The sequence below is a fragment of the Urocitellus parryii genome, chromosome 8 (assembly GCF_045843805.1).
Source record: "Urocitellus parryii isolate mUroPar1 chromosome 8, mUroPar1.hap1, whole genome shotgun sequence".
NCBI lineage: Eukaryota > Metazoa > Chordata > Mammalia > Rodentia > Sciuridae > Urocitellus > Urocitellus parryii.
In genome coordinates this window covers 109,832,320-109,975,620 of record NC_135538.1, presented here as the reverse complement: position 1 = coordinate 109,975,620, position 143,301 = coordinate 109,832,320, and the positions used below count along the sequence as shown (strand labels likewise).

General features: G+C 42.9%; 4 protein-coding genes across 22 annotated transcripts; 2 read left to right on the top strand and 2 right to left on the bottom strand.

Moving 5' to 3' along the window:
* Positions 1-40,677: 40,677 nt before the first annotated feature.
* Unc5cl (unc-5 family C-terminal like) lies at positions 40,678-61,127 on the bottom strand. The gene is made up of 10 exons (XM_026383444.2): positions 61,046-61,127; positions 60,348-60,532; positions 46,464-46,908; positions 45,689-45,989; positions 44,761-45,023; positions 44,002-44,103; positions 43,695-43,762; positions 42,805-42,905; positions 42,561-42,674; positions 40,678-41,167 (listed from the first exon to the last, which is right to left on the bottom strand). Exons 2-10 carry the CDS (start codon positions 60,354-60,356, stop codon positions 40,945-40,947), a joined length of 1,626 nt encoding a protein of 541 aa, XP_026239229.2. The 5' UTR covers positions 60,357-60,532; positions 61,046-61,127; the 3' UTR covers positions 40,678-40,944.
* A 2,585-nt stretch (positions 61,128-63,712) lies between these two features.
* Apobec2 (apolipoprotein B mRNA editing enzyme catalytic subunit 2) lies at positions 63,713-74,496 on the top strand. Its single transcript, XM_026383456.2, has 3 exons — positions 63,713-64,003; positions 71,194-71,757; positions 74,069-74,496. Exons 1-2 carry the CDS (start codon positions 63,873-63,875, stop codon positions 71,735-71,737), a joined length of 675 nt encoding a protein of 224 aa, XP_026239241.2. The 5' UTR covers positions 63,713-63,872; the 3' UTR covers positions 71,738-71,757; positions 74,069-74,496.
* Positions 74,497-75,249: 753 nt separating this feature from the next.
* Oard1 (O-acyl-ADP-ribose deacylase 1) lies at positions 75,250-82,270 on the bottom strand. Of its 6 annotated transcripts, none has more exons than XM_026383461.2 (6): positions 82,181-82,270; positions 81,347-81,419; positions 80,853-80,997; positions 79,809-79,867; positions 78,667-78,779; positions 75,250-77,079 (listed from the first exon to the last, which is right to left on the bottom strand). In XM_026383461.2, the coding sequence occupies exons 2-6, from the start codon at positions 81,383-81,385 to the stop codon at positions 76,977-76,979; spliced, it is 459 nt and encodes a 152-aa protein (XP_026239246.1). In that variant the 5' UTR covers positions 81,386-81,419; positions 82,181-82,270; the 3' UTR covers positions 75,250-76,976. The 6 variants fall into 6 exon arrangements, 5 of the variants coding, with proteins under 5 accessions (XP_026239246.1, XP_026239245.1, XP_026239242.1 ...); XM_026383460.2 differs by having other exon boundaries at positions 81,347-81,422; positions 82,181-82,265; XM_026383457.2 differs by lacking the exon at positions 82,181-82,270 and adding an exon at positions 81,994-82,164 and having other exon boundaries at positions 81,347-81,422.
* A 383-nt stretch (positions 82,271-82,653) lies between these two features.
* On the top strand, positions 82,654-107,119 carry Nfya (nuclear transcription factor Y subunit alpha). Of its 14 annotated transcripts, none has more exons than XM_026383446.2 (11): positions 83,227-83,249; positions 86,378-86,461; positions 89,357-89,507; positions 90,965-91,051; positions 93,765-93,911; positions 97,175-97,306; positions 97,493-97,598; positions 98,928-99,094; positions 100,195-100,368; positions 101,325-101,426; positions 103,925-107,119. In XM_026383446.2, the coding sequence occupies exons 3-11, from the start codon at positions 89,433-89,435 to the stop codon at positions 103,976-103,978; spliced, it is 1,044 nt and encodes a 347-aa protein (XP_026239231.2). In that variant the 5' UTR covers positions 83,227-83,249; positions 86,378-86,461; positions 89,357-89,432; the 3' UTR covers positions 103,979-107,119. The 14 variants fall into 14 exon arrangements, with proteins under 14 accessions (XP_077657794.1, XP_077657791.1, XP_077657792.1 ...); XM_026383447.2 differs by lacking the exon at positions 83,227-83,249 and adding an exon at positions 83,922-84,014; XM_077801668.1 differs by lacking the exons at positions 83,227-83,249; positions 86,378-86,461 and adding an exon at positions 82,654-82,740 and having other exon boundaries at positions 90,968-91,048; positions 98,946-99,094.
* The last annotated feature ends 36,182 nt before the right edge of the window (positions 107,120-143,301 follow it).

Below are 143,301 nucleotides of genomic sequence, written 5' to 3'. Positions count from 1 at the left end.
CCCAGACACATGGTTGTTGCTCAATAAATAACTGTTGAATTAATATAAATATTATAAATCATGGTTCCTTTTATCTTAAAAAAAATCTTACTATCTTACAAAAAATCTGGTTATCATCGAGGAGAATTGGGCAGCTAGGGAGAGGGATGACAGAGGAATCCAGGGCACACCCTTTAGCATCTTCTGAATTTTATGCATGCCAACACAGCACCTCTACCAAAAAGAAATGGATTTTTCAAATTGTTTAAAAATATAACACTTCTTAGCAAAGATACAGTTCAGTTTGTGTCTTTGATGGAGAGAGAACCCTGTGATGGGACCAAGGTCTCAGGGGGACAGACTCGGGCAGCAACCCCTAACAGAAGCCCCCAGGGAGCAGGAAGCCCAAGCCACCCAGATCTTACACCCACATTCATTCTTCATCGTGACACCAGGGTCCCCCTGGTCACTGCCAGCCTCCCCCTGGTCACTGCCAGCCTCCTAGCCAGATGGTCGGGCCCAGCACCCACAGATTCACCAGAGCCCGGTGGCATTCACGTCCTCACCAACACGCCCGCCTGGTCACTCGGGAAGACAGCTGCCATGGCCAGAAGCCAGGGGGGGACCTCCTGTGAGCAGCACTATCCCCTGACCAGCACAGAAGGGGAGGCCCACCCCTCACCACGGCCCAGGAGGGATGCCCAGAAGCACAGGACAGAAGCCAAACTCGCCCCGTGTCCCTGCCTATTTTTCACATCAGTCTTGTCCCTGTGGGGGCCCCTTTTGTTCCTCGAGACTCCCGGACCCTCATGCCACACCCCCTTCATCCTGGGCAGTGACCCCTGTGACAGTGAGAGAACAGAAAGCCACAAGACCCCTGTCCCCAAAGGACCCCAGCCCTCGCAGCAAGCCAGCTCTGGTTGGGGTGAGCTTCAAGATGGCCTGTGGATGTCTTGGCCTCCCTCTGTTCCCAGCCAGCACTCTGCCTCCCCACACCATCCATCTCCAGCCCTCCGCGTGGTCCTGGCCCATGGTAGACACTTTGCATTTTGTTGTTCAGCTAACACGGAGCGAGGACTCACGGGTGCCACGCACCGTCCTGAGTCACTCAATCCCGACATCAACCTCATGAGGTCAGTGCCATTACTCCCCTTTCACAAGTGACTCACAGAGCTCAAAGCAACTTGCCCAGAGCCCACAGCTTCTAAGTGACAGATCCGGCCCCAGAATCCACCAGTTTAGCCAAAATGCTCTACCATGATTCCTACAGGGCCCACTGCAGCTATCTGTCAGTCTGTCTGTCTGGGTGAAGATGCAGAGGGTAGAAGGTATAAAAAGAAGAAAGAGAAAGACAAGAAGACGAGGGAAGGAGGTGCTAGGCCCCGGGCTCTCAGCTCTGAGAGGCAGCTGCTGTGTGTGGTCAGTGTCTAGAGTCAGACTGACCCGGGCTGAACCAGCTCTCAAGTGACTGATGAATAAGCCAGAAAACTGATCAGTTCATTAGTCCCAAAGAGAACTCTGGCTTCTGAGAAAACCAGAACCTCAAGTCCACTGGAGGGAGGCCAGTGTCCGTGGGAATGGGGATATTCTCATGCGAGGCGTGCCTGCTGAGCAAGGACTCGCGCCAAAGCTGCAGGATGACCTCAGTGGCTCCTGTCGGGGGGCTGGGGCTGTCAAGGGGCTTCCCCTCCTCTTGGGTCCACCTGTCAAACAGAGCAGATAGTTCTGTCTGCCATATGCCCCTTGCTCCAGACAGCGCTGGAAAAACTCTGACACATCACGGTTCCTTGGGGTCCCCTTCCTCTAGCTGGTGCATGAGCCACCTCCCTGTGGTTGGTTGATACATTTGTTTCCCAGACAAGGAACATCATAATCGATTAGACTTCACTGCTGATTAAGTTTCACGGCCACAGGTGCTTAGCTCCATGCATGAATCCTTCTTACTAGAACAACCACATTCTGGAGGAAATAAAGGGGGGTGGCATGCAATACCCTCCTCTGTCCTAGGGGCTGATGATACCTCTTCTCAGACCTGATCTTGACCCCCACATTGGCTTTTATCCCAGGAGAGGGTCCAAGTGCCCATCCTCACAGTGTGAGCCCATTGGGACTGGTTGGAAGTGCAATGGGTGGGATGGGATTGGCACCAGGGGTGGGCTGGCAAATCTAACATCAGTGCAAAGAAATGAGCTGTCATATAAGAAAGGAAGGAAGGAGGGAAAAAGGAAGGAAAGAAAAAAATATATGTAAAATGCTACTCCGGTCATTCTAACGTAAACCTGGCTACTGATGAAGGCTATGTATAGGCCACATGGTTTAGGGGACTTTCTTGATTCAGGACAAGACCACCTTACCAATAGCAAAATTTTCTGGTACCACTGCCAAGAATAATATTTCAATTTACTGAGCACCTTCTACGTTCCAGATGCTGTGCCAAATTCTTACATGCATACATGCATGTATTAGTCATCCACTGCTGCATAACAAATTATCCCCAAGACTCTAGAGCTTAAAATAACACACACCTGTCATGCCACAGTTTCTGTGGGTCCAGGCACAGTCTGGGTCCTGTGGCTCTCGTGAGGCTCTGGTCTCATCTCAAGCTGGCTCTGGCAAGGACCCACTTGCAAGCTCGCCCACACGGTAGCTGTTAAGATTTATTCCTCTTGGGCTGTGGGGCCAAGGTTTCATGTTCTCAAGGGGAACTCGTGAGCCTTGGGCGGGAGACCTCCCTGCTTCCCTCCTCTGTGCACCTCTCCACAGAGCATCATATCCCCTGGCAGCGTGGACAGTGTGCCAGCCATGGAGGACACGGGCTTGTGTGATCTCATTATGGAAGTGACGCCCCAGCACGTTGCCAGGTTCTGCTTGTTAGAATCCAGTCGCTAGGTCCCACACGCCCTCAGGGGAGATGAACCAGAGGGGGAGAGGGTTAGAGGTAGGAATGATTAGGAGCCATGTCGGGAGCACATGGTCTCCTCAAGACCTGGTCCCCGCGCATGACCTCCTGGGGCCAGTCTGTCAGAGAAGCAGCTGTGCTTCTTGGCATCCCCTGGATGGGGGAGCTAAAGCTCAGAGAGGCTGATTGGTTCGCCAAGTTCGCGTAGCCCACAGATGGTGGAACCAGCATCAAACACAAACCTGGTTTTATAACATTTCACTATATGTAGCCTGCTCAGGTGTCTTCCCCATGGGAGCCCCAACACCCTACCAACTCCCAGTCCGCCAGCGGCTAAGGATGTTGCCACTAATTTAGCATGACAGTAACCGGAAAGGAGACCAAATCATATCAAGACCAAGCTCTACGACTTTCTGAGCTTTAACCTTGGCTTGGTACAGAGATGCCCTGTGCTCCACCTCTTTCCTGGCTCTTTGGGCATAAGGCAGTCTCTACTTCTTGGTCACTGCCTGGTCTCCCTTGTTTGTTACTGTAGCTGGTGACTCTGTATCAAATATCTTCCTTGGCAACCTGCCCAATGACAGAACCTGGCTTCCAGCCACAACACCTTGTAGATATTTATTAAATGCTACTATGTTGCTCCGCATGGCCAGATGCAGCCCCTGTGCCTCTCCTGGATTCTCTGGAATCCAACACTGCACCCTGCAGTACGGTAGCTGCTGGTTACATCTGCTGGTTACATCTGACCACGGAGCACTTGAAATGCAGCGAGTCTGGAATTGAGAAGGGCTGTCACTGGGAAAGAACAGTGGATCCCAAAGACATGTTTTTAAAAAGTAAAAAATCTCATTAAAAATGTTTATATATCAAGGGTTAAAAATGACGATATTGGGATAAATTGAGTCCAGTGATATTCATCATTGAAATGAATGTCATTCCTTTTTTACTTTTCATGCATCTACTGAAGAATTTTAAATGACATGTGTGGCTCACGCTTGTGGCTCCTGGGATATTTCTACTGGACCGTGATGGGATAGAGGCAGAGGCAGAGGCGGAGGCTACCGGTGACTCCCACTTCCTGAGGCCTGGCGAGGGCCTGGTCCTGTCATCCACAGTCTCCGCACACTCTCCATGGAACACAAGTCATCTCATTTAGTCTCATAATCAGTCATACAGAGGCCCTTTACGGCTAAGGTGCAGGATCCGAGGGCGGAGCTTGGAGTCCCATCACCAGCCCCTGAGCAGGGCTGAGAGGGTCCAGTGCTCCAGAGGTCATCCGGGAGACGCCGATCCCTCTGTGCAGCAGTAGGTACCATCCTGGAGGAACAGTGCCAGGAAAGACACCCGGAGAAAGGGGCCAGGTCCACCTGGGCAGGCTGAAGACATGCTCCAGATGGAGGAGATGTTGAACTGAGCTCAGAAGAAAGACACCCAGGAAGCCAACCAGCAGGACAGGGCTTTCCCAAGAGAGGAAGCAGCAGTTGTGTGGCCACAGCACCATGAAACTGCCTGGCACGCCCAGGGAACAGCTCAGGCGTGATGGATTTTATGAAAGAGATTTAAGAAATGGAGTCGTAGGACTAGGGTTCTATCTTAGAAAGATATCTAAGGGTTATGTGGATATGGATAATTGGAAGTGATTGACACTGGGGGCTGGGAAACCAGGAAGGGATATACTGAAATAGACCAGGTCAGGGAGGCCATGGAGCTGAATGTGGGGTTTGGGGTGAGGCACCTCCAGAGAGAGACCATCATGGTTCTGACTGCCTCCAATTGTCACCTCTTGATCACGCGTCTGCATCCTCAGTCACACTTAACCACAGGCTGGGTCCCTCCACCCAGGGCCACCAGAGCTGCCCCAGCCCAGCAGGTTCTATTTGGAACCACTGTATTCCCACAGGGGCTGCACTTCTAGCTTTTTCTAAACCTCCACGTGGCTCCTGAAGCCATCCTGAAGCTCATATAAAAGGTATTTGGTGTCTGTGTGGTATTTTGGTCACCCCAAATTCACACGAGTGTCTTTAATTCAGCCACCCGAGCTGGATGGGGTCGGCAACCCTGGACTGTCATTGGTCCAGGAGAAGAGCTAGGACAGTGGCTCCCAATCACCGCCCCTCCACATCCTGCCTCATTCCCTTCTCTACGGGCAACCCCACCCATCCTGCTACAGGCCACCCCTCCCCATGTGGTTGTCTCCACCCTGTCTGGTCTTCTTTTCCCCTGTACACCCCTACTCCTGCCCTTCACTGGGCCTAGAAGGGCTCTCTTCCACTCCCACGAAATCCTCTCCCACCAAGGCCATCTGAAACAGTATGGCTTTGGTAAAGCCTGCAAGGTCCTCTCCAGGTGGACAGCCCTTGGCCTCTTCTCATCCCCCAGGGCAGGGACCTTCTCTTAGGTGCTCAACTTTCAGATCTTCTGTTATGGTCCTCGCACTTGTCTCATCCCTGCTACTAGAATAAAAGATCACAAAAGCATGATCCACGTGGCGCTCCCTTTCAGACCTGATCACGGTTCCCAGGTCTGTAACTGGTGTGATGTCTCCCGAAGGGCTCCGGCTGCACCTTCCTGACTACAGCAAACAAGGCATCCTTGCTGAGACCTGCAGCACAGCGCTCTAGTTCATTTCCCTGCTACCCTACCCTAGTTAAGGCTTGGATCTAAGAATTTCCCCTGAACGCTCATGTGTTAGGCAATGTAGCAACAATCAGAGCTGAAAAGATAGGATTATGAGAAATATGACCTCATTGGTGGATTAATCCATTTGATAGATTCATAATATGAATGAACTACTGAGTGGTAACAGTAGGCAGGTGGGGTATGGCTGGAGGAAGTGGGTCAATGGAGGGGCATGCCTTGGGGATTATATTTTGTCCCTGGCTTCTCCTCCTCCTCCTCCTCCTCCTCCTCCTCCTCCTACTCCTCCTCCTCCTCCTCCTCCTCCTCCTCCTCCTTCTTCTTCTTCTTCTTTCTCTCTCTCTCTCTCTCTCTCTCTCTCTCTCTCTCTCTCTCTCTCTCTCCCTCTCTCTCCCTCTCTCTCCCTCTCTCTCCTTCCTGGCTGCAATGAGCTGAGCAGCTTTCCTCTACCACACCCTTCCGTCATGATGTTCTGCCTCACCTTGGGTTCAGAGCAATGGAGTCGGCTGATCATGGACGGAACCTCTGAAACCATGAGCTGAAATAAATTTTTCCTGCTCTAAATTGTTCTTGTCAAGTATTTTGAGCACAGCAAGGAAAAGCTGACTAAGACACTTAGAGACCAGAAAAGCAAGGAGGTTTCATGCCACTGGAATGGGTGTTATTTGATGAGTCGGCCCAAGGACAAATAGGCAACATACAACTCAGTTGTGGAAGTAGGTTGTGACTCCGGTGTGCAAGGTCTTACAGACCCTCCAAACACAAGTGTGCTGAAAATGAATTTTGGGCCTGCCTAGAAATCTCAGGCTTTGGGCAGCTCAATGGAGCTGGATGGAGCTGACCCCAATGGATTACACAAATCTCCGTGGGAATTAAAAGGCTGGCTAGCCTCCTGTAGGGTAGAGTTCCTTGAACCCAAAGTCCTGGTGTCTTATTGCATCCTACAAAGGCCACCATGCTGCTGAGTGCCAAAATAAAGAGATCTGTAAATGAAAAGAGAAGAAATAAAAATGGACAGTCGAGAGAGAAATGGGCTGCGTCATAAACTGTGAAGTGAGGTGGTGAGGGGCTGGGACTGGAGAGAAAGCACTAGAGAGGATGAAAAGGCAGGCAGGTGGAGGAAACTGGGCAAGAGCAGAAGGCACCGGGTTAGAGAGGGCGTGAGCAGGAGGAGTGAGAGGGAGAAGGGAGGCAGGCTCCCCCCAACCCCAGCTGGCTTGCTCAATGTCTCCTGTCCCCATCCTCCCAGCATCCTAACTGATGGCCTAGCACAGGTGAACCATGGCCCAACCACATGAGAAAACCAGCCCTGCCCGGTTGACTCTGAGGCCGTCCTGTGATTGATGCAGTTCTGAAAAGCATCATGGTGAGGAGTCAAGGCTTGCGGGCCACGCTTGACTGTATGCTTGTTCTCCCTGCCCCACCCCCTTTCTAGGACCACAGGAGCCATGTGGCTCTCTCTGCCAGCTCTTTTTGTTCCCAGTACCACAGGCCTCCTCTGCCTTCTTGCCTCCCTCTCTCAGCAGCTCCGTGTCCTTCTCAATTTAAGCTGGAATGAGGCTCCTTCTCCTTTGCCTTTGCATCCCCGCCTCCCGTGGTCTCTCCTGTCATTTATTATTTATTATTATTTCAGTCACTACATTACACATGCAAAGCTCCATAACTGAATATGGCTGGTAGGCAATAAATTAGGACCAGGACCAGAAGCAAACTCCCCTCTTGTCAACCCACCTTGCAGGTCCCTTGCCGTTCTTCTCCCATCCTCAGCCAAGGTCCCCTGCAGAGCTGGCCAGCGTGCTCAGATCTGACCAGCAAACACCAAGCTCAAGTCATCACTTCTCTGGTTGGACATGATGGAAATTTCCCAGATGGCTTCCTGCCTCCATCTTTCAGGTTATATAAGAGATACCTTCCTGGAGGTGGGTGTTTGAACGAAATTTCATGCATAATTCCAAAACTAACCTGTGAGTAGAAAGCACATCCATTGGTTGGTTTAGGAACGCAGATCCTGTTCAGATCCTGTTAATGATGTTCAATGGCCATCATTAACTCCTGGACCTTAACAAAGACCTCTTTAGCCTCTTCAGACTTCAATTTTCTCATTTATAAAATCTCAGAACCAGACCATAGTTCCTCAAGTTCCTTTCAGTGTGAAAATTCTAAAAATCATGTTTACCCAATGGTCCACCTGATTCCATTGGAGATCCATTTCTACAGTTAAAATTCAGCTCACTCCTAATCAATAGGTAATTATGGAGCACTTACTATGCTGCTGCTCCTTATTAGATGGGATTTTAGATTAACCCAGTGAACCCCTCATTTTATAGGTGAAGAGGCTGAGGCCCAGAGAGGAAAAGCAGCTAACTAAACTAAGGTCACACAGCCAAGTGAGGGGCTGAGTCAAAGTAGAATTCATAACTCCCGACCTGCCATAAGACTCTTCTTTCTTTGTGAGGTACTTTTAAACATGACTGCAAATATCCTGCTCCTTCTCCCATGGAAAAGCGGGTCTATGTCCCTTACCATTCATCTGGATGAAGACTTGTTTTCTTCCACCAACAGAGTATTTGGGAATAATGCTATGTAACCGCTATGGCAAGGGCACAGACAGCCATGCAGCTTCTGACCTGCTCTCAAAGACTATTTTTTTGCTTTTAGAATCCTGAGCTTCCTTGTAAGTTCAACTGCCCTGAGTTCTCTATGCTGGAGAGGCCACATGTAAGTACCCCCAGCAGCTGCCTCAATGCAGCTGATCCAGCAGTCAGCCCAGCACAGCTGCCAGACAAGGGAGAAAACTCCATTGGAAGTGGTTCCTCTGGCCCCCAGCAATTGAAGTCACCACCAGTCATCAGAGTCCTCCCCCTGGGGCCCCAGACACCGTGGAGCAAAGAAGAGCTACCTCTGTGCCCTTTCCTAACTCCTGAACCACAGAATCCAGGAACACAATAAAATGATCATTGTTTTGTGCCACCAAAAAGTGGTTTTTAAGATTGACGTAGACAACCTAAACAATTAGCAGCTTCTCACAGTGGCTAACAATGGATCTTGGGTTCCCTGCCCCTGAGTGACCAAGTGACTTTTAGCCCACAAGGAGAGGTGCCCCCCCACCTCCTCACACCCTCTGCCCCCCCACCTCCTCACACCCTCGTGATCCCCACCCTGCTCCAGTTCAGGCAATGCACCAAGATTTTTTATTTATTAATTAATTAATTTTAATTAGGTGTATATGACAGCAGAATGCATTTTGATTCATTTTACACAACTTTTCGTTTCTCTGGCTTTGCACGATGTAGTGTTGCACCATATGTGCACATGTACCTAGGGTAATGATGTCCATCTCATTGCACCATCTTTCCTGCCCCTATACCCCCTCCCCATTCCTCCCTCCCCTTTGCCCCATCAAAATTCCTCCATTTTCCCCCAAGTGCATCCAGATTTGCACCCAGCTCCCCAGGCAGAGTTCTCTCTCCTCCCAAGGTTCTTTGTTTTTGCCATGAGCAGCAGGCTCATCACACTGGATAGTGACAGACTTATCTGTCGTCTCCAGCTAGACTGTGAGCTCTCTGGGGGCATGACTATGTTCATCTCCCTGTGCCAATGCTTTGCACACAGTTGGTGTGAAATAAATGCTTGTGGAATAAAACTGCCCAGACCATGTGGCCAGTTGCTGGCCTAGCCCCTCCTAAGAAACAGCAGACCCAGTGCCTCTTCCTGTTCTCCCCAGGGCAGGACATCATTTCCAACCTAGCTCCATCTGCTTTGAGTCAACTCAAGAACAGAGGACCTGAAATGTTCCATGCTGTGGAGACAGGGTTCAAAGCAAGCCAGAGAGAGCTCTGCCAGCCGGGACTGGGAGCGGAAGAGAATTGAACCATTCCAAGGTGCCAGACTTCTGTTTTGTGGTCCTTGCCTTTATGAATCCTTGTCCTGAAACTCTGGTTAATTTTCTTGTCCAAACATTAATTTAAAATCGCTGGCTCTGGGAGATACTGTCCTTCAGCAGGTTCTGTTAAAAACTTTGCAACTCCAAGGACTGATTCAGCCACCAGCTGGAAAACTTCCTGGTTGCTAAGAGACCAGAAAGCAAATTGCTAGCTCACAAAAGACCCTGCTAAGGCCAGTAAAACACAAAACAAAAACAAGGTAGAGATTGGACCTCCTCAAAATCCAAGCAAGGTAAATAAACTGGCTAGCAGAGGGTCTGATTGGAAACGACAATTAGAAATATTCTTCATGCTGAAATGCAACCGTGCGCTATAGGTAGCTAAACTCTTTATCACTTGAAGGAAACAGCAGGGGAGCCCCTGGCCAGGCCTGAAATTCTGGATCTAAGAATCAGAGGCATAAAACAAATTGTCCTAGTTGATAAGAAAGCAAAAAAATATTGTCAAATCGGAGTCATCTGCCTCTTTCATGAGCTCTGCCTGCCAGGACGGTGAATGGGCTGCCTGGGGCTGTGGCCCAAAAACATCGCTGCAAGCCAACAAAAGCTCCCTTCCAGAAAGGTTTCTGATCGCTGCCGGCCTGAGGTGCCCGAGTCACAGCAGAGATCACTGACCCCCACGGAGTCCACCAGACACTTCTGAGATCTGATGTGGGCCTAGAGCAAAGGTGAGAATTAGCCAGGACTTGTGATAGAAAGGAGCCCAAAGAAAAGTCCCGAATGGGTCTCAGGTGTTTATTTTTTTGAAGTGCCTTGAAAGCTATGATGTGTAGTAATTGCTTTTCTGGCCAGAGGACTTAGTAAACTATTATATTAAAATGCTTTTTATTTTTTTTTTATTGTTGGTTGTTCAAAACATCACATAGTTCTTGATATATCATATTTCACACTTTGATTCAAGTGAGTTATGAACTCCCATTTTTACCCCATATACAGATTGCAGAATCACATCAGTTACACTTCCATTGATTTACATATTGACATACTCTTGTCTGTTGTATTCTGCTGCCTTTCCTATCCTCTACTATCCCCCCTCCCCTCCCCTCCCCTCCCCTCTTCTCTCTCTACCCCCTCTACTGTAATTCATTCCTCCCCCTTGTATTATTATTCCCTTTCCCCTCACTTCCTCTTGTATATAATTTTGTATAACCAATTGCATGGAAATGGAAAATGCTTTTTAATGATAAAGAGAAAAAGGAGGCCAGTCTCTCTGCTAGGTGGCCACTCAGTCCCTCAGGCAGAACGTCTTCTTAGGAGACCACTGTTTAGCTGTACAAATAGTAGGAAATCCCACCCTCACCCTACCACCCTGCGAGTGGAAATTATCAGCCTTTTGAAGAAGGAGTCTGACAGTCTTAGGTGACCACAGAGGAGTCACAGTCATCTGAGGTGTGGAGATGAGGAAAGAAATGAAGAGTGGGGCATAAAGGAGTGGGGGTGGGGTGGGGAGCTGGGAGGAACCCAAGCCAGCCAATAGGTGTGTGTCCGGGAGTTATGGAGGGATGCTGCTAACGGCTATGTGACAGGAGTTTCCACTTATCAATGCTCGTTGGACAGCAAAAGATTTCAGAATATGACGGATCCAACAAGCATGAAATAATCTTTAGGGGGAAAAATACAATTCCCCACATGGCAGCTTCCTCCGGCTCTCTCCTGACAGTCTGGTTTGTCAGGCTCCCAAACAGCACGCCGCTGCTCTATTTTAGGCAGAGTGAGTAGCCTCCCGTGAAAAACTCTATTACTGTCCCAAATGTTCAGTGCCACTCCTTGCAGGGGGAATGGGCACTTGCTCTCCATTGTACACAGCTGCAGCCATTTGATTTGCTTTGACCCATGAAAGGTGAGCAGTGGTCACCTGGGTCACTGTGGAGTGGAATTTCTCAGAGTGACCCTGGGGTTCTCCAGATTTTCTTTCTCCTGTGTCACAATGGCTAAAAACGTTCTAGGGAGTGCCTTACCCGACAGCCCTGAACCTGGGAGAAGAAACAACAGAGCAGAGTGGAGCAGGGCTACAACTGGGTCTCCAGGAACATGAAGCACCAGTGAGAAATAAAGCTCCGCGGTAAACCAGAGACACGCAGGGTCATCTGTCATCACGGCAAAGCCTGGCCATCTGACCAAGACACGCTGCTCACTCGAGCTTCCTGTCAGAAATGCCAAGTTAGCCGGGCGTGGTGGCGATGTAACCCCAGGGACTTGGGAGGCTGAGGCAGGAGGCTCGCAAGTTCAAAGCCAGCCTCAGCAAAACCAAGGTGCTAAGCAACTCAGTGAGACCCTGTCTCTAAATAAAATAAAAATAGGGCTGGGGATGTGGCTCAGTGGTTGTGTGCCCCTGAGTTAAATCCCCGGTACAAAAAAAAAAAAAAAAAAAAAAAAAGTTGGAGCTGCCTCACCAGTGCTCATTTAAACCAAGAAGCAAAACACAAACAAAAACTAGACCTTCTTATTTCTACCTTAAGAATGTTAGAGAGGGCTGGGGTTGTAGCTCAGTGGTAGAGCGCTTACCTAGAACATGTGTGGCCCTGGGTTCAACATAGGCACCAAAAATAAATAAATAAATAAAGGTAAATACAATAAAGGTATAAAAAAAGAATATTAGAAAATGCCCATTTAATTTTTTTAAAAAAGCTTGACTCCCTAAATTGATATAGGACAGAAAATGCTGGACACCTGAGGAATTTTCAGGAAGCAGATTTATGGGCTGCAGGGTCCAGAGCGGCTATGGCCTAAAAGTCTCTGGACCATGAGTCTGGAGATTCTTTGAATTTTATACCCTGTGGGAGGAGGGATTTGAAGGTTTACATGACAAGTGCCTTTTGTTCTATATTTTTTAGACTAGACAAAGATTTTACAAGTTCTTTTTTTTTCCTCTGCAAACCTGGCATTTACAAAAAAAGAGGCAGCTACAAACCACAATGCCTTCTGCAGAAGTTGTTGCTGATATTCTGCGTAAAAATCTTTCCAACAAGAAGAGAAGCTCGATTATGATGGGGACGGGGGCCAGAGAAACTTATATGTTATAAATATAGTAGGGGGGCTCTTTGGTGGGGGCACCTGGTCTGCTTCAAAACCATGGGAAATAGCATGTATTTATTTAAAAAAAAAAAAAGTATTACCTCCTCCAAAGCCCTTTCACCACTCCGTAGCCCACAGCCTCCCACCCTTCAAAGCTTCTCTCCTTCCCAAAGACCTTTTATAAGATGTGCGATGCACCCCTCAAATTAGAGCAAGTGTCCCTCACTGCTTCAGCCACAGGGGAGCTGAGGCCACTTCTTGGAACATCCGCAGGACCGGACAATGTGCATGTCTGTGACTTCCCTCTTCAATGTGCTTTTAGTATTTTTCTGAACTTTCTCCCAACTCTCCTAACTCTGTTTTCACTCCTTTCCATTTCATGTGTGCAGATCCTTTGTGGAGGAAGAAGTGGGGTGTGAGTCTATGAAGAGGAGCACTAGCTCCCCCTCCAAGAGGATAGGCGTGTCACAAGTCTGTCCTGATGTCCTTGCTTTTGTTTGTTTGTTTTAACTCAATGCTGGACTGAAAATAGACTCTTTTAGGTTTTATTTCATCCTCATTTTCCAGGCTGTCAACATAATCTTGAAAACCGGTTCTGGGATCCAACATGATCGCCAGCCTTGTGTTCTCTCTAGCGTCAGGGAGCACGCATCCTGTGTCCTCATCCCAGTCGCTGTAAACAGGGTTGGATGAGACCGGCTAAGACAGATCCATGAAATGCCTCCAGATCTCCCTCCAGCCATATTGACACATTAACCACCTTTTGGTTTTTATATGCTCGAAGCTGTTAGTTCACCATATTTCTACCTTCCATCCACTGGGGTGGCCAAGAGACCTGGTCAAATGCCTCTGTGGACTCCAAGGAGCCACTCCCAGACCTCCTTTAGACCTGCTACTCTTCATCTCTCTCCCCAAACAGGGACTTTTACTGCTGTTGTACTGCTGTTACCTCTTCATTAGAAATTTGACATGGTCTCCCAAAAAACGAGAAGCCTGGGCTGCCAGCAGAACCCGTGGAATGGACATGCCACCCAGAGCTCTGGGCTTGATGTCCAATCAAAGTCTAATGCGGGCTGTCCTCGTCACCGGAGGTTGGGTCCCATGACCAGCTGAGAATGTCAGTTCTCTGCAATCTGCTTTTGGGCCGGCGGTTCCCATACATCAGGAACTCAAGCAAGAATTAGGACAGCACTCAACGGCAGGCAGACCACATGAAGAATGGCCCTGGAGCCCACACCATAGAACAGGGCTGCCCCCCTGAGCCCAGGCTCCACCCTGCAGATCTCAGGCCCTGCTCCAGGCTCCCAGGAAAGGAAGCCTGATGGGCCGACCCTGGATCAGATACTTTCCACTGACAGGCTCAGCGTGTTTGCCAGGGTTATGGAGTCAGGTGGCTGTTGGTGGCTCACTCACCAGTGTCCTTGCAAAGTCCTTGAATAGCTTCAAATGGGCTTCCACCTGAGTCCGTGCACACTGGGGTCTGGGGTCAGAGAGCTGTTCTCAGGCTGCCTCTCCTCTGGCAGCTGACCAAGGGGCTGCAAAGGTACCCCAGCCCCTCCCTGATCAAGACATGCTGGCGAAGACTACCTGTCCCCTGGGGGACTCTGCCCAAGTTACCTTCTGTGGGACTTTGCCACATACCCCTTCCTTCCCTCCCTGGAGACACGTCCTCACTCTCACACAGGTCCTCAGGGTCTTCCTCTGTGGAAACCAACCTAAGACAGACACACAGGCCACCAGAGGAACCTCAGCGGTCAGTCCAGTGTTCTAGAGAAGGCGTGATGGGAAGACCCTGCAAAAGAGCCCATCTTTCTCCTGAGTTTGACCCTTTCCAGACCACCTGGCTCTGAAAGCGGGGACATCACCTCCACATCTCCACTTTGTCCCACCCTGGTCCAGGAGCAGAGACGGGACTCAAGACCTACTTTGCCGAAGGCGCACTCACCTTCCCAGGATCCTGCTGGTGAGGACCTCCCAGCTAGTGCTCTGCCACCCCCAGAATTCACTCTCCCTCCAACCTCCCCTGTGAATGTCAAGAGATCCTATGTCCATTGTTGGTTTTGAGCACAAATCCCCTCCTAGGTCATTTATCAGAGATTAATGACAGCAGCTCCAAAATCACATGTCAGGTCCCTCCAAGGCTGCAGGTCATAATTCATCAGGCCCAGAGCCCAAGTTCATTACAGCTGCTGCTGCCGGCTTCACACTCTCCTCGCCTGTCCTTGCCTCCAGTCCCCTCTTTGCAATGTTTACTTTACCTTCTCGGATTGGAAGATCGCTTTCCTCACTGGAGAAAAAGGAGGTAAAATAGTAATTAGGCAGCTCTGCCCTCACTGTGTCTTTGGCAAACATTAAATCATGTTCTCCAAGCAATGCCTGTGCTTCATCTCTGCACCCCGGACAGAGATAAATGGGATTCCTCACGGAGTTCAGCACCCTTCGCGCGTGCGAGGCAGTACTTACACACCTCAGTGGCTTCAGATGGGCCACATGTGGGATTCAGCCCTCACTCTGTGTCATCGAGGGGACTCTGATGGCTGTTTTACAGTCTTAATCCCTAATACCTCTGGGAATCCTAAACCAACTGTTTTGGTCTCTTGACGACAGCTGTCATTTCTTCTTTATCCCCAGTCACCGTCCTCCACAAGAGTCTGATGAAAGAGCTCTTAGTTTTCACCTCTGAGCCTACTTTGAATCCCCTTTGCTTTTATCCCTGGGGACTGGGCTCATGCAATGCCCACCTCCATCACTTTGAGGAGAGAGTATGTTCTCAAGGGTACCTTCTTCCTCCAGGTTCGGCCCACAGGGGCGGGTGTCTGTGGATCCTCAGAAGCTTCAGACTCCTGGGCCTGGGATCCTCTGGCTCCCTGGTGTCTGCCCCCTGTGCTACCCTCCCAGTTCCCACCACGATTTTTCCTGACATTTGTGTACTTTTCTTTCTCAAGCTGACCATAAGAGAGATTCACCTAGTTTCTTTCACTAAATTTTCCTTTTCCTCTTCAGCTGGATCAATGCCCTTTTAAAGCAAAGCCAGGGAGAGGAAAGGAGGATCTATTGAAAACAGTTACCTGCAGACTGCGGGTGGGAGGGAGGGAGGGAGGGAGGGCTCGGTGAGGGAGACTTCGCCAAGTGTACCTTTTATATATTTTTGAATTTTCAGAGATTCAAATGTTTCTACTTGTTCAAAAGTAAACTTAAATCAGGAAGGATGAGGAAAGCCAAACGTATAGTTGAATTTTAACCAAAAAAAAAAAAGTGAACCTTACTTTATACCAAGGCACTTAGAAACAAAAAATAATCATTGAAACAATTTTGGGCACAGTCCCCTGACTCCCTTCTCTTAATGGGATATGTTCTAGGGGGAAAAAGGAACTACAAAGACGTCTCAAACCTGATTTTGGTTTGTGGCTTGAGGTGTTACTAGTGTAGCCATTCAAAGTTAGTGACCATGTCAACCTTGTTAAGAACCAAATTCTCACTGTGAGGAAAAGAAAATGTCAAAATGGAATATAGGAAGGGGAGAAAGAATCTGAAGTTCTGGATTTAAATTAAAAGTATCAAAATGAATTCAAGATGTTTATGAAGTATTTTCTATCTCCATCTACTGAAAAGGGTCTAGAAACAACAAAAACCCAGTGATACTGAGCACACCAAACACTCGTCTCTGGCGTTTTAAATACTATTCTCCATTCAAGGAACCAGGGTTCCTCAGAGAAATGACTGGCTCAATTCTGGAGCAAAGAAAATACAAAGTGAGCCCAGAACATAGGGGCACATTAAAAACCCAGGAAGAACTTGAATGCTAAGGGACACCTGTCAAAGGTACTCAGCAGCCAAGGGGCCACCAGGCCAAATATGAGCAATTGGAACCTTAATATTTGTAATGCATCATGACACATGGCATTTTTAAAAACAACCTTGGGTTCATGATGATATTCAAAGGGGTGAGGAAGTCTTTACAGAAGATTGCCTGCTAATGAAGTAGAAGAGATGATAGAATTAGAAAACTACCATTTTACAATGCAATAATTTATTCAGCTAAGGATGATCAGTGTGTTATGTCACCCCTGGGTAAAAGATTGGTAGGACATTCCTACGGTCAAAATAAATCCCCTCATTACTTATTAGGAGGGAAGATTCAATGGATAATTATGGTGAACCCCACTGAACCATACCATTAGACTTAACATCTATTAATGTCCCCAATTGACATGAACAGGCTCCCAAAGTGCTGAAATGGAAAGTGCATCCCACTCAGGAGCCATTCTTGCCAAACAAGTTGACACAAGTACAATCCAAGGAACCAGCCACAGAGCCAGATTGCAAGACCCTCCACAATGGAAGTACATGGATTCTCCAAAACTACCAATGTCACATAACACAAAAAAATTGTTGGGGTGCTATTATATATTCAAGGTTAATAAAGAGGCAATGCAATGCATGACCTTTGACTACAGCGGACATTTGGGGAACAATGGGGACATTTGCATATGGCTAGCACTGTCTATTAAACGGCATTGCAGTACGGCATTTCTTGAGGGGCACTGTGGGTTTGTGCAAGCACAAGTATTTCAGGGGAAGTGTTATGATGTCTACTACTTATTCTCAAATGATTCAGATTTATATTTAGAGAAGGGGGGAACAGAACTGCAGCTGAGAGGTGGCAAATGTAAGGGGAAGGTTTTGCTTAGCATTGGAATCCTGCCACTTTTAAGTCCTTCTGGCTTTCTTCCCCCAGCCAGAAGCCTCTCCCTTCTCAGAGCTGGGTCCCCAGAACCTCAGCCCTCCAAGCAGCCCCTCCCCCAATTCTGCGGCTTCCGGCTGCCCCTGGAGGCCAGAGGCTTGTCTTCCTCCTCCTGCACTTGCATGGTCTCCAGCCAGGGGGACCTCAACAAGCAAGTGCCAGGTGAGCCAAGATGGGCTCACTTACACTGCGTCCTTCCCTGCCACCCTCAGTGGGGAGAAGTGGGAAAAGCTCATCTTCAATCGGTACAAAGGATTTTACTTCATTCCACTCAAAAGAAAAAACAGAAACAGAAGGTCAAAGAAGAAAGCAGAGAAGTGTGGAAGGAAGAGAGTATTTTATAAAGGACATTCACGTTGGCCCCCTGTGGACGCTCCCTAGGTACAGATGCTGCCTGTTACCTTGTAAAATCCACCCAGTGGTGCTGTCTTGTGATGCAGGTGCCCTCATTCACAGCAAGTTCACCCAGCAGCCGTACACAGCTTGAACCCGGCAGCCTGGGACCAAAGCCCAGCTAGCCATGGGAGCTAGACCTTCTGCCTACAGAGGAGACTTTAGGGTGAAGAAAGAAGGAAGGTCTAGGGATTGAACCCAGCGACTCCTAAGCTACATCCTTGGTCCTTTTTCTGTTTTATTTTGAGACAGGGTTTCACTAAGTTGCTGAGGCTGGCCTCAAACTTACCATCCTCCTGTCTCAGCCTCCTGAGTAGCTGGGATTACAGGCTTGCTCACCACTCTGGGCCTTATTACTTCTTTTGATGAAGCTAAACAAAAGGACTCTGAGACAAAGATATTCATTTCTGACATGATGCTCAAGGCTACAAGGCATCACCGTTTGCATGGTCCTGGGTGAGCCACACCCTGGAGCTGTGAGAGGCCGCACCAAGAACACTGCCAGGGTTATGCTGCCTGGCAGTGAGAGTCCCCGGATAGGAACCAGAGTCTTTTGGACTTTGACCTCCCTGGAAAAGCCCTGCTGCCCTCCCCCATCTCAAGTCATCTCTCTGCAAGGATAAAGTTTTCTCTTACAAGAAGAGGGGAGCCTGTCACTATGCTCCCCAAGAAGGAGTGTCTAAGCATAGTGTCTAAGCTTTTCTAGACAAGCCTCAGCTACTAGACACGGGGATTTATCCTTCTGGGGGGATTTACCTTTCCAGGGGTGAGGAGGTGGTAGGGCTAGAAGGTAAGAAAGGAGAGGCAGAAACGTCTGAGGCACCCTTCCCCTACCTCTGCACACTGGGGTGGCATTGCCAGCTAGGGTCCCAGTTACCCCAGGACTTTCCTAACTCTGTCCCAGCAAATTGAGAGGGTCAATGTTCAGGGTTCAGGCTACCATAACAAAATACCACAGATGGGGGGGCTTGCAAAATAGACATTGATTCCTCAGAGTTCTGGAAGCTGGAAGTTCAAAGACAAGGTACATGCCATTCAGCTTCTGGTGGCTTATAGACAGTCATCCTCTCCAGGTTGCTCACCAGGACTTCCCTTGGTTCATGAAGAGAGAGAGTGAGAGAGAAAGAGAGAGAACAATCTGATATCTCTTATAAGGACCCTGATTTTGAGGCCCCACCCTTATGACCTCATTTAACCCTAATTACCACCAAAGACTCTGTCCTCAGATACAATCACATTGGAAGTTGGGGCTTCAATGTAGCAATTCCAGTCCATTGCTGTTGGACCTCCTACTGGAGCCAGGCCCCTCCTCTCACTCCTGACTCCCAAGATGCCCAGGGGAAAAGGTTGACTATTCTGCCAGAAATCCACCCAGCCACAGGAGCTGGAGAATCAATCCCTCCCACAGGAGTCTCTGGTCTTGCCAGCCTCCACAATCAAACAAAGAGCTCCGAGTGGCTGGTACCTGACATTCTTTCCCAGGGAAGTCTAGTAAAGGTGGGCTGAACTGAGAGGGTGGTCCTCAGAACTTCTAGCTACTATGGATAAGGAGACCTTGCATCTGCACACAAGGTCAAACTCAAGTGCTTCTCCTGTAGACCTTCCTAGAGGCCCCGATCTAGAAGGGAGAGAGAGAGACAAGCAGGCTGGGCACAGATGGGGCTAGAATCCTGGCTACTACTCAGCCTGTGTAACCACTCTGTGACTCCAATTCCTTCTCTGTGAAATAAGGATGATTATGCCTACTATGCAAAGGCGTGGTAAGAGTTAGAAAACAAGGAATTTTGTCAAACTTTTGACACTCAAAAGTTTCTCAGTACCTGGTAGCAATTTGTATTGCTTTTTCCTATCTTCCCCCACCCGCCTTTCTCTCTCTCAACTTCCTGTGTCCTTGGCCCTGGGGATGCAGCAGTGAATAGACCCAAGTTTGCTGAAGCTTGCATTATGGCCTGAGGAAATCAACAGACCAAGACACAATAGCAGCCAAAGTGACCGGTGGTGTCAAAGGTGGGAATGGGGACCAGAGGAGGCAGGAGCACCAGTGAGATCAGAAAGAGGCACCTGGGAGTCAGCAGCACTGCGATGGTCTCTCAAGCCGGGGCTAGAGGAGGTCATCCTGGGAGAGACAGTGGAGGTTCGCTGAGGCCTGGGGAGGCTGAGGTGGCAGGAGAGACCTACGAAAGAGACTGAATGGGACTGATGGCCACAGAGGAGGAGGTAGGGAGAGCATGTCTCCCAAGCTCACACTGGAGCAGATCCAAGAGGAAACAGGAAGAAAGGATTGAAGACAGAAAGCTGTCCCCCATCCAGGGTTGTTTCCCTGGGTGTCAGAATCCCCAACTCCATGGAGAAGGCACAAAGGTACAGTCAAGGTTCTGCAGCCTCCCGGTCACCTCAGGACCTATATGGTTCTGAAAGGGTAAAGTTTCTAAGCTGCAAAGCCTGAGTTAAAATGTAAAGGACCAGGCATTGTAAAGCTGCTTCTAAACTGCAAAGCCTGGGTTAAATTCCTGAGGCAGTTAAGACAATGCCCTACTGGCCATCTGGTTGTTTAATAACCTAGGACCCTGTGTAGCCTGGCACGTAGGCATTCAAGGCCCAAAGCCAATCAGTTTGAATGTGTACCCCGCTTAGAAGTGACCAATCACCCCTGCCCAGCCTGTTCCCGCCAATGAATGTACTAATCAAGTCTAAGAATTATTGTTTGATTTTCCCGAGGTGTAAGGTGATTTGTTAAAGGAGACTATGATGTGTATAAAGTCCCCGCCCTCCCCAAAAAGTGTACTTAAGCACTGCTCAACCCTTGCCCGGGGCTCTGGGTCTCTCTCTCTTCCTGAGTGAGCCTAGAGCCTCAGCGCGCTGAATCAGGATCCTCAATAAAAATCCCCTTATGCTTATTGCATGAAGCAGGTCTCTTGTGGTCTCTTCCTCCGACGTTTCTTTCGCCTGTCCCTTACAGTTCTCAATCAAACTCTGCTGACTTGGAACCAGCTAAGATGTCCAACTTGTGACGAGGCGAGGGCTAGGGCTTTCTCACTTCCCAGGCTCTTGTTCTAGGCCTCTGATACCCCAGGGGTCACTGGCAAGCCCACCTATCTTCTGAGAGGCCTTGGTCTCAGGAGGTGTCCGCACAGCATCCAACAAGTCCTCAGGTGGCTTCACACCAAAGGAAAGTCATGTGGGCATTCGTGGCTCTCTGGTTAACAAGAGAAATAAATGTCCAGGAGCAGGGGAAGAACTTGGCTGAGATGAAGGGAAAAAAATTTAAAATGTCAGCAACCACTACCTTTTATTGAGCTCTGTGCCAGGCACTGGGTCCAGTGCAGTACGTGTGCTGGCCTTGTCTTACCGCCTCCCAGTGGGCTCAGTCTATCCTTGGCCACCCCTCAAGGGAGGCATCATCAACCCCATCCTACAGAAAGTGACCTTCCTAAAGCTTGAGGTCACCATACATAAATTCTGAGCTGGTCTTTCTCAACCTCTGTGTGAAGAGTTGTCACTGAAGGGAGGAGAGGGTTGATGTAGCAACAGCGGAGAAGAAAGACAAAGCCACCCACACTACCATCTCCTTCCATGCCTCAAGCTCTATTGGCACCTGGTGGACCTGGTGTTCCCTCTGCTCCCCAGCCCGCCCCCTGCCACACCACCTTTGCTGGCTGGTGAGCTGGAGCCAGCAACCACACAGCTGTCCACCATCATCAGGGACGCAGAGGCTTCCTGAACAACTCTGACCTGGTCAGTGTCCTCCAGCCAACCTGGTCATGGTGGCAGCTGCTTCTGCAGTGACAGCTAAAAGGACATAAAAGAGACAAAACACAAACACGCACACACATGCATATACATGGACACACATACAAACATGTGCACACAAACACACACACACTCAAAAAAAAAAAACTGGCTCATCTCATTACCTGAAATATTGCCAAATTAAGGTCCACCAGAGACCTATGTGATTGTTATTGTTTATCAATATATTTGCTTTCTCTGCACCTCTGGGAAGCCAACATTAAGACTAGAAACAAAAAGAGATCAGCTGTGCTGGCAGAGGGACAAGGATCCAATGAAAAGGCAGCTCAGGACAGTGGGGGAGGCAGAGAGGCCGAGGGTCTCTTGAAGGATGGAAGTCGAGCACAGCGGAGGGCAGGAGTGTGAAAGGTCATCCTCTGCTCTCCTAAGAGCAGGGCTTTGGGGTCATGATTGAGAACGTGAAGTCAGCCAACCAGGGGTCAACTCCCAACAGTGCCACTTGCAAATGTTGTAGTGTCAGGAAACTTGGCCCTCATCTTTTCATTTCTGTATCTTTATAACAGGAGTAATGAGGGCATATCTAGCAGGCTTATCTGGAGACTTCAGTGAGGTTATCTATGTACAGTGCTTAGCACAGTTCCCAGCACTGAAGAAATGCACCGTAAATGTTTAATGCTATTATTAATATTTAACTCAAGCCTGCAGCCTGCCTCTGCCATGAGATCCTGCAGCCACAGACTTCCTTTGGTGTCTGCCAGGATCTTAGGGTTCAGTGATGCTCTGGGTGTGAATCACTGAAAACAGATTCATGTCTTTTGTTTGGAAAAAAATCTCTCTGCTCCTTCCAATGGTAAAACATCTGGAGACTTTTCTGGGAGAGGAAAGGGTGGCCCTCCCTCAGAGCAAGAGCAATGTGTCCAAGGGACACATCTCGTGCTCTGTGACCTTCGCGCTCGTTTGAAGTTGGCATGATGCAGAAGATCACTAGTAATATGTAAACTGGTACCAGCTGCAAAGACAGCAAAGTGCTAATAACTTTCAAAATCCCAAATGCACAACTCCTTTGGCCCAAGAATTTGGCTTCTAAAGTTTTTTTATACAAATGTGCTTACATGATATAAATACAATGTTATTCACTGAAGAATTATTTGTCATGGCAGAAATCAAGAAAAAAATCTAAACACCCATTCATTTGTTCCACAAACAATGTTCTCTCCTTACAATGGAATATCATACAACTGAAAAAATATGAAGAAATTTTATCCATATTATGGAAAGATCTCCAAGATCCATTGTTAGTAAGAAAAAGCTGTGTTGGAAAGAATGTGGGTAAGGTGATAAGAAATAACATGTATTGTTCCCATGTGTACTTAATATGCATAGAATAGCTGGAAGAAAACTCAAGAAATGGTACTATCATCCTTAGGAAAAGAACAAAGAGTCATAAAGAAAAGACTGTCAGTGACTTCTCTTTTATGCATTTTGAATTTTTAAATGTCAAAAATGAACAGATATTAGTTAGGATCCCTGAACTTGGAGTCAGACAGACCTGGGTTCAAAACCCAGATGCACTGATTGTGCTATGTGGGACACGTCAGTTTGATTTCCTTAAGCCTTGGTTTTCTCATACACAAAACAAGGATGAAAATAATTCTATATCACAGGGTAGCTGTGAGCATTCACTGAGATGGTGTTTTAAAAAACATATGTGCAGCCAGGCATGGTGGTGCACACCAATAATCGCAGTGACTCTGGAGGCTAAGGCAGGAGGATCTCGAGTTCAAAGCCAGCCTCAGCAACTTAGGGAGGCCCTAAGCAACTTAGAAAGACCCTGTCTCTAAATAAAAAATAAAAATGTCTTGGGATGTGGTTCAGTGATTAAGCACCCCTGGGTTCAATCCCTGATACAAACAAACAAACAAACAAATAACAACAACAAAAAATGTGCATCTTCTGTATTTATCCTAAATAATTAAAGTCATTTACTACCATGATACATGCATATCTGTTAATAGCAGCACAATTCACAACTGCCAAACTATGGAACCAGCCTAGGTGTCCATCAATGGATAAATGAATAAAAAAAAAATATGTTCTACATACACAAGAAGTTTTATTCATCCATAAAGAAAAATGAATCATGGCATTTGCAGGAAAATGTATGGAACTAGAGATGGTTATGTTAAGCAAAATAAGCCAAACTCAGAAGATCAAGGGTCATGTGCTTTCTCTCATATGTGGAAGCTAAAGAGGAAAAAGGAAAAGAAAGATGGAGGGGCTGGGATCTCATGAAAATCAAAGGGAAGTCAGCAGAGGAAAGTGGGTGGAGTTGAGGTCCAGGGGGTGGGAAGTGGGCAGGGAGGAGGGAAGTGCTGGGGAGAGATATTGGCCAAATTATATTGTGTGCATGTATGAGTATGTAACAACAAATCTCATCCTTATGTACAACTATAATGCGCCAATAAAAAATGTGGAAAGATTTTTTAAAAATTATGCTTTGCTTTACCATAACCATGAACTATATCATTATTGAAGATTTATAGAAATCCCCCCCACACACAAAAAAACAGCCATATAGAAGTGGTCAGAGCAAAGTCAGTTTTGAATAAATGTGAGGTGCATCTGAATTTCTTTCCTCCCACGTGCCTAGGAGAGCATTGTAGGGTGACATCAGGGACTCACAGTGGAAAGAACTAGAGAGAAATAAAAATAAGGAGCGTCTATGTCATAAGTAGTGGGGGCGCATGTTCCTTGGTTTGTGTGTGTGCTGAGGAATCCACGCAGCTCATTGCTTATGGCACCAAGGCAGGGGGTGGGCAGACTCTATCACCAGGTCACTGGGTCTTCTGTAAGGATCAGGTAGCATGAACAATGTTATGCCGTTATGAAGATGGAGACGCCATACTGGGGAACTGAGCAATGAGCCTAATGTTATTAGTCAAGCACACATGGATGGGGAGTTAGCCTGTCACCACGAAGAAGCACGGGTTCTGGGAAGAAAACTGTATTCTGGATGGCCATTCAATCACCCTGCAGCTCAGCTTCTGCATCCACAAAATGGAGATCACAGAGCTGCTTTGCGGGATGTTGTATGAATTTGGGCTTCAAGCCTGGTGAGGATTGCAATCGATGAAATCTGTGGTTATTTGCCTGGGATTTGTACCAGGTGCCAGGGAAGGAGTCTCTGTGCACAAGTGCCCAAAAAGTACCTTCACAATTCAAATAAAGAATCTTTGCCTTCAAGCTGCTCACAGTCTGATAAGAGAGAGAGAGAGCAAGTGCTGCCGATGTGGGTACAATATTCCCTGGCCAACCAAGTTCCCTTAAAGAAAAAATCTCCTTTGCACAAGTGTATTTCTGAATATTACTTTGTTTCAGTCTAGGTGTAGTGTAAACCGTTCTCATTGGATGTGATTTTAAAATCAGGAGGTAGTTATCCCAGAGGAAAAAGGGTAGTAAGGCAGGATGCAAGCAGAGAAGAGGTTTTGCAAAGATCCTGGGAATGGTAAAGGAAGGTGGGAAGCATCTGGAAGAGAGAGGCCGGTGAGACACACACCCAGGGCTGAAGGGGGAGTAGATCCCAGGCTGTATCTTATGGAGGGAAGAGAGCAGTGTAGCCAGGCACACCCAGGTGTGCCGGGCGTGTCCCATGCAGGCTGTCCTACTTTTGTGTTTCTTTCTTAGGAACCTGCATTATTGAAGAGACTGAGTCAACAACCCTGAGTCATCAAAGTCAAAGGCCTTGACAGTGGGGCACTGATAATAGCAGGACATCACGCACTCTCTGTCCAGATGGTCTCCTTACCCTTCCTAGCAATCCAGGGAGCAGGGGACTGATTTATCACCACCATTCTTCAGATATGGAAAGAGGCTCATAAAGATAAAGTCACCCTCATCCAAGGCCACACAGCCACCCAGTGGGAAGCCAGGTCTCTCTGTGACCATGCTCATGGGCTTCCTCGTGTCACTACAGATTTTTTACATTCTTTTCACTGCTGTGAAGCAAAATAGATTTGGAAGTGATGGTGGCATATACAAATCTACAGATGTGATAAATGTCACAGAATTATGCATAAAGACAGACCAAAAAAAATGAATACAGTTGCCCCTCAGTATCTTTAGAGAACTGGTTCCAAGATCGCTGCAGATACATAAATCCACGGATGCTCATTCTTTATATAAAATGATGCCACATTAACATATGACCTAGGTAAGTCCTCCCATATACTTTAAATCATCTCTAGATTACTAATAATACCTAATACTATGGAGATACTACATAATGCTATGTAAAAATGCTTCATAAATACTTGTTATATACATGGGTTAGGAAATAATGACAGAGAAATGTCTGTACACATTTAGTACAGATGAAGCCTTTTTTTTCTCCAAAAATTTTCAAATGTGTGGTTGGTTGACTCCTCAGATGCAAAATGTGTGGGTCCAGAGGGCCAATGGCAAAAACTGTGCTTGCAAAATCTGGGGAAGCTCTGGGGTCTGGCTAATTGTACTGTACTGGGTGTACTAAAAAAAAAACATCCATTTTTGTCTCCTTGCTTCTGGTGAGAAGAGGAGAAAGGCAATTGCTCTTCAGATAAAACTCAAGATAATTGCCCAGCATGAAGGCAGCAAGCCAGTGATGGACATCGCATGAGTTAGGACTTCCACAATTGACAATCTTGACCATCTTAAAAGAAGCAAATTGGGGATGTAGTGAAATTGTCAGTATTGGTTAAATCCACTGTCTCCATGAAAAAAAGGGATTTAGGTTGACTACTGACATGGAAAACTTACTTGTCACGTGAATAGAAGATCAGATAGAGAAGCACATGCCACTCAGGCTACTGACGTCCCAGGTTAAGGCAAGAAATCCTTTCCCTGCATTATAAGGGCATAGTGATGATCTTATATAGGTAGCCATAGATGTTTATAGCAAGTGATGGGTGGTTCCAATGCTTCAAAAGGGATCATAATTTTCATAATGTGAAGGTCATTGGTAAAGCAGCAAGTACTGATATTGAAGGTGCTAAAGTTTTTAAGGAAGAGTCACCTGGGAGATTGTGAATGAGAAATATTTGCCAAAACAAATATTTAACATCGATGAAATGAGCTGGTTCTGGAAGCATATGCCACACTATACATATATTCCTCAAGAATCTAAGACAAGGCTGGATTTGATGCTGCTTTGGGCTGGAAATGTTGCAGAGTTCAAATTAAAGCTTTTCCTAATCTCCCAGTCAGAGAACCCTAGAGCAATCAAGAATGTGAGCAAGCATATGCTTCCTGTTTATTATTGCTATTCCGAGAAAGCCAGCATGACATCAGCATTGTTTGAAGACTGGTTTTTGAACTATTTTATCCCACAAGCGAAAGAATACTGTAGGCAAAACAAGTATCCTATAATCCTATTCAAGAAGCCTGTTTTAGATGATGCTCCAGGGTAGCTACTGCATATCGGCAGCATATTTGTATATTTGCCTAGGAACCCACAGCGCTCATTCAACCAAGGGACAGAGGCTCAGTGGTTGTGTTGAAAACAAATGATGGACGCCAAATGTTTGCACAGGGGGTTGAAATTACAGAATCTGGTCAAAGGCTCTAAGAGTTTTGGAAAGGACTTCATACTCTAAATGCAACCCGCAACATTGCAGTGACCTGGGAAGAAGTCACAACAAGGCACGAATGGCATTTGGAAGAAAGTTTTGAAGACACGTGAACTCATTCAAAGGCTTTAACAAAGAGTCTTCTGTTGATGAAATATTATACAGCACAATAGTAACCGCCATCCCAAATGAAAGAACTGTGGAATGTCACAGTTGCCCCCTGACCTAGTAGACTCTTCCACAGCTTTAGCTTATTTTAGAGAAACGCAAGTTTTCCAGCCTCACCTGCAAATAGAAGGGCTCACATTCACAGAATCACCTGTGTCGTCATCCCTATTTGCTATGACAGAGCTTCTTCTACCCCACCCCAAATCTCACCCACCCAGTCATTACTTGGGGCCCCAGGATGGCTATAGTTAGGCTCCCTCACCAAGACTTGCAGCCAGCTGTGATTTTAGTATGTAATCAAGGTCATGAACACCCTCATTCAGCAGATGCACTCAAGACCATAAAATCTGCTTGTATATTGCACTCACTTATGTAACCGGTTGGCATTGTGCCCACTTTGGCCTACACATGTAAAAGGCCTATGAAAAGCTGGGGCGGGGGGAGGCCGTGCAGGAGGGCTGCTGCCACATCCAATAAAGCATGTCTACTACCCAATTGTGCCTTGCATCTTCTTTCACCTGCTGAGATCCTGAGGGTGAAGCCTTCAGAAAGACAGTGTCTCAAACTAGATTGCTGGCTATATGCTGGTGGGCAGGTGCCATCAGCACTCATATACCCCAGGGTGTTATCTCATGAGAGGCCCCAGGCTAGGCATGAAGGTGACTGGGATCTGATGCAAGAAGTGCCTCTGGATAGTAGCAGACCCCACCCCACCCCCCACTGGGCTCCTTTGGCCTAAAGCCACCCTGCATTCCATGCAGGAAAGTGAATTCAAGGCCATACTCAGTTGCTGGGGCACCAAAGCAGGAGAGCATACGCCCAACAGAGCCCTTGTGAAAACTGTTCCCGAATTCTGCTCTCTGTGTCAAGATTTAGAGATGAGTGCAAGCTTTGAAGCGCAAATAGTGATAAGAGCTAACATTTGCTGAGCATTTACCATGTGCCAGGCCCTGTGGGTAAACTTGTCAGACAGGAAGCGTGCTGTAATAATGACACCCAATAACCAGTGGTTGAAACAAGTTAGAAATGGATTTCTCTCTCACATAATCCAAGGGAGGCTTCCTGATCAGCAGGTGGCCTTGCTCTAGGCAGAGCATGGGACAGGTTCTTTCTATCTCATTTCTCTTCTTTCCCGGAGACATAGTCCTCAACCACACAGTGGGAGCCAGGTCATTGCCAAGCCCACTTGCAGCCAATGGAAGCAGAAGGATTGCCTGGGAGGCATGCTGATTGCCTCAGGCTCTGAGCGGAAGTCCCCTGGAACCTTCCACTCACACTTCATGATAAGAATGTCATTACATGGGCTCACCTAACTGCAGCAGGACCCGGGAGATGGTAAAATATGTGCCAATAGGATTCTTTTACAGCAAAAGAAGGGGAGATGTGTTGTGGTGGGCATCTATCCCTCACCATCCTCCCTTCCATGTAAAAAAGATGTTTTCTGCAGGTATGTACTTGCCCTGAGTAACAGATATCCGATCTGATAAACTGACCTCAGCAAATGAGATATAAAATATGTGTTTGGTGTGTCTTAACAGGGAGCTAACAGAGATCAAGACTTAATCCAGAAGCATAGTTCTAGCCAGAGTGGGAGCTGGGGTAGACTGTTCTCTGTGGCATCCGAGTCCAGGCTTGAGATGGGTAGGCCTGGATTTGAAGCCAGGTCCTTCACTTGGGAAAACCCCTGAACATCTTGGCCCTCAGCTTTCCATAGAGGAGCATCCAGGCAGATCATGGGTGCAGCATGGCCTGGTCAGCTGTGAGGGGCTATCACATGTTGGGGGTTATTTTGGGCCTGGCGGTACCACACATCCCACCACCAAACCCGCCCTTTGGGGAGGGACATAACAGATGGTCTTGTTTAAGGCCTTGGGATGAACAAGTTTCCAAAGGTGAACTGTAAGGAGCTTGGCAGGAGTTTGAGTGTGTGTGTGTGTGTGTGTGTGTGTGTGTGTGCAAGTATGTGCATGCATATTATAAATATGTATGTGCACACACATGTGCAGCTTCAGCCTGCTGTACAGCCATGCCCTAATCCCCATGAATAACTTGGATTTTGATTGAGTTAACAAATACTTTTTAAATAGTTTCCTGAGGGCCTATAGCCACTTAGGTTACCTATAGGTTACCCTGTACATTTTCATAACTCTGCCTTCTTCAAATGTTGGAATAACGTAAAAATGAGGAGTAAAAGGAAGGAAGAGCCGACAGCAAGGAGGAAGATGATGGAGTTAGAGGGGAGAATGGTTGTCATCTGGTTTCTAAACTCGCATGAGTGTATTCATCAGTGAGTACAAAACAACACATCACACAAATTACCAGAATACATACCCTGTCCTCATCTGAGCTAAGGTTCTTTTCAAGAGCCCACTTTTGCTGAGTAAGGTTTATGAAGCACCAAGTGCTGTGCTAAGTGTTTCCTATCCACTATCTCATTCAACCATGACTACCCTGAAGACTGGTACTACTTTCTACTGAGGCAGTGTGTGATCTGCTTTACAGATGCAGAAGTGAAAGCAAGATAGAGGTTAAGCAACCCACCCAAGGTCACACAGCTGGTAAAGGGAAGACTCAGGTTTGATGACCAGACCTGTCTGATTCCTGACCCCTGTACCTAATCCACTGTGCCTACCACTGGCCACAGGCCTGGGTCTCCTCATTTGCAAACTGGGGTCACTACATCTCACTCTGCTTGATTTAGAGGGCTGTCATAGGATCCCTCCAGAAATGATTGCCAAGACACACTGCAAACTTATAAAGCTTTGTGCAAACAAATTCAACAACATTGATCTAAGTTTTGCTGTGAGATTCCTACTTTAGACAGCTGGACAGCAAAATAGTTGAGAATGACCTAGACCAAGTCTTCCTTTAGTATTGTTAATAACAATGTATTGTGTTCTTGAAAATCACTGCAAAAGTGGATTTTAAGTGTTCTCCCCATAAGAAATAAGTATGTGATGTAATGCATATGCTAATTAGCTCCATTTAGACATTCCACAGTGTATACATATTTCAAAACATCGGATTGAAAAAAAAAAAGAAATGAATAAATAAAGTAATCCTCCTCCACTTGCAAACAACTTGAGAGGAAGGATGTTGTTGACTTGTCTGACAGAGAACTGTTCCAAGCCTGAGAGCTCACAGCTGTTTTTAACCTCAACCGTCTCATCAGAGCATCTAGGAATCAATAAGGCACAAATCAATAATGTAGTCATCATTCTGCAAGGGCTCTCAAGAAGTCCTACGAAGAGCCCCATGTAGAGAAAAAGAGAGACCCCCGACAATAAGCAGCATCAACTTCCAGACACATGAAGGAGGGGTCACTAGGGAGGTAGGTCCTCTGGCCTCAGTCAAGCCAGCAGGTGACCACAGCCTCATGGTTTCCCCCACCAAAACATGCTCTGAATCCTGACCCACAGAAATGGTGAGAGATCACTAATGACTATTGTTGCCTTAAGCCACTAAACTTTGATGCCAATTTGTTAAACTGCAGCAGATAACTAATTCAGAACCTATGGTATTTCATGGCTTAAATGTTAAGGTTAAATGGTATTAATCAGAGTTCTTGGTTCCGAGCAAGAGAAATCAATTCTGGCAAATGTAAGCCAAATGGGAATTTTCTGGAATTGTGTCAGGATTCATCAGCTCCCTGAGAAGACGGAAGGTCCAGGCTTAGGATACCCTGGCTAGCAGCAGAAGTCCAGCCCTGCTCCAGAAAAGAATCAGCCAGGTAGGCACACCCAGACCTCCGTGGCTCTGAAGAACCACCAACCACATATGCTGTGTTAGTTCATTCAGGCCACTTTAACAGAATACCATCAACAAGGTGGATCCATGAAGATTCATTTCTCACAGTACCAGCAGCTGGGAAGTCCAGGAGGAGGTACTGGAATATCCAGTGTCTGGTGAGGGCCCTCCTCCTCATTTTCAGTTGGACATATTTTCTGATCCTCATATAGTAGAGAGCAGGAAGAAGGGAAGGCAGTTCCCCTTCTGTCTCTTCTTATAAGGATACAAATCCCATTCTCATGAGCTAATTACTTCCCAATGTCCCCACTTCCTAAAACATTGGGGGTTAGGATTTCAACATATGAATTTGAGAGGGACATGACCATTCACTTGGTCCCTAGCACATCCTGAATCTACCCTCTCAGGATTCAGGGACTTGTGTCCTGCAGGCCCCTGGCTGCACCAAGGCAGGGGAGAAAGGTCTGCCTCTTGGGTGTCCTTTCCTTCTGAGGCTACTCTTATGGGGAAATATGATTCCTGAAAGGTCAGGGTGCTATTAGAGAGGGGCTGGGATGCTCTGCAGCCAGAATCAGCAAATGCACAGCCAAAGGACCATGTCAGGGTGTTCTAAGAGGAAGGCCTTTGATGTGTAAGCCATGGACCAAGTACTGTGTGTCCGTGGCCTTGGTGGTCCTCACAACAGCATTTTCAAGGTGGATGGTGCAAACCCCATCATCTGGAGGAGGAGATGGAACCTCCGACATTTTAAGCACCTTGCTGAGATCTGCAGGGAAAAACAACAAAGCTGGAGGTTAAGCCCTGGGTTCCACAGTCCTTACTCATCCCGATTCTTCAAGACTGGGCCTCAAGGGAATGGAAATTCATTCTGCATCGATGGAATCAAATAAATTTAAAAGAGTTCATTAAGGAGAAGAGACAGAGACTGGATTAAAGGAGTCCCCTGATCTCTCTTGAGGAAGAGTGAATCAGAGTCCTTCCTAACCTCCTGGCCCAGAAGGGGGGTAGTCGGAGGCAGCGAGGACAGTGTGGGCGGCAGGAGGGAAGGTTTCCAGAGCCTGCGCTTCTCAGGGTTCCAACTCTGTGCACTGACAGTGGCCCACTTCCACCACCTGGCCACAGATGGTCTCTTCAGCCAGAGCGCTAGCAGCCTGATTTGGGGGAACCCCATGGGTATACAACAGGCACCAGAGAGATGTGAAGGCTCTCCTGGTAGATTTCTGAGATGACAAGGGACAGGAGAGTCAGGTGTTGGGCCCTTCCCCACCCCATCTCCACTCTCTGCTCCACTAAGGGACTTTCTTCCTTTCATGTCCACCCTCTTCAGCATTTCCCAAACATTATTCTTCATTGTCTGATTGTATCCTTCCTAGTTGTTTGGAAAGTGTCCCCACCTGAGGCTTGACAACTGATAATAAGCACATTCCTGTCTATGGGCTAATATATTTATGACATAATGACACTAGCCTGCCAGGATTGCTGTTAGCTTTTAGCTGGCCAGAAAGTCAGAACATCTCTACCAACAAGGATCTGGCATAAGCTGGATTAAAGTTTACCTAAAAGTACGAAAATAAGTAAAGGCCCATCATGATTTTTAAGCCCATTGTGAGCACCCAAATATGGGCTGAGTAGATGAATAAACATACCTGTGGAGGCTTTTAAAAATATGGATAAGGATGACAGATCTCATAAAAAAGCATTGTTGGTGTTTTTTTTATTTCTTAATTTGGGGGTAGGACTCAGCATAGGATGCTCTATCTTTATTTCACCTGGTGGGAATACTTGAGCACTATCATCTCTCTTATACCCTTTGGTGATATCATGGACCCTTCCATACCAGCAGAGCAGGAAAGGTATGATACAAAGGACAGACTGTCCGGAGAAGGAATCACTGGCACATTGGACAGGGGTCTCTTTTGTGCACTATTAACCCCTCCCTGGCCAGCTGAAGCCCACATACTACATTACAGAGGCTTGGTAGTTCACAGAGCGCTGGGAGGGTTGAAGGAATACACTTGAGGCCAAACCTATGGCTCCTTAAATCGGCACCAGTTTCATGCCCTATTCGATGCCCCCCACCACATACACAAATATTCAATTCCAAATTAAAGCCCTGCCTGGGTTCAGCTGGTTGGCAGAACATTAACAGATCTAGATTTCCCATCTGCTCAGGAGTCTAGGAAATATAATTTGTGTTTTCAGCCTCTGCAGGAGGCACATGAGGCTAGACGAGGTGCAGAATAAACCAACCCATTGCTGTCAGTGAACTCATTTGCTGAATACTTATTGTCTTCATCTGTTTGGGCTGCTATGACGAAAATACAATAGATTGGGTAGATTTTGTAATCCACAGAAATTTATTCCTCACAGTTCTGAAAGCTGGAAAGCCAAGATCAAGGTACTAACCTAAAGGATGTATGATGAGGGTCTGTTTCCTGCTTCATGGATGCTGCCTTCTCATGATGTCTTCACATGGAGGAAGGGACCATGTCTCTCTGGGATCTCTTTTGTAAGAGGAATAATCCTGTCCATGAGGGCTCTTCCCCCATGACCTAATCACATCCCAAAGGCCTCCACCTCCTCATACCACCACGTTGGGGGATTAAGAATTCAACACATGAATTTTGGGAAGATGCGAACATTTGGATCACAGCATTTACAATACATGCTGAAGTCTAATCCTGGATTACAGAATCACATGTAGGGACACTGGCCTGAGAGTCCTCCTAAAACTGTGCAGTTGTGCTTTATTGAGAAGATTCTGAAAGTATCACACAGGCACACGCTGAGGGCATGACTCCCTGTGAAGAATTTGCTAGATGGGGCAAATTCTTAAAAACTATAGTAGATATCTGTCGTATTCATTTCTGCCCAGCAACATTTGAGTATCTTTTCCATATTCAGGGATACAAGCATGTCATAAGTCCCACCTCCTAAATATTGAAGTCAGAATTCCAGTTTCCAGGTGTCTTTCCAGCTAGGATTGAACCACGTGATCTGGGCTCTGATAACCTGATGTCACCACTAGAGATTTGATTCAGGAGTGAGTCACCTGAAGGATCAGGAGGTGCTCTGAGCTTCCACTTTTGCTGGCCTGGATGGCAGCAGAGGCCTCAGCATTCAGAGGTGGTGTGGAGGTCTGGTTCCTCACTCAGAAGTGACATCAATGTGGCTGCAGTAAAGTCAAGTTCCTGTCTCAAGTTAAGTAGCAAACAGCATAGAGATACAACCCCTGCGCCTCCACTTGAGTCAGCACAGTTTAAGACATTGTTTACAGAAACTTCATCTTGAATCTATTTGCAAGCCCTCCATGTGATTGTTTATTCTTTAGTATCTTCCCATAAATCCCACTTGCCTCAACACATGGGCCTTTCGTTTAACCTAGTAGATCCAGAATGCTGATGTCTGGATCTGCAGTGTCCAACAGAAGTACAATGAAAGCCAGATATATAATCTTATACATTCTAATAATCACATCCAAAAATGTCAAGGGACTGTGGTGGTAGCTCAGCAGTGGAGTGCTTGCCTAGCATGTGTGAGGCAGAGTGGATTCTGTTTTCAGCCACCAACAGCTCACCTGGTGGGCTGAGAATCCAGAACACGTGACTTTGCATTCACTGCCTCTGCACCAGTACAGAGGATGTTGGCCTGCACCTTGTCTCTATTTCCTTCTTGAGTTAGGTGCAAAGAAGCATGGAAGGAAAGGGCCCTTCCCTCTGACTCTTACCATCCCAGGAGCTCCTACAGAATGAAGATGTTCTTCTTCATTGAATTTTATTGCCAGCAATTTCCACATGGTTTTGCATAGAGTAGATATTCAGCAAATGTTGGATGAATGGATGGATGATAGATGGATAAATGGATGGATGGATGATCAAGTACAATAAAAAGGTATATCCAGCTAGATGCATAGTACAAACCTGTACTGTCCATTAACTGTACCCACTAGACACACATAACTATTGAGCCCTTGAGATGTAGCTAGTGAAACTGAGGAATTGAATTATTTTATTTCAAGGAACTTAAATTTCAAGACCAATTCCTAATGCTATTTTTGAAAAAACAAAATTAGCTGGCTTAACTTGTATGTGTAAATATAATTTTTTTCAGCTGTAAACTTTAGGAAAGTTAAATACAGATCAAATAATTCCCATAAAAATTAGCACAGGTTATAGTCAGCATTCTACCACTGTGAAAAATACCTGAGATAAACAACATGTGAGAAGGAAAGGTTTATTTTGGCTTATGGTTTCCGGGGCTTCAGGCCATGGTCACATGGCCTGTGGCTTTGGGCCTGTGGTCACGCAGTACATCATGGCAGGAACCCATGGTGGAGGAGGCCTGTTCACCACACAATGATTGGGAAGCACAGAGCAAGAAGGGGCTGGGACCTCCATATGATAAGCATGCCCCTAATGACCTATCTCCTGCCAACCAGATCTATCTCCCAACAGCACCACAGCCTGAGGACCAAGCCTTCAACACATGCGCCTTTAGGAGACATTTCAGAAGCAAACTATAGAAGCATACAATTTGAGATGTGCTATAATTGTAAAGGAAGTGCCAGATGCCTGACACTCAACATGAAAAAAATAACTTAAAATATGGCATTGATCTTCTAATGATTATGTGAGGAAATCATATTCTGGATCTACTGGGTTAAACAAAATATTTAAATTGATGTCACTTGTTTCTTTTTTAAGTTTTTTTTTAATTGTAGATGAACATAATACCTTTGTTTCTTTTGATGTGGTGCTGAGGATCGAACCCAGTGCCTCACACATGCTAGGCAAGCACTCCACCACTGAGCTACCACCACAGTCCCTTGACATTTTTGGATGTGATTATTAGAATGTGTAAGATTATATATCTGGCTTTCATTGTACTTCTGTTGGACACTGCAGATCCGGACATCAGCATGAATACCACTCAGCAGTCGGAAGGGATGCTGAGCACAGGGTATCCCTGAGCACTGGAGGCTCTAACTAGACCCCACCTACTTCCTCAACCCCCAAACCAACCCACACTCTGATCCCAACAGGTGGAAGTTCAGACGTGGGCCTCAGTTGTGAGAAACATGCTCACCTATCCAAGCCCAAAGAATGGACCCAGAGACACAAGGAACAGCAAAAAGGGAGGTTCTACTTTAGTAATGGTCTTGCAAGATCTGGTGCCTGGTGGTCAGGGACACACAGATTGGGTAAAAAAAAAAAAATAGTGTTTTATCCCCTAGAGCATAAGATCCCTCCCTGGTTTCTCATTGGCTGGGTAGTGTAGGGTGCACAATCCCCCCAAACACCACCTAGGTCTTGCTGTCTCCTACTGGCTAACAAAATATACCTTTAGTTGTCTGCACCTCCCCCGCCCCCACCCCACTTTGTTCTCTTGTGGCACTAAAGTCCCTTGGATTGAGCGCCTTTGGGCATATACACAGTTTCTCTCTGTTGGTCGGTGCCGGGTTCCCTCTCACCTCCTGTTTGTCAAGGGGCTGTGAAGTTGTACCCTGGGTGTTAACTGCTCTTGACTTTTCATTCTGCTCGCCCCCTGCAGCTGCCTTTCTTACATCCCAAGTCATTTGACACTTAAAGCTAAATACTGTATTCTGAAAATAGACCCCTAGACTTTCTATTTCTCATACTATGATACCCACAAGGCAGAAGTCATGAATTTGTTTTAGGGACCAGGCTGTAACCTATTAAGGAAAGGGCTGGAGGTGAGGCCATAAAGCCGTGATCAATTGTTCCATCCAAAGGCAACACACAAAGGAAAAGTCTCTGGCTCAGTGAATCTTCCTTGGGTCATCAGCGTGCCATCTCTTCACAGTCTGTGGACTCGAAGGGGACCCTTGACGAGCCTGTAATATGGTCAGTTTGTTACAAGGGTGGAGAGACTCATGCCCATAGACATGAGAGCTGTTGAGTCAGCCCGATAGTCATGGCTAAGCATTAAGTCCCCAACACCCCTTAGAACACATCTTGTCTCAGCTTTAGGTGCTGTAAATACATACAGGTTTGATTTGAGAAAGGAATGGACCCTTCTATGGGAATCACCCAGCCTGCACCTGCCCCAGGATTTCTAAGCATCCCTCTGCCAGCCCTGGGAACCCATTCTGAGAAATTGGAATTGGACCAGAAAGCCTTCTATCCCATCCCAGAAACCCCCACGGTTTCTGTTCATAACACCTGGAGACCTGAAACCTTTTAAATGATTTGTTCCGGAGTAGGAAGGAATGCAAAGATGTCTTTAGACTGGACTGAAGGGCTGGGAAGAGCCCATGGGAGACCATAAGAAAACAGAGCAAGGGTGTCAGGGGAGGAAGGTGGCCTTCATGGGTCAATTTTGAGCCAAGCAATGGGATAAAGGCCAAGGAACCAACCCAGAGTGACCGGCAGCCCCAGTGGGGTGGAAAGAAGAGAGGAGAGGACAAGTAGAGCTCAATTCTGAAGCCTTGCTTCTTCAGAAAGGGAAATGAATCTGCCTGACTGATCATGCTGGACAATGTTCACACCGAAAGCACAACCTACCAAATGCTTCCCTCTAGCCCTTACTCATGGGTATAATTTAACTACTCATATCTACACCCAAATTTACCAATCGGAGCAAAATACAGTTAATAACAAAGAAAGACAATTTTCTTCTTTTTTTCTACATTTTTTTATTGGTGCATTGTAATTATACATAATTCCCTGTACAGATTCACGGTTACATATTTGTACATGCACATGACATGACCAGATAATTTGGCCAATAGCATTCCCCAGCATTTCTCCTTTTCCTCCTCCCCCTCCCTGTTCTTCTATTCCATTGGTCTCCCTTCAATTTTCATGAGATCACCTTCTGAAACTTTTTTTTTTTTCCTTTTTCCTCTCTAACTTCCACATATGAGAGGAAATATGTGATCTTCGATTTTCTCAGTTTGGCTTACTTCACTTAACATGGTGTCCTCAAGTTCCACCCAGTTGCTTACGAATGACATAATTTCATTCTCCTTTATGGCTAAATAAAGCCCCATGTACACAGGTACTGAAAGCAAAAATAACCAAAATGGGGACAGACCTCATTGGATCAGCAAGGCTTTCTTATTAAGCAACGGGAATGGCACATGTTCAGGAGAGAAAATGGAAACTGGTTACAAGAGGGGTCTGATTTTTATAGGGTTTAAATGGATCTTGAATCATAGCAGAATGCATCGTTTGGCCAGTCAGGGGGAACACTTGTGCCAAGTTCAAAGCCCAGCTCAGGGGGAGCAGTTATGAATACTCAAAGCCCATTGTGCTGGGAAGTGGTGAAAGTCTAGAGCCCATTGTTTGCCTGCTCCCTCTGGGAACCATGGTCCTCCTTTCTCCTTGGAGGCTGTTGGTCCCTTTTCCCCTGGGGGTTGCTGTTTTCCATCCTTCAGATACTACATTTTATTTATCCACTGATCCACTGATGGACACCTAGGCTAGTTCCATAGTTTGGCTATTATGAATTGTGCTGCCATAAACATGGGTATGCATGTGTGGCTACAGTATGCTGATTCTTTAGGACAAATACCAAGAAGTGGTAGAGCTGGGTCATATGGTGGTTCCATTCCTAGTCTTTCGAGGAACCTCCATACTGATTTCCATAGTGGCTCTACTAATTGACAATCCCTCCAACAGCGTAAAAGTTCCTTTTTCTCAGTCGGTCACTGTGGCACAAGCCTATAATTCCAGCAACATGGGAGGCTGAGGCTGAGGCTGAGGTCTCACTAAGCAATTTAGTGAGACCATGTATCAAAATTAAAAAGGCTGGGATGTGACTTAGTGGTAAAGTGCTTCTGGCTTCAGTCCCCAGCACCCAAAGAAAAAGGACGTGTTCCTTCTTCTCCACATCTCCTCCAGCATTTATTATTGTTTGTATTCTTGATGGTTGCCATGCTAGCTGGAGATGACATCTCAGTGTCATTCTGATTTGCATTTTTCTAATTGCTAGTGTTGAACATTTTTTTCACATATGTGTTGGCCATTTGTATTTCTTCTTTTGATAAGTGTCTATTTGGTTAATTTGCCCATTTTTAAAATTGGGATGTTTGTTTTATTTTGTTTTTTGGTGTTAAGTTTTTCTGAGTTTGTTATATATTCTGGATATTAATCATCTTTCAGAAGAGTAGCTAGCAAAGATTTTCTCCCATTCTGTAGGTTCTCTCTTCACATTCTAACTTATATCCTTTGCTGTGCAGAAGCTCTTTAATTTAATGCCATTCTATTTATGAGCTCTTGGTATTATTTCCTGAGCTTCAGGGATCCTATTGAGGAAGTCACTGCCTACACCTATGTGTTGGAGTATTGACCCTACATTTCCTTCCAGGAGTTGCATGGTTTCTGGTCTAAATCCTAGGCCTTTGATTCGAGCTGACTTCTGTTTAAGGTGAGAGATGAAGGTCTGGTTTTATTTTTCTACATATGGATAATCAGTTCTCCCAGCACCATTTGTTCAAAAGGCTCTCTTTTCTCCAATGTGTTTTTGGCATCTTTGTCAAGGATCAGAGGACTGTATCTGTGTGTGTTTGTTTGCCTTCTAATCTGTTCCATAGATCTATGTGTCTGTTTTTATGAAAAGGCAATTTTCATACTTTACTATACAATAGCATTCATTATAAAAAAGCATTAATATTTTTAATTAAGTATAGAAGTGAACTGTTAGGGTTGCCAGAGAGACTGCTGTCCCTTCAACAGATTAACAACACCTGTTTGCAAACAAAAGCATTGCTAGAATCCAGTCAAATCCTCTGTTCTCCTTTCAGGGCCCAGCCTATCCATCTCTTTTGTATACAGTGTCTAACACACAGTAAGTGCTAAATAAGTATTTGTTGACTGAGTGGGAAGTTCTTCGACCCCTTTCTTTATTTTCTGACCCTAATCTGGGTCTTGTTTCATGGGTAAAATAGCCCCATTCATTCCTGGGGTAGCCCTGTCTCTTCCAATATACTAACATTGGTTTGCCTGAGGGGAATGATTGAGGATTTCAAATACAGAAAGAAACCCACAAAGACAGGGCACAGGAACTGGGTAGAGAAAAAAGATGCTAAGGCAGTCAGTGAGCAGATTTAGAGATGGAACAACGGCAGGAAATAGAGGCAAAAAAAACAAAAAAAAAAAAAAATGAAGTCAGAGACTTAAAACTCACACAGTTGGAGGTGAAGAGATATAAAGACTGGGCAAGAATGTTAATCTTGCAGCTTCTTCTCAGCTTGAATGCTTTATGAGAGAGAGAACTGCAGAGAGGGGAAGACAGGCATGAGCTGGAACATGAGAGGCAAAGGAAGCAAGGGGAGATTGTGGACAGCAGATGTGACTGCCCAGCTCTAAAACCTTCCTGCCACCCTCCCTCATGCCCACCCAGGCAGCTCTTTAATGTCTCTGGTCCTCTGTGCTTGCTCTTGGCTCCTACTGTGCACAGTTGAGCTCTTTCCCCTAAATCCAACTGAACACCACCCAACATCCTCCCTAAAACCCTCTCCTTATCCCAGGGCCATATTCAACGTCCCTGCCTTCTTGACTCCTAAAACAAAGCACAGTCCATAGCAGACCATCACACCCCCTAACCACAGGTACCTGCTATTTTTAGAGTTTGCCCTCAGCTCATGTGAAGGTCATCTTGATTCCTGCAAGGAACCTGTGCTGGTCAAGGTTCGAGGCCTCACCTCAGATACTCCAGTACCCGCCAGTGCCCCAGCCCAGTGTTGGGTTTTACTAAGTGTTCAGTGAACCCTTGTAGACTAAACTGTTGCTATGCGGTGCCCATGGGGCAACCTGGCAGACCACTGGTCTATGAAATAGCTTCTAAGGCTGGCCGGACTGGGCCATCTCCTGGGCTCCCGCGCCCCCTGCTGGCCAAGAGAGGACCTGCGCGCAGAACAAAGTTCGTGGGCGCAGGGGCGGTCGGGGTGCAGCCCGCGGGTGAGAGCGCTCTGGTATCTTGGATGGCCTTGGTCATGGACTGTGGCTTCTGAAGAGGACTCCGGGCACGTCCATCGAGCTGCCATTTTCTTTCTGGGCAGAGGAGCACACCCCCGGCTTCCCCCGCCCCCGAGAGCAGACGCTCAGAGCTTCTCGTCCAGCTCCAAGCCCTGGTTGTCCAGGGCGCTCCCACGGGCGGGGGCTGGGCTGCCTCTGGGTGTCTGGCTCAGGTAGTTCTGGATGACCGAGGCGCAGTCCAGCCGCTCCATGGCGGTCATGAGGTCGTACAGCTCCTGCAGACTGCCATTCTGCTCCTCAAACAGCTCCAGGATGGCGGCAGCGGGGCTGCGCTGGCAGGACAGGAACCTGGCCCGAGCCAAGAGGAGCGAGCTGGGGAGAGGTCCCCCTCTCCTCCAGGCACAATTGTGACCCTCCCTCCTCTCCAGCCTAGCTCTGGGTCTCCTCCTGCTCTCCCTAGGGCCCAGGGGACTTGGGTGGCCTGAGGCCCCAGGATTTTAAAACCTCAGATTGTTGGGGCTCAGAAGCTAACTCCCCGGTTCTGCTCCTCTCTGAGTCTCAGCTGCTTGGATGAAAGGACCTCTGAGCTTGCTCTGATTTCTGTGATTGCCTTCACCTCCCCCATCGCAAACACACTCCTGCCTCACCCAGGCTCTTAATGGCTCCCCTCTCTGTCTCCCAGGCCACAACATTCTACCCACCAGAAAGGAAACAGTTGCTCTAAACCTTAGCTTTTATCATGACCCTCTGCTGCTCAAAAATCTTCCAGAGTCTTCTGCCCACTAAACAAGCCAGTGCTCCTGACTTTCTGGCTCACCCCCGCCCTGGTGAAGCCCTGCCTTTCTGACCCTCGCTCCCCTCCTCCCACCCTGAGCCTCCTTTCCTGAGGCCTGTCCCTGTCCCACCTTGCACACACCACACCCACAACCACCTCTGCTGCTACCCTCAGACAATGGCTCTCTTCTCTTCCCACCCCTCCTCCCTGAAGCCCTAATTGCAGGTTCCTCTGGTCATAGCTAGCTCTTCAGCTATTGTGTATTTTCCCAGTGTGGTAGGCAACTTAGATGCACACAAGCAGGCACAAAGATCACTTGACTTTATTTTTAAACTCTCTGCATCCCTTACTACACAGGATATGAGCTCCTGAGAGCTGGGACCGGCTGCCATTCTTGTATCGCAGTGCTAGCAGGACATAGTGGGTCTTGAAGAAATGCTTAAATAAGTGGCTGGTTTTTAAACCCACCATTTTCAAAGTCCAGCTGTAGCCCCATCTCCTGGGAAAGCCTTCCCTGACTCCTGCACTCACAGCCTGGGTTCTGGGACCTGGTTCAGAATTATTCTATTATTATTCAGATTTCTTTGTGAATTCCTCTGACAGGGACTGTGGCTGTACTGCCACCACAAATGCGAGTTATTGAGTGAACACATGCCAGGTGCATAGCCCCGTGCTTTACACACACTACCTGTTAGTAATCACGAGCACCCAGTGACTTGCATGATAATTGATTCATTGTTAACTCATTTATTGTGACCTACTAAGAGCCAGGTGTTACTCTAGGTACTGAGGATACAGTGATCAGTAGAGCTACCCTTCTACGGAAAAGAGGGTAGGGAGTAGCTACTGTTATGTTTTAAGTCATCCCCTTATCTGTGGTCCAGTTCCCAGGGAGGATTCCCTACCCTGAGGATTCCCTACCCCTACCCACCAGCCACTTGCATCCACAAATCTTGCCCTTCTTACCGGATCTTCATGCCACAGAGCCCCAGGTGAGAGGCCAGTCGTCTCCAGTCATTGCCTGTGATGCTGTTTGGCTCCAATAACATCTGCAGCTGCTCAAAGAGCTCTGGGGGCAGCCTGAGCCAGGGGGAAAAAGTGTTCTTGGAGGGAAGGATCAAAGAGACCCCCAAACGCTGTACTTGCCCTGTAGGTGCTGGGGAAGGAATCCCAAACATCCCCCAGGCAGAAAGGTCACCCCTCACCTCACCTATTGCACAGGGGCGGCTGGGAGACAGGGGGTGGTGCTGCCCAGGACTCTTCCTCTGATGCCTGGAATCTGAGGATCTCCATGTACTTGGTTTCCAAGCCCTGAGTTCAGGGAAGGGCAATGAATACACTTGGGGTCATAAGACATTCCCCTTAGAAGAAGCTGAGAGCCTACCCCCATTTCTTGTGTCTCTGATTCAGCCTGTGACCCAGAGCCACTTTACCAGGAGATAATGCCCCACCCAGCCCTCTCTCTTCCTTCTAATTCACTGACCCCAGAACCCCACATTCAACCTCAAGTTGAACCACTGAGCTCTTTGGGGACTGGAACACGAAGACCCATACAGGGTGCATCCTAAGCTACCATGAGAAATCCTGGATGCGGTCATGGGGTGGGGGGAGATACCAAACTCAGGCGCTTGTGCCCCCTTCCCTCCATCTCACCTTCCTCCCAGGAGACAACATCAGGGTCCCTGTCTACCTTCCACTAAGATGAAACCCCCCTGATTTCTTCATATAGTCCTTTGAGGCTGTGAGATGGAGGAAAGAACTATCTCCCTCCCACCTACTCCAGGCCCCCTTCCTGGTCACTCTCCCACTGGAGATACCAGGCTTCGTCTCTCAGATGTAGGCACCTAGGAGATACCAGGTCTCCTTGCTGCCTCAGTCCCCGAGGTGGGAGAAGGGCTAATCTACCATCTGGTTCTGTTCCCCGCTGGATTCCTCCATTGACAGACAAGGGAGTGAGATGTCTGTTCTGTGGAAAATGGCATCTTTATCTACTTGATTATGTGATTAGGACCATACTCAGCAGGTACCAGATCCCTGGCCCACCTTACCTGGGACTTGTCCCAGGCCCTCCCCTCCTTCTGCCCCTCAATAACAACTCACATCCTGGAAGGTGTGCATGGTGACAATGATCTCATTGGTTGATGCTGAGCAGTCCTCGTTCTCATTGACTAAAAAGAGGAGGTAGAAAGTGACAGATGTGAGAGGAAAAGACTGGGGGTGAGAGGGGAGGAGATGTCAAAGGGACTCTACAGGAACACTAGGGCTCTGAAGAAGCAGAGGCTGGATACTGCAAGGATCTGCAATGACCCCCTTAACAGAAAGTCTGTGTGCACAGCCCAGCGTGGAGCTGCAGAATATCAGGGTTGTTGGTGGGTGGGAGCAGGAGGGCTCGGGGCTCCTGGACTACCTGCTTTTCTCCGGAAGCAGAAGGAGCGGAAGGGGCACTTTCCATGCCAGATGTGGAGATGGGGAACCAGCTGGCTGCTGCTGTCATCCACATTCTCCCAACCTGGGGAGGGGAGAGAGGGCAGAGGGGCTCAGAAGGTGGGGCCTTCCACAAATCTTAAAGGAAGTTGTGGGAAGAGTAAAGTGAGGAGGGTCTCAGTGGATGGAACTCTCCAGAACCTGGGCAGGGAACCAAAGGGGCCTTGTACCCCATACTCCCTCCTCTCCCTCTCCCTGCAGCCTCCATCCCCCATCCAGCCCCGAAGCAGCCGTGCACCACCACCGTGTGCCCTGCCCGCAACCACACAAATATAGTGTGGCATTTGCCCTGGGCAATGCCAGCAGCCCTAGCATAAGGACAAGAGGGTCCAAGGAAAGACTGGAGGCCCTCTCCCATGCCAGTTCCACCCAGGAGGACAATAAAAGCCTCCATCTTCCCCTCCCCCATTCCTTCAGGGTACAACATCCCCCACCCCCTACCTGGCATCACCCTGTCCTGGGTGGGTAGCAAAGGCTGGGCACACAGCAGAGGGAGGAAGAGGACAAAGCCTGAAGCTCCTGAGCAGCAGCAGAAACCAGGGGGTCTCCTTGCTGCTGCTGCTGGCCCAGGAGTCCAGGAAAGAAACTTAGGGTTCCCAGGTTCCCAGCCCAGGGGGTGGCCACGGACCCCTCTTTCTCATGGGGCTCCCTGCTTCCAGTTCCCAGGCCCCACCCGCCTCACCGTCAGAAATGTACTTGAGCTTCAGGCACTGGTCACCTCTGGCTCCAGTGAAGTCGAAGAGCTGGCAGGGCCCACGCAGGCGCCCACCGTGGGGCTGCTCGTTGGTCACCGCCCACTGCAGGGCGCAGGGCGTGTTGTTCAGGAAGTAGACACGCAGCTGCAGGTGGGACTGCCCAGGCACCAGCGGCGAGCAGAAGACGGCCAGCTGCAGCCATTTACGGGCAGCCTGCCCCACAGGCGCCTCTAGCACACAGGTGTACAGGCTGCAGAGGAAGATGGTGGCAGGGACTGGCACGGGAGGGCGGGGAAATGCCAGACCCCAGTGCATCTACCACCAGGCTCCTGTCACCTGAAGGGCCCAGTGCAGGTCTCCCAGGAGGTGCGGAGAGCACTCCAGAGGGACCTATGGAGAGGACCTAGAGAGGGCTGGGCTGGCTGCTAGAGGTGTCCCAAAGTGAATATGTCCTGGTGCCCCTCACTGAGTGCAGAGGAAAGCCAATGAGTATTCTGTGGCAGGGAGAGTGGGAAGGTAGGCTCAGGATCCCCATGCTTGTGAGGGGCCCCACAAATGGCCCTGCTCTCATCAACAAGAGGTAAGGACATGGGGAATCAGACACCTTAACATTCCAGAAGGTCAGAGATGGAGGACAAACATGAGTTGAAACTGGAGGGGACAAACTGGCCTCAGTAGTTTGGAGATAGTACTGGACAGAGACACAAATCGAGACAGTTGCAGAGAAACCTTGGTAGGAATGGAGCAGACCCCCTCCAGGCACAGACACTTCCAGGCAGGCAGAGACGCGAGTGGGCTGCACAGCCCTGGACAGTGTTGGAAAGAAACAAGATGCCATGGACAGCGGGACAGAGGCCCAGAGAGGGACACGGGGGACATGGGAGCAGGAAGACAGGCCAGTGGGCAGGTGCCTACCTGAAGTGGGAGAGGAGGATGCGGCACTCATCCAGGGACGTGTGGGCCCCCGGCCGACCCAGGGGCCTCCAGGCCTTGGCATCTAGCAGGGAGGTGTCGCTACTGTAGGTGCGGGCGTAGCTGGGCTGCTGGGCACAGTGCTTGAACGTGAGGGTGCAGGGCTGCAGAAAGGAGGCTCCGTGGGGGCCACATGCTACCACAGGGCTCACCAGCCCCTGAGACCTGGACAGTGACGGGGCATCTGACAGGTCCCACACCAGAATCAAGGATACCCGCTCCTGGCGGCCCACGGCCACAGCACCTGGGGAGATGGAGAGTTGAGCCGGGTCTGGTAGGCAGGCACCCTTACCCCGGAAAGAGGTCAGCCAGAGTAAGAGAGCTGGTAGGCCGAAGCCCAGGAGAGGCCCCCAGCAGGGCCCAGAGAGGCCACATGAACGAGACGGCCATGAGCTGACTCATGGCCTAATCCTAAACCAGTCAGCGCCCGTCCTTCCAGGGCTGCTGCTAACCCATACAGGGCCTTGTGTAGATTTGCAAACCGTGCTCTTCCTTTTATCTGAGAATTGTCAACGCATAGTGTCACTAGAACAAGGCACTTTACTTCCACCTGCCAGGAAGCTGTCACAAAAGAAAAGTAATATGTCTGTCTTTGGATCCAATAAGGTTATACTAGAAAAACAATTTTCAAAATTAAAAAGATGCCTATGAACAGATGTGGTGTCCTAATGCACAGTTCCAACAACTGTATGCTGAGGAGGAGGCTGGGAATGGCTACCTGGAGGGATGTGCAGGGAAATGCCTGTATCCTGGAGTATCAGGCAACCGCCACGGTGGTCCACCTCTCGAGCCGAAAACACCAACAGTTTGTTCATCAGCTGGCGGATGATGGTCTGGCCCTGCGTGGGCGTGTGCAATTGCTGGTAGAAGGCAGCTATCTCTGGCAGTGTGGCTGGTGGGCACTGCCGTGGAGCATCGTATTCTGGTAGTGGAGTGGACGGGGACACTGGCTCTTCTTGCCCATCTGGCTTCAGACAGGTCCCCAGCAGCCAGCGAGAGCGATACCAGCGAAGGCACTGAACCAGAAGGAGAGCACTCGCCACTGGGATCCCCACCAGCAGGAGGAACTGGGAGGGCTGGAAGGAACTCTCCTGGGGGCACATCCGCCTGGTCACTAGATGCTGCTGGCTCTCCTGCACCCAGTGCCAGTCAAGGCCAAGGGCCTGGAGGAAAAAATGGGTTGAGTCAAGACTTGTAGAGGCCAAGACTTGGCTTCCATGTGGCTGCAGTGAAGGAGCACATTCCAGCACAGCTGCCAGATCAATTCCTTTCATAGACCTTCACCTCCCCCATCTCTCTGTCTCTCTCTGTCTCTCTCTCTCTCTCTCTCTGTCTCTCTCTCTCTCTCTGACAAACTTTTCATGACCTAGTACATCAAGATAAACTCTGAGGCAGAAAGAGTTTACATTTAGACAATGAGTTCAAATGCTATCTAGGGCATTGTGGATGGGTATGCTTATCTGATTAGTATACCTCAGTTTCTTCACCTGTCAAAATACCTACCCTGGCCAGGTGTGGTGGCACACTAGCAACTCAGAAGGCTGAGTCAGAGTATCACAAGTTTAGAACCAGCCTCAACAACGTAGCAAAACCCTGTCTCAAAATAAAATATAAAAGGTGGGGGGTGGGGGAAGCTATGGATGTAGCTCAGCGGTTGAGTGCTTACCTAGCATGAGTGAGATGTTGGGTTCAATTTCCAACATCACAAACAAAAAAAAAAAAAAAGGAGGAAAAAGAGGACTTTATCTTGATCTGCAAGTGGCTGATACAGCAAAATCTTAAGTGAAAAAAGCAAGACACACATAGGCCTCCTTTGATCTCATTAATGTAAAAAAAAAAAAAAGGCATAGGCTGGGGGCATGGCTCGGCGGTAGAGTGTATGCTTAGCATGTGAGAGGCCCTAGGTTCAATCCCCAGCACTGCAAAAAAGACAAGTGTATACGTATAGATATGGGTTTATGGGTGTGTGTGTGTGTAGATATAAATGTGCAGAGAAAGATTTGGAGTCGTCGTGCGCAATAAAAACAAAATGCAAGCCAAATATGTAAATTTAAGTGTTCTGGTGGCCACATTAAAAAAGGAATAGGACAAATTAATGCTATTTTTATTTAACCCAATACATTCAAAATATTATTTCAGCAGTCAATTAATATAAATTTATTGTGATATCTTCCATTCTTTTTCCAACACCAAGTCTGTGAATTCCGTGTGTATTTTACACTTAAGGCACATCTCAGCTGGGACTTGCTGTAGTTCAAGTGCTCAGTGGCCACATGTACTAGTGACTGCTGTCTTAAGACAGTACAGGTCTGGAAGGATACCCCCCAAACTCTTCCCACTGGTCACAACTAAAGGCCATGGAAAATTGAGAGGGCGGAAGATGTGAACAAGGACTACGAATGGCACCAAACACGTATTTTATGTAAACTTTATCATTCTTTTCCAAAGTTATTAAAGGTGGAGGGGAAATGTCCCAGGCGATCCTGAGGATGGAGGGAAGTCCTGTGATATCATTCGTGGATGATAAGCACTGTCCAAATGTGTTTGTTTCTTTATGCCCCTCCTTCTGCCAGAAACTCCCAAGGTAGCTCCCAGGCAAACACAATATAACATGAGTAACAAAAGTTAAAAGTGAAAGAAGCAGAAAGAAAGAAAGAAAAACAAAGGTGGGGGCCTGCTCCTCACAGAAGACTTCCCAGCAGCCTCCAGTATAAACACCAGCTCTTCCTTAATCCACCTTCAAGTCCCCCTGATTTCCAACACCCCCTCACTCTATGGGACGGGTTCATTCTGACTCCCACTTTTCCCACTTCTCCCCACCTGCCTTGGGTCCCCTCTGCAGCCCTCCTGTTCAGTAGAACCTCTCTGGGTCACCAACCCTCCCTTGGCAGTCTCTTCCCCCACGCGCATCTCTCTCCATCGCCATCCCACCAGCCTGAGCAGCTCTTGATCATCTGCCGCCACATGCAGCTCTCCCAAATGAGTATTTCCTGAGCACCGGCTGTGTATCAGGCACTGTGGGAAGTTCGGTCCTGTCAAAGATGACGTCTTATTCAGCTCTCAAGGAGCTGCTGAGGGAGTGGAATTCATTCACTTGGCGGCTGAGATCTGTGAGGCAGGATGTACTCCTTCCAGAATCCCCTCGGGTTGATTCACCAGGATCTCCACTGAAAAAGTTCTGGCATCTATTACGTCCTGCTCCTTCTCTCACACCACCCACCTGGAGCTGAGGTTTTGCCTACCTTCTTTCCTTCTCCAGGAAAACTAAGCCCCCTTCCCACCCTCTTCTGACAGGGCAGAAGCTCCTCTATGTCCTCGGGATGGACTCAAGGTGGGGCCTCTTTACCGGGCTTCCTCACTGAAGATGTGGACCGGAAGGGAGGCTTGCATTGCCCCCTGTGCCTTAAAACCTGACCCTGCGGTCAGTGTGCCAGCCTCTTCAGCCAGCCTGCCTGCAGGGCACACAGGTGACTCGGGTGAGCTGACAGTGCCCCACATCTGGTGGGAAGGTGGATTCGAGCTACTCCTCAGGTTCCATCCCTTTCTTTTGGTGCTTCCATATTCATAATTTTAACTCTGATAATAGCTATCATTTATGGAGCTTCCCTCTGCACCGCTGCCCTCTCCATGGCTCATCTCATTTGATCCTCAAAGAGCTGGTGTTATTTGTATCTCATTTCATAGATCAGGACGGACGGGGACTATTAAGCACCAACTGAAGACAGAAAGGAAGGATGTGCCAGGATGACAAGGACTTTCAGAAACACCCCTCACCCTCCCCGCCCATCCTTTTGTCCCAGGCCTTTCTTTCCTCCTCTAGAGGGAATGAAGCTGGACAAGAAAGAAATAGAAATAGAGTAAAAAGAAATAGAAGGACCTAACGGCACGCCCTTGGTTCCATGAGTGATGTGCTTTACCCCCTGCCCACCAATGCACTAGTGTCAGGGGACCAGCCAGCTAGTGGGAAGGGAAGGGGGGGACCCACTTTGTTTCTACAGCAACAACCTTCTTGGGGCCTCCCAAGACCAGAGTCCAAATCCTCCCCACCTCACTGCGTGGTGCAGTGATGTCCCTTGGCCCAGCATCCCCACCCAGAGTAGCTGGTATGTATGTACCAGCCCCAAAGCCTCAGGGGCCCTTCAAGAGGAGACCATTCATTTACCTAGCAGGTTAGCTCCTCCCCCAACTCAGCCCTGGGGCCCCAGGCTGAGAGCTCTTGCAGATTGCATTGACCCTCAGTCCATCCTCCCCCTAGCCCCAGGAGGGGAAAAGGTCCCCAGTTTTGCTGAACAGAACCTGCAGCACTACAGTTATTCAAGTATGGTTTGGAGCCTCCCAACTCCATACCGGCCCCCCCCCCCACACACACACCCATTCCTCCAGTTTGTCTTGCTCCAGGCCCCAGATTGTCCTGAATAGCATTTCCCTAAAATGAGGGCCCTTGAGAATCCTGCCATCGCCTGTCCCTAGGTAGTTGCTTTCTCCAGCACAAAGATCCAGAGTCCTGCTGCAAAGTGCTGCTCAGATCTGTTAAACTCAACCCTTCTCCCTCATTGTTCTCACCGCACCTCCCAACATCTGCTAGATCTCCAGTTATCATTACCGGACATAAAAGCACTGGGATGAGTGAGGCCGCGGCTGAGTCACCGCCAGCGCTCATTAGCGATGCCCACATTTCTACAGTGCACAGATCAGCCCAGCAGCACCCAGCAGCAGGGGCCCTTTTCCTCTCCTGCCACAGAAGATCCCCACACTCTGGCCTCGCCCCTCCCCTGAGTCCAGGTGACCCCGCTGCAGTGCCCACCCACCTCCAGGTGCCCCAGAAAGGGGCTCACCTTTCTGGCTAATTCCTCCCAGAGGTTGCTGGCTTGTCCCGGAACAGTAGTTCCTTCTGAGAAATAGACAGGTCAGCCAGACTCGGTCAGCCAGGCCAGCCTACAAGTGGAGGTGGGCGGAGAATCAGGTAGGAGTGGCCTAGAGCTTCCTGGCCGACTCCTGCCTCCCAGGGTCCATAAGGAGTCGGGGAGAGTGTCCTTTTCTATTGGCAAAGTCCCATCGAGTCAAGGTAGGAGCCGAGGATCCCAGGAGTCAGTCAAGTTAGCTAGCAGTGTAGGTCCAGAAGGGAGGAGAAAGGGAAGGATTCACCTGGGTACAGGCCGTGCACCTTGAAACCCCTCCCTACGGCGCCCCCTGCTGGTGAGCCACTGCCCCAGCCAGAGGTTATTAAAATGAGAGAAGGTAAGAGAAGCCAGATTTCGCCAGAGCTTCTCAAATTACAGTGTGTGCATGAATCACCTAGAGGACCTTATTAAAATGCACGTTATGATTCTCCGGAAGTCTGGATTGGGCCTGAGGCTCTGAGGCTGTACGAAGTTGCAGGCGGGTGCCAATGTACAGGTCAAGGGAGCTTAGCATATAGCCCGCCCCTTCCCGCACAGGGAAAAATGCGGATGTACAGGGAGGGCTACTGACCCACACATAGCTGGTGGCATTGGAATCCGCTTCCTACCCAGTGCTGGAACCACTCCTCGCACTCAAGAGTTAGCAGAGACACTGCCCCTTGGGGGAGAGCTGAACTTTGGGGCTGAGCCCTTAAGAACTCTGGCCAGGAGAGACGGCACCACTAGAATGAAAGTGCCTCCATCTGTGTCCCTGCTGTCTCCTACTGTCGCCTCAGCTTCAGGTGCATACAGATGTTGCATAAAGAGTTGTTGAATGAATGGCCAGCGGAGAGAGAAGAGGATGTATTTTGGATCCCAGGTGACCTGCATTTTGGCTATGTAATTTTGGGCAATCTTTAACCCCTCTGAGCCTCAATTCCCTGGTCTGTCAAATGAGATAATAATATCTATTTTGCATAGGATAGTAGTTATCATTATTGTGTTAGTAAATGGAAAGCAAATACCACAGAATGGGTGCTCAATAAATGGAAACTGTTATCACCATGGTCTGGCCTGCCTCCCTACTGAATCATGGTGAGTTCCTGCAACCTCCAGTTACCGTTTCCCATAGAAAACAAGTAACTTCCCCCTTTCCGCTTTCTAATTCTATGAGAGCAACTGTTTTAGATTCTGCATGTAAAATGATAAGATTTCTGCTTTTTAAGGCTGAACAGTATCCCAGTTCTTAGGGTGATTCCCTATTGGTACTTGTGAAAAGTGCTGCAATGAACACAGGAGTGCAGGTATCAGAAGGAGTGCTGTATGGGGAGAGGTTGATTAACAGGTACAAAGTTACAATTAGACAGCACTAAGTTTTGCTGTTATATCGAACAATAAGGTGACAATAATAGACAATAATGCATTGTGTATTTCAAAATCACTAGAAGAATTTGAATGTTCTCACCATTAAGAAATGACAAATGTTTGAGGTGATGGCCATGCTAATTGCCCTGATTTGATCATTACAAAAAGTATGCAAGAATTAAAACAGCACATGGTACCCTATAAATATGTGCATTTATTATGTCCACTGGAAATAAAATACAACTTAACAAAAAAAAGTGGTCACTTCCTCTGCTTTTGTCTCAGTTGATGATTCTCTAGCCTCTGTCCATGACACAGCCCCCTCCCTTCTTCTTCCTTCCCTGACAGGAGGGAAGAATTAGAGAGCAGCCAGTTGGAAAGAAGACCTCATGCTCAAATGACCAGCAAGGAAGGGGTGCCCAGAATTTTGACATGAAAAAGAGGGGAGGGGTTAGTTTTTGCTGGACGAAGCTCTGTCTGAGTCACACAAGAGACTGGACTTTGACAACAGACAGGGACACTTTCCCTTCCCCTCTTCAGGGTGACTGGGAGGTAGGACTCTTCCAGGAAGCACCAGGCCACTCCTGCCCAGATTCCCCACCCACCTCCACTGTCTGCTGCCTTTATCTCTGAGTCATGAAGTTCTAGGGCTTTGTGAAATATCTATCAAGCTCGAGTTCCAAATAAGGAAGGGTCATGGCAACAAGAAGCCTGTTCCAGGGTCTGTGTTCACAATTAATGAACTCATTTCCAAAGTCAGTATTTGCCTCGCTTGGGGACAATCCTGGTTACAGAAAGGCACTGAAGAAATCTAAAGGTCCCTACCAGTCCTACAGACACAGATCTGGTTCATAGGATGCAAAGACCAGAGGCATAAATGGGATCCTAGCTGGGGAGCTGAGCTATCACATGAGGGCCAGCCCTCACAGAGCCAAACTGTCGTAGTCAGCTTTTTTCACTGCTGTGACTAAAAGACTTGACAGGAACAATTGTAGGAGAGGAAAAGTTTATCTGAGGGGCTCAGTTTCAGAGGTCTCAGTCCATAGAAGGTTGATTCCATACCTGGGGCCTGCAGTGAGGCATGGTGGAAGAGTGAGGGAGGTAGGAAACCAGCTCACTTGATGATCAGGAAGCAGAGAGGGTCTCCACCCACCAGATATAAAATACATACCCCAAAGGCACGCCCCCAATGCCCACCTCCTCCAGCTACACCCTACCCACCTTCAGTCACCACTCAGTTAATCCTATCAGAGGATGGATTGACTGATTGAGTTAAGGCTCTAATAACCCAATCATTTCTTCTCTAAATCTTGCATTTCCTCACACCTGAGCTTTGCAGGGCACACCTCACATCCAAACCATAACAACAAACCCTGAACTATACCATGAAGGGGCTCCCTCCAAACCCCAGACACCAAGGATCTAGCAGGGCTGGGAGTATAGATCAGGGTGGAGCACTTGCCTAGCGTGCATGAATGCTTGAGACCCTGGGTTTGATCCTCAGTAACTCCCTCCCCCCACACACACACAAGTCTCTCGCAGACCAGGGGAACCTCTGGTGAGAGGAAACTTTAGGGCCCTGCAAGCAGCAGCCTGGATTCCCCAGCTAGTGTTGCTACTTTTATCATTTGAGAAAAGCAGACCAGCTGGGAGCCCTGCTCCCCCTTTTTCCTATCCCTCGGCCTCTCTGCCTCCACATATCATGCACCATCAGACCCTGGTAGAGAAACCTTGCTGCCTGCAGTGAGGAGAGGGTGAGGCCTGGGGAAAAGGAAGCCCTGGGAGCGGTGGGTAATGGGAGGAAAGAGGATGGGGGAAGGGAGGGGCAGTGAAAGGAACGTCCAACACAGGAGAGAAAACTAGGAAAAACTAAGACAGGAAGTCAGAAGATGAGCAAATGGACAGTGAGAAGCAAAGAAAGACAAAAAGATGCACAGGCAGGCACGCAGGGCAGCCCTCTAGGCACGCGGGGCAGCCCTCCTAGCTTCTAGGACAAGTGTTCTTGGCAGGAAAGGATGGATTAGGTTGTCACTCTAGAGCATTGGAAATAATTGGGTAATTTTCCTTCAAATCCAGTCAATCACAGGGAGGTGGCTGAAATATTGAGCAGATGAGAAGAATGATATTGGGTGAGGGACTTGGTTGAAGGAAGGTCTATCCCTTGTCTCACATGCAAGTGACATTCAAAGAAAGCAATAAGCAATTGAGCATGGTAGCTTTTTAATCAAACATCAGGCTTTTGTTTCCTTGAGAGTCAGGCCACAAGAAATCGGACATTTGCATTTGCAGCTCCACCCCCTGGAAATAAAATGAGGTGGATGAACTTCATCCCTATGGCTCCAGCAGACAAAAGCTAAGGCTTCAAATAGGGGGCATCCCAGTGCCAGTTGCCCCTGTGTAGATCTGCACAGGAGACCAGAGTACACCAATCCAACCCCGTGAGGTAAGGCTGGAGCAGATGGACTGGCTCCGTGTGGATAAAAATGGCCCAGGAATCTCTGGCTTCTGCCTTCATAATGTGGTCCTTCCAGGTTGGTTACTGTCAGCTTAGGTAAGACATCATCCTCTCTAGGACCTGTTATGTACCTGGCCACTGTGGGAGAATGAAAAGATGGTCATACCTGAGCCTGACCTCAAATACACTATGAACACTGCCATGACCTGCCACCTGTGGAGAAACAACCTGTATCCACTGCACCAGCCTCAATCCAAGGCTGAGAACAGCAACTGGGACCCCAGGGCATGGGAGAGGAGGCAGGAGTAAGGAGAGACTGTGAGCAGGCTCAGGAGCAGAGACCCATTGTGTCTAATATGGCCACTCTCCTGGGTACCCTGGTACTGTTTTTCCCTAGAATTTAGAGATCTGGGAAAGAGGGAGAAATCTTTCAATACTTAAATATGAAATTCTACTAATAACTTTGAAAGTATGATGCCAAGTGCACATTTGAGTGCAGGGTGTCCAGGGCTGCAGAGTGGGCATAGAAGCTTCTGCCCCTGCATGTGAGTAGACATGGATGGGTGATCACACCTGGGGGAGGGTAGGTGCCATCTCCACCCCTCTCAAGCCCTCCCAAACTCAGCATGATGGTTAGCACTTAGATTTCTAATTACATGAAAACCAAAACCTTTTGAAACATTACATAAAAGCAAAACAGGAAAATAAAGTAAAAAGGATACTAATGTCCCATGTTAAGATTAAAGATTATATAATTATATATTATATAATACAATATTAAAATTGCACCAGTCTGGGCACAAAATAACCGAGCCACCACAAAAGCCTTGTAGATTCAAACAGCAACTCTTTATTTCCGAACTCTCACCAGCACTCTACACACACGTTCTGGGAAAAATACATGCCCTCCAGGATACGCCCTATTCCCAGCAGGATCCACCCCAAACCTGGAGCCGCCCTAATCCCTGAGCAAGGTCACCTTTCAAACCAAAACTCTCAAACATTCATGCAATGTCACTGCAAATGACCTGGGTCCAAGGCAAGCCCATTTCCACAATGGAGAGTCCTCCCTCTAAGCAACTTTAGGTAGGCTGACAAGGAAATTGCCATGCGTCATTCCTACTTGGCTATGGCTCTCAGCATAAAATATTATAACAATATAAGTTATAACAATACTAAAATAACAAGCTAAAATGTATGTCATGCTAAGATTTTACGTGATTATCTCTGATGTAAGATTACAGATGCTTTTTCTTGTTTTCATATACTCTTATACTTCCAATTTTTTATATCACTTAACTATTAATATAATAAGGGAAAAAAGTGAATGTAAGCCTTAGGGAGCTGGGAGGTGAGTTCAGTAGGAACTTCTTATCCAGCCTTCTGGTTTCTCCCTTTCTCCACCCTCTCAGTGGCTTTTAAATTTTTGTCTCCACCCTCCTCCTATTTTTCTCTGCTCTTGTTTCAAAGTTGTGATGGTGGCAAGGAGTGGCTGTCCTGGGATGCCTCCCCAGTATCTGCACAAGGCCAGCTGGAAAGCCCCATATGCCCTGCAGTCAGGGGGCCTCCACCTGCTGCTTGGTGGAATCACCAGGAAGTTTTTAAAAATACTGATCAGACTCTCCAGGGATGAGGCCAGGGCATTGATGGTTTTAGAACTCCCCAGGACCGCCTCTGCTACAGCCAAGACGGAGAACCCTGGCTTAAAAGTGTGCCAGAGCCATTTTTAGCATTTTAAAATAGACATGTTCCTGGGGCCCCAGCGGAGACCTGTGGTTTAGACCTTTTGCGATGAGCTCCCGGCATCTTTAGATTTAACACGATCCCCAGGACTTTTGTCAGCTGCCTACGAAAGTTCAAGGGCTCAGGACATAGATCATTTCTCAGGCCCTGTTTAACTTTGACAATCTGTGGTTTTCTGAGAAGGAGCTTGGGGGTTCAAACAAACAGTCCTCTAGGGTGAGGCTGAAGACCTTACAAAGAGGGCAGCCAGGCAGCAGCAGCAGCATCTGAGAAGAAAATGAACTTGCTCTTTTCAGAGCTCACCCAGCCTCCCCTCCTCCACCAACAGCAGACTCCACCCAGCCAGCCAGTCACCTGTGTCCAGGGAAAGCAAACATAGGTCCCACCTACCTTTGTATCTGCAGCCCCAGGGCAGGGAAGGACACAAAGTAGATACCCAGACCTACTTTGACAGATTGAATGGATTAATGAATACATTGTCACAGTTTTAAAAAAAAATGCTACCACTCCCACCCTTACTTTGGACCAACTGAAAAAGAAGGGAAGGTCTTTAATAGTTTTGGAAATCTCTGGTTCTAATCTGCAGCCAGATGGAAAACTGCTGCTATAGAGCATTGCTTCTCAAAGTGTGGTCCAGTGGCCTTCTGGGGTACTTACTGAGGTGCAGAATGCAGCCCAGCTCCAGACCCAGGGAGTCAGATCATCTTGGGGAATGAGGATAATATGGTACAGTGGTTTGTAGTTCTGGCCCTGGAGTCAGACCAACTCGAGGTTGGAGACTGATTCTGTCATTGATTAACTGGTTACCTAGCGCAACCTAAGCTGTCTGTGTTTCATTTTCCTTATTTCCAAAATGAGGACCTCACAGATTTGTGGGGGGGGGGGATAAATGAGATAATGGCAGAGAATAAGTTCTCCATAAATGTCTGTTGTTCCAGGAGTGGACCCCAGGAAACCACCTGGCTGGTAAGCACCTGCGGCCCAATGCAGGCCTACCCTGCTCCGAGTTGCAGGCAGTAAGTAAAGTACTTCCCAAACCTGACAGCTAGCAAAGTGGAGCCTCCTCCTCAGGTCATGAGCTAACCTGGCCATCATCACAGGCACAAAACAACCAGCTCTTACTTATTCTTGTATATCTTATCTTTACCTCAATCAAATTATTAAAAGCTGCTTTTAGACTGGGTGTGGCTTAGTGGTCAATCACTTGTCTAGCATGCACAAAGCCCTGGGTCTACCCCCAGCACCACAAAAAATAAAATAAATTTTGCTTTTGGTTTAACTTATGGCTCCATTTATATACATTAACTGTTTTAAACTTTTAAATTTCCAAATTTCATTATAAATTCTGATGGACAGAAGATGGGCCTGGGAGCCACCACTGCATGGCTTCTTATCAAGCTCTGTTCTCACTGTGGGACCTTGGACAAGTCAACACCCAGGAACGCCTACTGGTACTACTATCATTACATACAGGCATTATAATATTTGCTGGGATTTTATTCGCATAACCAGTTAATTTCAGAAGTTAAGGTGATCCTCCAAGAAGATGCACCATGTCTCTGATATGTCTCTGACCTCCCCAGGGCAAGCCACAAACCAGCTGTCAAGACCCACAGTCCTAGAAAGAAGATTAACTTGGGCAGTGTCCCTGGCCCTCACTGGCATGAGCCAAATTAAAGGGCTTCTTGGCCTTGTACAGAAATTCAGCATGAAATGAAAGGGTAGGATCCCAACCCCAAGCTCTGAACCTAAAGATCTGACCCTAAAGATCCGTCCTTTAAAAATCCCCCTCTGCACCAGCTCCCTGATCCTAGGCAGAAGGCTCTAATTTCACAGTCTCTCAATACTTTTGGGCCTCTTGCCCTTCCCCTACCCCAACTCTGAGTTCAGAGACTAGTCTGGAAGAGACCTGCATTCAGCCTCTCCTCTCTTTTCACCAGAGTTGAGCCTATAAAAGAGTTGGAGCCACCTCTTGTCTTTGCCCAATGTATGCCATCCAAATCACATACATGTGCTTCTTTGTCCTTGGGTAGTATTATTCCTTATGCATCGGAATGGGTGTCTGAATATGATTTATTCTGTGCAGGCGGGAGAGACAGACTCCTCACAAGGCTGAGCATATCTCCCACCCCATGGCTGGAGAGGAGGGGAGAGGTAGGTGAAAGAGCAAAGCCAGGTAGTGATATATTCGTTTCTCCTCTCTTTCCTCAACAATTTGCTCTTCCTCTCTTTGCCAATTTCTGCAGAATGGAAACATAAGAGAGGAGAGGTAAGATAGCAGACTTGTAGGTGTACATCCGGTGGGCAGAGGTCAGTCAGCTGGGCTGGGAGGAGGCAGGGGCAGGAAGTGCACTTCAGGCTCCTGCAACCCTCAGCAGGCAGAGCTGATGGCACAGAGGCCACCCTCCTCTTTGTCAGGCTTGGGCCAGGCTCCAAAATCACATCTTCCTTTGTGGGTGGCTACCACCCACTCTATCTCTTGAGGTTCTCCTATACCCTAAGCTCAGTTTCAGAATCTTCCCAGAGTTCCCCTTTCTTGTAGTGCCAGGAATCAAGCCCGAGACCCTTTTGTAAGGATTTTACTGCTGATCCTCACTAGCAGCTCATTAAGTACTCAGTCTACAGCTGGACTTGTTGGGGACTCCCTTAGACCCCGAGCTTCCTCTTTCTATACTCAGGTAGAGCCCCTGAATCATTTCCTTCCCTCCAAGACCCCCTCTGCCCTCCAGCTTTTTAAGACCCTTCATAAGCTCAGGTCCCCTCTTCTAGTGTGCAAGCCACGAGAGGCCTCCACAGTGTCTATTCAGGGTCTCATTCTTGACCTAGTGTCTATGTCTACAAGGTCCCCAGACCCACACAGAAATTGTCCACTCAGAGGAGCACGAGAAAAGCCCCCTACTCTTGTACCTGGATCCACTCCAACAATTTACTCATTTTAAGGGCTGGAATTCTCTCAAAAGTTGATTGCAGAGTTTATACTTTGTCCCTGTAGGTCTGTTGGCCTTACAAACACTCCTTCAAAGGAACCATATTAGTCACCTTAATGGGCAGATTCTTATCAGACCACTTTCTTCAAAGACTCAAGCCAGGTAATGTTGAGGGAGCTGGGCAGAGCCAGGAGTGGCTGCTGGAATGGAGGATCACAGTGACCAGCATTAAAGTCCTGGGTGTCACCATTTTCCCAGGGCAGCGTGTTCTACAAGGGAAGGCAAGCGCTGTGTCCTTTACTGAAGATTGAAAAACCCGGTCCACTCTGTGATTCTGGTGCCCTCGCCAATCCCAGCCTCAGATTCTGGGAGACCCTTGGCTTTCTTCCCTGTCCCTGGCCAAGGTGGCTTAAAGCCCTGGACACCCCGTGTTTATGTCAACAAAGTGGTTTCCAGAGGGGGCAGACTCTTGCCCGCCAGGGGGTGTCTGGTGCCCGTAGCCTGTTGTTTGTGTACCTTGTCTCAGTAGTGACCGAAGGGGCAGGCACGCCCGAGCTGTCTCTGGGGCAACACTCTGTTGGGGTTCCAGCTGTCCCTGCACATAAAGCACTGACTCCAACCATGCACCCCCAAGGTATCTTCTTTCAGAGTGAGAATTTAAACTTTCCTCTGAGGTTCTATTTTCCATTAGCCCTTTTCCTGGCCTCTCTGCTTCACATCTAGCCAAGGCCCAAGGAACAGGCAGGCCTGACCTCATCCCCTCCCTTTCATCCACCCAGAGAGCTCCTGAATGTTTTCTGAAATAATCATGGAAAAAAATGGGACGGGGAGTGGCTGGCTGCAACTATCCAGGGTCTCACCCAGTTCCTTCAGGGACAGGAGCCCACAGAGAAATGCTGGGAGAGTTCTGTTAGCTTTCTCTCCCCACTCACAGTCATGTGGTGTCGCTATCCCTATATCCCCGACACACACATGTACCCCTCAATATCAAATACTTGCCAGAGACTGCTCTCCCTGCAAGAGCTCCTGTCGGGCCTCTCCAGCTGCCCCAGCTCCTTCTTCCCCTCCTCACTAACTGGCCTCAGGAATCCTGGTAGGGTAGGGACTGAACGGCAAAGGGGTCAAGAGCATGACACTGGAAACAAATAGGTCTGCTTCACTAGTGGCACGCCACTTAACCTCTAGGTCGCAGATCCAAGATCTGTAAAATGGGCGTTCTTAACAGTACCTACCCCAAACATCCTTGTGAAGAGTGGAGGAATTAATGTGCTAGTGCTGAGGGTATTGTCCGACCAGCAACCAGGGCTGTGTTAATGTCAGTTCACTGCTCTCCTTGTTACTGAGGTCCAGGCAGCATAAGATGCAGGAGGAAAAGGCTAGGTTCAAACCCCAGCACACCACTGAGATCCTGTGTGACCTTGAATAAAATACCTCATTGCTCAGTTTCCTCCTGTGCAGGAGGACATTGATAGAACCTTCCCCAACAGGGGTAGGGGTAAGGGACAGGGCACCCAGCCCCCCAAAGAGTGTAGTAGCAGCTGCAGGGGGAGGAGCCAGGATCTTGGCACCTGATCCCCCAGATTAGCTGTTGTAACTCTGGGGCCAGTGGGGGGAACTGGTCTGACTTGGAAAGGAGAGCCAGGAATTTAGGTCTACGGGAGGAGCCATAAATAGCCAGAGCAGGTCAGAGGGCCTCCAGGGATGCCGGGGGGACATGACAGGAGGTGCTGTGGAAAATGAAGCTGTCAGTCATCAAGGCACTCTCCCATCAGCCTCAAGGCACTCTCCCACAAGTTATAGGAAAACTATCCAGGGGTATGGTGGGGGCAAGGATCATCTCTTCAGGGAGAACAGTCAGGGACTCCCTCTGCGCCCTCTCCCAGGGTCTCTCAGAACTATTAGGAGAGTCAGAAAGCTCACCACCACTTACCTGTGCTCTGTGGTCTTTGCCATCCCCCCAACCTTGTCCTTCATTTTGATTCTTTTGACCATCCTGGAGGCGACAGCAGCAGTTAGCCCGTGTCATGGGAGGAAAACTGAGGCCCAGAGATGCAATTTAGCCAAGATCACACGAATCAGTGGCTGAGATAGGATTGTGAACATGAACTGTTTTTCCTCCTAATCCAGGGTATACCTGAAAGCCAAAATGTAAGAACCTGGGCTGGGCTATAGCTCAGTTGGTGGAGTGCTTGCCTTGCGTGCACAAGGTCCTGGGTTTGATCCCCGACACCAAAAAAAAAAAAAAAAAAAAAAAGTAAGAACTTGCCCTCAGGAACGACCCCATCCCTACCAGGAAGAGTGAACTGACAGGAGTCTTCCTGTCAGAGAGTTTTCCTTGTCCTTAGTTGATCCAAGCGCATCAACTAAGGGAAAGGACTCCTGCTTCAAATGTGTCAGAGATGTTCATTAGCCCTGGAAATCAGGCTGAACTTAGGCTCAGAAGGCCTGGACTCAAATCCTTGGTGATCTTGTACAAATCATTTTGCCTCAGATCCCTAATGTGCAAAATGAGGGCATCATCCACACCTATGAGAGCCTGGGGTGAGGTCAATCCCCCAAGTGTCATAAAGACTGTTAAGTCCCTGCTCATGTATCTATGTATTCTTGGTATTTACTACACACAGAAGCCCTTGTGTCATTAAATAAAAGGATGAAGTAAACTCTTCGAAATTAAATGTTGTGAGTTTATGTGATGATAAATATTCTTTGCTATTCACCAGTTGCTACTATCTTTTCATGGTGGACATGGGCACTATTCCCTCTACCCTGTGCTTGATTCCTTTGAGAAAATGCCTACAAAATAATCTCTAGACAAGAATTAGTAACAGGCAGGGTGACATATAATTCACTGTCCACACTGAGACACTTTGGGGAGTCAAAGGGTTATGCCTAGATAGTAAGGAGGGAGCATAAGTGACCAGGCACCCTACCAACCCTGCACCATGCTGCTCGGAACTCTCTGGAGGCAGGAGTCCTCCGTAACCAACAGTCTCGGCTGCTCCTAGGCAGACCCTTGGAAAGGTACCCTATGTTCTTAGCACTGTCCAACCCCAAGTGAAGCTATGTTCAGGCCAGTTTCCTAGTGTTTTTCCATTCCTCATTTCAACCTGCAGATGACCCTGATCCCTCCCTTTCATTTTCCCGAGAATGTTCTAGTGTTGAGTTTACACTGCCCCAAACATGAAGACTTATGACCCCGGGAAGCACCTGTCAGGTGAGCTGCAAACTGGCCATCTTCTACTGCCTTTTAGCTCAAGGGCTTTTGCTTTTCCTCTCTGCAGTTTCAGCAGGCTTCTAACTGGTCTCTGCTATTGCTCCTTCCCACCACTGCCCCCATCACAATCAAGCAGCCAGGGGGATCCTGCAAAAACTAAGTTGGAGCATGTGTTTAATCTCTTCAGGGATAATGGCTTCCCATCTCACCCAAAGAAAAAGCCGAGGTCCTTGGAAGAGTCCATAGGGCCCCAGTCTCCTTAGCTCTTGCTCCCCTCTTTCGCCTTCTCTCCTAGGACTCTGCAGCCTTTGCTACCTTTGTTCCTCAAACACAGTAGGAACATTCCACCTCAGGGCATTTGCTTCTCTCCTAGGAACTTGAGCTTTCCCTTTAGAGATCCTTATGATTAGTTCCCTTGCCTCTTTCAGATCTTATCTCAATTCTTGTTCCCTGGCTAGCCTATGAAAAAGCAGTCTCACACCTTGCCCCTTTATCTTCCCTTCCCTGCCTTTTCTCCTTAGCCTTTAGCAACACCAAACATCATAAAGATAAATATTTTACTTACATTATTTATCATCCAACCCCTGCAAGCTCCATGAGGACAGGGACTTTCATTTGCTTTGTTCTTTACCATCACTTCAATACTAAAACAACACCTGGCATAGAGCAGATGCTCAGTTAAATATTTGTTAAATGAATCAAGGACTGACTGAGAGGGAGCATCGCAGGCAGGCTGAATGTTTATCTTCCAGACAGTCTGTGAATCTCCCCGTGTGCAGCATGGGTATAGCACACATGGTCTCCCACAGCAGTAGAGACGTTAAGTCTGATCTCGTGTGTAGACCACTAAACTCACCGCCAGGCCCATGTACAATCAATGCGCAGCTCCTGTCACTCCTGTTCCATTGGCCATGGCATCGTGGGTTCACAAAAGCCAAAGTAGCATCTACTCCCTTTGAGTCACAATTTACACACTCTTCCCAAATCATGTTTTTATCCTACCTCTCCTTGGGACTCTTCCTCCCTGAAGCCAGGTTCCCCCAGTAAAAATGGCTGGGCTCTCTGCAACCACCCCCTCTACAGCCTGCTTGAAACTCTGAGCTTCTCCTCCTAATCTCCAGATGTCTGCCCCGTGGCCCTTTCACAATCTCCCCTATGAGCTAGGGAGGTTGGAAACAAAGGGCAGAGGGAGAGGAAGGCAGGGAAGAGCAGGCCTCCCATGCCCACCTGCCAGCTTCCTGTCTTTTCAGACTGATAGATAGGGGATAGTAATGGCCAGAGTTTCCATTCCCCCACCCTGGCACCCTCTGTCACTCAATTAAAAAAAGATAGAGGGAGAGGGCCTGGGGGGGGAGGGGCAGGAGGCCCTGGTTATAAAGCCTGTCACTGAGGGACACAAGCACAAAGCCTGGCCAGCCAGGTCCTCTTTCGGTCATCCCCAGCCATACTTAGCTGCTGACAGCTGCTTGGGACTCTGCCGCCAGGCCCTGGCCCAGACCCGTAGCCTCTCCTCTCTCAGTAAGTCCTGAACCACAGCCCCTCTATGGCCCAGAGAGAAGAGGCTGCTGCGGCTGCTGCACCGGCCTCCCAAAATGGGGAGGACCTGGACGACCTGGAGAACCCCGAGAAGCTGAAGGAGCTCATTGAGCTGCCGCCTTTTGAGATCGTCACAGGGTGAGACTTGGACATGGGCCTGGGTCCTCCTCCCTAGGAGATTTTAGGCGTGGGGCAGGCTATGGACAGTTAGTATGTAAGAGCAGAGGTCAGGGTTAGCCACAGCTCTGGGAGAAGGCACCTGTGTACCTGGCAGGGGTCTTCAGGGTGTCTTGGCCTCTTGGGCACCAGTTTGGGCTCTCTCAGGAGAAGGGGAGGAACTCTTTGGAGGCAAGCACCCAAATATGAAACCGCCACTATGGCCTCCTGATATTGGGAGTCACCTGCCTTTCTGGAGAGAGGTTTATTCCCAAGAAGTTTGGTAAGACTTGCACATTTTAAGATGCCCCAAAGTCATGTTCCCCCACCCCCCCACCCCCACCACCACAACCACACACCTCATCTCTCTGCTCTGCTTCTGAGTAGGTCTCTCCTCTATGTTTATGTCTCTGGCACTTTCTTAGAGTTTCTCTCTGGAGTAGAAGATTTTAAGGCAGATCTATCCTTTTCCAAGGTTGAGAAACAGTTTTCACCTTATTAAGTCTCTTCTGAGTCTCCCCAGAGGCTGTCTGCTCCCCTCCCTAGGGAGAAAATCACAGCACAGATAACACAAGCCAGGGACTTCTGGACAGAGGAGCTGTTCCAATGAGCTCAGCTCAAGTGAGGCTGAGAAAACATCTAGAGGCTCCAGAGGGGGGCCATGAACAGGGTCCCTCTGTCCTGTCGATTGTGCCACTTCTAGGAATAAAATCAAGTGTCTTCCTCCTTTCCCCTCTCTTTCTATAGAGAAAGATCCTGCTGAATCTTTAAGAATCCTTTCGAAAGGAAAATGTGGGCCCACACTTTCTCCAGGTCCAGGATTTCCTTCACAGGGGGCTCCAGCACCGTGCACAGGCAGAGTGGGCACCCCACTGAGAGAAGTTTCAGAAAGAATGGAGGCACCATGCCCTCAAGGGTGGGAGGAGCCCTGGGTGGTAATTTGAACTTGCTATTTGATGCTTGACAAGTGATTTTCCAGTCTTGGTTTTATCATTTCTAACTGGAGAAAGTTATGCTAGTTGACTTCTAGACCCCTTCTAGCTCAGATATTTTCTGATTTCTAAAGGAGCCTAAGGGAAAATGCAGCCTAGTTCCTGAGGTGTGAGTAGCCCTCGTACTTCCGTTTGCCCATACTCAACCAGCTAATCGTACCCTCATCCTAGGATTAGGGGAGCAGCTGGGCACAGACTAATATAGACACAGGGAAAGCCTAGGGCAACCAGGCCAGGGGCATCCTCAATTCCAGGGGCTCTTGTGGAAGATCCTTTTTCTAACACCTCAGCATGCTAAGCCACGCTGTCTTTGCTCACACACACCCCACTGCATGCAGCACTGTGCTCTCCCTAGCACAGGAGCTAAATTAGACTATCGAGATGAACATGCTCTGGGTCCCGTGGAAGTGGGTCCTGAGGGTTAAGTCCTCTGATGTAACTGACATTTGTCAGGGCTTTAAAATCACTCATGCTTTCAAGTGAATGAGCTCATTCAAATCCTCAGCAGATGCTAGGAGAGGGAGATTGATTATTGCCCCTTACAGCAGGGGAAACTGAGACTCAGGGAGACTTGGTGACATGTTCAAGGCCACAGAACCAGGAAGTAGCAGATCTTCTGACCACCAGAGTCAAGTTTCTTGGCCACTGGTCTCTTTTTACTTGATTTTATTTTTGCCACTTGTCTCCTATCATCCTGGATCCATCTGCAAGGTAGTGAGGGTCAGAGGCTTCCCATGACCCAAGGCTCAGAGAAACAGGCAAAGCAAGCAGCTTTCTGCACACTCTGAGCGCATTTCAGGTGGAAGGTGGAGCCTGAGTCTTTTCTGGCCACAAGCAACAGCTGTGGAGATCTGTTTCCTTGGCCCCTCTGGGTAAACAGATGCTTAAAATAGCCCAGAGGTGGAGCTATGACTGTTGCTGGGACAAGGGGAGGAAACAGTTTTCCCTTCTACATGCCCAGAAATCCAAGGGACCAGCAAAGCCAGTCCTCTCCTAGCCTGGACTCCCTCAGGGTATGGATCCAAAATACTCTCTGTATTTTTGGGCTGGAAACCAGCAGAAGAGAGATGGCTTTTCAGAGAATAGTCCGAAAAAAGGGGTAGCTGGTAAGGAAAAGAGATGACTGCAGTGCTTCAGATTGAATAAGGTGCTCAGGATGAAGCAGACCTAAGCACATTAATAAAGCAACATGGTGGATAGTACTGGAAAAAGGCCTAAAACTGCAGTGAAACTAGCTCCTATTGGCTTGAAAGGTGATCATGTGTATCTTTTCCCTATTCTATGTTCAGTGACTTCTCCATAGCAGAAGTAATTACATTACAAAAATCAGAAAAGATTAGAAATCGGGATTGTTGTTTTTTTTCTTTCTTTCTTCCAGAGTTGGGTGTTAAATACTTAGCAGTACACCACTCCAACTGCTAGAAGTGAGAGGAAGTGAAGAAAAAGGAAAGGTTTGGTAATGCAGGAGATAGAGCTCTAGGACAAGTGTGGTGGCACACCCCTGGAATCCCAGAGCTTTGGTTGTGGCAGGAAGATCAAAAGTTCAAGCTGGCAATTTAGTGAGAATGTGATTCATTTTAAAAAAAAAAAAAAACCTCAATGGTAGGAGCACCCCTGGGTTCAAGCCACAGTACCACAAAAATAAATTAATTAAAATGAATCTCTAAAAGGTATGATTTGAGCCTGGAAAAGGCACTACTAGCTTTAATTTATTGAGATTCTACCATTGTTCACAATCTAAAAGGCTGGATAACTCAGTCTTTCAGATAAGGAAGCTAAACCTTAGAGGGCTAGGTAATTTGCCCAGCTAATAGAAGGGCAAGAACCCCAGGACTGTCTGATTCCAAAGCATCCCACCACAACCAAAGCCATAAAGAGGATTAGGTTTACATTCACAAATATTTACTGAGTAGGAATTGCTATTTACTGCCCATTTCCCCCCAATAGTAATATTTACCCCACAGGGGGCAGGGACTTTGTCTTTTTCTGCTTTATCCTTAGCACCTGTCTCCTAATAGGTACTCAACAAATATTTCCTGAATAAATGAATGAACTAATGAATGAATATTTATTATGTGTTAGTCTCTCTGCTAGATCTGTGATGGGGAAAGATCTTCTGGCATAGAGAAGCTCAGGATGTCTGGGGACCTGGTGGTGCTGGGTTTAGATGAGAATTCTCCTGGTGCATGCCTAGCTCTGCCTGCAGGAAGCTTAGGGGTGCTCTGAGGCACCATGGTAGGTTGTCTCCCCCATCTCCCCATCCCAGCAAGGAGTGACTGGCAGCACCCTGCTAGTTGTATTGTGTATGTTTTTGCAAAAAGCAAAATCTATCATCAATGGGATTATTACACAACAGAGATAAGTGGCAGATGGAGTGGGTCTTCTTTCAACCACTTCTTGAGCTACCAGGAATTTCCTGTGGCCAAATGAAGGACAGAGAGAAGAGGCAGCGTCTAGAGAAGGGATGCCTCTGGAGCATGATGGGTGAAGAAGACAGCCCACCGACTGCCACCCTGGCCTGTGTGGAGGGTTGGTAGGAGGTCAAAGCTATGTGCAAAAATGGTACCTCCTGGGGAGAAGGGCTTGCCTGGGGCAGATTCTCATCCAGTCCTGAGAGTCTACAGCTCCCTCCTCAGCTCTGTAACCCTCTGCCTCTGTGCCACACTCCTCTCCCTGACTAGGCTTACTCCTTGGCATCCACTTTGAAAGTAGTTTGAAAAAGAAGGCAACCGAAGAAAAGAGCAAGGCTACATCTTCCACACAGGTCACTGGCAGGTCTAGTGAGGGAAAGCTGAAATGAGTCAATGTTCAATCCCTTGAGAGTAGGTTTTCCACTCTGAGAGTTATCTGGAAGCAAACGTTTCATTTTAGACCATCTTCTACTGCCCTCCAGGTTGCCCCTTTTCATAGTACAGATTTCTACTTTGGAAATGCAAACCTTTAAAATGCAAACCTGAGAAAAAGACGTACTCACAGCTCTTCTCCCTCCTTCAAGCAGACCATCTTCCAAATTCTTGCTAGATATTAGGATTCTGGGTTTTCCTCTTAGATAATTATGATGCCCATGGTCTTGTATGCAGAAAACATGAGAAAACGATGCCTAAATTAAGTGCTGCCTGAAGCTGCAGGAAGGAAACAGGAATCATATAGTGGTGGTTTCTGTTCCTGAAGAAGGGACTGAACGCAGAGGGAGGGAGATCTATTACCATCATCTCTTGGTCACACCACTCCAACACACATGTACATGCACACACCACAGATAGAATGCACCCCCTGAACACACACACTCCTTTAATAGTGAAATTATCTGCTGAGGATCAAAAAAAAAAAAGATGTAAGTAGATATAATGCCTAGGCATATCATGTTTTTAGAAAACACCGTTTGTGATTAAGAAGGTAGATGTCTCCATGTCCTTTCTTCCACCAGTGAGCATAATAGTGTTGACCTATCTTGTGATTCCACAAAATCACCTGAGGTGGCCATGCTGTCCAGCTTGCTGCAGAAATGTCAGACCTCCCCTACCTCTGTTCTCCTGGATTCCCTCCAGGACGTGGCTGTTTTAGTCTGTGGGAAGCCCAGAGTACCTCACTTGACCCTCATGCTCCTTCTGGAAGACCAAGAAGCCCATCGAGATGCCAAGCAAGCTCAGTCTCTGGGAAAGCCCAAAGGAAAGACTAAAAGCCAAATCTTCCCTGCCTTTCCTTTGCCCATTGAAAGCTCTTCTCCTCCAGCACCTCTTCCAGAGGGCCCCGCTGAGGGACAGAACCGGCTCTGGGACTGCTGGTCAGAGGGGTCAGAAAACGATATTTATAGAGAGATGACCTTTCTTCTCCCTGCTTGGGTTTCAGGTTTCTGATTCTTCTCCTCTTGCCCAGGGAAGAGGTAGGGAAAATGTCAGAACTTTAATGGGGCAGAGAGAAGCAGGTTTCTCACAACTACCCAGCCAAACTTGCAATTGTATGCAGCCAAATTCATACTTCTGGGTGAACTAACTTAGCAAAAGTGGAGCAAGGCTTTGGGAAATTCCAGAAGAAACCTGAGGGACCACACAGGTAACTACTGCTGAAGTCCCCAAGTAATGATAATATTTCCAAGGATTCCACTGGAGAATCTCTCATACAGGTGGCTCTGCATTGACCTGGAAAAAGGAGTGTGGCCTGGCAAAAGACCTTGAGGAATAAAACAAGGGTTTGGGCTAAAAAGATGAGTTCTGTACTTCTCAGGAGCAAAATCTACTCCAGAGAGTGATGGGACCCCTGAGCAACTTGTAGAATTCAGGAGCAAGCAGGTAGAGTAACTAGGAAGAGCTCAGGGTAAGTGAATTTTCAGCAGAGACTGAAAGAGGAGAGAGGAAACATCAGGTGATCTATTCTGCTAAAATGTTAAGTAAATAATAAACACCTGCAACTAGGGACACAGGGGCTTAGAGAGCTAAGTATAGTACTTGAAGGGATTCTGGGGCTGGGTCCTCAAACACATTCATCTCCACAGTGGAAACTTAACCTGACAGTAAGAGACATGGAAACTTGTGTAGAAAAAATCTGGTGATGGAGTGGGGGCAAGGAATCCTGCAAGAAAACAACTCAGGTCAGCTCTTGGCATCTGCTGTTACCCTTAAGCAGCCAAGGCTCTGGGATACCAGGGATTCCCCTGTAGCCCAGGGAGTCTGGTGACCTTTCTGGGGAATAAGAAAGGGTGGAGACAGGGCTTGTGAGTTAGTGATGCCACAGTTATCTTCTCGGGAAGGCACAGAGATTACTTGTTTGGCTATGCTGAGCATGGAGGGGACCTAGGGCCTTGTGCATGGTAGGCAAGTGCTCTGCCCTGAGCTACATCCCCAGCTCTGAGATTATACTTTTAAAAAGCAATACATTCGGCGTCTCTAGTTGGTACTCACCCCTCCTTTACTTCTGAAAATCAATCCCTCCTATTAAAACCCCCTCATTCTCCTTGACCTTCACACCTGCAGATTTTTCCTATTTTAGAAAAACACACACATGTACAGAAATATCAACTCTGATGCCCTCTGTAGCTCTTCTCCTTTTTTGTCTCCTTCTTACTATTAAAAACCTGGCCTTTTCCTAATTTTCTAATCATCCTTCTCCTCTTTGAAGCCACTGGACACCTGAACTCCTTGTCACTAAGTTTGGTGTCCTAAGAAGATTAGTCACTTTTTCACCCCAGCTACACTCCATTGGCCATAGTAGCTTGCTGTGGATGTCACTTTTAAATGCTTTTCTACTAAAAAACTGGTAACAGTTCTCTGCTGCCTCCTGATTGAATCAAGGTGAAAGTTTTAATACCATAGGTTCTCTAGTCTACCTCTCCACTTTTAGTAGTTTTCTAATGCTCTCAGCTCTTTTATTTTTGCCTTCTTGGGCCAGCTAGAATCCAGCTGCTGGACTATAAGCATCTGGATGGCAGTGGCTACATCTTTCATGACTCTGAAATGACTCAATACTACACACAAGCTTGCTTATCCCAAGGTATCCTTGGGCAGTCTTGTCTCACAGGTAGCAATTCTCACACAGACAATGTGACAATCTTTTCACCTGAAGGAAAAGACAGACTTGAGAAACAGTCTACAAGCATACTACAAGACCTAGGCCATTCTGTGCTCAAAATGCAATTTACATGAGCTACAAGGAGAAATGAAAGCATGAAATGCTTTGCAAAATCTTTGTCTTGCTCTGTCATGAGAAATTTAACACACTTGCTACTTGGTAAAATTGCTATTTGAACACTGCTTGTCAATCCTAGACACACATTAGAATTCTCTAGAGAGTTTTAAAAAAATACTGATGCCTGGGACTTCTCTCTAGACATTCTGATTTAATTGATTTGGTGTGGGACCCAGGCTTAGTCCTCCTTGTGACTTGAAAGTATAGTCAGGTTAAGGGTTCACTGATTTAGGATGTGCTGTTTAGATGGTGGAAAGTGTTGAGGATCCTTCCTAGTGAGGTGACCAGAACATAAATCCAATCCAAATTCTCTCCCTCCCTCCAGGTAAACACTTCTGGGTTCTTTCATGCTTTTTTATGACTGTCATTAGCATAGGCAAGACCTATTTTTAGTAAGAGTGGATGTCTTGGAGATCTACCTACTCTAGGCTGGTTCTAGACACAAGAACTCATCATTCTCTCTCTCCTTCCTTGTCCCTTTGTCTCCTTTACCTACAGGGAGCGGCTGCCTGTCAACTTCTTTAAGTTTCAGTTCCGGAATGTGGAGTACAGTTCTGGGCGGAACAAGACCTTCCTCTGCTATGTGGTTGAAGCACAGGGCAAGGGAGGCCAAGTCCAGGCATCTCGGGGATACCTAGAGGATGAGCATGCAGCTGCCCATGCAGAGGAAGCCTTTTTCAACACCATCCTGCCCACCTTTGACCCATCCTTGAAGTACAATGTCACCTGGTATGTGTCTTCTAGTCCCTGTGCAGCTTGCGCTGACCGCATTATCAAAACCCTTGGGAAGACCAAGAACCTGCGCCTGCTCATTTTGGTGGGGCGACTCTTCATGTGGGAAGAACCAGAGATCCAGACTGCTCTGAAGAAACTGAAGGAGGCTGGCTGCAAACTGCGTATCATGAAGCCCCAGGATTTCGAGTACATCTGGCAGAATTTTGTGGAGCAAGAAGAGGGTCAATCCAAGGCCTTCGAGCCCTGGGAGGACATTCAGGAGAACTTCCTATACTATGAGGAGAAGTTGGCAGACATCCTGAAGTAGGCAGCTGGGCTCGGCCTCATGTGAGTTCTCCGGATTCCAGGGCACCATTTTTCCACCAACCGTTCACTTGAATAAGACCTGAGGTCAGGTAGAATAAGTGGCACAATGTTTAATCTGCATTGGAAGGATTGCACTTCTCTGCTTTTGGTTGGTTTTAAAACATTTTAGAACATTTTGTTTCATTTTCTCTTACCTCTGAATCTTTGTGCCAAAATCCTTTCTCTTTTCTATCCTTTTATTTCAAACTAACTTCCTATAACTTGGAAAACCAAGGTTGAAAGGGATCCTAAAGCTTTGAGACAGATGAAACTTCAGTAAGATTTAGATGGCACAAGGGCCACTTACCGAACAACAGCAGAGAAGATATTTAAGTCCTTCAAGCATGCCCTCTTGTGCATGGATCCAGGCTTACTCTGCTCCCAAGCTGCCTGCAGTCTACACATCTGCTTTTCTTTAATGCAGGTTTTTCATTCTTTAGGGGCAATTCTTTCATTTTTGGTAATTCTGAAATTCCCAAGTGGATTTGTAGTCAACTTTTGGTTTTGGCCAGACCTGCTTTTATGTTTTCAAGCAAATGGTTATGCTTTGAGGGAGATCAATAATTGCTGCATGAATGCCTAATGCAAGAACATGTTCCTTATTGAGAAGACCTCAGCATTGGAAAATGCTGAATGCAAGAATCAGGATAACACAGCCACAAACTGGTTTATACAGGAATGTTTAAAGGGTTAAAAAGATGTTTATAAATTAGGTGGCAGCTCAGAAGTAGCCTCCTACAGATATCAAGAGGTGATGGGAGAACTGGAAGTAAAGATTAGCTATTTAAGCAAATAATTAGGACACAATTAAGGCCAATTTGGCCTCTTGCTGAGGGTAAATTAGACTCTTACAGAAACAGGCCAATTATCCTCAGGAAAGAGGGTAAAGGATCCTTTACTATCTTTTTTTAAATTTTGTCTGATCTAGTTTGCTCCCACAGAAACGCTATGACTGAACTGAGCCCGTTACAAGGCCACAGTTACTGATCAAAACCTCTGATGATAGAGATGGGTATTTAACCACCCTCATACTCAACTTTAATTCTCAAACAACTCCCATATTAGTAAAACATGAAAGCAACATGTTTCTAGTTTTTTTTTTTTTTTTTTGGTGATTCTCACTCCTAATACCCCTAAGAGGAGATGCTGCTTTATAGACACATTTAGGAAATATCAATGTTCTGGAGCTTGCTGTTGGCAGGTGTTTTCTATTAGGCACACACATAGGGCACTTGCTCATTCTCAGGCTGAGCATCTGCAATTCCTGAAGACATGATTCTCAGTTATTTCTTAAAAAAGAAGGACTCAGTCTTTGAATTCAGTTGGGGAAAAGCATGAGGTAATCTGCTCACAGAAAATATGACACGTACTCTAGGTAGTGGTGAGCATCAAGAGACAGACTGCAGAGAGTGACCTCTGAAAATACAAAGTTTAACTTTCAAAATTCCTGAAACATTTTTTTAGTATAATTGGTATCACTGTAATCATAAACCCAACAGACTCTATAGAGAAATGAAGAATAGTTTAATTTTAACCCTACTATCCTTTATTAAATATTTTTCATGGGCCACTTCTAGCTACCTAACTAACAATCCTCAGGGATTTTGTTTTGATTTTTCAGGGATTTTTTTTTCCATTAAAATTAAGCATTTTCAGGGGTAGTATGATTTTGTATAATTGAGGGTTGTAGCTCATACTGATTTAAGTCAAAAAATAAACCAGTTTGAAGAAAAAGTCCATTTCTAAGACAGATTATTTAAAAATAGAGTATTACTGGGACATCACCCACATTATAAGCCTCCTTCTTCAGCGTACATATAAAACTATGCCCTCTAAGTCTACTACATGCTCCCTTGTCCTCTATTTAAATGCTCACAATCCTGAAGGAAATGCACCAAGTTTTTAAAAAGGCATGAAATAGAGTTGTAGTCTAAAAGCTCAAAAGAACAACCCAGCTTAATTAAAATCATCCCAAGAAATGAACATCTGTTAAATAAGATTTGCCTCTTAAAATCATCCCAAGAAATGAGCATTTGTTAAATAAAATTTGCCTCTTATCTCTTATTTCACCTTTTGGGGAAAAAAAAGTTTAACCATATATTTAACCAAGAGAAGAGTTAAAGATTTCTCTGGGCCTTTTCCTGCATAAATCACACCAAAATATTAATGAAAGAAACAAACCCAGTCCTGGCTCAGCCAGGAACCACAGAAAACTATGGAGAAGTAATTCTAGATTCAGGGATTTGTTGGTACCTACAGGGCTCTCAGTAACAATCTGTTTTTTTTCATGAAGGTCTGCATGCTGCCATCAAGAGACAGTAGTGACATATATGCCATCTTGGACCTGCCTGTCTTCCTAATATGACCATCTGGAGCTGGACAACATCTGACATCAACTAATCACACTGGATAAGGCCCTCAGAGGACTCAATACACTTCTCACTGCTATAATTCATTCAGGTTGTGCCTGTCTCTCTTATGCTGCTTTGGGGAAACAGGAAAGTGAACAACAAGGAGAGAAAAGCAACCACATATGGGCACCAGGCATCTGTGGGGCTGCAGGTCTTAATGACTCCCCAATGGAGCTGCTTAAGGCATAGGGCTTCAGACCCACAGTATAGATATTTGAAATATATCCAGAAATCCATTTTATGTTAAATTGGGCTGTTTTATTTTAAGAAAGAAAAACAGCAACATTAATAAAAGAAATAGTGTGGTTTTTCTGTGGCCTGATATTTTAAGGACCTTGTGCATCAGGAAGTTACCATGGACAGTAAGTAAATCAGGTGTAAGGACGTCTTAGACCATGACATTATGAGAGGGAAGATTAAACCAGGACCTCCCAGACAACAGGAACTAACTTTCCCATGCACACTGCCCACCACAGTCTTGCCTCTCTTAAACTAATTTCTCCTGAGGTGACTTGTAAATGAGGGCTTTCCCACTTCTCTGACAAGAGCATAGCAGAACGTGGAACAAAAAGCAGAGGAATGTTATAAGATACCAACATCCCAATTGCCAGTGAATAAGCAGTTAGCTTCTTGATTAAGAGGAGGATGAAAAGCACTTAAACGTGTAGACACACATCATGTAAGAGGATTCAATACATGATACTTGATAGTGTTGGAAGAAGAATGTCAAAAGTCTTACTTCTTAAAAGGTTTGAGTCCTACATGGAAACAAAATTTCACATGTGAACTTCTGGGTGTTTGCCAAACTCCAACTGGGTTTCCAAGAATAATGTGTTCATTTTGATTATCAGGCCATGCCTCCTTTCCCCAGGCTTCAAGTGTGATAAGTCATCGGAATTTGACCCCAAGACTATCTGCAACTGACAAAACACTTTATCACATCCCTGCTGAGTCCCAGAATTCCACTTACAGCCAATCCTGGATGAGACTAGGTTTTGTTAAAAGAATCATGTCCCATAGTCCAAGAAAAAAATTAGCTGTAATCTTTTTAAAAGTAAAGGAAGCCTAGAAAACCAATGTTTTGACCGAGTGTTAAGATTTATTTGCCTAGCAGTGGAGGTGTAGTCAGTGGTAGCCTAACATGCACAAGTCCCTGGGGTCAATCCCCAGCATCATAGTGGAGTTGGGGAGACACAAAGATTTATTTTGCCTAGAGTTAAACAAAATACTTTAATTCTTCAAGTTTCTACTTATCACCCCACTTTCATTTTCAATTTTGTGTATTTAGATATCCTCTCCCCACTTTTCTCCCTTCAATTTTATTTTCTGTAGATAGAAAATAAGAAAAGCCTTGGTCTCTTTGCTGATGAACTTGCCCCTGCTCACCAACAACATGCAGAACTGTCTGCTCCAAACAGAGATATGAAAGGGAAATACTTTTTAGCAACTGTTGCCTATCAGGCTGAAATGTGATAAGAACATAAGTCTAAAGTACGAAGATTATATTTAACCAGTGCTTTTCTGGTGTTTCAGTAAGCCCCTTCTAAATTCCAGTTGTTCTTTGACACTAAGCAAAGCAGCAAGTCCTGACAAACCCAGCATTCATCTTTGGGAGAAAAATCAGTAGCATGTCTGGCTGTTTTAACTCTGAGAACCATAGCTAAGAAGGGGAAAAAAATATGCCTCCTAGCTTTCCCAATAGCTCTAATACCAAGCCACTGTTTAAATCCATGAACTTTATTCTTCTACTATGAAAGTTCAGACTTGACATCTGAACTTCAGAAAAAAAAAAAAAAAGAATATTTACAGTGGTATTCTTGGGATCCCAGTTAGCTGCACATTAGAATTTTCTAGGGAGGTTAAAAACAAACTTGTCACCCCACCTTGCCAACAAATTAAAACTTTGTGAGAAAGTGCCTTTATAATTTTCAGAAGATTTAAAGGACTTGGTTTAGATCACTGAGTTACTGCGTCACTATTCTGTGTGAAGCACTCTACCAGGCACTCAACACATGCTGTTTCCTGTGTGTCATGATTAAATTCGGATATATTCCATCACAGAATCTATGCAGAGGATGAGTTCACCATGAGATTCAAAACCTGCCTTCCAACTGCACTGATCCATAGTTTTTGTCCACTCATGTTTCTTACCTTGATACTCTTCCCAGTGGTCCCTCCAACTCTGAAATTAAGTTATCAGCTATCCTCTGCTACTCAAGTCCAGAACAGATATGAGCACAGAACCTCATTGAACCCCAAGGAAAAGAGATTTATTTTTCCGTTTTGGTCACAAATTCCTTGTTAACAATGTAGAATTCAATTTTGTATTAACAAACAAAACATGATTCTCTCCTAGGATGAATTTCACCAAGAATAATGCCAAGTTAAATGCACAAATGACAAAAGATGCACAAGTAACTCAAATGTTCAATCTTCCTGAAATTTCTCTTATTAAACGGCAAAGAAACAATCAATGTTGCCACCTAGTGGCCAGCCAAACAAATCAGGTAGCATACTGGAACAGAGGTCACAGGCCCAATTTTCTGGGTTCTGGGCCCAGTATCAGGCTACAGACTTCTGACCTCCAGCAAAAAGCAGAGAAACATATCCCAAGCTATCCCTCCTCCAGAGTCCCAATCCAAATACTGGAATACAACAACCCAAGATTGGCCTATGACACAGAATATAAAGTGAAAATTTCCGCTGCCCAATTTAAGGTCAGTTTGCTCAGTCCTATGGCCAAATAGGAATGACACAGGAGAACATGAACACGTAGAAAGTGTTTGTCTCTCAGAGCGTATACACAGTAATTTTGATGTCTGTTGCCTCAAATACCTCCTCAATCATTGCAGATACATTTTCCCATTGCAGACGATCAAGACCACATCCAATCCTAAAAAAGATAAAACATTTCCATTGGCTGTGATGAAGGCATCTAGGAGACTGCTCTTTCCCTTTTCTTTTGGGCTATATCCCCCCAAAGCAGTTATTTGGTCTTACACCTATAGGCAGCCATGGTCAGAGTTTGGAAATAATTCTTGCTGTGAAGTCACCAGAGACCATTCCTACACAGCTCAAACATCCAATAGCTGTCACTTCTCTTTGCCCAATAAGATACCACTTCCCAATTATTTCATGCTAGATTAAAAATGTGTAACTCTGCCATGATACAGGAGATTCACTATCCCATTACCTCTCTACTGATAAAAACTGGCTATGGATGGATATGAAAAGGTTGGCATTTTTCTTTTTTTCAAATACTGGGGATTGCACCTAGGGACACTTAACCACCGAAACACATCCCCAGCACTTTTCATTTTTTATTTTGAGATAGGGTTTCACTAAGTTGCAAGTCTCAAACTTGCAATCCTCCTGCCTCAGCCTCCTGAGTTGCTGAGATTATAGGCATGCGCCACCACACCCAGCTAGTATTTTCCAAATACATTCAAAATAATGGAATGTTAAGGAAAATGAAAAGGAGAAAGGGGACAAGGGATAGGACCTCTGCAAAAAAAAGGAGGTCAAGATGGAATGTTGGAAAATGCCAAAATGCTTGCAATCCAGGACTAAGGTCTTTGCAATACCCTGGTGAGAAACTTACATCACCTAGCACCTTTCATCCAAGATGTTACTTTATTGATCTTCAACATCCCTCAGGACAAGACGGGGTTAAAATTGCTAATTTCATATCATCATGTGATAATTAAGTCCCTGAAGAATTATGATAAAAAATAGTTTCAGATTCATAAGCCATGAGTATATTAAAGACCAGTATAAGATAAGGGACACTGTAGCACATGCAAAGTAACTTAAGGCTTGCAATAAACCTGCATGCATGGTCAGCACTGATGCAAAACTACTAGGGTAGTGGGGAAAAAAGAGGTAAGGACTACTTCCTGAATAGGAAATAAAGGACACATTGAATACCCACTGTCCTTCCCATAAGTCCCCAATATCTAAGAAGTTACATCAGGGACAAATCCTCTGGCTACCACTCATGCTGACCACAAATAAGCATGCAGTGTAAAAGGCAACGATAATTTACAATTTTCTTGACACAGGATTAATTGGTTTGGGAGACCACAAGTGGCCCAAGAAGGAAATCACAATTGCCATGGTCAGAGTTTGGAAATAATTCTTGCTGTGAAGTTGATTCTTTAGTTTACTTGGCGAACAGGCTTCAAGAAAAGTATGCCAAGAATTCAATAAATGTGACTGAATGGAAATGGTTTCTCCCCTAAAAGTAGGCTGAGGCAGGCGTGTGTTTTGATGTGGGTTTACACTGATTCATTCAACTCAAGCTAGAAAATGGCTATCCCTTGGCCTAAATCAGACAACTGGCTCACTGGTGATCATACAAAGTTTGGAAATTTGTCTCTTTAAATCTGTATTTTCAGTTAAACTTTGAAGTTGTTCATCTTTGACTAAAACAGTCAACCCCACCAATTAAATCTTCATTTAGGGCCCTGGATTTCCTTGCCTGGGCATGGAGAGATCCGTGACTCCATTCTTCAAACAATGGGACTTCATGGCCTCTAAGCTCTTCTGTAAGTTTTCATAAGTTGGCTTGTGTGAAGCCCTTTTCTTTGTAATCTGAACACAAAGATTCACATTCTCATTAGCTCAAAATGAAAAGGCATTTGATTCCTTTACATCCTAATAAAAGAATAAATGCTTTTTATAGAATAATTAATCTAGAAAAGGAATAGCAAATGTCATACTACTCCTTCCACATTTTATAGGAGGTCCCCAGAAAAACTCACTAAAACTGGGATTGAGAAACTCAGACTCCACCTTTGAAATCTTTCTTTTCCCAAGGAAACTCATGAGATTGGTAAACTGTGTCTATTGCCAATTGTTTCTAAGCAAAGTAAATGGAAATCTTTGTGCCACTTCCAAAAGATAAGCTACATACCTGTAACAAGGAAGAAGCTAAAAATTCCCTATTAAAAGTCTCTATTTAGTAACTGTACTTGCTTGTTTTTTATGTTTCTCTACCAAAGAATAGAGAGGAAGTGGTAGTTTTCCAAAGTAAAAACACTGAAAATCACATCAGCTATAAGATCAGAATTCATCAACTAGGATATCTCCTCACTCAGATGCTATCCAGATCAGGCATGTGGTGGGTTGGCTCTAAGCCACCCACCATCATCACTAAGGAAGCCACGCCCCCTCTGGGGGCAAAGGCATTTGGACAAGTGGAGAGTTCCTTACTCTACCGCAGGCAAAAGAGGAGCTGGGTAACACTTGGCACTGCATCTGATATAGAAAAATAAGGAAAAAAAAACCCTTTGGGGTTTCTGTTTTTTGAGACATTGTTGCTTCTATCACTATGACTAGGAAATAAAGTATAGGAGGCATCACAAACTTTTGCTAGTCTTAGAACATAGGACTTTGGAGCATAGCACAGTACTCTTGACCATGGAGCTGGGATGCAGCCTTATGCTCCTTTCTAACTGAGTGCTCCAAGTAGCCAGCACCATTGGATTTGAGTTGTCACGAAATCAAAAGCATTTTGATATTCTTTGTTGTGTAGAATGAAGCTTCATAATCAACACAAATGCAAGGCAGCCCATCTGTTCACCAATCCTTAGAATGTATTAAGATTTGGCCCCATCTTACCAAATAATATATATATCGCCCATCTCTCTTGAGAACAGCCACTTCTCCAGATTTCTTTTCTAAGAAAAAAACAGTTCTTTAATAGAAAGGAAAGCCAAAACACCAATTTCCACTCTTAAGATTGTTTTAATCTTTATAAATCTTGAGTTTATCTAAGAACTAGAAATAATTTAACTGTGAAGAAACCACTGTCTCCCATGAACTGTTTGCTTTTATCAGCCTTCCCAAATACTGTTACTGATAGCTTACTTATAATCACGTTTCTTTAAAACCCATTTTTTGTCTTGCCCCTAATTTCAAATATATCCTTACCTGACCATTTAAAAAACTTTGAAGTCTATTGCTTTACAATTTAGAATTTACTATTTCTTAAACTACTGAAAATATTCATTTGCTAACGACCTTTTTTTTTTTTTGCTAATGACTTTTATACTTGTGTTCAGCATTATAAGAAACAAATTAAAAAGTTAGTAAGTATTCAAATCAGAGAAGGTGTTCTCCTTGTAAATAGCTACAATACAAAGCTGTAAGAAACTGTTCTTGTTTGAAGCCAGAATCAGAATGACTGGTAGACACTCAGTAACCCTGGAATTTGGTCTGAGAAATTGTTTCAGAAGCTCCACATGAGATTCTAATGTATACCTCTGATTTAAAGTCATTAGTAAAAAGCGATGGAAGGAGTCTGTGAAGGAGGTGGTTTCTGAACTCCTTCTTGAAGATTAGGTAGAATATTAGCAAACAGAAGATCTTGAATGCCAAGCTAACACCCGTGGACTTTGCTCAGTACTTTTGAGTTATTAAAGGTTTCTGAAAAGTGGAGTAATATTATCAGCGAAGTTTTATGATAGGGTTTAGAAACTATTACAAGAATTCTGATTTGATGTGATAAGGGTCCAAACCAGAAGCCATTTTTGTAAAGAAAAACTTTAGCTGAAGAATTAAAAGCAATTATTAGAAATCCTGTTTGCATGCATGTCTTAATAAAGTATAAGAGAAAATGCTTTTTAAGTAGGGAAAAACAGGTATATTGTTTGCAAAACTCACGTTGATTTAACAGTTCTTGCACCCCTCCAAATTTCTTCTTGAAGAGGACAGCTATCCCAGCACCCATGCGACAATCCTCACTGATACAGTGAGCTAGAGAGTCTGTTTTGGGACATGCAAAAAGGTCTCCTTTCACATATGTAATCTAAAATGTGCAAAGAGAAAGAATGCTTTATTAGATACAGAAAAATACTAAACTATTTTTTCATATCCTTTAGTTTGTGTCCCCCACTACCTCTTTCCAACCCTCCTGCAATATGAACGAAAACCAAAACCACAGAATTTAACAAGTTTACCACAAAAAATTAAGGCATGTGTAAAAGAAAAGTGATGGTTGGTCCCTGACTAGGACTGTATTAGCCTTTCTTGAATAAATCAACTAGAGAGAAACAAAACAGACGATCCAATTATTGGTTTAATTAAAAGGTGTTTATGCTTTTGACCTCAATTATTCTGAATTTCAGTTCACCGATAAGCTAATAGTTGTTACGCACTCTGCTTCCTTCTGGATCTTCATTAAGACTGCTGGCCATGACAGTCGCTATTTCCAGAATTTAAATGTTTCTTCTGCTATGAGAGGGAAAAGCAAGTAAAAATGCTTAAGCAGCCTGAAGATAGTATATTCAAACGGCCTTGACCACCCACTTATTAGTTTTCTTCCCCAATGTTTATTGCTGAATATGACTTCGTTCAGCAACACAACACTGTTCTGGGACAAGGAAAAGGAAAGACGCCTGGGTTCGCAGGCTGCAGTGACCCGCTAGCTCTCTTTTCTCGCTTTCCAGGAAAGGAAGCCCAGGCGGTCCCAGACACGCCTCCTCGCTTCTCCAAGCGAGCAGGACGATTTAGGATTGTCTCCTTTTCTCGGCAGGACGCAAAAGCATTTCTCCAGTGGATGTGGCTTATAAATGCAATGCAGGGACCCAGCCACAGTCCCGTTAAGCCGCAACTAGTGTTCGGGGCAGGGACGTTGCTGAGCCGCAGGGAGGGGCGAGGAAAGACGGCCTCACGTGGAAGATTCGCTCCCTAGCTTGAGGAACTGGGGGAGGAAAGAGTCTAAAGATTCCCATTCTCTCTCCCACCCTAGGAGGGGTCAGTCCTGGCATCCCTTGGGAGAGTGAGTACAGGGGTCACTCATCACCTGGAAAGGAGTCGGCCTTTAGGACGCCCCAGCCCAGCGGGGATAGGGCTCGGAATCCGACCCTGTTAGGTGGGGAGCAAAGGACGAGCCCCGAAGCGGAGCCAATCCCGCCACAGCCCTTGATTGCACGCTCCCAAGATGGCCGCACCCGCCCTGTAGCGGGGCGGAAACAAGCCCCTCTAGCTACCTAGGCGAGCTAACTCTCTGTGGTGATGGCCGCGGCACTTCCGGCGGTAAGGCCGTGTTCTCCCGCCGCCGCCCGGGCATGCGTAACGAAACCCCACCGCGAGACGGAGATAGCGACGCTTGCGCATTAGACCCGGGGGTGTGTCCCAGTGGCCTTTTAGAAGGGGATGGGTAGCTGGCAAAGAGACGATTTAGCGCCTGCGTGGTACTACGCTCAGGGCGGCGTTGAGTTGAAGGATTCGGTGCGACCCCAAGGCGCCTGCGTAGTTCTTCAACTCAAGAAGTAGTCAAATCAAGGAAGTGGGCGTGGTCTCGGGGGCGCCTGCGCGATGCTTCTCCGAAGAGGGGCGGGACGAGCCCGGCTGGGGTTAGAGGGCGTGGTCTCAGAGGCGCCTGCGCGGAGGCGGTTGGAGGGAGGCCCGATTCCCCTTTGTTCAGGTTCGCCATTTTGCGAGGCAGCGGCAGTGGCGGCGGCAGCGGCGGCTGGAGCCTCTGATTGGGTTTCGGGGTCCGGTACTGGAGCCAATCAGCGCGGGCAGCGAACCGGGGGAGCGAGGCACGGTGAGTATGAGGAGCCAATATCCAGCGGCCCAGAGCCGGCCCCAGCGCCCCGATTGGCGGGTCTCGCTGACCACTCAGGAGAGGCCCAGGCGCCCGTCGAGCCCGGGGAGTCGAGCTGAACCTAGCCGAGCAGGGCGGCTGGAGGCCCCGGCCCGGAGCCTGCTGGCGACTCGGGGCGCTCCCGGCCGGGGCCTGCAGGGGCCGCCCAGTGTGGGGATGGCGACCCCGGGGGAAGGCTCTTTGGGTTCTTGTCCCTTGCGGGGTGCCAGTGCCAGTTGGGGATGCAACCTCTTTCCTCCGACCCTTAGGCCCGGGTTCTCGGGCCCCGGATATGCGGGTGGTGGCCTTCACTGCCACAAGTGCCCCTACACTCAACAACACAAGCGCGCCCTGGGCCCCGGCGGTTTTCCCCGTCCTTCCAGCCTCATCCTTAAATCCGCCCTTGTACTCTCCACGCCCCGACTCTCGGGACGAAAGGACCTCCCGCGGGCACGTGTCCCCGGCCCTGAGTGAGTCCGGGCCCCTGTGTCCGCAGCCCCTGTGGGTCAGCAGGGAGGCCTGGAAAATACGCGCGCTGCGGCCACAGGCTCGGAGTGCGGCGGGCGGAGCTGGCCGGCCCGCCCCCGCCGCAGGCCGCTGGTGACCCGCCCCGCCACTCCGGGCCGGGGAGGGGGCCGTTGGTTCTCCCCTGTCCCGCCGCGCCCCCCCTCCTGGCCCACTAGTCCCGAGTCTTTGGCCGGGCGCCGTTACCACCCCCTTTTGGCTCGTCATTTCCTCTCCTCCCCGCCTCGCTTGTCCGGGCAGGACCGCACACCTCTGTGCTGGAGCCCAACCAAGCGGTCCGTCTGCCAGGCCGGGCCATTCGGTGCTTGGAACCTCACTCTTAGAAGATTGATAGCCCTGCGCATTCTTTCCCCGAGGCTGCACCACTACTGTTTATATTATTTGTCTTCTCCGTTGCTCATTCTGTGAACTCTTCCTCCCTTGGAAATGTACCGATTATTATTATTTTTTTTTTCCTTTTACCTTTCTGTGTCACTTTGAAAGTATCTGACTTGACAGTTCTGGCCACACATTTGTCGGTGGCTTGTTTTTTTTTTTTTTTTTTTTTTTTCTGATATACTTCTAATCCTGAGAAAGTGTTGTGGACTTTTTTTGTTGGCTGAGGGGGGAACTCATCACCTATGGTGCTGGAGAAAGGGAGTGGGTAGAGGTAAATAAGAGCCGCACCTGCTTGATGGAGATTTACATTTGAAAGGCAATGAGTCTAAATGGTTAGTGCTGTGTAGGGGCCAATTTCTGTCCTGTAGTGTTTTAAGAGCAATCAGTGGCTCCTGGCCACACTTTTGTTTAGCCTTGACAGTTGATTAGTTATCTTTGGACCGAAAGAATGGAAGAGCATTGCTTTCAGAGAGAAGCGGGTTCAGAGGCATCATATTGTGTTGTGTTTTTTGAGGCAAAGGATAAAGTAGTTAAGGAAGTGGGCAATAGTAATGAGATTAGGCAAGAAAGATCACACATATATATCTTGCCAAGAAATTGTTTGGAAGCAGTTATTTTGTCTGGAGGTTCAGGTAGAGGGGAATCTAGAACCTGTGGGTGGCATGCATATGTTTTTCCCTCCTAAGATTGGAAAGCTAGTTTCTCATTTGTGGATTGTGTCCCATGGTAGTGTGGTGGACTTCTTGGGGGCTAGAAAATTGTTTTCTCTTAGGAGACTAAAAATTATTTTTACTCAGATGAAACATTTATTCCAGTCCTTCTCAGTTAACTTAAGTATATGGTACTTTTTTCTTTTTGTTTTAATCACATTTTCTGAGGTCAAGAAAACTAGTCCAGTATTCTTTCCACTATTAAAACTTGTTTTTCACTTTTTAGGAAGAGTTTTTCTTTGTTATTTAAGTTATTTTTTAAATCCTATTAATTCTCATATTATTTGTAATAGATGGGACAGCATGGGTTAGATGTTTTTAAGAAGCATTTATATTTGTCTTTGAATCACGGCTTTAATCTTGGTAGCTAAAAATAAGTACATTTGATCATTTTTAAAATACCAAATACTTTTGCCTGATATCTTTCCACTATCACCCTTACCCTGCAGTGCTAGAGATCTAATGCAGGGCCTCACCATCTAGGCAAGTGCTTCCACTGAGCTACCTCCCCACCCAACTAGACATCTTTGCAAAAGGCATTTGCTCAATACCTCAAGATCCTCCACCTGTGTGCAGAGAAACTTTGTAGTATTGCCTGGCATTTTAGAGACAGTAGTGTGACCTTTCTCTGGATATGGGGCCTTATAGTATACTATTAATATGCTGAAATTTATATCCCCAGCCCTTTTTATTTTTTGAAAAAGGGTCTCACTGAGTCTCCAAGGCTGACCTCAAACTTAATTCTCCTGCCTCAGCCTTCTGAGTTGTTGGGATTACGGGGGTATACCACCACACACAACTACTTCTTACTCCTTTACTAAATTTAAAAGTACTCTTTGAAGTCAGAATCTTAATCACTTTTTTTTTTCTTTCCAAAATCACTAGAACAGTGCCTGACAACATGCTATACCGTACAGGAGAGAAGGGGCAAATTAGGAAGCTCCAGTTCAAAAACTTAAAGGGAGACGGACGCTGGACAGCCCAATTTTGTCCAGCCTTTTATCAAACACACATGAAACTACCCTTTTCATGTGTTGAGTTTTGAAATTAAGTTTTAGTGAGTCAAACTGGTCATTTTTAATAATAAAATTTAGAATATCCAAGTGCATTTTATGTTGTATAAAGATAAGTAATGTTTCATGAAATGTTTTAGCAGCATGTTTTGTAGTTTATGTGTGTACTGAATTGTGATACAAAGTGTATTTCTTACTGTGATTTGTGGTTAAAAAAAATCAAAAGTTAGAGATCCTTAGAAAAGTAAGTCTAATGTTTACCTGGTAATGATTGTCAAATGTGATCAGAGGGCTTTTCATAGGCTTGCAAGTTGAGTTTCTGGAAGGGTTGATTTTAGAATGTTATATGTACAAATAGAATGGATACCTAGTCATTGGCCAAATTTCTGCTTCTGCAGTTGGAAATGGCAGGGCACAGATGCTATGGGAAGAGAATTTTCATGCTAACCATAATAAATGCACACTCTCATTCTTTCTCTCTTGGAGGAAAAAAAAAAAATTCAAAACTTTGTGTTAGAAGTAAGAGCTAGCCAGACTAAATCTGGTTGATTTAATTTTGTCATAGTCTTAGGCAGAGAAGCTCTTGAGGAAAGACAATGTGTCAAGATTGTGTTACAGTTCCACTAACTTAAGTTCACAGTAGTGAGAACATATGGCTTCACTGAAGCCAAATGCTCATAGCATCCACCATTAGTAGTGTCAGTATCGAACTCCACTCCACACTGAATCATCCCCTCATTAATGTTAACGGGTTATGCTAGATTTTGAGGCTTCTTCTATTTTTACCCTTCAGAGTATAGTGGATTTAAATGTTCTTAAATTGGAGCATTTGTATTATCAGAATAAACTAATTAAGAAAATATATATGTTATACATATATTAATCATTCCCATGTGCTTCAGGTTATATTTTAGTCTGATAAGATGTGAATTTCTGACTGGGCATCATGGTGTCTGTATTCTTGCTACCCAGGAAGCTGAGCCAGGGAGGCTCACTTGAGCCTAGGAGTTCAAGTCTATCGTGGGCAACAGAGGAAGACTCAAAACACAGACAAATGTAAATTTCTGGAAATTAGAAGAAGAGAATTTGGTTGAAAATGTTGAAATACAGAGGAACATCTCATGATCTTTATTTTTTAGTTTAAATATTGGGATACAATTTAGGCCCAAAGTATAATCATTATAAGCGAGCACTTTAATGAGTTTAAACAGATATATACCCCTGCATAACTACCCCCATAATGAAGATGTAAAACATTTTTATTACCAGGAAGTTTGTAAAACTCCATCTGCCTTTCTACAATCCAAAGGAACTACTGATCTGTTTTGTTTTGTCTCTAGATTACTATCTTATAGTAAGGTTCATAAAAATATCCTGACCTTGATTTTATTAGTTTAGAAACAGGTGTATTGTGTGTTAGAGACTGGTTAAAATTTGAGGAGGTCTATTGGCTTCCCTAGTCTGGCTGATAACCTGATTTTTCTGTACTATATTCAGAGTTTCTCCAGCTGACTTAGTCAACCAATTCAAAAGAGACTGGTATAAAAATCAGAAGATCTATGTGTCAGTATGCAGTGAAAAATATCAGTTTTACATATTTGTTAAGCATATTAGTTCCCTATGTATAAATCCAAATGGTGGCCAGAAATGTACATTCTGATGGAGCAAAGGCATATAGCCACAAGCCACTGTGCTATGATGGCATAGCTATCCTGTCATAAATAAAGAATTGTATAAGCTTACATTGTACCTATTTTGATTGTGGGGTCATAGGCTTGATTAGTTTTTAGATTAGATTATATATTTCCTCCCCAACAATTAGTGTAAAATTCTTTGAACATACAGTAAAGTTAAGAATTTTACAGTGAACACCTGTATACATACCACTTAGAATCTACCATTAACATTTTTCCTTACTTACCTTACCAGACCCATTCATCCATCTTATTTTTTGATACATTTCAGAATACATTTTAGTATAGTACACTTCCTCCTAAGTGCTTGGATGTATACATGAATGTTGTGTTACCTTTCTGATGCTGTAACAAATACTTTAGATAATCAACTTATAAAGCGAAAAGGTTTATTTTACCATACAATTTTTGGATTGATTGATTGGTCCCATTGCTATGGGGCCTGTGTCAAAGCAGGACATCATAGTGGCAACAGATGTCCTGGCAAAACTGCTTACCTCATGGCCAGGATTCAAAAAAAAGTAGAAGAAAGAGATAGAGGAATAGATAGGGGTTCCCTTGGAGGACAGACCACCAGTGACTAGAAGACTTGCCATTAATTCTCTCAAGGTTTTCTTTTCCAGTAGCCCCAACTGGGGCTTTGGGGGAACATTGCAAATGAAATCTATTTTGATTTCTTCATTTACAACATGGTATTGAGACATCTTTCAAGTGATTAATCTCATCTACCACACATAGGTTGATGGAGAGTGGTACTTCACTTTGCCCCTGTAATGTACAACTTAGTGCACAAAATTTTATCTTTCAAATTTTGGAATTTATGAAGGCCTAGAGAAAAATTGAAAAGGAATGGTTTATTTACATTTTGTTTATTTCCAAAATGAAGTTAATCTTTGGAATTTTATAATGTTACTGTTTCAATCAAGTCTTTATTCTGGGTTCTCATATCACTTCAGTTTATCTAATTGTGTACTTATTTCAAAAAGGAGTCTTCAAATCTGAAAGTGTGTGAAAAGGATAGATTTGAACAGTAACTGGTTATTTGCTGACTTTAAGGATTTGGCAGGTTGTTCCCCCCACCATCACCTTCCCTTATACTGGGAAGTGAACCCAGGAGTACTCTATCTCTAAGCTACATCCCCAGCCTTTTTTATTTTATTTTGAGGCAGGATTTCATTAAATAGCCCAGGTAGGCCTCAAACTTGAGATCCTCCTAACTCAGGTTCCCATGTATTAGCTGGAATTACAGAGGTGTGCTACCCTGCCACACTTACAATGGTTCCCCCTTATACATGATATCTTTCCATAGTTTCAATTACCCACAGTCCCAAAATATTAAATGGAAAATTCCAAAAGAAAATAACTCATAAGTTTTAAACTGTGTGTCATTCCAAGTAGTGTGAGAAAATCTCACGTTGTTTGGCCAAAGACAAGATAGTGTATCCATGCTAATTCCCACCATTAATTGTTTATTGGCTATCTCAACTGTCATACTGTTGGTTGTAGAATCACACTGCTTGCATTCATGTAATCTTCATTTTACTTAATAATGACCCCAAAGTACAAAAGTAATGATGCTAAGGAGACACCAATGCATAAAACAGGGAAAGACAGATTAACTCCGATGGTGTGGCAAATTTTGACATTGTATAATGTCTTTTTTAGTTTTTGTATTATGATACAAACTCTTAAACTTTTGCTAGAGCTTTCTTAGTGCTACCAATGGAGATTTTCTTTATCTTTTTTTTTTTTTTTTTAGGTGACACACAATAATTGCACTGTTCATAGGATAGAGATTTTGATATAAAAAAAATTGACTTCACATTTGGAGTAAACTATTTACTAAGTAATAAGCCCTGAAATTTTAAATTGCTTACCATATATAGTGAACTAGAGTAACATGTTTGATGGGCAGCAAGTGTGTGGTACAAAATAAAGAATCTTTATTCTCTAAAGTACTCCCACAGATCTGAAAATCTGTGTTAAATAGACCTTGCAACAAAGATATTATAGCTTAATGAGTATTGCCAAGGTGTAAGTGTTGTTCTGGTAGTATTGAAAGGTAAGATCGCTTATAAAAAAGGACTAAAAACATTTTCATGAAAATGGTGTTGTGATGTTATTTTTGACCAGGTAAGACTAGTTAAAGATAATATTGATAATTAACATTTTCTTTTATCTCATTTTATTGTAAATGTTAAACACAGTTATAATTTGACAATCTCATTATAATTTATTTTCCCAACTTTTCTAACAGGAGTGCACCACCTCACAGTCTTCTAGGCTCTCCAAAGTGAAGCTCACTGTGGACAGGATTCTATCTGGGAGGGGCCATGGAGCAATATACGGCAAATAGCAATAGCTCAACAGAGCAGATTGTTGTGCAGGCTGGACAGATTCAGCAGCAGGTATGAAAGCAAAACATCCTGAAACATCACAGCAGTGGAACTGATAATAGCACAAATTGGCTATTACATGATTATTGGGAATTATTTAAGAGGTACCAAATCTAGTGAAATATTTGGTATAATTTATGCTAAAGTGTTATGAGTTCATGACCATCTAGAATCTGCTCTTTATGGGAGCCTGGATTAATAATAAATTGCCTCTTTGGTCTCATTGAAAATGATAACATCTGGTTTGTTTATCTGATGGACATTTGGAGTTTGGGTTTTGTTTTTTTTTTTAATCATTATTATTTTTCAACCCTCCCTCCCACCCCTTCTTTGAGATAACTTGTGATTTTGTAAAGGTTTGGCCATAGTACACACCAGTCAGATTTCAAGAAATTCATCATTCTTTGATGTGGTCCACCCTAGTACCTATTCTAAAAAGCTTTAGTTCAACACTCAGATATTATTTAAACATGTGGATAACCACATATTAGAAAGAAATTCCCAGCTGCTAGTTTATTCCTAAATAAGATAAATTGCATCCTTGAATATATACACTTTTTGTCTAGATTTATTTCAGTAAAACTTCACTTTTTTCCCAATCCTAGAAGAAAGGGGAAAAAAAAATGTATTGTGCTTTCATTTGACCTTAGGCCAAGATTAATATCTTAGAAATAGTTTTTGCATTCAAAATCCAACTTAGCAAAGTCGGGAGAGCAAAGGAAGTATTAGTGGTGAGTTTTTCTGATCTAATAATCAAAGGAAGGAGCTCCTCTTGATTAAGAGATTAATTATTTATACTCCCTTGCTGCTTTTCCCTTCCTTGTAGCTGCTGTGGCTCTGGCAGCTTTCTCCAGCTGCCTTTGAGAAAGGTACAAAGGGTCCTCCATGCAGGCCAGTGTTGTGGTGTGTGGTTTTCTATTCTGTCAAAACTTATGAGAACATCAAAATAAGGTTGAATCACTGAAAACATTGTTTCTAAGACAGTTCATTTGGATAGAAATAAGTCTTGGTCTTGGGACATAAAAGCCAATGACTATGAAGATGATGGTTCACAGTGATTAATTCATCCTTCCTTTATTGGTGATTGCATTTAAGCCCCAGAAATTCTTCATTGTTTCTTGTGAACTTATTTGAGGAAGTATAAAGAGGATTAAAATTATGTAAGCAGAAGAGTGAAATATTTCTGGAGGGAAAGCCTATATACAATTTTTTGTGTTAATGTTATTTGGCCTTTTTGAGTGTGGAAGTAAGTTTTAAGGTCCATTCTGGGTGTAGGATGCTTATATCTTTGATCCTGCCACACAACAGCTTCAGTTTAGGGAGACTATACATTTTGAAAGCCCTGTGTAGGGTAAGGCTTTTGAAAGAAGACTTTCCTCCCCCTCCCACAAGAGGTAAGGTAATCTCATGTCTTGAACTATACATTTCCTTCCTGATACATTTCAAGATCTTCCTGTTCCTGTTCTCAGCAGCAGGGTGGTGTCACTGCCGTCCAGTTGCAGACTGAGGCCCAGGTGGCATCTGCCTCAGGCCAGCAGGTCCAGACCCTCCAGGTAGTGGTGCCCTCTCTGATTCTTTGTGAGCACTGCATGAACTTCTCCTTATGTCTGGTGCTGTGTGTGTTAGGATCTCAAGTAGGAATCAGTCAGTTGCATGTTTTTGATGCTTCTAACTTGTCTTTGAGGCTAAGTTGCCACTTCCCTAATGATCCATGCTAAGTCATGTAGTGACTGTTGTATCTGTTTTCAGAAAACTGTATTTGACTAGTGAGCAAGTCTCTGGAAAAGAAAGAAACATGACAAGAAAAAAAAAGTGGCATTAGGACTCATACAGTGCTCAGATTCGATCTGCTTGCATGGCAAAATTTCATGAGTTTGTATTATAGTTGAGAAAGAATTTTACACACATGCAAATTAACTAGGCTGTTTATTATTAAAGGGCCAACTTGATTGTAAAATAATAGTTGAGCAAGGTTTAAGCACTGAATCATGTTGATCTCTTCATAACTATTAGTTTTCACTACCTTTCCTGGGAAAATAATGACCTGTCTTATTACTAGATTTGTAGAGATTATTCTGTTTGGTTCAGCAGGGTGGGGTACAGTTTCAAGACTTAGGTATTAGAGCGACCCTAATGATTCTTGATAGTTACTTGGATATGCTTTAAAAAAAAAAAAAAACAACATATTTTAAAGGTTTCTAAGTTGAACAGTGCAGTTTTTTCATTATGTATGGCCATGTTCATTGCTATAAATTGGGGTTAAAATTTGGCCTGTTCCTATTTTCAAAAAAACAATACAAATAAAAACAGAAGTAGAGGCACTAGTCTTTTCTTTGTAGATTACTTTGATTAAAATGACTATATTGGACTGGGGTTGTGACTCAGCGGTAGGGCGCTCGCCTGGACCATATTTTTGAAAAATTATAAAATTTAGATGCCCTTCCTTTTTTCTTTCATTGAATTGGAAATGATTCAGGGTAGGGTCTAGAATATGAAACCAGCATTTCACTTTATTACTAGTGCTGCTAAGAATCCTGTAGTTAACTGTTTCATGCAGTCATTTCACTTTACCCTTTCAACTCCTGCCTCTGCCACCAGTAGCATTTAGTGATGATATAATGCAGCTAGTTCTGAGCATAAATTAGTCTAAAAGAAGCTGAGCTCATTGGTAGTCCTGAACTGTATTGGAATCTTAGTTCAACAGCTTGTTTATGTTGTTCATGCTTGCTTCATCTTATTAATGTATAAAATAGTATTTTGGATTGTCGTTAACCACTTGTGGAATGGGAATGTAACATGCTCTTAACTGTATGGCTTATTGTCTGATGCATGTGTCCTTGTATCATTTATGTGTTGTAAACACTGAGCTCTTTGGAGTCTCAGTTTTATCATGTGCATATAGCATGTCAGTGGGGGAGGAAATTAAGACAGTGGGTAGCCAGAAAATGATTAATGATGTGCTTTGTAGCTACTTAAATAAATTGTATTTTAAAGAAATGGAAACCTTTTCTCTAAGGGTCTCATTATTTTTGGAGAATTCTAAATACTTTCTGCAGTTACTCATGCAGTAAGTCTTCTAATAAATCTTTTCTGATACAGCATATGCAAGCATTTGACGTAGCAAAGGGAATTCGAATGGGGAAGTAAAGGAAGGAGAAAACATGAAAGTCAGGCTGTAAAGTCCTTAAAGTAAAATTTCTCATGGAATAGTTAAGCAAAACCTAGTATTTAAATATTTCTGTACATTTAGTACATTGGTGGCAGTGGTAGGAAGGTCTTACTATCCTACTCATCTGGCACATTAATTTCTGGCATTAAGAATGAATATTTTAGTCATACAAGTATTCTTTTGTTCTCTTAAATAATTCCTCAAAACAAAAATTGACCATGAAAATGAAAGTTTGGGTCCCTTAGCTGCTGTGTTGATCATTCCTGTTTATTCCTAACATAGCTTATATTTTGGCTTCCAGAAAGCATTCTTCCTATTAGGTATTTGAGGTTTAAGATGTGGTGGAGCACTTGCAGTGACCTGCTTTCTAGAGTAGTTCATTTACTTCTAGGCCCTTGAAAGTTGGAAATTCTGTTTGTACACTTGACTGCTCTAATTTCGGTGTTTGTCATTGCTTCTGATAAAGCTAAAATAACTGTAGATACTACAAGATGCAGTGTGAGGAACTTTACCATGAAGATTGCAAACTGACCAGAAAATATTTGCAGGAAGTCTTTAATAGTGGACTTTTTAAGCAACAAACATCTAGATTCAGAGAGTGAAGAGAATAAAATGTGTACATTTCACTTTTGCTTGAGAGACTATGGGAAAAGGAATCCTCTGCATAAGCTTTCAGGACTCATGTTACCCACTTTCCTAGAGCAGTTTGATTTACTCCCTCCGGATTATTTAGAATTGCACTCAACCATCCATCACCTTCTTCTCAATTCATGGTTTGCAGCCCTCACAAGAGACCATTCATGGGTATTGGTTTAAAAAGGAAAACTTTATTTGGTGATAAATGTCTTGTATCTGTTAATACTTCTGAAGATTTTAGATATGCTCCATTATATCAGACCTTAAAAGATTCAGTTTGGTGTTTAGTCAGAGATACCAGGGATATTTGAAAAAGATAATTTGAGAACTAAGCTTATTTTCCTAGTATTTCTCCTACCTTTCCTCCCCTCTAGCAAGTTAACAGAATAGTTCCAGTGATTGTCTTAGTAAAAATAATTTTGTGTCTTGTGTTATTTCATTGTTCTTATTTTACTTCATTTTAGGTCCAGGGCCAACCATTAATGGTGCAAGTCAGTGGAGGCCAATTAATCACATCAACTGGCCAACCTATTATGGTCCAGGCTGTCCCTGGGGGACAAGGTCAAACCATCATGCAAGTACCTGTTTCTGGGACACAGGGTTTGCAACAGGTGAGTGCTATTTTAAAAAATGTTTCGAAAGTCTGTCACATAAGAAGTTTAAAGGGATAGGTTGTTGAAGACTGCTAGACAGTCATGTTACATTTAATTGCTTTTTACCCACTATTTCTTATTTAGTTAATTTTCTTTCTTTGTAGTACTAGTGATATAAAGCAGAACTATGCAGAAATTGAACCTCTCCAGTTAGGGCTAAAATATGAGCATGATCTTGAATTGCTATAAGGAATATAAAAAGATAAGAATCTCTTTTATTAAGTGATTTATTGATATGTTATATTGGCACACTTGAGGGTTAGGGGAGGGAGTATACCAACCTGCTTTGGATTGTTTCTAGTCAGAAATGTTATCCTTCTCATTTTTTCCCAAATAACTTGTTATTTTTCCATATAACTTGTGTTTTTTTTCATAAATAATGGAAAAGAAGACCTACCTAAAGATGTACTTAACAGCAAAATTTGATAATCTGAAATGCTTTACTTTAAAAGAAATGAAAATAAATAGTATTTCTCTTAGAAAGTTAGGAGAAGAAGAAAATTAATGAAAAGCAGGTTAAAATTAATTTGATACAACATTACCAAAAGTATAGAAAGAATTTTTAAAAAGCAAGATTCTTTTTGAAAATCAATTAAAAAGATAAATTGACTTGAAAACTGATTGGGAAACAAAACAAAAGTGAATAGGACATAGGTGTAGAAGAAATTGAAAGAAATATATAGGGAATGCTAACATGCAACTCCGTGGCATCAAAATTTTAAAATTGGAGGGATTTTAAATTGGTTATATCCACTGCTAGAATGGATGTGGAAAAACAGAAGCACACATTGGTTTTGGTCATTTTCCATTGGGAGGTCATCTCACTATCTCTTAAATACATAAACCATTTAGCAGTCCCACTTGAGAATCTATCCTATGGGAAGAAAAGTATCAATGTGTAGAGAGAAATGTACAGACATTTAGTGCAGCATTGTGCTAGCAAAACAATTTTTTGTAATCTGAATCCATTAATTATCTATGGAAATGATTTGAATAAATTATATTCACATATGAAGTATTATGTCATTGCTAAAAAGGATGAACTATTGACTTAGGTTAATGTTGAAGGATTTTTAGTGAAAAATAGTTTGCAAAAACAATGTTCACTGTGTGGTTTCATCTTTAATACAGTATCAGTTCCCTATGGGTATATATGTTTATGAGCCCAGAAAAGGAGATGTGGGAGAATATTAACTTTTTACTTATTTGAATAGTTTTAGTAGTTACAGTAAATAAGTTTTAAAAAATCAGCCATGACACTGCTTATAAATTCAACTTGTAATTTTTGCATAATCCCTTGTGTTTTTATATGTAATTTATACCATGCCCATAGGTTTTTTCTTTACTTGTTCTTTTATTTACTTATTTTTTAAAAAATATTTTTAGTTGTAGATGGATACAGTATCTTTATTTATTTTTATGTGGTTCTGAGGATCCAACCCAGTGCCTCATACATGTGAGGCAAGTGCTGCACTACTGAGGTTCATTCCCAGCCCCCTCAACCTGTTCTTTTAAATATATATTGCATTGTTTTCTTAGTTGTCATTTTTAATTCCTTCATAATGTTCAATTTGATGATTCAGAAATTCAGAATCCTTAAAGTGTAGTTGAAGGTTTTGGGGTTTGTTTTTGCTTTTATAGATGAGGCTATTATAAACATAGATCACTACAGTTTTACTTTTCAATTGAGTTTTAAGTGTAGTTTCAAAGTGGGGTTGCTTGAGCAGAGGGTAAGAACATTGTTAATGCTATTGGCATATTTTTACCAAAATCGAGTTGTAGCTGAGATTAAAAATAGTTTCCACATTTCTCCATGCATAAATGTATGAAGCTCTAAATTTATTTTCAGTGTGTGCTTTTTCAATTTCACATTGCTCTTTCATTTCTGCCCTTCCTCTCTCTGCTTCTTCTCCAGTCCCTGGTCATGATGCCTTCTCCACTGTCAAATAGAGGCACTATGATCAAGTTCTAGGCACAGTATACTGTGAGAGTAGTAACCTAACTTCCATTGCCAAGCCATTTAATCATTGGTTTTTCCAACCAGAAATGTAGTTTATGTAGGTGACATCTAGGATTCATTCTAGCTCTGAATTCTCTGATATAATGACATTTTGTTTTTCTTGGAAGAGTTGTGTATTTCCCTGCTTTTAAAATAGGATTGTAACTAATTAAGCTGAAAAATTACTTATATACACACACACAGCTATAGGTGAGATTCCAGTCTCCCTTAAAATGCTTAAGGCTTAAATCCCTTTTATGTAAGAAATGGCTTCTTATGAGTGTTCTTTGATAGTCATTATTTTAAAAAGAAAAAAAGGTACTTTTTAACCTTTTTTGAGTTGTATTCTCCATTTTAGCATTTCTGTGAAACCATACGCCTTCTAAGAAAAAGGATAGATATCTAGATTGCAAAACATTGCATATAATTTTTAGATTAAGATTCTTGGCCTGATATAGACAATAGAATCAGAAGAGAGAACAAGGAAATAGATACAAGAATATTGGGGAAAAACATCAGAAAAAGGCCAGCAAACATTAATGATAGCACTGAATATTAGTGAGGGCATTGCATTGGAAAGAAGATTAGGATCATTCGAGTTGTCTTAGTTACCTATTTTTGCATGACAAATTATCCCAGAGGCTCGAAACTAAACAAAAAAACATTTCATCGTTTCTGTGGTCAGTAATCCTCGTATAGCTTAACTGGATTCTGTGCTTCAGTATCTCTCTCATAAAGATATCTACCTGTGCTACCATCAGTTTACCATTGACTTGGGAATGATATTTTGAATACATATAATATCATCTCATCAGTGAAAAGCACTTCAGAATGTTGTGGGGTCTTTTTTGTTTTTGTGGCACTGGGGATTAAACCCAGGGTTTTGTGCATGCTAGTGAAGCATTCTACCACTGAGCTACATCTCCAGCCCCAGAATGTATTTTTAAGTGAACATTCTTCTAGAAATAAATAACAATGACACCTCTGTCATCTTTTTAAAAATAAACATTTATTCCTCAATATCAGATATCCAGACCATATTAAAATTCCCTGATCATTTTATAAATGGAAAATAAGTTGTCACTAATTCAAAATTGAGAGCACAATAGGACTTCTGTCTTTTTCCCTTCAAAGCATTTCCTATTTTCTAGAGAAATTCATTTAACTAAAGGAAAGTGGTGGCAATAGAATACCATTTCTTTCTTTGTGTTCTTTTCCATAGATACAACTGGTTCCACCTGGACAGATCCAAATCCAGGGTGGGCAGGCTGTGCAGGTCCAGGGACAGCAGGGTCAGACCCAGCAGATCATCATTCAGCAGCCTCAGACAGCCGTCACTGCTGGCCAGACTCAGGTAATGAGTCAACTCAAGAGGAGAACTGACTTTGAAAATCAGATAGCAAAACCAAGTATTTCATATATAGTAGAAATGGGGAAAGGAATCCATCAAAAGTGTTGTGTTTTAAAGGACCACATGGTCAGTTTTCTTTGGTAGATATCTTTTGGACACTATCATTGTGTTGTTATTTATTTCCCACAGACTCAGCAGCAAATTGCTGTTCAGGGACAGCAAGTGGCACAGACTGCTGAAGGGCAAACCATTGTCTACCAGCCAGTTAATGCAGATGGTACTATTCTCCAGCAAGGTAAGTAGGTCCATAGGTTCCCTGGAACTTCTTAGGGCATCTTTTTATATTCTGAGCAATTATAAGTGCTTCAGAAGGCTATGAGCTCGACAGGACTCATTTACAGGACCCCATGAACAATGTTTTTTTTTATAGAATGGAGTTCTCACTGTGGTTGTCAAAAGACTGATCCAAGGGATTATGTGAGCTTTTAGATGTTATAGGGAAGAAATATTTCTAAATAGAAGATTGGAAATACAAAGTTTCTATATCAATAGTCAAGTTAACATTTGTCCCATTGCTGTTGTGTTTTGTTTGTTTGGTCACTCATTATTCATTCCCAAAAGATTTATATGTCTATTGCATATATAGCATTTAACAACCAGGAGTAAAGAAGAGTTCTCAAAGAGCCTCTAGGATAATAAGGGAGATGTGAACAAATACATATAGTGCAGGACCCTTAGAGAAGAATGTTCCAGGAATAGATGCATAAATCTGTTTTGCTTGGGAGGAGAGGTGCTCAAATTGAACTTGAAGGCTTTTGGAAACATTTGTCAGATAGTAGGGTAAGTTAGGCCAGGCAGGCGCTGGGATGCATACCTGTAATACCAGTGACTCAGGAGACTGAGCAGGAGGATAATAAGTTGGAGGCCAGGCTCAGCAACTTAGCAAAGGGCTGAGGATGTAGCTAAGTGGTAGAGCACTTCCTGGGTTCAGTATCCAGTACTGCCAATAAAAAGAAAATACCTCATTTAGATTCCATGACTAAAGATTTGATTTTGCAGTATACAGAATCCATAGAGTACAAGAATCATGTGCTGTCATCCAGCACTAGAGCCTGAGCTGGACTGGGCTCTCGTGAGAGCTCAGATTGAATGGTGAACAATTACTGCTGATAGTTTAAGGACTTGAAGTGCTTTAAGATTATAATCCCTCTATTTGGGGTCATAAACTTAAAAATTTATAAAACCTCTTGCCTGTGGCAGATTGATTATTCCTACCTATAAGAGCAGTGGGTATAGCTGTAGTCAGACTAAGGCATAGGAGAGGCTGCCATATTTTCTGGCTTCCTTTTGAAATTATTGGATTGTCCAGGGCAAGTACTCATCTTAAGGATAGATTTACTCCGGACAAGGTCCTAAACAGTTAATAGAAATTTCAAATATTTTGATTACTTGGATTTTATGTATAGAAAACCAGAGTTAAGATTAGGAAAGTACTTTTTCTCTTGTGCTTTTCAGCATGTTTTTCCAGGGTGGATGAATGTTGTCAGGTAGAAGAGGGACTAACTGTGTTCCCTTCTTTCTGTTCTGTGTGCCTATTTTGTTTTTACGTTTTATTTTCTTAAAGTTACAGTCCCTGTTTCAGGCATGATCACCATCCCAGCAGCCAGTTTGGCAGGAGCACAGATTGTTCAGACAGGAGCCAATACCAACACAACCAGCAGTGGACAAGGGACTGTCACTGTTACATTACCAGTGGCAGGCAATGTGGTCAATTCAGGAGGAATGGTCATGGTAAGGAAATTTACTTTTCAGCTTGATGTTCTTATATACTGTTGTTTTCCATTCTTATTTTTGCCTGCTAATAATAATACAATGAAACATAATTTATTCTGAGCCCACACTATGTGCCATGGACTAATTCAAGTGTTGAGATATAGCAGTGGTTAAACAGATGTAAATATCTAATTTTTTATGATTTTATTCAGAATTCAGATAATGAAAGGAAGAATAGGCTACTGATCATTGGAAAATGGAAAACACATCGCCTGTGGTGGATGAAACAAAAAATAAACTAAAAATTAGATTGTAATCATTAGAGAAACAAAAGTATAAGTATGTTGGGGAGTTGGGGTATGAGTAAAAGCTAAATACCATATGTCAAATAGAACATTAGTTCATAGCTCCTAAATGCATAAATTAAGAATGAATAGAAGTCTGCATAGAGGTGAGAAAGCTACCGGAAGGATTATTAACCTATTTCTATACCTGTAGGCATTTATAACACTTGGTCATCCTGTACGTCCCTTCCTTTTTGCTATTTCATTCTTATGATGACTGTTTCTGGCCATTCTGTGGCTGCATACCTAGAAAGTGAAGCCATGAATATGAGATGGACTAGAAGAGGCCCAACCCTCTAACGCCTCCCTCTAACCAACAGTGGTGTTTTCTGTTTGTTTTTTGGTTTTGCTTTTTTGTTGTTGTTGTTTTTTTGGTTTTTTTTCCTGGACATAGGTTTGTTTTTTGGAGGCCTAGAGCCACCTAAGCCAATAGGCTTTCTTGTGCTTCAGCATAATACCCAGTAAAGCCTCATGAAGGGTATTGCTTTTGCCTTTTCATAACGAGCAAAGGAGTCCAAGGCTGAGCCTGTAACACAAAAGTCCAAAATGTGGCAGCACCAAAAGATTTGTCTGAATGTTAACAGATGTACATGAAGTTAAGTGTGGTGTGTGTTTGTGGGTCCTGACCTCCCTATAAAAGAATCATCTGAGGCTGTTGTTTAAAATTCAGATAGACCTTTAGTGTAATAAATGTTCTTCAGGAATCTATATAACAGGAACCAAAAAAAACTGTTTCCTATGCTGCTTGTAAACTCTGTTTTCTTCTTTGTGCAGATGGTGCCTGGAGCTGGCTCTGTACCTGCTATCCAGAGAATCCCCCTACCTGGAGCAGAGATGCTTGAAGAAGAGCCCCTCTATGTGAATGCCAAACAGTACCACCGTATTCTCAAAAGAAGGCAAGCTCGGGCAAAACTAGAAGCAGAAGGGAAAATTCCAAAGGAAAGAAGGGTATGTGTAACATTGGGAAGGACACAAGACGAGAGCAGGAGTATCACGATTATCCTTTATATGGTTTATTTTCCTTCTAAACAACTGAAGCTAATTAGGAGGCTATTATCTTTTGTAAGAGTTAGCACTTGTTATGGCTTATGTATAGCTTCAACTATAACAACAGAACCAGTGGACTAAATGGGATTTTTAATTATTATTTTGGTTTGGTTTTTGGTAGTGGAGACTGAGCCCAGTGATACTCTCCCAGGACGCCCCCCCCCCTTTTTTTTTCTAAATCTATCCATCTATCTGTTTTTTGAGACAGAGTCTCACTAAGTTGTGGAGGCTGGCCTGGAGCTAGCAATCCTCTTGCCACTGTGTCTGAATTTTTTTTTTTTTTCTTTCTTAAAAGAAGTTCAGAGATAAATTGTCCTGGATTGGTATTTAGATCATTCCTTCAGTTCTCAAGATCCATTCTCCTCTGTCTACTGCTTTAATTAATATTTTCAGTCCGCTATTTAACAGTCCAAGACTGGGCTCTGGTCCAGGAACAGAGGAAACAGGAAAGGTACCCTCTCTCAAGAAGTTAGATCCATCTCACTAGCCAGTGTTTAGTTACATGGTCACACCTTACCTCGGTTAAGGCTAGGAAATGCAGTCTTTTTAACTGACCAGCCATTTGCCTAACTAAAACTTGGTATTCTATTAAGAGGGAAGTAGTGATCTCTGCTATGCTTTTTTTTTTTTTTTTTTTTCCATTTAACGTTTACATTCTTACAGTAGTAGTTATGTATGATTAACTGCATTTTATTCATGTTCCAGGTTAAGTACTTTCTCCAAAACTTGCTCCATAATTCAAAGTCTTATGTCTTTCTCTGGTCACAGCTCTCTTGAACTTTTAGCAATGCAGTGTGTGTACTAGATAATTCTGCTGGTTCTGGCTAGTCATTAAGTGGTTTTATTTCTTATTTTAGAAATACCTGCATGAGTCTCGGCACCGTCATGCCATGGCTCGGAAGCGTGGTGAAGGTGGACGATTTTTTTCTCCCAAAGAAAAGGATAGTCCCCATATGCAGGTGAGGTGATAAGAGCTCATTCTTCTATTTATTGCCTTGTATTTTTCTTGGGTTGAAGCCTTTACCAGTGTCCTTTTGCCATTTCATGCTCAGGGAGTAATCACATTCTCTAAATTGAATGCAATCTCTTAGTTTTTCTCTTTGTTCTTAAAAGCCCTTGAGGTCTTGAATCCTGTAACCTTTCTTTCTTCATTTTTCCCAGTTACTACTATTATTTCCTTCTTGAAATTCTTACTTAAGTTTTCATGGAATAAGTTATAGTGTTTCTTAGTGTTATAGTAAGAGCAGTGTTCACTAATACTATATATGAGAGGTATTATATTAATATGTTTTTTAATTAGCTCTAAGCAACCTCAAGCCCCATGAGATAATAATTACCTATCATCACCATTTTACAATTGAAACAGATTGAGAAAAGTTAATAATTTACCTAATATAAGATACTTAATAAAATGGTTACTGAAATTAAATTAATTACCTTACAGGCATTTCTAGGTTAGTATATCTTGATTTTATCTTTAGAAATATAATTTAAATTGATTTACCTTTTTCCCTCCCAACTTATGTCAGCCTGGTTCTAGTCCTCTTTTCTTTGACTTAGATATAAAAAACAACTTGTCTTCCTTCTTCCACTCTTGTCCTCGCCTTCACACTCTTGACCTCTTAGTGTGGTCTTCTAAATATGTATAACTGTCCTGCTTGAGCTCCTTCACCCCTGACCCTCTCCTATTTGCAGTTGGCCTGAAATCCAGAGTTCTTACCATGGCCAGCAAGGCACCCATGTGCTCTTGCTCCTTTCCCTCTAGTTTCATCTCTTCCCGCTTCTTGGTTCTCTGCGATCACTGTTCATCTATTTGACTCTTGCCATAGGCCTTTGTCCTTAAAGTTTTCAGTCTTTAATCTTCTTCACTCACTCTTTTTGTATAACTGTCTCCTTTTTTTTTTTTTTTTTTTTTTTTTTTTAGGCCTTGGTTTAGATTGGAAAGGTTATTCCCAGCCCACATAATATCTAGATGGGTCTCTTCTATTCCAGAATTTTCTCATACTATCTTTTTTTTTTCCCAGTATAATTATCATTTAATTATTTAATTTGTCTAAATGTTCAAGATCATTTTCTTCCTAGAGTACAGTTATGTAGAAAGTAGAGAATTTTATTCTCTACTGTATTCATTGGTCTTAGCATAATGTCCAGTTTTGAACAAGCACTCAGTAAATGATTGTGGAATTAATGAATTTCTTCCATGTACTGATAATTCATTCTGTATAAATACTACATTCCATTACACTATTGTAGTATTCTCTAAATTGATCTCCAGTCTCCTTCAATTGATCTTTATACAGTAATGCAAGGTCAGTCTTGGGTAGTTTTTTTTTATCATGAAAGTCCCTTACTTAACAATATATGTTCTTCATTTCTTAATCCACCACAAATTAGGCAATTTCTTTGTAGTTTCTAAGCAATTTTTCTCATTATGTCTCTCAACAGTTATACTAGATTTCCTCAAATGTCACCACACAGGAACACTAACAACTCTTTGAAGCTATTAGTCCTCACCTGTAGTCTTAGAGCTCCTCACTCTCACTGCTATTCATCCATGTACTGTGTGAATGTGGACTGCCAAATGTGGTAGGCCACTGTTCCAAGAGCTCTTCCTGATTCCAGGTGCTAACAACATGACCTTGCTCTTAACTTGGCCTCTTTGAACCTGTGTCTTCTCATCTGTAAAGTATAATAGTGTTGGGTACTTCATAGGATTATTGTGGGGACTTCATGTAGTAATGCACATTAGGCACCTTTTTAGCCTGTCCGTAGTGCATGATGAGTGTTCAGAAAGTGCTAGTTATTATTCAAGGCCCAACTCCAGTCTTTATACATCCAGAAATCTTGCAGTCTTTTCTCAGATCTTGCCTACTGAGATTTCAGAGACTTCTATGGTGAACTAAAGGTGGTTCCTGTGGAGTACTGGAAAAATCCTCCCAAGACTGATTTTTGCCTTTACACTGGGTCTCAAATGAGAAGCAGCACCCCGAGTTTAGTAAGAAAAATCATACAGAAGACAAAAGATTTAGGAGCTGACCCATTATATAAGTTTTTTCCAGCCTTGCTAAGCACTCAGTATTTAAATGTGAGATCAGAAAATGACATAAAAATGCAGCATGTCACAGTGTTTTCTCTGGGTCTGTTTCTTAGCCACCTGATTAACCCTTAAGAGTAGAGCACAGCTCCATGTGTTTAGGAAAGAAATAACACTATCAACTCTGAAGTGTTTGGTGATAGAGGTCCAGGCTACACTTTATATTTTTTTTAAGAAATAAGGTTTATTGTTTCCTTCCTAATGGAGCTACATTTAAACCATGTGGATGGGCTTTAAAGATATATTACAGAACTTTGTTTTTCTTGGCAAAGTTGTACATGTTCCCTCCTGGCTTTGAAAGCCAGGAGGTCATTGTGCTATTGCAGAGGACTCTAATCATTATTATGCTGTCTTTGTCTCTAGGATCCAAACCAAGCTGATGAAGAAGCAATGACACAGATAATTCGAGTCTCCTAACCCCAGGCCATATGATGGAGCTGATCAAGGTCATATTCCTTGCCGATGTTTTCCACTGTTCCAGGGAATTGATCTACTCTTCCAATGGGACACTGACGATCACTTCTGCCCTTTTCTACAGGACAGAAACCACTTAGTTTTTAATAAGTGGCTCAGTATTATAATCGCAGCAATGTCTGGCAAATTGAAGTTGCAAGCCTTTGTCTCACCCTTTCAGTCAGGACCTATTTTAGACTTGATAACATTTGACATTTCATGGATTAGGATGATACAAGGAGACACTTGCCAGCCCAGCAGTATACAAGCACTTATGTTGACTGGTGAAGCCAGCCAGCCATCTCAGCAGGGAAGAACATCCTTCTCAACCTGAACTGCAATCAGGGAAGCCGCAGCTCATTCCTTCCCATGGAATCTAGATAGCATCCATCCCTCTGGTGGGGGAGCTCAGGCTGACCAACTGAATAGACACTTTGTATTCAGATGGCCTCTGAGCAAGAAAGTTCCATACTGTGATATGGAAACAATAAATTCTCTGAGATACAGCCATCTAATCTGTGGTAATAATAAGAATCTCTGTGGGTTCATATTTTAGGACTTCAGCCAAGAAAAGTCCAAAAGGATATTTTGGGCTCTAGGGATAAAGTGATAAAATTTTGAAGAACCTAAAATATACATTGCTGACTCTCTCTTTAGCTTTGACAAGTTGTGGTCTGCTTGTCTCTGTTAACAGGTCATCAGGACCATAGGTCTTGCTGTGGCTACTTTTCAGATAATATAGAGGGTCCTGGAACTGGAAACTGCCTTTCCTAAGTAGAAAACAAAACTCTTCAAAAACTTCTGTGCTGAAGCACTGAAAACATCTGTGGTAATTCCTAAACAGAGAGTCAAACTAGAGATTTTCAAGTGTAGTCTTTTTGATGACATTTGGGGAATAGAAGAGTGTTTCAGTCTAGGAAGAAAGAGAAAGAGTAGTCTACCTATCAGGTGTTGTCATAGAGCTTGATTCTCCTCCAGTGGATGAGTACCTGGAATGGATCATTAAGATGAAGAGACTAATTCACATTTATTCTAAAACCTTTTTACAAGTACTGCCAGGGAGAATTCTGAGATTGAGTCCTTGACAAAGAGCCAGGAAAGCACTATTCAAGCACACTGTCCTGGACGAAGTCCAGGTTACCTGTTATAGCTTGATGTGGATGTTGGCCTCATTCCAGCAGTATTTTGTGCTGACTCCAGAGAGCAGACATTCTTACTCTTCCCATGGCAGCTGATTCTTTGGTGCCATTTGCATTTGTTTTCCCCTTTCTCCTTAGGCCTTGTGCAGAAAGGTTTTCACACTGCACCCATACTATAGGAATAAACTACAGTCTGGAAGAAAGTAGAGATGCTGCAGGGTCAGGAACTGGGCCACAGTTGCCAGAATGAGTTGGACCTCAGAAATCTATTTTCCAGGTGTTGAACTCTGGGAGACAGAACCAAGATGATATTTCAGAAGAGTTGGCTGCCTTCTCTGGAAACAAAGAAGGAGAATCCAATAATTCTGAAGACCATTTGGGGTTGGCTTAAATACCAAGAGTAAAGATTGCATCCTTGACATCACTCTAAATGCATTAGGACAGAAAAGAAAGTAAACCCTTTGAAGAGAAAATCAGAGGGGGAGGCCATAGTAAAAGTAGAAATAGAGGTATAGAGCTATGCAAAGGAAATTGGAAGTGAAATATCTTCCTAGATCCGGGAATCTAGTAGTTTTTCCTGCTTTCCAGGTGTCAGAGGGCTGACTCTTTGGTAAGCTCACTAGAAATTTCTGGCTCTTTTATGTTTCAGAAATTAGACCACCCCAGTTTTTTCAGATAACATTAAAGATGATGAGGAATTTATCTTGGGGTTAGTTTAGGAGTCTAAGATGGAGAGTTTAGAAATTCCTCAGACCTAATTTCTAGTGCTGAAGCCAATGGTGGTTCTAAAATACTATTTATTTGTGTCTATAAGTTTGTACATAGTAATACCAACCTCATTGTTACTGAATTTTTCATGGAGGGGGGCAAGTTTGACTTTTGTTTGAAATGAAATGCATCAGTTGTCATTTTGTCACTGCATTTCAGATAGCTCATGGCCCTTTTATAATGGTTATTTTTTGCACACCATAATAGCCCACAAAGTGGGAACAGGGGAGCTGACCTTTGGATTTTTTTTCCTTTATTACTAATTCTTCTACTCATTTGTCCTTGTGACTGCAGTGATGACTTCAATGATGCAGAGCGAACAGATGAATGAATAATTGGTTTGATGCATAGTTGTGTCACTTCTTGAGAGCTTTTTTCTTTTTTTGAGGATAATTGTAAATGTATATATTTTAATTGCACTGGTACATTGAACATGTCAGTGTCTATGCCACTGGACCAACAGCATTTTCTAGCTACAGGGTGCCTAATAATGTCTTGATTTTCCTTTGGGGTTCACTATATAGGTTTTCCTCCAGCGATAGGGGGAGTACAGGTGATCAATCATTGATGTCATTGCAATTGTTATTTTTTAAAATAAATTTATAAAAATACTAAAAAATGATTTGACTTTTGAGGAGTTTGCATCCCTGGATTATAGGTTGTGTTTATAATGTTAAAATTGTGAACTTTGTAGCTAGACATTTGATCTCTGTTATCATAATCTAGTAGTGTCCAGGCTTCCTAGTTTTATCTCCTCAGTCTTCTCTCCCTTTTGGCTTTCCCACCCTGCTGAGGAATTTCTGTCACCTGTGGGTTAAACATAGATTTGGTCTTAACTACGGGAAATACTCATAAAATGTGAAGTTATACCAGGAGCATAATTAGCCCTTTCATCATCAAAACAGCCTTCATTTATTAGGTATTTTAAGTATTTAGACCTAAAGGGTGCAAAGAGGCACTTTTTTATATTTTCAGAGAGCTAAAACAAAACAAATTCTGATTGTTGAAAATCCGCAGCATGCTCATCCTATTGCTGCATTATGGTCTAGCAATTTGAGCAACAAAGACTAGCAGCTTCCAATGTGCCATTATCACAAGTCTTGGAACCAAGAGCTAGAGAAAAACAGACTGGGAGCTTTCTTGGGATGAGGCCATAGGCCCGTCCTGGCAGATAACAGATAATGTTAAAATTGTGACCTTTAAAGATAAGGCTTGGTAGTTTTTACCTCCTCTCAATCTATAAATAAAAAAAGATGTTTTCTAAGAAAAAAATAAATAAAACTTACTGAATCCTTAAATTCAGTGGTTGTCTTTTGGGAATTAAAAATCACCATGTGGAAGGTATATCAGTTTGGAGTGTAGTTTTAGAATTCTGGCTTTTTAAAATTATTTTTTTCTAAAGATTATTTTTTAATAAAATATAATTATGTGGCAAGAATAAAAAAAAAATGACAGTGTTGAATAGTTACTAAATTAAGAGTGACCCAAATTACTACTCTGGTGATATTTATCCCAGATGATGGGTTTTATCCCAGGAGCATCTTTCGCGTTTCAAGGAGTCTAAAACCTGCAGTCCACCTCCCCTAGATCCTGGTGGAAGTTGGGAGCCTAAGCGGCGGGAAGCAGGTGGGGCGGAGTCCCAAGGAAGCCTGCGCGGATTGGTTGGGGGGCGGGCCCCGCCAGGGCTACCGGAGCGGATTGGCAGCTGCTTGGAGGGAACCTGTTCACGGTAACGGCGGGCAGCCCCGCCGCCGCCATGGCGACGGGCGAGCGGGAGGCGGCGCCGCCTCTGTGGCCTGTGGAGGCCCGGTTGGCGGCGCTGCTTCCCGACCTGCTGGTCTTCAGGAAGCCCCGGGGATCGGAACCCGAGCTCGCCACGGCCCAGGGCGTCCTCCTAGGAGTCCACGTGATGGGTGAGGGCGGGGAGCGGCGGCCGTTGGCCTGATCCGCGGGAGGCGGCCGCAGTTTCGGCCCTGGTGCCCCGGCGACCTAAGGCGCGGTTTAACTGCGCGCAGGAACCTTTGAGGGCCTTTGTTTTCCATTGGGATGAACTGGTTTAGCCCCGGTTCGGAGATGACTAAATTGATACGCGGGGAAAAGGATTTCTTCAGGCCACAGGAGGCTTTGAACCCAAGTTTCCCTCCAAACCCCGAGTATTTTCCAATAAGCATTCCATTTTATCCCATCAGTTAACTCATTCTAAGTGTGCCCCCACGTGTTCTACTTGCTAGCAACCTAGCAGTCACTTCGAGAGTCATTCATTTAATAAATATGGAGTATATGTGTCATGGATTTGAAGATGAGAACATGAGGTGCCTGCCCTTACCATAGGAGTTCTCTATCAAGTTTTAATCCTTTTCCCTTGTCAAGTGTTTTCTTGCCATCACATGGGGCGAAATTGCACACTTTCCTCTGGCCTGAGAGGGAGGGTGGGAAGAAAGAGGCAGCTGGCTTCAGATGAAAAGAGTACTTGTAGGTAAATCATCTTCATTTACAACAGCAACCAGCTCAGCCCTGGGTACTTTCCAATACCCAATACTGTGCTAATGGATCAAGGAATTATTCCACTTGAAAGGATCTGATTACCTTAGGCTACACGTGGAAGGAAGAGGGCTTAAAAGTTTAAACTTGACAGCTAATATAATAATTTTTGCTTTGTTGGTCAGGGTTTACAGCATTAATGGACAGGTTCAGCCTGACGTGCAAGTCGGAACATGACATGGACAAACTGGCCCACATCTTCAGTTATTACATTAGTGACATCGTGGAGCGTGAGTGATCCTTGTAGGAAAGCAAGGAGTTGTGGTCTGGTCTCCTGAGGGTTTATAAGAAGGAAGCTGGGGTACTTTAAAATAGGTACTAAAGGGTCATTCCTTAGGCATCACTTATCTTTGTTTTTATCAGACTACTAATGATAAATTAATTCTTTGCCTCTATCTGCCATTCTATCCAGTCTCCAATCCCATTGATTGATTGCCCAGTAAAAGGAGAGGGAGGGAGGGACCTAATGTTGATTTTTACTTTGTACATTGAATTTTATTTAGAAATAAAATTCATGATATGTCTTCTAATAATGTGTCCCATTTATACATTATATATATATATAAGAAAACACCTTTCTACTCTGTTATGGCATTTTGATCTTGAGAAATGAATGTGTTCTCACTGTTTTCTTAGATGTGTTAAGCTTTTGAATATCTACCTACTCTTAAAAAATTTCTTATTTGTACAGCAAACATTTCAAGAACCTACTCTATGACAAGCACTGTAATTGGTTTTTGGGTGGCAGAACCCCATTCAAACTTGCCCAACAGAAATAACTCTGGCCCTGTACTGTTTACTACTTAAATAATATTCTCACTATTTACAGATAGTGCCCCATACAGTTATATCCATATTCTGAGATTCACCAGAATCATTACTATGTGACACCTCCTTTAGGAACTTTATTATTTCACTCACCTCTCACCTATGAGGAATGAGTATAGAAAGTCTTTCTCTCATCAGATTTGAATAAAGAGGAAGATTAAAAATTATGTAGCATTCATATATTATAATATCAGGAACAGCTGGGTGCTAGAAATACAGGGGAAAGTAAGACATAGTACCTGCCCTTGTGAAGATCCCATGTTAGTAAGAGAGACCAATAATAAGGAAACCCAGTGATTATAGATTATACATCCTATTAAGGAAATAAATCAAGTGAAGTAAAATAAAATGGTAGGGAGTTTCTCTAAGAGATCAAGTGATCATAGACTCCTTTGAGGAGGTGACATTTAAGCTGAGACAGGAATGATGAGGGGAACACTGTGAAGAGCTACCAGTGAAAGCATTTCAAGCAGAAGAATGCCAAGGACAAAGAAGAAAGCATGGCATGTCCTAGGAACTGACAAAAGGCTGGTGGGACCAGAGTATAGCTAGCAGAGTAAAGAGTGGCTTAAGGTAAGGTGGTAGGAAGGCAGCTATCAGATTATCAAGCTCGGGAATTCATAATAAGAATTGGACAATTGAGGTTATTTTTATACAAAAGGGAACTGTTGAAAGGTGCTACAAGAGTAGTAATATGATCTGATTTACATTTTCAAAGCTCATTTTTGCTGCCTCGTGGAGATTGGATTAAAGGGAGCTAGTGGAGAGTGAATGGTAAGAATGGAAACTTAAAGAGACAATTAGAATAGTCATGGAGAGGGCTGGAGATGTGGCTCAGCGGTAGCGCGCTCGCCTGGCATGCGTGCGGCCCTGGTTCGATCCTCAGCACCACATACCAACAAAAATGTTGTGTCGGCCGAGAACTAAAAAAAATAAATAAATAAATAAATAAAAAAAAAAAAAAAAAAAAAAAAAATGGGCTGGGGATGTGGCTCAAGCGGTAGCGCGCTCGCCTGGCATGCGTGCGACCCGGGTTCGATCCTCAGCACCACATACCAACAAAGATGTTGTGTCCACCGAGAACTAAAAAATAAATATTAAAAAAAAAAAAAAAAAAAAAAAAAAAAAAGAATAGTCATGGAGAAGCTGGTTGTAGTGGCACATGTCTATAATCCCAGCTTCTTGGAAGGCTGAGGCAGGAGGATCACAGGTTTAAGGCTACCCCGTCTAGGGTAGTGTTTTTCAAACTCAGCTACACATTAGAAAACCTGGGGAACTTTTAAAAAAATCTTGATGGCCAGGGATGTAGTTCAATAGTAGAATGCTTGCCCAGCATGCACGGAGGCCCTGGATTCCATTGCCAAATCCAGGAGAAAGTTGGGGAAGTCCTGATGGCTTCACTCTAGACCATTTAAGTCAGAATCTCTGGGCTGGAGATATCCAGGAATAAGGATATTTTAAGTTTCACAAGCAGCCCCAACATATAGTCTGGATTTAAAATTGTTGATCTAGAGATGGCAACATAGCTGCATAGGGATGGATTAACTTGAAATGTATTTTGCAAGTTCAACACATAGGAGTTGCTGATAGATTGGATTTCAGCAGGAAGTGGTGAAAAAAAGGGACCTTTGGTTTTTTGGTTTCCATGACTGAATTGCTATGATAGTGTCACTGAGATGAGAAAAACTGACCTCTTAAGAAAATATTAAGAAACTCTTTAAGAAAAATATCCTTAGAAAAGGGTTCTGTTTTTAGTATGTTGAATTTGAGATGCCAGCAAGTCACTGAAGTGGAGAAATCATGTTAGCTATAATTGAACCTGGAGCTCAAAGGCTAGATCTCCTTTAGAGATCTACTAATGGCATAGAGATGGTACATAAAAATTGTTTGAGTTCATGTGGAAAGAGTAGATACAGAAAGAGCCTTGTGAAAGAGAAGAGAAAGACTGAGACTTGAGGAACACCAAGGGAGGATTATGATTAGGGAGAAAGAACCTACAAGATAGTCTATAAAGCAGCAAGTGAGGTAGGATATTACAGTGTTCCTGAGGCCGAAGGGAAAATGGTATGCCTTAGAAGAAGGCTGTGACTAGCTGTTGAAAATGCTATGTCATCAAGTACAGTGAACTTGGAAAAATGCTGAATTTAGTTAGATGAGTGTTGTTGATAACCTGATCATTTAGGTGAGGTGGTAGAGATGAATATCATTTTGGCAAAAGCTGAGAAGAGAATAGTAGAGATATTTAAAAGAAAGAGTGAATGGAAAATGAGACAAGTATATACAGTCAATTTTCTCTCTCTCTCTCTCTCTCTCTCTCTCTCTGGGTGTGTGTGAGAGAGAGAGAGAGAGAAAAAAAAAGAGAGAGAAAGAGAAATCAGAAAACATCCAATAGCAAAAGAATGAGACTCAGAAGAGGTAGATTATTTTTTATTTTTTTAAGATATGGATGGGAATGATCCTTAGAGAGTAGATAAGAGCAAAGTCCTTGAGAAGGTGAGAGGTGATAAGATCACACTATTTGTGGCTTTGAAGGGAATAGGAGTACTTTTTAGAGATGATATACAGAAGTACAGATCAGCCTGGCATGGTGGCGCATGCCTGTAATCCCAGCGGCTCTGGATGCAGAGACAAGAGGATCCTGAGTTCAAAGCCAGCCTCAGCAATTTAGCAAGGTGCTAAGCAACTCAGTGAGACCCTGTCTCTAATAAAACACAAAAAAAAGGCTGGGGATGTAGCTCAGTGGTCGAGTGCCCATGAGTTCAATCCCTGGTACCAAAATAAATTAATTAATTAAAAAATTTTTAAAAAGAAGTAGATCTGAGGATAAGGTTCAGTCCTGAGGCTGGGAATGAATAAGTAGATGAGAAAGAAGGGAAAAATAAATAAAAACAGTAGGCCTTTAAAAAAAATGTACTGTAATTCTGCCATGATCTGATATCCCTCTAATCTTGACTTATTTTCTCCCTTGCTTGATTTCAGATGTGCTCTGTTTTGGAGGGGATATCCTTAATATCACAGGTACTTTTTATGACTATTTAAAGGACTGTGAGTGAGGAAAACTGTGTTTAAGTGGAGTTTGGCATATTTGCTTATTCTGCATTCATTGATTATTTAATAGGTACTGAGCACTAGGGAAGTATCTCTGCCTCAAAGTATCTCCCAGCTTAAAAAAGCTTTGCCCATATTAATATCACATATGCTTTACATTCAGTTTAGATTAAATGATAGGAAAATATGTGCCTATAAAGTGTTTTTGAGAAAAATGATGAGAAATTTGGTCATTAATACCAGAAGCTAAATGTGAAATAGGGAAGACTTAAGAGTCTCCTATCAGGAGAACTCTTAGGATCATTAACGGCTGTATGGTCCAGAGTTAGCCTGTCACCTTATTTTAAACTTAATAAACCAGCCTTAAAATTAATTAGATTTTTAACTTGAACCTACGTGTTATGAACCAATTTGCTAGAACCTATACCCTTGTTAATATACTGGTAGAGAAAAAATGACAAAAAATATCCTTAGAACATTTTCAGTTTTTACCTAGTTGGGTTTTTGTATACTGAATGATTTTGAAGATCAAAGGCAATATTTTAACCTTGCATAATATATAGTGCTGAGAAACCTTGCCTGGCACATTGCATGATATCCACATCAGATCAAGTTGATATTCTGTATAATAGGAGGCATTGCTATAGGACAAGTCTAGATATTTGACTCCTGTGTCTACAGGGAATGTACTCCTGGCACTCTGGACAGTGGAGAAAAATCAACTGAGTGACATCATAACCCTGGTGGCAAAATGCAGTCTAGAGATACAGGAGAAATTTGGGATCTACCACACCAGAGAAGGCCAAGATCTGCGGCTAAAGATAGGTAGTAATTCCTAAAAGAGAGCTCCAATTGGAAAAAGAAAGAACAATCTTTTCAAAAAGTTTCAAAAGATAATTGACAAACTGAGAAAAAAAATATTTGCAATTCATATAGACAAAGGGTAAATTTCTCTAATATTGAAAGAGCACCTAGAAATTAAAATTAACATGAGAGAAAAATGGACAAGGACATGAATAAATACTGCATAGACAAACATGTATTTAAATCTGTATAAAAGATGGTCATCTTCATTCATGATTAGAAAAATGCCAGTTGAAAATACGTTGAGATACTCTTTCTTACCTGTAGATAGGCAAAAATTCAGATGCTGGAAAACACCAGTTGTCGGTAAGATATAAGGAATGACTATTATACTGATGAAATGAAAAATGGTCAGTATCTATGGAGGGTGATTTGCTAATCTTCATCAAGAGTAAAGGTGCATTCTTTAACCCAGCAATTCCACTTCTGACCATTCATCTTAGAGGCATTCCAGCATATGTGAAGTGTTATATATACAAGATTATTAATTGCAATATGGTTTGTGATAAACAATAGAAAATAGTCTAAAGGGACTGATTAAATAAGTAATATGTCTACAGTGAGATTTTCTGCAACTTTTTGAAAAACACATTCATTACAAAAATTTTCTTGTGTCCCTCTGTACAAGGTTTCTCCCACCATTCCCTTTCCACATTCCTAAGCAATCACTGATCTTCTTTTTGTTGCTAGATATTATTTTGCTTCTTAAAAAGAATGTTGGGCTGGGGATGTGGCTCAATTGGTAACACGCTCGCCTGGCATGCACGGGCCACATAAAAATAAAAAAAATAAATAAAGATGTTGTGTTCACCAAAAACTAAAAAATAAATATTAAAAAATTCTCTCTTTCTCTCTTTAAAAAATAAAATAAAATAGATAAAAAGAATGTTATAGACCTGTGCATATAATTCAGCACATGTGAGACCATGGTTCAATTCCCAACACTGGAAAAAAAATGTTATATAACATATATACTTTTTGGCTATTTTCATTCAGCATAATTATCTTGAGTTTCATCAACTGTATAGCATGTATCACTAGTTAATTCCTTTTTTGCTACTGGGTAGTATAAGAATTAACTAGTGATAAATGTGTGGCTATATTATACTACAGTTTGTATATCTGCTAATTTATGGATGGACACTTAAGCTGTTGTCAGTTTTTGGCTGCTACAAATAAAGCTATTATGGACATCTATGAACAATTATTTGTATAGGTATAACCTTTTATTTTTCTTGGGTAAATAAAAGTAGAAGAGGTTGGTCATATGGTATGTTTTATTTTCTAAGAAATTGTCAGTCTATTTTCCAAAGTGATTATTTCATTTTATATTTCCACCAGCAGTGTATGAAGGCTCCAGTTTTTCTGTGTCTTTGTTAATACTCATTATTGTCTATTTGAAGAACTTCCTTTAGCATTTCTCATAGTGCAGATTTGCTGAACATATAGTAGTTCAACTTTTGCATGCCTAAAAATATCTTTATTTCATATTTAATTTTTTTAAAAAATATTTATTTATTTATTTATTTATTTCGGCGGACACAACATCTTTGTTTGTATGTGGTGCTGAGGATCGAACCTGGGCCGCATGCATGCCAGGCGAGCATGCTACCGCTTGAGCCACATCCCCAGCCCTCATATTTAATTTTGAAAGGTATTTTCACCGAACATAGACGTTCAGGTTGATGAAGTTTTCTCTCATTGAAACTTTTGTTCCACTGTTTTTTACCTTACAGATTTTGCAACAAAGAAGTCTGCTTTAATCTTTAATGTTACTTCTTTGTACATAATTTGTCTTCTCACCACTACTCCTATGACTGTTTTCAAGATTTTCCTCTTTATCACTTGGTATAGTTTTCTTTATTTTTCTTGCATTTGGAGCTCATGAGCTTCTTGATTCTATAGGTGTGTGTTTGTTTTCAAACTTGAAAAATATTCCCTCATTATTTCTTCAAAGAATTGTATCTGTTTCCCTACTCCTCTCTCCATTTACACACATATTAGGCTGCTTGTAATAATCTCACAGTTCAGTTCTTTTATTTTTCCCCACTCTTTTTTCTCCCTGTGTTTATTTTGGATCATTTCTATTACTAGGTCTTCATAGTAATACCTTTCCCTTTGCAGGATCTGATTTGCCTTTTATCCTATCTAGTATATTTTTCATGTTAGACCCTATAGTTTTCATACTTATATATTTGTTTTGAGAGATATGTATATCATGTCTCTACTTGTTCAATCTTTTCTCTAGGTTTTTGAGTATATGGAATATAATTATCATAAAACTTTTATTAATGTCCTTTTCTACTAGTTCTATTATGGGCTCAATTGGTTGATTTTTCTTCTTATTATAAGTCATATTTTCTTTTTTTGCCTGCACAGTAGTTTTTGAGATGGGTGCCAGACATGAATTTACTTTGTTTGGTGCTGGATTTTTTAATAGTTCTAAAAGTATTCCTGAGCTTAGTTCTGGAATATGGTCAACTTAATTCTTTCAGGATTTGCTTGTCAACTTTGTTAGGTGAGACCAGAGAATGTTTTGTCTAAGGCTAGTTTTACCCCATTCCTGAGGTAGACATCTTCTTAATACCATCCCTGATATCCTGTGAATTAAATTTGATACGTGGCTAGTGATAATAAGTACTAGTCCCATCATTGTGTGATAACAAAGATTATTTTTCTAATCTTTTTATGTAGTTTTTTTCCTCAGCATCAGACATTTTTCTCATATTCATGTACATATCAGTATTCAGCTAAAGACTTAGAAGGGACCTAGTGCAGATATGTAGGATTCTCCCTCTGTACATGATTTACTGCTCCGATACTCCTGTCAGTGCTCTGTGAACTCTAGTATCTAGGCTTTCTCATGTTCTCAGCTCTGACTTCTCAACTTGGAGTCTTCTTCACTGTATCTAGGTTTCTCTCCTTCCTGAGATGTGTTTTGGAAACTCTTCAAAACTAAACTAGAATAACAGCTTATTTCCTGTCTCTCAGGGTTCACTGTTCTTTATTACCTGAATCCAGTATTTTGAAAACCATTGTTTCATATATTCTTTCCAGTCCTTTAGTTGTTTCAAGTATTAGGAAATATTCTGTCTTGGCTGAAAATATAAATCTTTGCCATTCTTTAAAAAATTTTTCCTGTTCTTATTTGTTTATTTGGGGCAGTGTCTAGCTGGCCTCAAACTTGCAATCCTGCCTCAGCTTCCTGAGCTGCTGTGATTATAAGCATTTGCCATTGTACTTGACTTTCTATATATATATATATATATATATATATATATATATATATATATATATATATTTTTTTTTTTTTGCTTTGAGCTCAGATTAAGTGACTTTGCTAGGGGTAGACTTCTATTGGTTATATATATATATATATAATTTTTTTTTCTTGATAAGCAAACCAAAAATTTCTGCTGTATTAACAGTAAGAAATCCCTCAGGGTCAGAAAAATGGAAGTAGAACAAAAGGACCCATGTCTGGTGCAATACTGATTGCCTAGTCACTCAGTCCTGGTAACACTGAGGAGGGACAGTAGCAGTTTATTAGTATAACCATATGGTCTCCTCCCTCAGTATTCTGCTATCAGACCTAGCTATAAATTAGAATAGTAATTTTGAGAGCAATTTAGATAAGATTTCTTACTTCTTCCCCCCATTGCAACCCAGGTGTATTTGAATTTCAACCTCTAGGTCTATATAAGTGAAAAGGAAATCTGGGACAAGGTGTTATTTTTAAAGGTGAGCTCACCTAAGACTTTGCAACTAATGGCAATAACAAAATTGACATGATACATAAAGCCATGTTGGGATTCTAGACCCCTCCCTTTGTATAGTTTTCCAGTTGAGTTTGGCTATTCTCTGCTTCTCTTTTTTCTTTTTTTTTTTTTTCCTCTGGATAGGTCTATCTGCAGGTCAGATATCCCAAGTTATTGTTGGAGATGAGCAACGGCAATACCTCTTGGTGATTGGGCGTGATGTAGATGGTGTCCAGTTAGCTCAGCGTTTGGCTCAGGCAAATGAGATTGTCCTGTCCTGGAACTGCTGGAAGCTCTGTGAGCAGTACATGTTTGAAGTGGAAATCATGAGGGAGGATGAAGCTGTGAAGGTAGGAAGCTGGTTCTGTCCATAGCACATCCTGAAAAACTTCCCACTACATAGGGCAGTGCTCTGGTGGTGTTCACATATTATGTGAACAAACCAGTAACCACTGGAACTCAAATTTGGAGGGAGGCCAGGGATATTCTCCCACAAAAGAGATAAGGCAGAATAGTAAGGCTGGGGAGATTCAAGATAAATAAAGGAGTTAGAGTCCTCAGCCCCTCTGATCAGTGGTAATCAAGTTGGTGTATAAACACAGAATTGAGCAGTTTTCCTTTCTCTAGTTAAGAGATATGCGGATCATTAACCCATTTGATTTTGATGAGCATTTTGACAAGTGCCTTGATTATCTGCCACATTACCGTACAAGTGCTGGTAAGTTACGTGTCCTTTCTACCTAACTCTGAAATTTTAAAGATTAATTTTCCATATGGCTGGAGACATTTTGTTTTTCTTTTGTTAGACACACTAAGAACTGCCCTGGAATTGGATCCAGACTCTGCACTTGAGCAAACACTGGGGAAATACATAATGAAAAACCTTTTGAAGAAGGTTATTTCCTACTTCTTGAATCATTACACAGACTGTGTGTGTTTGTATAAATAAGTGTACATTAAATGAGATAATGTTTTAATATTGATCTAGTTCATCTCCTGTGCCCCACTCTAATCTCAGCAGACGTTATCATCTGCACCAATATAATTACTGTATGAATGTGTCTTTTAGTTGGCTTTCTCAGTCCTAGAAAGTAGAAGCTACATTTGTTCTTGTTTGTCTTTGAAGCATTTATTACACTGTAAGCAGGGTTTAGAAAACATGATTGGTAAATTTGTGTTGTTTGATTGTGTATGTATGAATATGAACATTTGATAAATACAATGATTAGCACAGTTAGGCATATCAAACTTACTCTTAGAAAATATAAAATCCTGGCAGTTTCATCAGGGAATTAGGTTTAAAGTCAAATAATTTAATTCTAAGCACACTGGTTCATACTTTTTCTGTACCTCTCAAACCTGAAGTTTTAGATCTCGCCTGGCACCCATAAGTTATTTGCTTATATTTAGCATGAAATGGATAATTACAATGCCTGAACATGTTAGAGAGTTGAAGACATAGGCAAAGTAACTCTGTGTGTCTTGTAGATTGATGAAGGCCAACCTATGGAGTATGTATCTGAATTCCGTACAGTGACTATGGTTTTGGTGAATCTTGAGTTCCATAAGACAGCGTGGATGTTGCATTTGTGTCATCTTATCCAGGAGGCTGCCTTATATATCTCTACAGTCATTGAGAAAGGTGGTGGCCAGTTAAGCCGGATCTTTATGTTTGAGAAAGTAAGTATTAAAGGTGAGTGAGAAATAATACATCTTGTATGATCTGTTTGTCACCCATGTAACACAAGTGTAAATCAGATTTCCTGCTGCTTATTTTGTAGGCCTCTATATAACATTAAAACTTCAAGTAATGTAAGTTAAGAAATGCCATGTTATAGTTAGTTTAATTTTCAGGGTTACTGAAGATTTTATTCAGTTCTTGTTGAAAAAGCCTTGTGAAAGCATTAGAAGTGCTTTACTGGATCTAATAACAAAGTAAATAATCATATTTTTCTCAACCAATTGAGCTTGAAAAAGAGCAACATCTTAATATTTGACATTATAGGCAAAGAAAATGTGGGCAGATAGTCTTAACACTAGAAATTGCATGTTTTTTTATTTGTTTGTTTGTTTGTTTTGAGACAGGATCTTGCTTTGTTGTCCAGCCTGGCCTCAAACTTGGGTTCCTTTCAATCCTTTCAAGTAGCTAGTACCCTAAACATGCACTACTGTACCTGGCTTGAATGGTTCTTTTTTTGTGGGGGGCAGAATTACTAGGGATTGAACTCCAGGGCACTCAACCAACTGAGCCACATTCCCAGCCCTTTTTTGTATTTTATTTAAAGACAGGGTCTCACTGAGTTGCTTAGGGCCTCACTAAGTTGCTGAGGCTAGCTTTGAACTCAGGATCCTCCTGCCTCAGCCTCTGAAGCTGCTGGGATTACAAGCATGTACCACTACACCCAGCTTGAATGGTTCTTGATACCACCTTTACTTATGTTTTAAATTCCTATTTTTGAAGTAGTTCATTAAATCAAGATTTTTTTTTTCTTCATGAAACGGGATAGAACCCAGGACCTCATGCATGTTACACAAATGCTCATACCACTGAGCCACACCTCCAGCCAAGATTGTTTTTCCTGGTTTTGTAGCCCAGAGTACCCACTTCACAAATCATATAGAATACTCTATTCCCTGTAGCAAACCAGTAACGTAGTTGAGGCAAGTCATATTCCTTCATCAGATAAACTGTTCTTCCTCTGTCATCTATCCCAGGGCTGCATGTTCCTCTGTGTTTTCGGCCTTCCTGGAGATAAGAAGCCAGATGAATGTGCACATGCCCTGGAGAGCTCCTTCAGCATCTTCAGCTTCTGCTGGGAGAATCTTGCTGAGACCAAGTGAGGAGGAAAGTGGGGCAGAGAGGAGCTTCTCAGGCCCCAGGGGGCTCTTCAGGCAGGGTAGGAGGCAGTAACAAGTAGCAGGGGTTGAGGGTATTCAGAATCTGCCTGATGGGGAGGGAACTTGCTAAGGAAAGTCAGCAAACAAGATATTCATAAATTATTAGATACAGAATTCTATACTGGATACCCAGGGGTGGGGGATATAGGTTTCCATTTAGTGAAGTAGGAAAGGTAGAGGAACCGAATATACATGACAGAATTCAAGAACATTATAAAGGAATAAGCAAATAGGGAAATTTATATAGTGCAAATAACATAGCTGTATATGGAAAGGATGCAAACAAAGCTACCTATTTATAAGCGGGAAGATGAGGGAAGTTGTAGGATGATTATTACCTAGAGAGGAGGGGACCACAGCTAGTTAACACTTGTGTTTTTGGCTCTCACTCTTGGTCTTTCCCAGATCCCATTGCTTTTTCTAGACCTCACACTGAACTGAACTCCTGCCTTCATATTCACTCCCACTCCACCCACACCACCTTCTACAAAACCTAATACTAATGAAGGCATAGAAAGTGCCCCTTGTTGCATTATGACAAAGTTAGTTGGAATTTCCCAAGTGACCTTTTTTTTTTTTTTTCAATAGAAAGCCTTAGGAAAAGTATGAATGAATGAATTTGAAAAACAGTTGTTTCCAATGTTAATATTGAGTCAAAGATTAATTTACTTGCTCTAACTTATTCAAGATTAATAAAGCTGGGCATAGTGGTTCACACCTGTAATCCCTTTGTCTCTGGAGCTGAGGCAGGAGGATCATAGAGTTCAAAGACAACCTCAGCAACTTAGTGAGGCCCTAAGCAACTCAGTGAGACTCTGTCTCTAAATAAAATACAAAAAAGGGATGGAGATGTGGCTCAGTGGTTGAGTGCCCCTGAGTTCAATCTGCAGTACAACCCCTCCCCCAAAAAAGAATGAATAAAAAATTTTATCACATATGTATATAGCACTTGAGCATTTATAGATTACTTAAGGTACATTATACCAGTGTGAAAATTTATATCCCTCTTTTAGACATGAAGAAACTAAGACTGTATAAGAGAATTTACTATCATATAGCAGAGCTAGAAATAAAACCCTGATCTTTGGTTTTCAAATCCTATGTTGTTTATTATTCCACAGCTGATTCTTACAATATGCAAAGGTTACCCCAAAGGATTACATATATTAATATAATTGTAGATACATAGAATGTTAGTAATGAAAAGGAATTTAAAAATTATTGATCTAACTCCTGATTTTACAGAAAAGAAAGATGCTATAGTTTCTTAATACATACTCACATTCTCAGCCCAAGGCAAATATATGTTGTCACTTCTTTCAATTTGGGTGGGATCTGCAGAGACTCTCATAGCCTACCTACCACTTTTATGCAGGGCCTCCCCTTCTAGTACTGATCTTTTCGGTTCTTGAATATTACTTTGACCTGTGGCCTTCAATGGTGCTACCCTTGAGTGAGATACTCATTTCTCTGGCCTGTAGAGGCTGTCTTACAATGCCCTAAAGATACATTCTGTGACTCTTAGGCCATAACCTTGTCGTTTTGGTCTTATTTAGTTGATAATATAATAGATGTTAAGAACTAGATGGAATATTAGAGTCATCTAATCTGACCTTCTTAACCTAAGGAAACTAAGATCCAGAGAGATTATGTTGTTAAGACAAATAGTGTGACAATCTCACAACCTGAAAGCTAGATTTCAAGGTCATTATTTTTTTCCTTGAAGACAAATTACCAATTCAGCATTTCTCTACGTATGTTTGGTAGAACTCTAGTGCCTTATCATACTAATGGGTAGTGAAACAAGCTCTGTTTTCTTCCTAGAGATTCACAGTATACATTTATACATAAAAGGGTCTGGGTAGTCTTATGATGAAGAAAATTAATATATTTAGTTTTACTCACAATTTTCTAAATGTACTTGATCATCAAACTCTTTTCTCTAAAAGGACCTATAAATATCCAGAATGACTAGTGTTCTGGAATATATTTTGGGAAATGTCACACTAATCAAATGCTGAAGCTTCAAAAGTACTTTTGGAGCCTCAGTAACAAATGTCATTGCTCATGTCTGTCTGCATCACATCAATTCTCACTCAGACCCTAAACTGCATTCCATGTCTCCTGTTCACCTTGAGTCATCTTGTAAGTTCCTCTTTCTAATCTGAAAAATACCTTTAGTTTCCAGCTCCTTTAGAGAAAAGATGATTCCCTGAGCATGTCTCCAGGATATTTTGGAGACTTAGGGAGTGATCAGGATGGTGTTTAGTACCATAAATACTTCATGTATAATTGCATATGTCAAATAAAGAATATATTCTTCCTCAATAGAGAATGTTTTTAAAATAAAAAATGAATATGGACTGTCAGGAAGAACAGGGGGTAGTTATAAAATACAATAAAAAGTAGAAACAACCAAGTGAGAAAAGTACGGTATGTCTTATCTTGTTAGCGATCCAGTGCTTGAGTTTCTCAAGTGCATAAATGCATTCATTAAATATTCTTATGCCTTGGACATAAGAACAATAAGAGCCCACCTCCTCCTCATCCAGGTAAACAACTTTCTTGTAGTACAGTGAAATTTAAGTGCAGGAATAAAATTCTCTGGGAGCTAAAGCAAGATGCTTTAGGAAGAGATAGTTCATTATCCCCAGAGATATCAAAGAAGTCTTGATATCTTTGATATCTCTGGGGATATCTGTGCTGGGTAGAAAAAGAAAGGAGTTTGGCAGGTGGAGAAAGTGGGAAATGTCATTTTAGCCTGAGGAAGCATCTTAAACCAGTAGAAGATTTTGAGTCTTGCTGTTGGGGTGATGATAGAATCGACTACCTGGTTCTTGTCTTGTGCACTTCTTTTATTCACCATAGACAGTGGGTACAGCATATGAATGGTGAGAGCCCTCAATCCTGTCCTCGGGAAGCCAGGAGAATTTGGTTGGTATAGGAGACAGTCATGTTAACATGATCACTACTTTTCACGTTCTCTCTGAACCACTGAAAATTGTTTGTTTGTACATTAACTTGAGCCTAATTATGCCTCATTGCTCCTTCTTTCTCCATCCACATATCTGTGACCTGTCATGTCAATCAAGTAAATCTGCCCATTCTCTATTATACTCTCTTTTTAAGTAATCCGTATTGTGCATGTTTTCCCATCTCTCATCTATATAAGATCACTTCTCCCTTCACCTCTCCCTATTCCAAACACCATGGGTGCTCTAGCCATCTTGAAGTACTTAGTTTTGCATAACTACACCAGGCTTCCAAAGCCTGTGCCTTTTTCTACTGGAAAGAATGCTGTTTCTCTGTTTCGACAGTGTTTTCAACTTTCAAGGTCTGACTAATGTCCTCTCCCTTATGAATACTCTTTCTGTACAAGTTAGTACAGAAAGTTAGTACACCTTCTGTTTGCTTTATGAATGTGCTTTACTGATCTCTAATAAGAATATTTGTCTTGACATCATATAACTGTTTCTTCATCTCCCTTATTCCCAACCTTCTTCCCCAGCCTGAACTTCTCCAGGACACACATTTTAAACATCCAGCTAAGTGTGTAGCACTGTGCATACTTCTCAGTGCTTGTTGAATAATTTTATGCATATGTGACTGAATGAAAAAGTTGCTCATTGAAAAAGTATATTCCAAAGATCAGTTTGCTTCAGAATTCTTCCACCAGCAGTCCTGACATTCTGATTATTCATTACTCTGACATTGCATTATTTGATTCAACTCTGTATTGCCATCTGTTGCTCTACTTTTCATTTTTGGGGTTTTATCTAAGGGCAGCATGGAATAGCAAAAATAACACTGATCTAAGGATCTGGAAATCTAGATTCTCATTCTGACTTTTGCTGTATAACTCTTGGAAAGTTAACTTAACCCCTTTAGTTTTTTCCTCTTTTCTCAAAGCCTATTAAAATATTTGCCTTGACTGTCATACAAGTTTGTTGTTAATTATATCTCAAAGGACCAGATGAGGCAATCAATTTGAAAGTACCTCAAAAAGCATATATAAATCATCTGACAGATAAAAGTGGTTTTTAAAAATCTTTTTACCAATAATAACTCCCCAAATAAAACTCCTAAAAGAGGGAGACCATTCTGTAGGTTTTGTTGTTTTCTTGTTAAGTTCTTCATATTCATCATGTGATGCAGATTGGCATTAGCCACTGACCTTTTTTCATTCTGAGCTCTAAAACTAGACTTATAGATCTAGAGAGTGGCGGATCTTGTGCCTGAATTTGGAGGCTTCTGACTATATATTTACTCAGTTGTTACTTTTCTGATCCCCAGGCTTGTTTCCATCAGTATCACCAATGGACCAGTATTCTGTGGCCTGGTTGGGGCAGTAGCAAGACATGAATATACAGGTAGAATAGATTGGATTATTAGCTCTATGACTTAAGGGATGAAGATGAAAGAGGTGGTCCAAAAATTTTCCACTCTTTACTGTCTTTCTAACACAGTTATTGGCCCTAAAGTGAGCCTTGTGGCCAGAATGATAGCTGCTTATCCAGGCTTGGTATCCTGTGATGAGGTAACATATTTAAGGTCCATGCTTCCTGCTTACAACTTTAAGAAACTGCCAGAGAAAATAATGAAAAACATCTCCAACCCAGGGAGGATGTATGAATATCTTGGCCATAGAAGATGTATGTGAGTATTATTGGTGAGAGTTTATTCTCATCCCTTGCAGAATAGAGGCATGAGAATGGTAAATTTTCAGTTGTATGAAATTTAGTAATACTAGTACTTCCCTGTTGGAATAAGACACATAAAAGGAGGCTTTCTCATCTTGAGATTTTTAGCTTGTCTGTTTAGCTCTTAGCTACTTTTTTGGGGAATTTCTTTCTCTCCAACAGGAAGAAAATAGCAGTAAATCACTAATCTAGGTGTTCTGTGTGTGTGTGTGTGTGTGTGTGTGTGTGTGTGTGCATGTACTTCACAATTTACTTACCTCTCTGAGCCTGCAGTAATCAATACTACTTTCCCTTTCTCACTCCCTAACAATTTTTAGTTCTTTTACACAGATCTCTGTACCTCTTCAGTTATTTGAAGTACTTGCTTAGGAAGACAAGAGTTCTTGATGCTATTTTTAATAAAACATTTCTCTTTGTTCTTTTTTTGCAGAATGTTTGGGAAAAGACATTTGGCAAGAACGAGAAATGAAAATCACCCTTTGTTAGGTGAGTTTTCTAACTTAGATCATATTTGTTTGAGCTGTAGATGGCTGGACATGATTTTAAAAATAAAATGGAATGCAAACTAAATGATTTTAAGTTTGTATTAAAAATAGAGAGCAGCCTTCTTAGTGAATTTATATTTGTTTTGAAGAGGATCTGTCATTTCTTTTTCATGTTGAATATTCAGATTTCAGGTCAAGTTCTACCACTTTGCTTGAGAAGTACCAACATTTAGTTAGAATCTTTCTAAGTTAGGGTTTTGCTACCGGGGTCTATTCTGCCACCTGCATTATATAGTCCCTATTTTTATTTTAATCTACATTTATTAATCCATTATCTTTACCTAACAGTTTCAGACCTTGAAGACTAAATTGTTGTTATGGAAATTTTTATAACAAACTAAGAAAATAATAGTAGCCCCATATCCATATGGTGCCTGGTTGTTCTAAATGTTATTGCTTAGGCTCCGCAACAAACCCTGAATCTATCCAGTTCCTCAGCACATACTTCTGTTTGTCTCAAGTTGATTTTCTAGACCTAGATATGAAATTCCATCAAAGAATGGGATTCTGGATTCTGCCAGGGATTCTGGGACAGGGAGGTGATAGAGCTTTTAAGAGAGCTAGCTTTGAAAATCAATTCAAATAGTCTCTACTATAAAGCACAGAGTGCTTCTTGTCTCTTTGCAGACAGGGAAAAGGAACTGGAGGCCTTCAGATTGGCACAGCAGACATGTTTGCAACAGAAGAAGGGTCAGGCAGTTCTGTATGAAGGTGGAAAAGGCTATGGAAAAAGCCAGATTTTAGCTGAAATAAACTTCTTGGCCCAGAAAAAAGGGCAAAGGTAAAGACACCTACTTTCTGACTCAAAACCTACTTTTGGGGGGCTTCTTTACCTTATTGGTACAACTACATGTCATTAGATTCAGCATCCTTGGACTGGTGGAATAAATAATCTCTGTGTGGGTCTGGGGTCCCCCAGTGACCATGTTAATATTCACCAGGGTGTTGCCATTGAAACTGAAGGAAGCAGATTCCCAGCAGTGCTTCTATGTTATCCAGACCCTCATGGCCATCTTCTTTGAGATTGATACATGCCCAGCCTATTATCGGCAAGAGTGCCTGCACAGACAGCTCCATGGAATGGTGGATGAACTACTTCATTGCCTTTTTAATGACCTCTTCTTTGTGAAGGTAACAAAGACTTTGACTTTCTGAATTTGGGTTACTGTTATTCTTTCTGGATAGTCAGATCCACTGTTGTCTTTTAACGTAATTAATACCCTTAGGCCATATATATGTAGCTTAAGAACACATAGTCTTGGGAGGATCAAGATTTGGATTCACCAAAACCCAGGTTTTTTTTTTTTTTTTCATTAGAGTGGATTCTAAGACTAATTCTGACATTTGCTAATTATATGGCCTAGAGCAAATCACTTAGCCTCTCTGAGCCGTAATTTTTTCATCTGTAAATGAATTACATACTTTATATGATTTTACATAAATTTTAAAGAAGACAGTGTATAAGAGATTGTATTATAAATTTTAAACAGCTACATGTGTTAAGGTGATCCTGACCCTAGGAATTATATTCATGTGTTCTTAAGTCAGTTGTGATTTTTTATTCCTTAAAGCTGCCTTCCTATTCCCTAGCCATGGAGTATATCCCTTGAGCCAGCATCTAAGTCTCAAAATCTTCCAGTGGTCTAGGGTTTATGTGGTACCCAACAGCCAGCAAACTAAAGATACCCTGTTCATTCTCCATCACTTCTAACTTCTAATCTACCTCCAAAGAAAGTATTTGATATAAAGTAGAGAATACTAAAATCTATCCAGTTCCTCAGTATAGCCATCTATTAAGTTTTATCTGAGCTCTAACCCTTGTTCATATAATCAAGCAGGAATCTCACTTTGGCTAACAGATCCATGGTAGCTTATGTACCTTAACCTAGCACAGTAAAAAAAAATGTTAGGTGATATCCATTGCATCTCTTTCTGACAAGTTGCATGTAGAGATTCATCCTGGTATATTTGGTGTAACTGGTATACTGGAGCTGCCCAAAGTAGCATTACTAAGTACAACCTGTCATTTATTCCTTAGTTACAGCCTTTAATAATTTTCTAGACTCTGGTATACAAAAAAGATGTAAGTATCTGTCTTTAACCCTCAATGAACTTTCAATATTACACTTTGAGCTACACATTAATATTGGATTGGATCTTGTCTCTCTATGCTCAATCTCACAGAAACCTACTCTTCATTAAAATAGAATTGTTTTCTGTTCCTTTGGAGAATATGCATATTTTTATTAGGTTGCCATTTTTAATGCTAATACATAATATTTCTTTTTGATCAGTTTCCATTGTCCTTCAAAGTTTCACACATGGATGACCTGGCCAGACAAAAAAAGATTAAAGAGTGTTTTATTGAAGTGCTTCAGGAGGTGGGTACTTTTGCTACATACCATTTATTCTTAATATTTGGGGATGGTTTATGTTTAACCAGTTTGCATCATACATTGTTCTAGGCTTTTCTTGGCCTTCCATTTGTTGCTATCTTAAGTGTTTGTGTCTATCTGCAAACATGTATTCATTCTACAGCATGGCATGGTACACAAAAGAGTTTTGGCTCTTTCTTGGTCCTGTTTCTTAATGAAATTTTAGTAATTTGATGTAAAACAATGGTTTACAGTGCAGGTGAATCGCTATTTTACCTATTATTTATTAAAAGCACAGATACCCAGACTCTACCTCAGAATTACAGAATCAAAAATCTATATGAAAAAAATGATGTGACCATTCTGGAAAGCAATCTAAAAGTAACAATTCAAATTTTAATAGCATGTATCCTCTAAATCTAGGAACTCCCAAGGAACATGTCCATTGTGTTTATTTGTGGAGGACAGAGAGGTACTGGCATGAACATGTGGATGAACACAGTGAAGTAAATGTTAAAGTTAGAACTAAGGGAATAAGATGAAAACTTAACAATGTGGAGTGATATAAAAACAATTCTGAGGGCTGGGGTTGTGGCTCAATGGTAAAGTGCTTGCCTAGCATTTGTGAGACACTGGGTTTGATTCTCAGCACTGTGTATAAATAAATAAATTAAATAAAGGTCCATCAACAACTAATAATAATATTTAAAAAAAAAATAGTCTGAAGCCAGAGGATGTAGCTCAGTGGTAGAAGGCTTGCATAGCACCGCAAAAATAAAAACAGTCCTGAATAAAAAAAGAGGAAGAAATAATGAGATTTGTAATACAGTAGTATTTATATAAAAACAATGTATTTGGCAAAACAACAATGCATATTTTAAAAGAACAAAATGCAAACAAAAATCTATAGGATAAACACATTAGAGTGACCACCTGACACCATGGGAAGCAGAGCAGGAGTGGGGATAAAAATGGATACAATTTTTTCAGAATGTTCAGTGAGTGGGGCCTGGTAATGAGAGTGTTGACAAGCACTGCCAGGAGATTCTAATGTGCAACTGGGTTTGAAAGTTGCCATTTTAAAATGTTATAAATTCTCATACAGAGTAAAGTCTTTGTCAAAATGAAATATTTGAAAGCTTCAAGTTTGAGTTAGAGAATATTTTGATACTTATTTTTAGTTAGAGCTTTTCTTGTTCACTTATTTTGTCCATACATTTTTTATTTAGGAATTAGATATGTAGGTTATATTTTATATTTAGAAAGTAAAATGTTACCTGGACTTAAAATACATTTTACTCTGAAAATTCCATCCTGTTTGACATTTTGTTTAAATTGTTGATGGAAAAATTGCGGTAGATCTTTATTTCTAATCAGAGGTTTTTATTGTTTCTTTGCTGTTATTTCCAGGCAGTGAGGGAAACACCACTGATTTTCCTCATTGACGAGGCCCAGTATATGGATGCAGCTTCCTGGGAGTTTTTGGGAACATTGCTCTCCAGTGTGCCCATCATCATGGTGATGACGTTGACCCCTCCTGTCACCCTGTGTGGCTGGGCCCAGCACTTCCTACAGAGTCCTCAGGCTATCCTTGTGCCCATTTCAAAGTTGGCAGCAACCTCGCTGTTGAGAATGGCATGTTGGGAACTAGGGGTGGTGAGCATCCCCCCAGAGCTGCAGATGTGAGTGGCTAGGATCAGCTGGGCACTTCATTAAGGGAGGAGTCAGTGCCATAATATAAAAGAGAAGGCTCAGGGCTCAACAGAGCTGGGGGAGAGAGTGGCATTAGTAAGCATGATGAAGCCCAAGATGAGATTTCAGTCTCCTTGTAACTGTGAAGGGGCTACCTCCCCAGCTGCCCATGCAAGTTTTAACAAGACAGTTAGGATTTGGATGGCTTACTTATAGTGTCAGTTATATATAATCAGGCCAGTTTCTGCCAAGCCTTTTAGCAAGGAGATGTTAGCTCCTTTTAACATCAGTAGAAGCAAAATAGTTAAGAAAAAAAAAAAGTTACTGCCAAAATATATTTCAAAGCCAATCAGAAATTGTTTTTCTTGCTGGGAATGGTGGTGCACACCTGTAACCCCAGCGACTCGGGAGGCTGAGGCAGGAGGATTACAAGTTCAAAGTCAGCCTCAGCAACTTAGCAAGGCTCTAAGCAACTTAGCGAGACCCTGTCTCTGAATAAAATATTTTTAAAAGGCTGGGGATGTGGCTCAGTGATTAAGCACCCCTGAGTTAAAACCGCAGTGCACCCCCCCCCAAAAAAAAAACAACCCAAGAAATTGTTTTTTTCCTACGTTTTTCCCTGCTGCTGCTTCCCTCTGTTAGTGTATATACATCAAGATCTGACTTTAACAAAAGAAGATTCCTCAGTATGAAGTATCCTTAATATTTGGCTCCCCTCAAGTGGTCATCTTTAGTCAGCAATCACCTACTTACTTTCTGCAGCTACCTTCTGCACAGGAGCTTTGGAAACCCCCTGTATTGTGAGATCCTATGCCAGGACCTTCTCTCTAAGGACATATTGCTTTTTCATGACCTAGAAAAGCAGGAGGAAGAGAACAGCAAGTGGGAAACCCTCTCAGGTAAGTTTAGCCTTGCAACCACTGACGTTTGATCTCCATCTTGGCATTACCTAGTCTTTATGAAGCTTGTGGTCATTCCCTGTTGACATTGTGGGCCAGATTAAGCCCAGCTAAGTACAGTGTACAAATACTATGCAACTAGGGTGAAAACACTAAATCGCTGCCTCAGATAACTTAATTCAGTCAACCAATCTGCAATAGTTTTATTTTGAGTAGCCTAGGAGATCAGGTAGGAAATAGGGTTTTTAACGATGAGAGTCCAGAACAGAGAATTGTATATTAATGATGAGGAGGACTTGAGGATTTGGATGGGGGATGGGAGAAGGAAGGAGGATGGGCTAGGAGGAAAGGGTAGAATTACATGTATATCTAGAAAGGCATCCTAGAGCTGTGATATCATAGAAACAGGACTATTATAAAGTAAGCAGGAATAATGAACAGTGGTGAAATATAATATGGTACAAAGGATGCTATTAGTTTATAAGAGAAAATTAAAGAACAAGCAGGATGGGTTGGTGTGAAGCATGTTAAACCATAGTGTTGGGCTGGGGATGTGGCTCAAGCGGCATCCCGGGTTCTATCCTCAGCACCACCTACAAACAAAGATGTTGTGTCTGCCGAAAACTAAAAAGTAAATATTAAAAAAAATTCTCTCTCTCTCTCTCTCTCTCTCTCTCTCTCTCTCTTAAAAAAAAAAAAAAACATAGTGTTTTCCATTCATCTTCATCCTGAAGTCTCTTGACTTAATCTTGCATTTCTGTGCCTTTAAAACTACAGTCACTGAGCTTAGTGTTTTCCTCAGTCATGGTCCTTTTTTTTGCCCCTACAGCTAATGCCATAAAATCCACAATGTATAGTATTTCTCCTGCCAGCTCCAAAGAAGATCAGGAACTTTATGTCTGCACAGTCAAAGATGATGTAAACTTGGATACAGTGCTTCTCCCACCACTGTTAAAAGGCAAGTTCTTTGAATACCGCCAGTGAACCAATTACAGGTGTCACTGCAGTTAGTAATTGGGTGAGTGAATGAGTACAAGTCTCTCATTATCATTCTGGTTTCATTTTATTCTAAACAGGAAACTTGTCTTCCAGAAATAAGTTCTAGCATGGCCTGAAGAGTCTTTTGAAGACATGAATAATGTTTACTTAAATGGCCTTTTGCTTTCTTTTGATGATCTGGAAACTTTTTCAGTTTATTAATAAAAATTAGGCCCCGAGGGCTGGGGATGTGGCTCAAGCGGTAGCGCGCTCGCCTGGCATGCGTGCGGCCCGGGTTCGATCCTCAGCACCACATACCAACGAAAGATGTTGTGTCTGCCGAGAACTAAAAAATAATAAATATTAAAAATTCTCTCTCTCTCTCTCTCTCTCTCTCTCTCCTCTCTCACTCTCTCTTTAAAAAAAAAAAAAAAAAATTAGGTCCCGAGTTTCCCTTTGTGAAAATTCCTGTGCCAAAGGAGGCAATAAGCAAGGGAGATGATGTTGCTGATATTTAAGAAAATCTATGATGCTGATAATGTTATGTATATAGCAAGAGTTTAATAAAAAAGAATGCAAAGTATGTTTATTTTGACCAATAAGGAACAAAGAATTTGGCAGGCATGGAGAGGAGACGTTCTTTGAGATTAATTATGTTTTTTTTGTTTTTAACTTTTTTATTAATTTTTATTTATATATGACAGCAGAGTGCATTACAATTCTTATTACATATAGAGCATAATTTTTCATAAGTCTTGTTGTGTACAAAGTATATTCATACCAATTCATGTCTTCATATACTTACTTTGGATATTCATGTCCATCACATTCCACCATCATTTCTAACCCCATGTCCCCTCTCTTCCTCTCCCACCCCTCTGCCCTATCTAGAGTTCATCTATTCCTCCCATGCTCCCCCTCCCCACCCCACTATGAATCAGCCTCCTTATATCAGAGAACACATTCGGCATTTGGTTTTTTGGGATTGGCTAACTTCACTTAGCCTTATCTTCTCTAACTCTATCCATTTACCTGAAAATGCCATGATTTTATTCTCTTTATTATGTTTTGGTTTTCAAATGTTCTATTCAAGTGTTTGGTGGGGGAGATACTATATTAAGCCCTCTTAAGGAATATTATGATAAATATAGTTCAAGTAAAATATCATCTTGTTGAGAAAATAAGACATGTACATGAAACCACCATAAAGACATGCTAGTCAATTGCTGGGACTCTGGAATCAGAAAAATGAGGACACTTTTGGCCCCTCCACTTACTGGCTGGAGGCCTTTGATAAGTTAGCTGTAGTCTTCTCATCAGTCAAAAGAGGATAACAATAGACCCTACGTCATGGGTTCTATTGAGGATTTAGCAAAATAAATAATGTCACATAATATTCTGTTAATGTATGACACCATAGTTCTTCGTCCTGGAGATTTTGGGTTCAACTAGACAGTTTTTGCTCTAACCATATGACAGGCCAAACTTGGCATTGGCTCTAGTTAGAAGTAAATGCAGCATGCTGGCAGGACAGTAGCAGGTGGTTTTCTTCAGTGGGAGTCCTTACAACAATTTACCTGGCAACCCAGGGACTATTCTCTGAAGCCTCAAGGAATAATAGTCCCAGTGTCAGGAATGAGACCCATGAAGCTTGGATGCTTAGAAACCCCAAGTCCCAGATAAGGACTTGGCCCTTCAAGGATCATGATCTATTACAAGAATTATTACACTCAAGGAAGCCCCAAACTGTATCTCACAATCAGCTCATTCACATTTCCCCAGTCCAAATTTAAAGGTCATTCTTAGCATAAGCCATGTTGCCTGGTAACACTGCTCACGTTCTAATTTTATTGGGATCCCAAGAAACAGCTAGAAAATTAACCCAAAGCCAACATTGTCAGGGAAGGAAAAGAGGTTGTAAACTGCAAACTAAAATGAATAGGTCAGCAAAGCCTTGGTCTAAAAGAAAGGCCAAAGCTAGATTGTGAAAGATCACACTGAGTTTTAAAGGTATTTGAGAGGGAGACTGACTTGATCATATTGTGTTTTTAAGATATCTAATTTTGTCACTAGTTAATAATATATTGTTGGGATGAGAATAAAAAGAAATTGGAGATGTGCAAAACAGGATTTATAGTGATCCAGGTGAAAATGGCTTGCTAGTCATTTAAAATTGTTTAGTATGAAATATATCCAAGAGACATTTAGAAAGAGGATGGATGGATGACCAGTAGGTTGTGAAGAGAAAGAACAAAGTTTAGGATGATTTCAAGTTTTTGAACTTGATGACTTATTTATTTAATACCAACCACTTTAATGTTTAGGTCAGAATATGGAGAGATTTAATGAAATCCTTGGAGTTTATTAAGATCTTTACAGTTATTAGAGATCTAGGACCAGGAAATCGGCCTTGAAAGTTTAATTTAAAATAAGGATCTTGGGCTGGGGATGTGGCTCAAGCGGTAGCACGCTTTCCTGGCGTGCACAGGACACTGGGTTCAATCCTCAGCACCACTTAAAATAAAGATGTTGTGTCCACCGAAAAACTAAAAAATAAATATTAAAAAATTCTCTCTCTCTCTCTCTCTCTCTCTCTCTCTCTCTCTCTCTCATATAAAAAGTAAGTCTAAGTACTAATAGGTCATGAAGTTGGAAAGGATTAGTGTAGCCAAGTGATCCAGAGCACAGTTTTGGTCTACCAGCAAAGGGTTTTGGTGATCATAGGAGAATAGTTTCAGTAGTGTGGTAGAGACCCAGTTGTTGGTTGAACAATTAATGGGAAACAAGAACTTGGAGATAGAACTCTTTCAAGAGGTTTGGTTGACTAGAGAAGGGGGGATTAAGGTAGGAAATAAATAGGGGTATATAAGAAGCAAGCTTTTTTATTTTTAAGATGTACAAATTATCAACATAATGTATCCCAGGTTTATAGAACCATTGTTTACTGCTGTTTCTTGCTTTCCTTTTTTTTTTTTTTTTTTTTGGTGGGGGTACAGAAATAGCAGTAAACCAACTGGATCAACTGAGCCCAGAGGAACAGTTGCTAGTGAAGTGTGCTGCAATCATTGGTCACTCCTTCCATATAAATCTGCTGCATCACCTCCTGCCTGGCTGGGATAAAAATAAGCTACTTCAGTTGTTGGGGGCTCTTGTGGATATGCATGTGCTCCGCTGGCTTGAGCTTCCTGCTGAGTCCATGTTAGTACCTTCCATTATTGACATCATTGATCAAACCAAAGAGAAGAAAAAGTCAGGTGAGGAAGGCGGGGGTATTCTGTGTTTAGAAAGACCATTAATATCATGTATTGGGGCTTCTCTCTGAAGGCTGGTGATTCAGAAATGGAAAGAAAATTTTTGTTTATCTATGAAGGAGCCATGGTTATAATAGAAAAATATCCTGTATCCTTATTCCAGCTCCTTGTTAACTCCTGTGTTAGTATTTGTGTTTTGATTTTTTTGGTTCATAAAATACTGTCATAATCATTTACTGGTTTTCTAGGTACAAATAATAATGAAAAAAAAGATAAATCATTTTGAATTTTAGAAATTCATAAAGAAAATGACTTGTGTGGTATTGAAACAGACTTGAACAGAGCAAAATTCAATTGAACAGCTTATGATTTCAAATTCGCCATATGAAAGAATAAAGTCATAGCATGGATGATCCAATTGAGATCAAGTAACTTTCTCAAGATAGTCAAATATTCCTTGGAACTCTGAGATCACATTTTTTAAAACACTCTGTACTTCAGGGTTAAACAGTTCCCTTCTACATACTCTCTCCCAATCTCCCATTTCTCTTTGACTTTGAGATGTTTGCACTCATATTTCAACAGAATATGTCTTATGATTTGAGATTTGTAACAATTTAAAGTAAAAAAGCTCAGTTAGGAGGAACCGTCAAGAAATCTTCCCAGTGTATTTCAGTAAAACTAATAATTTCTTCCATTTTGTACCATATCATCAAGTAGAAATGGTCAATACCACTTTCAGATAGGTACAAAATTTTTTATACAAAGGAGGCAGGCACACCAACCATGAGTTGTAAATAAAATCTTATAAAGTAGCAACAATGTGCTTGGGAGTTTGCTATACTGAAGCATTGAAAGACTATAAGGGAGAGTCTCACTTGGATTTTCCTAAATTTCAGACGCTGGCTCAGCCTCTCTTCTCCGGCTGCAAAAAGAACCATCCCTGCCTCAAACTGATGTTCTAGAATTTGGAATGCCTCTATTGCGGGAAGCTGCTTGGGAGCTGTGGCCCAAGGAACAACAGATTGCGCTGCACCTTGAATGTGCCTGTTTTCTCCAAGATTTGGCCTGCCGCTGTGGGAGCTGCCATGGAGGAGACTTTGTCCCCTTCCATCGTTTTGCAATCTGTTCTACTAAGCGCTCTGGGGGGACCTTTAGATTCTGTACTTACAAAGATACAGGCTCAGTTCTAACACAAGTGACCACAGACAAATTGCAGCTGCCTTCTCCCCAAGGTAAACCAGTAGGCAGAAAGAACTCATGTGGGCAGCACTTCTCTTTTTCCATGCACTTGGAGCTCTCCATCAAAAAGTTGAGATTCAGATCGGGAGAGAGTATGTAGAAGGGAACTGTTTAACCCTGAAGTACAGAGTGTTTTAAAAAATGTGATCTCAGAGTTCCAAGGAATATTTGACTATCTTGAGAAAGTTACTTGATCTCAATTAATTGGAAAAAGTAATAATATCAACTTCATATTATCATTTTGAGAATTGAATTGGTTAAAATATATAATGTGCAGCTTTTATTGCCAAGCACATGTTGGTATTTTACAGTTTAGTAATTGCCTTCATTATTTTTCAGTTCACTATACATATATTGAGTCCTTACATGTATCGGATGCTACACTGGATGTTAGGGATACAATGTGGGTAAGCCTCAGCCTCTGAACTCCTGAAGCTGTCAGTTTTGGGGGTATAAATTGAGAATTCTAGTATGACATGGTAAAAACATTGAAAATGGCCTACACATCGAGTTTAGGGATGCCTAGAAAAAGGCACCATTAACCCAGACTGAGGAATGTTTCAGAGAAGACACTTCCCTGAAGGAGATAATGCCAGAATTGAATCTGGGATAATGAAGTTGGCCATTTGAAGAATCTTGTATTAGTTGATAGATGCTCACCATAGCCTCTTAAACCAGACCAGGGTTCATCCATCTTTGTTTTAACCTCTTCAGTTTGCTTACCTGGAGGATTTCATATTTCTTTACCTCAGCCTATCAAAAAATTTCTTCTTTCATCAGGTTGGGATCTACCTTCTTGCACTCCACCTAGTTTTCCCAGTTGTGCCATCTTCCGTGCCTGAATCCAGCTGTCAAGATCAAACCAAATCTTCTCCTTCTGTATTTGTTAGAAGTTGGTTTGGGTAGAGGGTTGGGGGCAGGGACACTAGGGGAAAAGTGGTAGATTGTTCCTGTTGGACAGCTAAAGTGAGAGAGAGATTTGACCTATGATCCTAATACCTATTCTACATATAACATAATATGAATGTGAAATCAGTGACTTGGAACAATCCTGTGGGCATTTCCATTTTTTGTAGTTTCCAAAATCTGATATTGTAAAGAAATTGTGCTATCATATTTCCTGTATGGCCCCTTTACTTTTGAGAAGTCAGTGTCAGCTTTAGACTAGATGGTTTGGTCAGTCTGTAAGAGAGAGGCTCAAGACCTCCAGAGCCCAGCCGAATACTGAGTGGGCTTCCCAGACTCAGGCCATACAGCCTTGACATTACTCAACTCCAGAGGCCACTACTCCCAGAGGCTAGAATGAGAAAGTTCCACTTGGAGTTATGCCCACAATAGTGCTGCCAAACCCTTTTCCTTAATTACCTTATCTATTATAAAGATCATTACCATGAGAGAGCCAGTCCTTTTAGTTAACCCAAACATTCTTCTTCTAAAAATGCTCTTAGACTCTATCAATCCTGCCCATGTAGGTAAAATCTCACCATCATTCTTAATGTTTGCTAGTTTATTATTATTATTATTATTATTATCATTATTTCCATATTACATTTTTAAATTTGTCCTAATTAGTTATACATGACAGCAGAATGCATTTTGATTCATTGTATATAAATGGAGCACAACTTTTCATTTCTCTGGTTGTGCAAGATGTGAAATCACAACATATGTGCAGTCATATATGTACCTAGGGTAATGATATTCATCGCATTTCACCATCTTTCCTGCCCCCATCCCCACTCCCAGTCTCTCCCTCCCCTTTGCCCAATCAAAGTTCCTTCATTCTCCCCACGCCCACCCCCCAGCATTATGTATCAGCATCCACTTATCAGAGAAAACATTTGGCCTTTGGTTTTTGGGATTGGCTTACTTCAATTAACATGATATTCTCCAACTCCATCTATTTACCTGCAAATGCCATGATTTTATTCTCTTTTAATGCTAAGTAATATTCTATTGTGTATATATACCACGCTTTTTTTATTCATTCATCTGTTGAAGGACATCTAGGTTGCTTCCACAGTTTAGCTATTGTGAATTGAGTTGCTATGAATATTAATGTGGCTGTGTCATTATAGTATGCTGATTTTAAGTCCTTTGGGTATAGACCAAGGAATGAGATAGCTGGGTCAAATGGTGGTTCTATTCCAAGTTTTATAAGGAATCTCCGTACTGCTTTCCATAGTGGTTGCAACAATTTACAGTGCCACCAGCAATGTATGAGTGTACCTTTTTCTCCACATCTTTGCCAACACTTATTATTGCTTGTATTCTTAATAATTGCCATTCTGACTAGAGTTGAGATGAAATCTTAGATTTGGATTTTTAGAGATGAGAACATTTTTTCATATATTTGTTGGTCAATTGTATATCTTCTTCTGAGAAGTGTCTGTTCAGTTCCTTGACCTCTTTATTAATTTGGTTATTTGTTTTTTTGGTGTTAAGTTTTTTGAGTTCTTTAGACCAGAGACTCTGCATCTAATAGAAGAAGTAGGCCCAAATCTTCATCATATCAGATTAGGTTCTGACTTCCTTAACAAGACTTCTAATACACAAAAAATAAAATCAAGAATCAATAAATGGGATGGATTCCAACTAAAAAGCTTCTTCTCAGCAAAGGAAATAATCAGTAGCCTAAAGAGAATGCCCACAAAGTGGGAGAACATCTTTACTATACACACATCAGATAGAGCACTAATATCCAGAATATTTGCTGTTTTGATCTGTGACAGGCAGCTGCAGGTCAAATGTGGAAAATAAAGGCTAGTTAAGTTCAGCTAGTAGATTGCGGCATCTTGTGCTTACCATAGTTTTCTTCTATTGGTCTTTGGCCCTACAATTCACTCTGATCTGGTCATCTACTTGATCCAAATATATTTAGGGATTTCCACCATTGGAAGTATCCATCAAACCAGAATGGACATATACTTCATTCATTTTTTTCCTTCATTTAGCAAACATCGAGGATCTCCTTCAAGGTGGGAACTGGTTTGAGGAAATTGACAATGAGGATTACTTATGCGAATCACAAATAATTGTCATTAGAAATTTATAATGTATCATCCTAATTTTGTATTGTAAGTTGCAGAGAAAAAGGTAGTTAGGAATTTTAAATATTATCAGTTAATCCAAACATGGATAATTAAAAATAATTGTATTTTTTCTCCCCACAGATAGTTTTAATTTCCAGGAAAAAACATTCAGAAGTCAGGAGACCTTCTCAAGTGAACAACACAGCAGGTAGATGAAGATGCCCAGGGAGGACACAGAGGTCCCAGAGTGAGAGACAAATAGCCATCAAACTGGGGTACTCACCTCACCCTCATACCAGAGGGAGTCTGACCCTCTGCAAGAGACTCTTTTTTTTTCCATTATTTTTATTGGTGCATTATAATTGTGTGTAATGGTGGGGTTTGTTGTTTCATATTCAGACATGCACACAATATAATTTGGCCAAAATCATTCCCCAGTATTTCCCCTTTCCCTCTCCTCTTCCCTTCTCATGGTCCCTTTCCTCTATTGATCTCCCTTTGGTTTTCACAAGATCCCACAATCAACTTTCTTTTCCCTTTTCCTCTCTAGCTCTAGTATATGAGAGAAAACATACAACTCTTGACCTTCTGAGTTTGGCTTATTTTGCTTAACATAATGTTCTCAAGTTCCATCTATTTCCCAATAATGACTTTTATTTTTCTTTATGGCTGAATAAAACTCTGTTGTGTATATATATTACACATTTGTGTATATATGTGTAACATATCTGTTGATGGATACGTAGGCTGGTTCTATAGTTTAGGTACTATGAATTGTGCTGCTATAAACATGGATAGACATGCATTGATGACTTTAATTTTTAGGATAAATAATGAGGAGTGGTATAGCTGAATCATATGTTGGTTCCATTTCTATTCTATTGAGGAACTGCCATACTGATTTCCATAGGGATTGCACTAATTTACAATCTCACTAACCTTGTATAAGTGTTGCTTTTTCTCCCTACCTCTCCTGCATATATTACTGTTTGTATTCTTGATGGCTACCATTCTTAATGGCTGCAATTCTGATTGGAGTAAGACAATCTCAGTTTAGTTTTTATTTATATTTCCCTAATTGCTAATGATGTTCGACATTTTTTATATATTTATTGGCCATTTGTATTTCTTCTTTTGAGACGTGTCTGTTTAGTTCATTTGTCCATTTATTAATTGGGTTATTTGAGGGGGGAGGGTGTTAAGTTTTTGAATTCTTTGTGTATTCTAAATATTAATCCTCTGTCAGAAGAATAGTTAGCAAATAATTTGTCCCATTTTAGTGATTCTCTCTGAACATTCTTATTTCCTTTGGGATGGCATCAAATTAAAAAGGCAATGTACAGCAACGAAGTGGGAACTCTTATAATCAGCCCAAAATTCAGAATGCCAGTTCTCTAAAGGGAAATTATTTCTTAAGCGTCAAGAATAATTTTATTTAAGCTTTCAAACATTGTATACAAAGCAGATTTTTTCAGCTATAAATCTGTCGATTTTTTTTGCTTCAGATGATATGAAAATGTGTATTTCCTAACCATGCACTTCCTGACTTTCTAATGCCTATCCCATCAATTTAAATTTTCATTTTCACCAGCTACTCTAGACATAGTTTCTCATTCCACTTACCTAACCTGCTACTCTACTGATTTCAAACAAACTATTAAAAAAAACCTGTATTCCTCATGAACTACCCATACTCACCTGTGCCAGCTATTCCTCTTTCAGTGCTGAGTGGCCTCTGCTTCCCTCCATTTATCAGCATGTTGACCAACCTTCAAGCCCCTCCTCAATTTTTACTGTTTTAGATCATTGTGGTTCAGGAATATCTGACCTCTTTTGACCTCAGGATGCCTTTAGAAAGTACATGTTAGTAGTCAGAGAGGTGAGCTCTAGTTTGGGTTCTATTTCTCATTAGCTGTGATACCATAAGTCATGTAATTTCTCTGATCATTAGTTTCCTCACCAGTAAAGAGAAGTAATTTTTGCCTTCCTGATAGAATTGTTATAGGATTGATGATGCTATATACAATAATATTTAAATATGCTATGAAATCGCATATTTTTTACAAAATTGAAATATACTACTAGAAGATGTATTATTACATATTGGTTTGTATCATTTTGTTTTATTTAACATTTATTTTGTTAGCTTACTATTTAGGCATAATGTTTCCCCATTTAGATTATGAAGTACTTAGGTTAGTTTTAGGTTTTGGGGATGTTTTATCTTTGTTTTTTGGTGGTTGTTTGTTTGTTTTTCTCAGTACCTGGATGGAACTCTGGGGTGCTCTACCATTGAGCTATATCCCCAGCCCTTTTTATTTTGAAACAGGGTCTTGCTAAGTTGCCCATCCCTGAACTTGCAGTCCTGCTGCCTCAGCCTCCTGAAGAGCTAGGATTACAGGCATGCACCAATGTGCCTGGCTGGCTTTAATTTTTTTAAATCCCTAATAGAGCATTGCAGTTATAGCTCTGTTTTCTGACTTATTAAATTTTATAGAGTAATAGAGTAATTAATTATACAGACACTTCCCGGGAAAAGTGGTTTTGAGACCTTGTAATGCCCCAACAAAAGTGACAGTTTTGTGGCCACTCTCAGTTCTTGATCTTCTCTCCATAAAGAACAGAGGAAGAGTTCCTAGAGCGAGTGAACAGGAAGCTGGCTCAGACCAGCCCCAAGAAAGACCTGTTGACCACAAAGCCCTGCCACTGTGAGGAAATCCTGAAACTAGTGCTCTCACCACTCACCCAGCACTGCTTGGTCGTTGGAGAAACCAACTGTGCATTTTATTACCTGCTGGAGGCTGCTGCTGCCTCCTTGGACCTGTCTGATAATTACATGGTGAGCAAGCTCAGCTCTCTACTCTTGAACTGAGCCTTTTTACTTTGGGAATTTGATTGAGAGTGCTTCCTGTCAAGTAGGAATAGAAAGTGGAAGAAAATGGGAGAGAGAGAAGCTGGAGGGATTTAGGAGAAGACATGAAATGGGAATGTGGTGAGAGAGAGCACTGACCCACACTGGCCCTGCCCTTGACTTGCACAGCAGGCTGGGCCCTCACTCTACCTCAAAATCCCAAACTTGATTCAAATTCAGATCTTGACCCTCATCCTAACCTTATCCAGCATCATCCTAACCTTACCCCCAGCACCATCCTAATCCTAATGCAGTTTCTTCATCCTTTGTTTGAAGGCTTTCTTTTATTTAAGGAAGGCAAGCAGTCTTCTGGGCCAACCCTCAGCATTCTCGTTCTTGAAAAAGCACAAAGTGAAGATTTGTCAGTTTGAGGAGGCCACTTTCTGCAGGCTTCGGTCAGAGGTGAGGATGAGCATAACCTTGAAGTTTTGTTTTTTCTAAGAGTTACCCTATTTTTTAAATTCCATCATGTCTTTTTTTTCTGTATGGTTGTAAATGTGATAATGTGATAAAAGTTGGATATATTTTATAGAATTATATGTTATATAGAAAATGAAATAGCCCCCACTCATCCCACATCACTCCCATCATAGTTAAAAATTTGATCTGTAGTCTGCCAACTATACACAATCATGTTATTTTTCAATTATATCATTTTAATAGGATCATATTCCATATTCTTTTTCTTCTGCAGCTAATTTTACTTTTCATAGTACAATTTATTCTACTTGCATATGTGCATACTTATTTATCCATCAAATAATTGCAACTGCCAAGTACTCCAAGTATATTGTATGGATAGAGCATAGTTTATTCCTTTTATTCATGTGAATTTATGTTGTCTCTAATTTGGGGGTTGAAAATTGGTGTAGTGAATATTCTTGTTACATCTCTCTCTTCCCTTTCTGTAGGAACTTCTTTGAGAAGTTCCCAAACGTAGAAATGCTAAGGCAGAAGATATGGACAATTTTACACTTACTAAATATATCACCAAATTGACCACCAAAACTATTATATAAATTTGAATTTTTCCCATTTCTTCATATTCTTAACAACATCAGATATTATCAGTCTTTTCTAAACTTGCTAATTCCTAGACAAGTTATATTGTGTTTTAATGTGTACCTCTTATTTATTAAGGTTCTTTGTTATGTTCATTGATTATTTCTGTTTATTTTCTGCGAATTATCCATTTATGTTCTTTGCCCTCTGGAGTAAATAAACTAATTTAAGATAAACATTAAGATAATCTGGTTATGAGCTTAAATATATAGGCCTTTGTAGATTAAAGAGAATATTAGAGTTTACCAGTGTTGCATTATTTTTGCTTCAATGAAGTGGTCTTTGGAGTAAAGTTAAACATTTTTTTCCTTTTATGGAAATAAATTATTTGTCATTTCTCCCAAGATTGTTCAAGAATCACATAAACTTCATCACTTTCTTGGGAGATTGAGCCTTAGAACATGAAGTTATAGGATAACCTCAAGGTAGTTTTGAAACCCAACACCTACATCCACATCTCTGGTAGTACAACCTATTTAAGAAGGAGAGATATAGGATTTTCTATAGATGCTTTCTGGCAGCTGAGAGTATCTGAGTCTCTGCCCAAATGATGATGCCATCTCAATCTAGCCAGCACCACTTTCTTTCAAACTGTCTCTACTGCCCACTGACAGATGTGTAGGCCATGAGAAAAGAAGGTGCTTTCTCCAGAATTCTGTTTTCTCACCCCTTTAATGCTTATTGCCCTCCTGGTCCTTGTTTTTGTGACTTCTGACCAGGCTGTTCTCCAACTCAGTTCACTCTAGCACCTCAGTG

Excerpts from the sequence above, each read along its gene's own strand:
- Oard1 (XM_026383461.2), bottom strand. The coding sequence starts at position 81,385 with ATGGCCAGCAGTCTTAATGAAGATCCAGAAGGAAGCAGA. Across the intron at positions 80,998-81,346 it reads AAGATCCAGAAGGAAGCAGA|ATTACATATGTGAAAGGAGA; the intron begins GTGCGTAACAAC and ends TGCACATTTTAG. Across the intron at positions 79,868-80,852 it reads GCAAGAACTGTTAAATCAAC|AAAAGAAATCTGGAGAAGTG; the intron begins GTGAGTTTTGCA and ends TTTTTTTCTTAG.
- Nfya (XM_026383445.2), top strand. The coding sequence starts at position 89,433 with ATGGAGCAATATACGGCAAATAGCAATAGCTCAACAGAGCAGATTGTT. Across the intron at positions 97,307-97,492 it reads TCACTGCTGGCCAGACTCAG|ACTCAGCAGCAAATTGCTGT; the intron begins GTAATGAGTCAA and ends TATTTCCCACAG. Across the intron at positions 100,369-101,324 it reads AAATTCCAAAGGAAAGAAGG|AAATACCTGCATGAGTCTCG; the intron begins GTATGTGTAACA and ends TTCTTATTTTAG.
- Apobec2 (XM_026383456.2), top strand. The coding sequence starts at position 63,873 with ATGGCCCAGAGAGAAGAGGCTGCTGCGGCTGCTGCACCGGCCTCCCAA. Across the intron at positions 64,004-71,193 it reads CCTTTTGAGATCGTCACAGG|GGAGCGGCTGCCTGTCAACT; the intron begins GTGAGACTTGGA and ends CTTTACCTACAG.
- Unc5cl (XM_026383444.2), bottom strand. Across the intron at positions 44,104-44,760 it reads GCTCAAGTACATTTCTGACG|GTTGGGAGAATGTGGATGAC; the intron begins GTGAGGCGGGTG and ends TCCCCTCCCCAG. Across the intron at positions 42,675-42,804 it reads CAGCCGCCCCTGTGCAATAG|GCTGCCCCCAGAGCTCTTTG; the intron begins GTGAGGTGAGGG and ends CCCCTGGCTCAG.